The sequence below is a fragment of the Ranitomeya variabilis genome, chromosome 1 (assembly GCF_051348905.1).
Source record: "Ranitomeya variabilis isolate aRanVar5 chromosome 1, aRanVar5.hap1, whole genome shotgun sequence".
NCBI classification, from domain to species: domain Eukaryota; kingdom Metazoa; phylum Chordata; class Amphibia; order Anura; family Dendrobatidae; genus Ranitomeya; species Ranitomeya variabilis.
Window position 1 is genome coordinate 55,169,373 of NC_135232.1, and position 144,179 is coordinate 55,313,551.

Here is a 144,179-nt window from a genome sequence, read left to right on the forward strand (position 1 = left end):
CTGGGGCGCTCCACTCCCCCCGGTTAAATCCAGTACTCCCGGACTGGGAAAGAAGAACAATAATACATGTTAGCAAAAGACATGCAAATTTTTGAAATGCAATAAACAAGTAAATTTAACAGGGCTTCCCTTTATGGGAGGTGAGGACACTTGAACGTTACAAATGGAAACATATTTACATTTTTACTCAAAGTTATAAATAACACTTATGACTAACTCGACTATAAATAACCATCATTACCCAGCCGGGTATTCTATCTACTAAGTGCAAATTTTGAACAATAATTTAACTTTTCCTTTAAGGGCGTATAAGCTGAACCCACTAAAGGCTTACTATAAAACTCTAAAATATAAATTAACTTTGTCTTTATTTCTCTTTTCTAAATACAACATTTTTCTTTACTCTCTGATTTCGAACATGCAGGACCGCCTGGCTACTCGTCCAGGCCTACTGCCTCTTCTCTTCTATAAGCTCAATTTTTATTCACAGTATAAGATCAATCAACCATCTCTCTATGGTTTCCAGGAGGACTCACTAACCCCTACGCGTCCACTTCTTTTCAACTCTTACCTGTCCTCAACTTCTAGTAACATTATCGAACATTTCCTATTATTTCTCAAATAACTACACACTATTCACTACTATTCAACGTTCTTAAAGCAACATTATACTTAAGTGCAACACATGAACATTCCCTTTAAGAGGGGATCAAGTCTCTTCGAGGTAGTGCAGACTCTCTATCTGCAAGTCCGTTTAAGGCAAGAACTTCTGAGCTGTATTCAAGAACAGTCTCTTCAAAAAGTTATTTTTGTAAAACCAGTAGGGGGCACCTTTAAGAAGGTGCAACTATTTACAGCAACAGTTTGTGAATCATTCACCGTCCATGATTCGTCAGTCCTTGTAAACAATGATGAACAAAAGCAAAAACAAAAAGCAAAAACAATAGGGATCCCGGGTAAACAAAGGGATCCCTTTAAGGACTAACCCTGGTCTGGTTTTAAAGCAGCAAAACAGCAGGAAAACAAACAGTTAACTATTTACAGTTTCAGGTTTCCGAGGTTTAGTTGGACGGCTTCCAGGGCGGCACCTGGCATTTAACACTTCTTGGCCTTGGAAAAGTGAGGTCCAGGGTTACACCCAATGCTGGATAAATGCCGTTAATCCGTCTTTCATGTACGGTTAAGTCATGCGCAGCGATGGAGGTCTGCGCAGCTTGGGTATAGGCATTTGCTGCAGCAGAGGTAGCGGCTGCTGCAAGATCAGTCACTGGAACGGAGACAGCAGCTGTGGCACTAGCAGTCCCTGGAGTGGTGTCGGTCATCAGGGCAGGGTCGTCCTTCATACCTGCTTCAGATGCGGTCCCTCCGGTCCCGGTCTGCTCTGCCTCCGCTGGGGTCTGGAACGCTGGTTGCGGGGCCTTGTGCTGCGACGTTGCCATCTCTGTTTGCAGCATCTCGCTTTCCAGCAGGGCCTAGCTTTCTGGCTTCGGAGCGCTGGAACTTCTTTCCTGCTCCGGACCAGACGAGGCTGCCGACAGGCATCTGGTGAGGCTACCGATTAAGATCTTCTTCCACCCGGCCTCAGTGCTCAGCTGCGTCTGCAGGAGTTGGTTGCTGAGCTCTTCCACGCCGGCCTGCAGGAAATCAGCATCAGCGGTGGAGGCCTGGTTACGGTGCCCCTCCGGGTAGCTGGGGGAGTCCTCTTCTCCGACCCCCCGCTCCAGCTCTGGGTGGCTGGCAATGTCGTCCTCCACGTGGCTGACTTCTTCTTTGTCCTTTTCCCGCTCTCTCCTTCGTGGACGGTTCCGCTTTCGTTGTCGCCGCCCCCAATTAAGGATCAGGAGGCGGATCTCGGCTGCTGACGGGCACGTCCTCAGAGTACAGAAATATTTAGACTGGGGGGCCATTGTTCTTTGCGCTCTTCAGCTTGTTCATGCCCACAAATCCACGCCCTTCTTCTTCGCTCCGCGTTGCGCTGTAATGGCGGCGGTTTTGGCGGGCATCTTTGGCGGCAAAAGCAATACACAGTCTTTGCAATAAATCACGGTTCAAGCACAATTCAATCACAGTTCCAAGGCACACATGACCTGATTCTTCAGGCTTAAGTAGATCCTGTTCAAGACGCCAAGTTGGAGCGGCCCCCAGACGCAGGACAGCGGGGTACTCGGTACCGGGTCAATCAGTTCTGAGGATGTCACGGTGGCCTGACCCGGTCCGTGGTCCTGCTAAGGGGCGCCCAATAAAAGGTGTAGGTGGTGGTGCAGGTCGCAGTAAATAACGAGGACACAGGGTTGCAGTCTCTTTACCTCTTTACTGAAGGCTTCGGCATCCGCAATCCAGAGCACTGTTAACTGGGCTGGCTGAGACCAGCCGGTCCAAAGGCACCTCCAGAGTTCCCTTTGCAGGTGGAAATCAGTGCCTACCTACTAGCTCCTGGGTGTTGTAGTACTTCCCTGCTGAGCACCACGGGATAGTCCTCTCAACTGTCGTGTATGTTTCTGATGTTCTTTCTCTCTCCGTCCCCCAGATGATATGGATAGGACGCACCCGTATGAATGGGTAGGCCTGGAGTTATTTTATAGGGACCCTAGAGACGCCCCTCTCCCACAATTGACTCCGTTGTCTTCATTAGGTGATTTAGGTGAGGCAGTCAACCTATAATTAACTGCTCTGCCGTTGGTTTGAAGTAATGCGTGGAGCCCAATACTTCCTCAGCGTTCCGGCCACTGGCTACGCGCCTCAGTAGGACGTTGCCAATCTCGGGGCATGACTCCTACTGGATCTTTCGCCTTTGTGCTGTGATCTCGTTTCTCACTTCTCCACAATAAACCTCGCTTCTTATCCTTTCTTAAGATACCGCCGCAATGAAGTGCAGGCGCGGTTCCGTAACGATCTGTCCTTTTCTCTAGGTCTCTGTCAGGATCCCACCCCTGACAGGGACCCCCCTGAAGCTTCCCAAGCAACCTCTTCTCTCACTAGGTGTTGCCTGGGCAAAACCCAGTCAGCTTTCTTCCTAACTTCCTATCCAGCCCCCAGTTTTACCAGATTGTGAGGAGTGGCCTAATACATAGAACCCTTTGCTCCCCCTGGTGGCCAGAGTGTGAAGTGTAATGTGTGACTGTGATACCTGGTCAGGTGAACTCCTTAAGTGCCATCAGACGTACCATCACTCCCCTTAGTGGCGGAGCGTCAGTACTGCAACGACCAGGACTCTAGGGCGCTGCACATGCATGTGTTCTTTGTATACATGTATCTACGTGCATATAATGTGTAAACATTAACCTGTATATGTGGGTTCTGTTTATGCTTGTGACTGTTTGTATGTGTTGTGTATGCATGTTTCTGTATGTATGTTCTCTGTGTATGCACAACTAATCATATGCTAAGTAGTTGCAAGTCAATTTAGGTATGAGACAGACAAGATGATTTTCTATAAAATTATGGTAGTGTCACATTCAAAGCAGTAGCAGATGGAGAGATATGGAGCCTGAAAGTCAAAAGTTCAAAACATTGTTACACTTTTGCACTTCAATGTATGTGCTCTATGTATACATGTGTCTGTATGTATGCATATGTTTATGTGCTCTGTGCGTGCTATATCTATATACATATCTGTGTAACATACATTGTGTGTAAGATGCATTGTATGTATGTCACATATTGTGTCTGTACGTAGTATCAATATTTAGAAATACTGGTAGTGCAGACAACAGTTTATAGGTGTTGTGACAAGGTCACTCACTCTCTATGTGAAGGGAGATATGTGACACAAAGGTTTCTATCTTCCATGATGTGAAACCCAGATGTTTCTCTCCAGCATGTTATGTGCTGAGGGGTTCATCAGCCTATAAAAGAGTTGGGTTTTTGTGAGTAGGTGTTAGAGATGGGTGGGACATCTACTCACCATTTCTCCACTAAAGGGTGTGGTTGGGGAGTTAAATGTCCAGCTACTGTTTTTTAAATCTGTTGTGTGTTTGAGGACAGGGAAGTCTCCAGATGGTAGCTCCAGGGCTGTGCTATATGCTATCTTTTGTTTTTGCCGTTATGCCTGAAAGGCCACTTTTTTTTTTGTTAAATTCTGCCATGATTTATGCTGTGCTTAATAAACCAGCAGGCGATTGACCCAAGAAGTCTTCCTGTGTCTACGTCTGAAAGCAGCTGAGTGAGTCAACCTACCATAGTTGGTGGAAAATCCAAGCAGCGTTCCAGGAACACATGTAGCTGCTACAGAGAACGTTATATGTCCTAGGTAAAAGCCGCCATCCAGCAGGAGACATTCGTCAGCATGGAGGATGAAAAGGACAAAATCAAACACCTCGTACAGGCGTAGTAATAACAGCAGGAGACAAACAAGCTACTCCTACAGCAGCAGAAGCAGTGGAAGCAGATGCAGCTTCTGTTGAGCACCATCTAGAGTAGGTTGCCTGCCCCATCCCCAAGTCCAGCTCATGATTACCACTTCGATTCTGGATGCTCTGCGAAAAGCAGGGTTTACCGTAAATCTGAAAAAAATGTGCCATAAGGAAGGAAGAGGCCAAATACTTAAGCTATATCATCAGGAAAGGTGAAATTAAGCCACAGATGTATAAGGTCGAGGCAATTCCGAAGTGGCCAGAACCGTTTTCAAAGATGCAGGTGAGAGCGTTTCTTGGAATTGTGGGATATTATTGGTGGTTTATCCCAAGTTTTGCCATAACTGCACCATTATTGATGGATCTCCTTAAAGGCAACATGTCGATGATGGTAAAATGGATTGCTGAGACAGAGATGGCATTCCAGGAGCTGAAGCGGGCTCTGTTTAAACATCCAATTCTGGTTGCACTGGACTTCAGCAAAGAATTGTGGTCAGACGGATGCTTTAGAGGTTGGTTGCTGTCTCAAGAAAGAAACGGGGAAGAATATCCCATCCTGTATCTGAGCCACAAGCTCTCTTTCTGCATGAAAAACTATGCTATTGTCAATAGAGTGTTTAGCCATAAAAAGGGCCCTGGATATGCTGAAGTATTACCTACTAGGCCAGAGGTATAAACCAGTGTCAGACGATGCCCCTTCGAGACAGTTAAGGGAAAAGAAGGGTAATAATGCCCAGGTGACTAGTTGTTCTTAGGCCTCCAAGACTCCAGTTTTGCACAGACCCATGAAGCTACATGGTTATGCAGATGCTCTCTCCCGAAATCAATGTTTAACCCCTTCCTGACCTATGACACAGCGTATGCGTCATGAAAGTCGGTGCCAATCTGACCTGTGACGCATATGCTGTGTCACAGAATGATCGCGCACCTGCAGGTCGGGTGAAAGGGTTAACTGAAATTTCACCCAGCCTGCAGGAACAGGAGGAGCTGTACTTGAGCCCGGGAGGGGTGGCTTTGAACCCCCCCCCCCCCGTGGCTACAATCGCTCTGATTGGCTGTTGAAAGTGACTGTTTCACTTTCAATCAGAGCAATCATAATATTTCACCAATGAAACTTTCTGAAATATTACAATCCAGCCATGACCGATGCTGCCATTTCATCGGCCATGGTTGGAGACCGTGATCTGCCCCGCCACAGACTGACGGCAGCGATCTGCCACTGCCATCCATCTTTCCTTCCCTCCGTCCTGTCCTCCGCTGCCCTCCGTCCTCCCCACCGCTCCCCCGTGGTCCGATCTCACCCCCCCGTACCTCCCGAGTCCCGATGTCCCTCCGGTGTCCATCCGTCTTCCTCCATGGGCGCCGCCATTTTCCAAAATGGCGGGCACATGCGCAGTGCCCGCAGAATCTGCCGGCCGGCAGATGCATTCATTCATTCCAGGTACAGTACAGACCAAAACTTTGGACACAACTTCTCATTTAAAGATTTTTCTGTATTTTCATGACTATGAAAATTGCACATTCACACTGAAGGCATGCCAAGAGCGTGCAAAGCAATTGCAGCGCCCCAGAGTCCTGGTCGTTGCAGTACTGATGCTCCGCCGCTAAGGGGGGCTATGGTACGTCTGATGGCACTGAAGGAGTTCACCTGACCAGATATCACAGACACCAATACACTTCACAGTCTGGCCTCCAGGGGGAGCTAAGGGCACTATGTATTAGGCCACTCCTCACAATCTGGTAAAACTGCGGGTTAGGTAGGAAGTTAGTTAGGAGCTGACTCGGTTGGAACCAGGCAACATCCTGTGGCAGAGGGTGTTGCAGGGGAAGATTCAGGGGGGTCCCTGTCAGGGGTGGGATCCTGACAGAGGCCTAGCGAACAGAAAGAACGTTACGGGACCGCGCCTGCACTTCGTTGCGGCGGTACCCCAAGAAAGGACAAGAAGCGAGGTTTATTGTGCTGAGTGAGAAACGAGATCAACGCAACAAGGAGAAACACCAGTAGGAGTCGTGCTGTAAGTCGAGGTAACATCCTACTGAGGCGCGCAGCCAGTGGCCGGAACGCTGAGGAAGTATAGAGCTCCAGGCCTTACTTCAAACCTACGGCAGGACAGTCAGTTATAGGCGGGCTGTCTCACTCAAATCACCTAAGAAGACATAGGGGGCAACATTTGGAGAGGGGCGACTCTAGGGTCCCGGAAGACCTCCGAGCCTACCCATCATACGGGTGCGTCCTAGCCATATCATCTGGGGGACGAAGCAGAACATCATAATCGAGTTGTGAGGGAGCTTCAGAAACAGACACAACAGTTGTGGGGACTATCCCGTAAGCACAGCAGGGAAGACCACAACACACAAGCGCTAGAAGGAAGGCACAGATTTCCACCTGCAAAGGGAACCCTGGAGGTGCCATCGGACCGGCCGGACTTGCGCAGCCTGGTTAATCATATTCCGGACTGAGGATCCTGAAGCCTTCAGTAAAGAGGTAAAGAGACTGCAACCGGGTGTCCTCATTATTTACTGCGACCTGCACCGCACCACCACAACATCATCACCATCAACACCTTCCATTGGACGCCCCTCAGCAGGGTCATGGACCGGGTCTAGCCACCGTGACAACCCCAGAACAGAGACTCAGAGGCCCAGTACCGGGTACCCCTCGGCCCTGCGGCAGTGGGGGCGCTCCAATTTGGCGTCACAAACAGGATCTACTTAAGCCTGAAGAAACAGGTCATGTGTGCCTTGGAACTGTGATTTATTGTGTTTGGACTGTGACTAATTGCAAAGACTGTGCATTGCCACTTGCCGCCAAAAACCGCCGCCATTACAGCGCTGAGGAGAGCGCAGGAGAAGAAGAGGGGCGTGGAGTAGGCGTGGACCAGCTGAAGAGCGTGAAAGACAATGGCCGCCCAGTCTAAACATTTTTGCATCCTGAGGACGTGCCCGTCAGCATGGGAGATCTGCCTCCTGATCCTCTATGGCGGGCGGAGACCGAAGAAACGAAACTATGACTCAGATGAGGTGGGACTAGAGACCAGAGAAGGCCTGCAGAAAAGGATGGCCCCGCATCGATCCCCATCACCGGAGGATTATTCCGATATGCCCCCGCTGGAGGATTTGGACCCGTGGGAGCTGTCGATGGGGCATCCTTTGCCTGCGCGGTCCCCAGCCCGTGTGCCTCCCCCAGGAGAGTGGAGTGGCGCCAGAGGAGTTACCCCAAGTAGGGTTACTGAGTGCCGCGACCCCCAGGGAGGCCGCCCCACCTCTGCACCAGACCCGGCCGCCGCTGCGACCACTGGTGCCCCAGCATTCCTGCCGCCTGGTCCCAAAGTACCGGGGGGGCCAGACCTGGGGCCCTTCCCTTGGGGAGAATACAGGAACCACCTGGTTGCGGAGTTCCAGTGGGAAGTGGAGCGGGAGGCACGTGGTGAGCTGCTGGAGGGCTCCCTGCCGAAATGGGGCGTCTTAATCGTCTACCAGCCCCAGGAAAGGAAGGGCTTTGTTCAGGAGATTGGAACAGCCCTGAGAGTCCGCATCACCCGGGACGAAGTGGAGCCCTGCCTGTGTGGAGACGGCGCCAAGTCCCTCCTGAAGCCGGGGGATGTGGTGACGTATCGCCGGTGTCTAAAGGGGAGCAGCTGGTGGGCCCGGGATATGCAGCGCTGTACGGCCGTTCTAGCGGTATCCCAAACCGAGGGGGAGGAGCTTGCCGCTGAAGCCACTGCTGCAGCCTCTGCCGCCACCAGCATCATCCATCGACCCACGCAGACACTCATCGCAGCGCACGACCTGGTCGTGCAGAAGGCCCAAACCTATGGGGTACACCTGACATCGGGAGTAGACTTGGAGTCCGGCCTGCTTGGGCCGCAGAGGGCCACCTGCCAGGTAAAGCCTCGGTGGGGGCAGCCAGAAACTGAGTAAGCAAGAATGCTTCATCATTTGTAAATAGTTAACTGTTTGTCTTTTTGCTGTTTTGCTGCTACAACCCGTATGGGGTTAGTCGGTGAGTCCTCCTAGGAGCCATACAGAGATGGCTCAGTGATCTTGAACTGAGAGAAAGTTGATAAGTTCTATACTGTGTATAGTAGCAGAAAGGCAGTAGGCCTGGGCGGAAAGGGGCGGTCCTGCAACAGAATGAGAGGCAGTAGGCCTGGGGCAGATAGACAGGCGGTCGTGCAGATGTAAAGGTGGAAAATGAAGAAAAGTTGATTAGCCTTATAGTGTTTTATAAGAAGGTCTTCAGTGGATTCAGTGTGTACGTCCTTAAAGGCAACGTTAAATTATTGTTCAAAAATTTGCACTTAGTAGAATACCCGGTTGGGTAAGAAAAAGTTATTTATAGTATGTTATTTAAAGTATTTAACCATGTTTGTAACGTTCAAGTGTCCTCACCTCCCATAAAGGGAAGCTCTGTTAAAAATTTACTTATTGTTATTGCATTTCAAAATTGTATGTCTTTTTGCTGACCATGTATTGTTGTTTTCTTCCCAGTCCAGGAGTACAGGATTTAACCGGGGGGGGGAGTGCAGTGCCCCAGAGTCCTGGTCATTGCAGTACTGATGCTCCGCCGCTAAGGGGGGCTATGGTACGTCTGATGGCACTGAAGGAGTTCACCTGACCAGGTATCACAGACACCAATACACTTCAAAGTCTGGCCTCCAGGGGGAGCTAAGGGCACTATGTATTAGGCCACTCCTCACAATCTGGTAAAACTGGGGGTTAGGTAGGGAGTTAGTTAGGAGCTGACTGGGTTGGAACCAGGCAACATCCTGTGGCAGAGGGTGTTGCAGGGGAAGATTCAGGGGGGTCCCTGTCAGGGGTGGGATCCTGACAGAGGCCTAGCGAACAGAAAGAACGTTACGGGACCGCGCCTGCACTTCATTGCGGCGGTACCCCAAGAAAGGACAAGAAGTGAGGTTTATTGTGCTGAGTGAGAAACGAGATCAACGCAACAAGGAGAAACACCAGTAGGAGTCGTGCTGTAAGTCGAGGCAACATCCTACTGAGGCGCGCAGCCGGTGTCCGGAACGCCGAGGAAGTATAGAGCTCCAGGCCTTACTTCAAACCTACGGCAGGACAGTCAGTTATAGGCGGGCTGTCTCACTCAAATCACCTAAGAAGACATAGGGGCAACATTTGGAGAGGGGCGACTCTAGGGTCCCGGAAGACCTCCGAGCCTACCCATCATACGGGTGCGTCCTAGCCATATCATCTGGGGGACGAAGCAGAACATCATAATCGAGTTGTGAGGGAACTTCAGAAACAGACACAACAGTTGTGGGGACTATCCTGTAAGCACAGCAGGGAAGACCACAACACACAAGCGCTAGAAGGTAGGCACAGATGTCCACCTGCAAAGGGAACCCTGGAGGTGCCATCGGACCGGCCGGACTTGCGCAGCCCAGTTAACCATATTCCGGACTGAGGATCCTGAAGCCTACAGTAAAGAGGTAAAGAGACTGCAACCGGGTGTCCTTGTTATTTACTGCGACCTGCACCGCACCACCACAACATCATCACCATCCACACCTTCCATTGGACGCCTCTCAGCAGGGTCACGGACCGGGTCTAGCCACCGTGACAACCCCAGAACAGAGACTCAGAGGGCCGGTACCAGGTACCCCTCAGCCCTGCGGCAGTGGGGGCGTTCCCCAGTCATCAAAGCAAAAGGTGGCTACTTTGAAAAATATCTATATCTATATATCTATATATATAATTGTCTAAGGGTTTTTCTGTCTGTCCTGGAAATCCCGCGTCTCTGATTGGTCGAGGCCGCCTGGGCCTCGACCAATCAGCGACGGGCACAGTATCGACGTAGATGTCATAATGGTTGCCATGGCGACGATGATGTCATAAAGGTTGCCTCGACCAATCAGCGACGGGCACAGTCTGCCGCGAATTCTGGAATCATCATTGTCCATATACTATGGGGACATGCATATTCTAGAATACCCGATGCGTTAGAATCGGGCCACAATCTAGTAAGACATAATTTCAGTTTTTTCACACTTTTTTGTTAAGTATATAATTCCACATGTGTTAATTCATAGTTTTGATGTCTTCAGTGTGAATGTACAATTTTCATAGTCATGAAAATACAGAAAAATCTTTAAATGAGAAGGTGTGTCCAAACTTTTGGTCTGTACTGCAAATTTTGATCACTGTGATATAACCTATCACAGTGATCAAAATAAAACAAATAGTAAATAACTCCCCCCTTTATCACCTCCATAGGTAGGGAAAATAATGAAATAAAGAAAATATATTTATTTTAATTTTTCCACTAGGGTTAGGGTTAGAATTAGGGCTAGGGTTAGGGTTGGAATTAGGGTTAGAATTAGGGTTAGGGTTAGAATTAGGGTTATGGTTGGAATTAGGGTTAGAATTAGGGTTGGGGTTAGAATTAGGGCTAGGGTTGGAAATAGGGTTAGGGTTAGAATTAGGCTATGTGCGCATGGTGCGGATTTGGCTGCGGATCCGCAGCGGATTGGTCGCTGTGGATTTGTAGCAGTTTTCCATCACATTTACATTACCATGTAAACCTATGGAAAACCAAATCCGCTGTGCCCATGGTGCGGAAAATACCGCGTGGAAACGCTGGGTTGTATTTTCCGCAGCATTTCAATTCTTTGTGTGGATTCCGCAGCGTTTTACACCTGTTCCTCAATAGGAATCCTGTTGTGAATTTGGATTCTGGGCTCCCCCGGTGGCCGCTTGTGGAATTGGACTTGTCATCCTCTTTCCTGTTTCACCTGATTCCATCAGTAGTGGGTGTCGCTATTTAAGCTCATTTCTCTGGTGGTTTCTTGCCGGTCAACAATGTTATCTGATGCCTCTCAGTGCTTGTTCCTGCTTCTAGACAACTACTGATAAGTTGGACTTTTGTCCATGTTTTGTTTTGCCTATTTGTTCCAGTTCGCAGCTGAAGTTTTGTTACTGTGTCTGGAAAGCTCTCGTCGATCAGGGATTGCTACTCTGGCGTTATGAGTTAATGCCAGAGTTTAAGGTAATCTCTGGATGGTGTTTTGTTAGTATTTTTCTGCTGACCATGAAAGTATACTATCTGTCTTCTGCTATCTAGTAAGCGGACCTCAAATTTGCTAAGACTATTTTCCTGCTGCGTTTGTTGTTTCATCTGAACTCACCGTCATTATATGTGGGGGGCTACTGTCTTCTTTGGAATATTTCTCTAGAGGTGAGCCAGGTCTTATATTTCCCTCTGCTAGCTATTTAGGTCTTAGGCCAGAGCTGGGCATCTAGCTATAAATAGGAAATGCTACCTGGCTATTTCTAGTTGCGCGGCAGGCTTAGTTCATGGTCAGTATAGTTCCATCTTCCGAGAGCTTGTCCCTCTATAGGCTTGCTATGATCTCTGCCTGCAGAGATCATGACAGTTTGACCGGCCTACTAAAGTGTTAAAGACCCAGGTTGAGAAAGGAGAGTTATAAGAAGTCTGCTGGAATTTTTTTTTTTTTTTTTTTTTTCCTCCAGTCTGCCTTGCTGCAGTCTTTTTTCTCTCTCTCCTCCTAATCTCTGTATGCTCTGTGTGCACCTGACAATAATGGATCTCCAGAGTGTAACTGCGGGTTTGAATAATCTCATCACGAAAGTACAAAATTTACAAGATTTTGTAGTACATGCTCCGGTATCTGAGCCGAGAATTCCTTTGCCGGAGTTCTTCACAGGGAATAGAGCTAGCTTCCAGAATTTCCGAAATAATTGTAAGCTTTATTTGTCCCTGAAGTCTCGTTCAGCTGGAGACCCTGCTCAGCAGGTTAGGATTGTGATTTCCTTGCTCAGGGGTGACCCTCAAGATTGGGCCTTCTCATTGCCAGCAGGGGATCCTGCGTTACGCGATGTGGATGCGTTTTTTCTGGCCTTGGGCTTGCTTTATGAGGAACCTCATTTGGAACTTCAGGCAGAAAAAACTTTGATGGCACTATCTCAGGGGCAAGACGAAGCTGAAGTTTTCTGCCAAAAATTCCGTAAATGGTCTGTGCTTACTCAGTGGAATGAGTGCGCCTTGGCGGCAACTTTCAGAGAAGGTCTCTCTGATGCCGTTAAGGATGTTATGGTGGGGTTCCCTTTGCCTGCAGGTCTGAATGAGTCCATGACAATGGCTATTCAGATTGATAGGCGTCTGCGGGAGCGCAAACCGATGCACCATCTGGCGGTGTCTATGGAAAAGACGCCAGAAAGTATGCAGTGTGATAGAATTCTGTCCAGGAGTGAGCGACAGAATTTTAGACGGAAGAATGGATTGTGTTTCTATTGTGGGGATTCTACTCATGTTGTATCGGCATGCTCTAGGCGTACAAAGAAGCTTGATAAGTCTGTTTCCATTGGCACCATTCAGTCTAAGTTTATTTTGTCTGTAACCCTGATTTGCTCTTTGTCATCCATTGCTACGGACGCCTATGTTGACTCTGGCGCCGCTCTGAGTCTTATGGATTGGTCCTTTGCCAATCGTTGTGGTTTTGATTTAGAGCCTTTGGAGACTCTTATTCCTCTGAAGGGGATTGACTCCACCCCATTGGCTAATAATAAACCACAATACTGGACACAAGTAACCATGCGTATCAATCCGGATCACCAGGAGATTATTCGTTTCCTGGTGCTGTATAATTTACATGACGATTTGGTACTGGGATTGCCATGGTTGCAGTCTCACAACCCAGTCTTGGACTGGAGAGCTATGTCTGTGTTGAGCTGGGGATGTAAGGGTATTCATGGGGACGTACCTTTGGTTTCTATTTCGTCGTCCATTCCCTCTGAAGTCCCTGAGTTCCTCTCTGATTATCAAGACGTCTTTGACGAACCCAAGCTTGGGTCGTTACCTCCGCACCGTGAGTGCGATTGTGCCATAGATTTGATACCGGGTTGTAAATATCCAAAGGGTCGTTTGTTTAATTTGTCTGTGCCGGAACATGCTGCTATGCGGGAATATATAAAGGAGTCTTTGGAAAAGGGACATATTCGTCCATCTTCTTCTCCCTTGGGAGCTGGGTTTTTCTTTGTCTCAAAAAAAGACGGCTCTTTGAGACCATGTATTGATTATCGGCTTCTGAATAAGATCACTGTTAAGTATCAATACCCATTGCCATTGCTTACTGATTTGTTTGCTCGTATAGAGGGTGCTAAGTGGTTCTCTAAAATTGATCTTCGTGGGGCGTATAATTTGGTGCGGATCAGGCAGGGGGATGAGTGGAAGACCGCATTTAATACGCCCGAGGGCCACTTTGAGTATTTGGTCATGCCTTTTGGTCTTTCTAATGCCCCTTCAGTTTTCCAGTCTTTTATGCATGATATTTTCCGCGATTTTCTGGATAAATTTATGATAATATATCTGGATGATATTCTGATTTTTTCTGATGACTGGGACTCTCATGTCCAGCAGGTCAGGAGAGTTTTTCAGGTTCTGCGGTCTAATTCTTTATGTGTGAAGGGGTCTAAGTGCGTTTTTGGGGTCCAGAAAATTTCCTTTTTGGGGTATATTTTTTCTCCCTCTTCCATTGAGATGGATCCCGTCAAGGTGCAAGCTATTTGTGACTGGACTCAGCCCTCCTCTCTTAAGGGTCTTCAGAGATTTTTGGGCTTTGCCAACTTTTACCGCCGATTTATTGCTGGTTTTTCGGATGTCGTTAAACCACTGACTGATTTGACCAGACAAGGCGCTGATGTTGCTAATTGGTCCCCTCATGCTGTAGAGGCCTTTCAGGAGCTTAAGCGCCGTTTTGCCTCTGCCCCTGTGTTGCGTCAGCCTGATGTGAATCTGCCTTTTCAGGTTGAGGTTGACGCTTCGGAGATCGGAGCTGGGGCAGTGTTGTCGCAGAAAGGTTCCGACTGCTCCGTCATTAGGCCTTGTGCCTTCTTTTCTCGCAAATTTTCGCCCGCAGAGCGGAATTATGATGTTGGGAATCGGGAGCTTTTGGCCATGAAGTGGGCGTTTGAGGAGTGGCGCCATTGGCTCGAGGGGGCTAGGCATCAGGTGGTGGTATTGACTGACCACAAAAATTTGATTTATCTTGAGACTGCCAGACGCCTGAATCCTAGACAGGCGCGCTGGTCTTTATTTTTTTCTCGCTTTAATTTTGTGGTGTCATACCTACCGGGTTCTAAGAATGTTAAGGCAGATGCCCTTTCTAGGAGTTTTGACCCGGACTCTCCTGGTAATTCTGAACCCACAGGTATCCTTAGGGAGGGAGTAATTTTGTCGGCCGTTTCTCCTGATCTGCGGCGGTCCTTGCAAGAGTTTCAGGCGGATAGACCGGATCGTTGTCCGCCTGATAGACTGTTTGTTCCGGATGATTGGACCAGCAGAGTCATCTCTGAGGTACATTCTTCTGCATTGGCAGGTCATCCCGGAATTTTTGGTACCAGGGATTTGGTGGCAAGATCCTTCTGGTGGCCTTCTCTGTCACGAGATGTGCGAGTCTTTGTGCAGTCATGTGACGTTTGTGCTCGGGCCAAGTCTTGTAGTTCTCGGGCTAGCGGACTGCTGTTGCCCTTGCCTATTCCTAAGAGGCCTTGGACACACATCTCGATGGATTTTATTTCAGATCTGCCTGTTTCCCAGAAGATGTCTGTCATCTGGGTGGTCTGTGACCGTTTCTCTAAAATGGTCCATTTGGTTCCTCTGCCCAAGTTGCCTTCTTCTTCTGAGTTGGTTCCTCTGTTTTTTCAGAATGTTGTCCGATTGCACGGTATTCCTGAGAATATTGTTTCTGACAGAGGTACCCAATTTGTGTCTAGATTTTGGCGGGCATTCTGTGCTAGGATGGGCATAGATTTGTCTTTTTCATCTGCTTTTCACCCTCAGACTAATGGCCAGACCGAGCGGACTAATCAGACCCTTGAGACATATCTGAGGTGTTTTGTCTCTGCTGACCAGGATGATTGGGTTGCTTTTTTGCCATTGGCAGAGTTCGCCCTCAATAATCGGGCCAGTTCTTCCACCTTGGTGTCCCCGTTTTTCTGTAATTCGGGGTTTCACCCTCGATTTTCCTCCGGTCAGGTGGAATCCTCGGATTGTCCTGGAGTGGATGCGGTGGTGGAGAGATTGCATCACATCTGGGGGCAGGTTATGGACAATTTGAAGTTGTCACAGGAGAAGACTCAGCGTTTTGCCAACCGTCATCGTCGTGTTGGTTCTCGGCTTTGTGTTGGAGATTTAGTGTGGTTGTCTTCTCGTTTTGTCCCTATGAGGGTCTCTTCTCCTAAGTTTAAACCTCGGTTCATCGGCCCTTATAGAATATTGGAGATTCTTAATCCTGTTTCTTTCCGTTTGGACCTCCCTGCGTCCTTTTCCATTCATAACGTTTTTCATCGGTCGTTATTGCGCAGGTATGAGGTACCTGTTGTACCTTCTCTTGAGCCTCCTGCTCCGGTGTTGGTTGAGGGTGAGTTGGAGTACGTTGTGGAGAAAATTTTGGACTCTCGTGTTTCCAGACGGAAACTCCAGTATCTGGGCAACTGGAAGGGTTACGGCCAGGAGGATAATTCTTGGGTCAATGCATCTGATGTTCATGCTTCTGATCTTGTTCGTGCCTTCCATAGGGCTCATCCTGGTCGCCCTGGTGGATCTGGTGAGGGTTCGGTGCCCCCTCCTTGAGGGGGGGGTACTGTTGTGAATTTGGATTCTGGGCTCCCCCGGTGGCCGCTTGTGGAATTGGACTTGTCATCCTCTTTCCTGTTTCACCTGATTCCATCAGTAGTGGGTGTCGCTATTTAAGCTCATTTCTCTGGTGGTTTCTTGCCGGTCAACAATGTTATCTGATGCCTCTCAGTGCTTGTTCCTGCTTCTAGACAACTACTGATAAGTTGGACTTTTGTCCATGTTTTGTTTTGCCTATTTGTTCCAGTTCGCAGCTGAAGTTTTGTTACTGTGTCTGGAAAGCTCTCGTCGATCAGGGATTGCTACTCTGGCGTTATGAGTTAATGCCAGAGTTTAAGGTAATCTCTGGATGGTGTTTTGTTAGTATTTTTCTGCTGACCATGAAAGTATACTATCTGTCTTCTGCTATCTAGTAAGCGGACCTCAAATTTGCTAAGACTATTTTCCTGCTGCGTTTGTTGTTTCATCTGAACTCACCGTCATTATATGTGGGGGGCTACTGTCTTCTTTGGAATATTTCTCTAGAGGTGAGCCAGGTCTTATATTTCCCTCTGCTAGCTATTTAGGTCTTAGGCCAGAGCTGGGCATCTAGCTATAAATAGGAAATGCTACCTGGCTATTTCTAGTTGCGCGGCAGGCTTAGTTCATGGTCAGTATAGTTCCATCTTCCGAGAGCTTGTCCCTCTATAGGCTTGCTATGATCTCTGCCTGCAGAGATCATGACAGAATCCACAGGTGAAATCCGCACAAAAAACACTGGAAATCTGCAGTAAATTTTTAAATAATGGTGAGGAAAAATCCGCACAAGAATCCGCAACATGGGCACATAGCCTTAGGGTTAGGGTTAGAATTAGGGTTGGGGTTGGAATTAGGGTTAGGGTTGGAATTCGGGTTAAGGGTGTGTTCGGTTAGGCTTGTGGTTAGGGTTATGGTTAGGGCTGGGATTAGGTTTAGGGGTGTGTTAGGGTTGGGGTTGTGGTTAGGGTTGGGATTAGGGTTAGGGGTGTGGTGGGGTTAGTGTTGTGATTAGGGTTATGGTTAGAGCTGGGATTAGGGTAAGGGGTGTGTTGGAGTTAGTGTTGGAGTTAGAATTGAGGGATTTCCACTGTTTAGGCACATCAGAGGGTCTCCAAATGTGACATGGCGCCACCATTGATTCCAGCCAATCTTGCATTCAAAAAGTCAAATGGTGCTCCCTCCCTCCCAAATGGTGCTCCCTCCCTTCACGGCTCTGCGTTATAAACTTCTGTGAAGCACTTGTGGGTTCAAAATGCTCAACACACATCTAGATAAGTTCTTTGGGGGGTCGAGTTTCCAAAATGGTGTCAATTGTGTGGGGGTTTCTACTGTTTAGGCACATCAGGGGCTCTGCAAACGTAACATGATGCCCGCAGACCATTCCATCAAAGTCTGCACTCCAAAACATCACTACTTCCCTTCCAAGCCCTGACGTGTGCCCAAACAGCGGTTCCCCCCCCCCCCCACATATGGGGTATCAGCATACTCAGGACAAACTGGACAACAACTTTTGGGGTCCAATTTCTCCTGTTAGCCTTGTGAAAATAAAAAATTGCGGGCTAAAAAATAATTTTTGAGGAAAGAAAAATGATTTTTTATTTTCACGGCTCTGCGTTATAAACTTCTGTGAAGCACTTGGGGGTTCCATGTTGCTTCTGCTGCTGTGAAGCACCTGAAGGGTTAATAAACTTCTTGAATGTGGTTTTGAGCACCTTGAGGGGTGCAGTTTTAAGAATGGTGTCATTTTTGGGTATTTCCAGCCATATAGACCCCTCAAACTGACTTCAAATTTAAGGTGGTCCCTATAAAAATGGTTTTGTAAATTTTTTGAAAAAATGAGAAATCGCTGGTCAAATTTTAACCCTTATAACTTCCTAGCAAAAAAAATGTTTGTTTCCAAAATTGTGCTGATGTAAAGTAGACATGTGCAAAATGTTATTTATTAATAGTGTTGAGCATTCCGATACCGCAAGTATCGGAATTCCGATACCGAGATCCGATACTTACCGCATATCGGATACCGGAATCGGAAGTTCCCAGAATTCAAACAGCACGAATTCAACCAATGAGGAATGATTACAAGTGTGGGCACATCCTGTTCAGCATGGTGGGCATGTAACTACTGGCATAGCTGTGATTGGCTGCTGAAATGATGTCATGATGCACTATAAAAAATGCTGCCGCCATTTCTGGCTCACTCTGCTGTGAATTCAGTTAGGCATAGGACGCTGTGTTCTGACTGAGGGCCAGTTGAGATAGCGATTTGCTTCTTTGTGCTTTTCCCAGGCTAATTTAGCAACCGCTGTGTGTTCACCTTGCTTTTGCCTTGCAGCGCTGTTTTCACAGCGATCTGCAAGGTCTCTGTGTGTGTGTGTGTGTGTGTGTGTGAGTGCCACCCACTCTCTAGTCTGTGTGCAGCCATAGCCGGTTGTATTCAGCTCAGGGTGGTTCACTGTCTCATACTGTTCTATTCATTCCATTGTCCTTTCTTGCAAATAGTGCAGCCCGCTGCACATTTTTTCAAATACTTCCTATTAGTGGCTTTCCACCCATATCCAGCTAAATTGTGGAAAAACACTACATAGGATAACGTAGAGGAGGTTTTTTGGGCCTTGCAGCCCCGTATACGGCTGTCTGCACGGTCTCTGTGTGAGTGCAGCTCGCCCTGTAGTCTGTGTGCAGCCACAGCCAGTTGTATCCAGCTCAGGGTGCGTCACTGCCTCATACCGTAAAATACATTGTCCTTTTTTGCAAATAGTGCAGCTCGCTGCACATTATCACAAATACTTCCTATTAGTGGATTTCCACCCGTATCCAGCTAAATTGTGGAAAAACACTACATAGGATAATGTAGAGGAGGTTTTTTGGGCCTTCCAGCACCGTTTACGGCTGTCTGCACGGTCTCCGTGTGAGTGCAGCTCGCCCTGTAGTCTGTGTGCAGCCACAGCCGGTTGTATCCAGCTCAGGGTGCGTCACTGCCTCATACCGTAAAATACATTGTCCTTTTTTGCAAATAGTGCAGCCCGCTGCACATTTTTTCAAATAATTCCTAGTAGTGGCTTTCCACCTGTATCTAGCTAAATTGTGGAAAAACACTACATAGGATAACGTAGAGGAGGTTTTTTGGGCCTTGCAGCGCCATTTACGGCTGTCTGCACGGTCTCCGTGTGAGTGCAGCTCGCCCTGTAGTCTGTGTGCAGCCACAGCCGGTTGTATCCAGCTCAGGGTGCGTCACTGCCTCATACCGTAAAATACATTGTCCTTTTTTGCAAATAGTGCAGCCCGCTGCACATTTTTTCAAATAATTCCTATTAGTGGCTTTCCACCCGTATCCAGCTAAATTGTGGAAAAACACTACATAGGATAACGTAGAGGAGGTTTTTTGGGCCTTGCAGCACCGTTTACGGCTGTCTGCACGGTCTCCGTGTGAGTGCAGCTCGCCCTGTAGTCTGTGTGCAGCCACAGCCGGTTGTATCCAGCTCAGGGTGCGTCACTGCCTCATACCGTAAAATACATTGTCCTTTTTTGCAAATAGTGCAGCCCGCTGCACATTTTTTCAAATAATTTCTATTAGTGGCTTTCCACCCGTATCCAGCTAAATTGTGGAAAAACACTACATAGGATAACGTAGAGGAGGTTTTTTGGGCCTTGCAGCGCCGTTTACGGCTGTCTGAACGGTCTCCGTGTGAGTGCAGCTCGCCCTGTAGTCAGTTCAGCCCCCAAAAAATAAATAAATAATAAAGTTCACCAAACACACCACTTTACAGTTGTGTAGGCCACATTAGGTCATATTAAAGTCTAGTCCACACTTTAGAAAATTAGTGTTTCTTATACCTGTTAGGAGCTGTTCAGGAATAAGCACACTAAGCCGTTAGTACTTTTCTGCTTATCTTTATCAGTCAGCCAAGATGAAGAAGGCAGGGAGTAAGATACGTGGGCGTGGGCGCAGAGCAGGGAGAGGACGTGGGGATTCTGTGCCTGCTGCAGGCACCGGTGACTCATCATCACCCAGTTTCAGCAGGAAACAGTCCTTCATGCGCAGCTTTGTCGGAGAGCGCAGTACACCGCTCCTGCGTGAAGACCAAATTGAAGCCGTTGTCAGATGGATGGCAGCTAACGCATCGACTTCAATTAGTGCCACATCCTCTCAGGCACAGAGCACTGGAGAGCACCCATCTGTCTCTTCACCACCTGCCAAATTGCCCAGGCAGTCAGAGAGCCCAGGACATGAGCCGTATCTACTTCTGTTCTCTGAATCTCTTGGCTTGGAAACAGGGGGCCAGCCAAGCAGCATTGGAGAAATGGAAGAAGAGGCAGTGTGCAGTGATGCCCAACAGCTTTTTCTCTCTGAGTCTGAAGAGGTGGGTGGGCCAGTTCCTCCGGTCACCACACCGCAGTACGCATCCACTGATGACACTCAGGTGCCACTCACTTTCTGGTGCGTGCTGTGCTGCTGAGACTACACAGGAGGAGCAGTTGGTGGCAGAGGGTAGTGTAGATGATGAGGTCCTTGACCCATCGTGGCATGAGGGACAGGAAGGTGGTGGGAGCAGCTCTGAGGAAGAGATTCCCCGAACGGGCCAAAGAGGGAGAGGGAGGGGCAAGACTGCGGAGCCTGTAGCCTCCTGTCATGATCTCAATGGCAAGAGAACATAGCATAAGCATATATAGGAACTAGCTCTTGGAAGATGGGAACTGAGCTGACCATGAACTAAACCTAACGCACAACTAGCAGTGGCCGGGTAGCATGCCTACGTTGATTCTAGATGCCCAGCCCAGCCGGAGGACTAAATAAAGCTAGCAGAGGAAAATATTAGTCCTAGCTCACCTCTAGAGAAATACCCCGAAAGGAGACAGAGGCCCCCCACATGTATTGGCGGTGAGTTGAGATGAAATAACAAACGTAGTATGAAAATAGGTTTAGCAAATTTGAGGTCCACTTACTACATAGCAGAAGACAGAAAGGACACTTTCATGGTCAGCTGAAAACCCTATCAAAAACACCATCCAGAAATTACTTTAAAACTCTGGCATTAACTCATAACACCAGAGTGGCAATTCCCGTTCACAAGAGCTTTCCAGACACAGTAACGAAACTACAGCTGTGAACTGGAACAAAATGCAAAAACAAACATGGACAAGAGTCCAACTTATCTAGTAGTTGTCTAGGAGCAGGAACAAGCACAGAGAGGCTTCTGATAACATTGTTGACCGGCAAGCAACTAACAGAGCAGCAAGGTTATATAGCGACTCCCACATCTTGATGGGAACAGGTGAACAGAGAAGATGAAGACACCAGTTCAATTCCACCAGTAGCCACCGGGGGAGCCCAGAATCCAAATTCACAACAGTACCCCCCCCTCAAGGAGGGGGCACCGAACCCTCACCAGAACCACCAGGGCGATCAGGATGGGCCCTATGAAAGGCACGAACCAGATCGGAGGCATGAACATCAGATGCATTCACCCAAGAATTATCCTCCTGGCCGTATCCCTTCCACTTGACCAGATACTGGAGTCTCCGTCTGGAAACACGAGAGTCCAAGATTTTCTCCACAACGTACTCCAACTCACCCTCAACCAACACCGGAGCAGGAGGCTCAACGGAAGGCACAACCGGTACCTCATACCTGCGCAATAATGACCGATGAAAAACGTTATGAATAGAAAAGGATGCAGGGAGGTCCAAACGGAAGGAAACAGGGTTAAGAATCTCCAATATCTTATACGGGCCGATAAACCGAGGCTTAAACTTAGGAGAAGAGACCCTCATAGGGACAAAACGAGAAGACAACCACACCAAATCCCCAACAGAAAGCCGAGGACCAACACGACGGTGGCGGTTGGCAAAAAGCTGAGTCTTCTCCTGGGACAACCTCAAATTGTCCACCACCTGCCCCCAGATCTGATGCAATCTCTCCACCACAGCATCCACTCCAGGACAATCCGAAGATTCCACCTGACCAGAGGAAAATCGAGGATGAAACCCCGAATTACAGAAAAACGGGGACACCAAAGTGGCAGAGCTGGCCCGATTATTGAGAGCGAACTCCGCCAATGGCAAAAAAGCAACCCAATCATCCTGGTCAGCAGACACAAAACACCTCAGATATGTCTCCAGGGTCTGATTAATCCGCTCGGTCTGGCCATTCGTCTGAGGATGGAAAGCGGACGAAAAAGACAAATCTATGCCCATCCTAGCACAGAATGCCCGCCAAAATCTAGACACGAATTGGGTCCCTCTGTCAGAAACGATATTCTCAGGAATACCATGCAAACGAACAACATTTTGAAAAAACAGAGGAACCAACTCGGAAGAAGAAGGCAACTTGGGCAGAGGAACCAAATGGACCATCTTAGAAAAACGGTCACACACCACCCAGATGACAGACATCTTCTGAGAAACAGGCAGATCTGAAATAAAATCCATCAAGATGTGCGTCCAAGGCCTCTTAGGAATAGGCAAGGGCAACAACAATCCACTAGCCCGAGAACAACAAGGCTTGGCCCGAGCACAAACGTCACAAGACTGCACAAAGCCTCGCACATCTCGTGACAGGGAAGGCCACCAGAAGGACCTTGCCACCAAATCCCTGGTACCAAAAATGCCAGGATGACCTGCCAACGCAGAAGAATGAACCTCAGAGATGACTCTATTGGTCCAATCATCAGGAACAAACAGTTTATCAGGTGGGCAACGATCAGGTCTCTCCGCCTGAAACTCCTGCAAGGCCCGCCGCAGGTCTGGAGAAACGGCTGACAATACCACTCCATCCTTAAGGATACCTGTGGGCTCAGAGTTACCAGGCGAGTCAGGCTCAAAACTCCTAGAAAGGGCATCCGCCTTAACATTCTTAGAACCCGGTAGGTATGACACCACAAAATTAAACCGAGAGAAAAATAATGACCAGCGCGCCTGTCTAGGATTCAGGCGCCTGGCGGTCTCAAGATAAATCAAATTTTTGTGGTCAGTCAATACCACCACCTGATGTCTGGCCCCCTCAAGCCAATGGCGCCACTCCTCAAAAGCCCACTTCATGGCCAAAAGCTCCCGATTCCCAACATCATAATTCCGCTCAGCGGGCGAAAATTTACGGGAAAAGAAGGCACAAGGCCTCATCACGGAGCAGTCAGAACTTTTCTGCGACAACACTGCCCCAGCTCCGATCTCAGAAGCGTCGACCTCAACCTGAAAAGGTAGAGCAACATCAGGCTGACGCAACACAGGGGCAGAGGAAAAACGGCGCTTAAGCTCCCGAAAGGCCTCCACAGCATCAGGGGACCAATCAGCAACATCAGCACCCTTCTTAGTCAAATCGGTCAATGGCTTAGCAATATCCGAAAAACCAGCAATAAATCGACGATAAAAGTTAGCAAAGCCCAAAAATTTCTGAAGACTCTTAAGAGAAGAGGGCTGCGTCCAATCACAAATAGCTTGAACCTTGACAGGATCCATTTCAATGGAAGAGGGGGAAAAAATATATCCCAAAAAGGAAATCCTCTGTACCCCAAAAACACACTTCGAACCCTTCACACACAAAGAATTAGACCGCAAAACCTGAAAAACCCTCCTGACTTGCTGGACATGAGAGTCCCAGTCATCCGAAAAAATCAGAATATCATCCAGATACACAATCATAAATTTATCCAAATAATCGCGAAAAATATCATGCATAAAGGACTGGAAAACTGACGGAGCATTAGAAAGACCAAAAGGCATCACTAAATACTCAAAGTGGCCCTCGGGCGTATTAAATGCGGTTTTCCACTCATCCCCCTGCCTGATTCGCACCAAATTATACGCCCCACGAAGGTCAATCTTAGAGAACCACTTGGCCCCCTTTATGCGAGCAAACAAATCAGTCAGCAACGGCAATGGGTATTGATATTTAACAGTGATTTTATTCAAAAGCCGATAATCAATACATGGTCTCAAAGAGCCGTCTTTTTTTGACACAAAGAAAAAACCGGCTCCTAAGGGAGATGACGATGGACGAATATGTCCCTTTTCCAAGGACTCCTTTATATATTCTCGCATAGCAGCATGTTCAGGCACAGACAGATTAAATAAACGACCCTTTGGGTATTTACTACCCGGGATTAAATCTATGGCACAATCGCACTCTCGGTGCGGAGGTAACGAACCAAGCTTGGATTCTTCAAAGACGTCACGATAGTCAGACAGGAACTCAGGAATTTCAGAGGGAATGGATGATGAAATGGAAACCACAGGTACATCCCCATGAGCCCCCTTACATCCCCAGCTCAACACAGACATAGCTCTCCAGTCGAGGACTGGGTTATGAGATTGCAGCCAAGGCAATCCTAGCACCAAATCATCATGTAGATTATACAGCACCAGAAAGCGAATAATCTCCTGGTGATCCGGATTAATACGCATAGTTACTTGTGTCCAGCATTGTGGTTTATTATTAGCCAATGGGGTGGAGTCAATCCCCTTCAGAGGAATAGGAGTCTCCAAAGGCTCTAAATCATACCCACAGCGTTTGGCAAAGGACCAATCCATAAGACTCAAAGCGGCGCCAGAGTCGACATAGGCGTCCGTGGTAATAGATGACAAAGAGCAAATCAGGGTCACAGATAGAATAAATTTAGACGGTAAGGTGCAAATGGAAACAGATTTACCAAGCTTTTTAGTGCGCTTAGAGCATGCTGATATAACATGAGTAGAATCACCACAATAGAAACACAACCCATTTTTCCGTCTAAAATTCTGCCGCTCGCTTCGGGACAGAATTCTATCACACTGCATACTCTCTGGCGACTTCTCAGTGGACACCGCCAGATGGTGCACTGGTTTGCGCTCCCGCAAACGCCTATCGATCTGAATAGCCATTGTCATGGACTCATTCAGACCCGTAGGCACAGGGAACCCCACCATAACATCCTTAATGGCATCAGAGAGACCCTCTCTGAAAGTCGCCGCCAGGGCGCACTCATTCCACTGAGTAAGCACAGACCATTTACGGAATCTTTGGCAGTAAATTTCCGCTTCATCTTGCCCCTGAGATAGGGACATCAAAGTTTTTTCTGCCTGAAGCTCCAAATGAGGTTCGTCATAAAGCAACCCCAAGGCCAGAAAAAACGCATCCACATTGAGCAACGCAGGATCCCCTGGTGTCAATGAAAAAGCCCAGTCTTGAGGGTCGCCCCGGAGCAAGGAAATCACAATCCTGACCTGCTGTGCAGGGTCTCCGGCAGAGCGAGATTTCAGAGACAAAAATAATTTGCAATTATTTCGAAAATTCTGAAACCCGGATCTATTCCCCGAGAAAAATTCCGGCAAAGGAATTCTCGGCTCAGATACAGGTGCATGACAAACAAAATCTTGCAAATTTTGTACCTTCGTGGCGAGATTATTCAAACCTGCAGTTACACTCTGAAGATCCATTACAAACAGGTGGACACAGAGCCATTCAAGGGTTAAGAGGAGGTAAGAAGCAGCTAGACAGCAAAACTCTGAGGGGAAAAAAAAAAAATTTCCCTTCAACACTTCTTTTTCTCCTGCTTCAGCCCAAACAATTAACACTTTGCGGGCCGGTCAAACTGTCATGATCTCAATGGCAAGAGAACATAGCATAAGCATATATAGGAACTAGCTCTTGGAAGATGGGAACTGAGCTGACCATGAACTAAACCTAACGCACAACTAGCAGTGGCCGGGTAGCATGCCTACGTTGATTCTAGATGCCCAGCCCAGCCGGAGGACTAAATAAAGCTAGCAGAGGAAAATATTAGTCCTAGCTCACCTCTAGAGAAATACCCCGAAAGGAGACAGAGGCCCCCCACATGTATTGGCGGTGAGTTGAGATGAAATAACAAACGTAGTATGAAAATAGGTTTAGCAAATTTGAGGTCCACTTACTACATAGCAGAAGACAGAAAGGACACTTTCATGGTCAGCTGAAAACCCTATCAAAAACACCATCCAGAAATTACTTTAAAACTCTGGCATTAACTCATAACACCAGAGTGGCAATTCCCGTTCACAAGAGCTTTCCAGACACAGTAACGAAACTACAGCTGTGAACTGGAACAAAATGCAAAAACAAACATGGACAAGAGTCCAACTTATCTAGTAGTTGTCTAGGAGCAGGAACAAGCACAGAGAGGCTTCTGATAACATTGTTGACCGGCAAGCAACTAACAGAGCAGCAAGGTTATATAGCGACTCCCACATCTTGATGGGAACAGGTGAACAGAGAAGATGAAGACACCAGTTCAATTCCACCAGTAGCCACCGGGGGAGCCCAGAATCCAAATTCACAACAGCCTCCACTTCGGCACCCGTTAGGAGCATGCCTCTTCCAACAGCCAAAAAGGGCACTCCCAAGACTTGCAGTGCCTGGGCCTTTTTTGACACAGTTGCAGATGACATTTGATTTGTCAAATGCAAGGTGTGTCATCAGAAAATCAAAAGAGGGAGAAATGTCAGCAGCCTCAATACCTCAAATATGTGGAAACATGTGCGGACCAGGCACGTGGCGGAGTTACAAAAACACACTGAAGAGCTAGGCCAACCAACAGCGGCAGCTACCACCTCTTCAGCTCGTGTTGCCTCTTCCTCCAGCTCACACACAGCTTGTTCGGCTTCCTCCCAGGATCGCCATGGAAGAACCTCTGGCACTGTTGTCCAGAGACCCACTGTAATTCCACCCGCAGCACCACGTTCCCAGTCATCCTCACACTCCCAGCCCAGTCTACAGCCATCGGCAGTACAGGCATGGGAGAAAAGGCGGCCATTCTGGTCAAACCACCCACGAGCACAGGCTCTGAATGCAGGTATTGCCAAACTTCTGTCACTGAAAGTCATTCAGGCTGGTGGAGACTGACAGCTTCCGTGACTTGATGGCATTGGCAGTCCCACAGTACAATGTGCCCAGCCGCTTTTATTTCAGCAGGCAAGCCGTCCCTGCCCTGCACAAGCATGTGGAGGGACACATAAAACACGCGCTACTGAACGCCGTCAGTAGCAAGGTCCACCTCACCACCGATGCGTGGACCAGTCACCATGGACAGGGGCATTACCTTTCCCTCACTGCCCATTGGGTTAATGTTGTTGAGCCGGGTACAGATCGTGCGAGTGGCACAGGACGTGTCCTGCCCACTCCAAGGATTGCAGGAATCCAGTCTGTGTGCATTGACTCCTCCTCATACACAAGTTCCTCAGAAACATCGCTGCAGGAGCCGTCACAGTCCACCTCCACATGGACCCGTGAATGTTTACCTGTTACGACCGACATGAGCACAGCCGTGGCTAGTGTTGAGCGATACCGTTCGATACTTGAAAGTATCGGTATTGGATAGTATCGGCCGATACCCGAAAAGTATCGGATATCGCCGATACTGATACCCGATACCATTACAAGTCAATAGGACACCAAGTATCGGAAGGTATCCTGATGGTTCCCAGGGTCTGAAGGACAGGAAACTCTCCTTCATGCCCTGGGATCCATATTAATGTGTAAAATAAAGAATTAAAATAAAAAATATTGATATACTCACCCGTCCGGAGGCCCCTGCACCTTACCGCTGTTAACCGGCAGCCTGCTTTGCTTAAAATGAGCGCGTTCAGCACCTTCCATGATGTCACGGCTTCTGATTGGTCGTGTGCCGCTCATGTGACCGCCACGCGACCAATCACAAGCCGCGACGTCATTCTCAGGTCCTAAATTCCTAGAATGAGGAGTTTAGGGCCTGAGAATGACGTTGCGACTTGTGATTGGTCGCGTGGCGGTCACATGAGCGGCACGCGACCAATCAGAAGCCGTGACATCATGGAAGGTGCTGAACGCGCTCATTTTAAGCAAAGCAGGCTGCCGGTTACTACCAGGGCGCGTCAGAGGGTGAGTATATCCCTATTTTTTATTTTAATTCTTTATTTTTTACATGGATATGGATCCCAGGGCCTGAAGGAGAGTTTCCTCTCCTTCAGACCCTGGGAACCATACACTGGGAACTTCCGATTCGATTCCCGATACCACAAAAGTATCGGATCTCGGTATCGGAATTCCGATACCGCAAGTATCGGCCGATACCCGATACTTGTGGTATCGGAAAGCTCAACACTAGCCGTGGCCAAACGTCAACAGGCCGTCTTGAAATTAAATTCTTTGGGGAATCGAAGCCACACAGCGCAGGAGCTCTGGAATGCCATCAAGCAGGAGAGCGATGTGTGGTTTGTGCCAGCGAATCTCCAGCCAGGCATGGTAGTGTGTGACAATGGCCGAAATCTGGTGGCAGCTCTGGGCCTCGGCAACCTCACTCACATCCCATGTCTGACACATGTGCTCAACTTGGTTGTGCAGAGTTTTTTGAGGGACTATCCAGATCTTGATGCACTGCTGCACAAGGTCCGCCTAGAGTGTGCTCACTTGCGGCGTTCCAGCACGGCAAGATCGCGCATTGCAGCTCTGCAGCGCCGATTCCGCCTTCCGGAACATCGCATCATATGTGACCTACCCACCAGGTGGAATTCCACGTTACATATGTTGGAGCGGTTGTGTGAGCAGCAGCAAGCAGTAATGGAGTACCAGCTGCATCAGGCGCAAAGAAGTCGCACTCCACGCTGTTCAGACTTCACAACCACAGAGTGGGCCACTATGAAGGACGTCTGCCAGGTTTTGCATCCCTTCGATTTTTCCACGCAGATGGCGAGTGCAGATGTTGCACTAGTCAGCATGACTGTCCCCCTTATCAGCGTGCTTCAACAAACACTGCAAGTGCTAAGGGATGATGTTGTGGAAGAGGTGGAGGATGAGGAGTCACCATTTCCATCAGCTTCTGGACAGTCAGCGCCAGGCAGGGGACACTTTGTGAGGAGGATGAGGAGGAGTTAATGGAGGAGGAAGACATCCATCCAGAGGAGGGAGTTACACAATTGTCCAGTAGTCAGTGTGTACAGCGAGGGTGGGGTGATGAAGAGCGGGCAGAGCTGTGCGGACGCGCTGGCCAAGATCCCGCCTCGCAGTGTCTTCTGATTTAATTACACTGTGGGCCTGGGATCCATGGACATATCTTCACCTCAGGCTGTCACTCATCTCCCTCTGCCTTCTTCAGACTGTGCGCCGTCAGCTGATCCCTAATAGCATGCCATTATAAGCACTGCGCATGGCCACGGATCCCAGGCCCGCAGTGGGATTACATTAGATGACACTGCGAGGCGGGATCTCGGCCAGCGCGGCCACACAGGCGCAGCCAGCCTGACACCAAATGATGTCAGAAGACGGGCAGCGCTAAATGCGCCTGGCCAAGGGATAACATAACAGTGCAGGCTCCGGGACAGAATCAAACAGCGCTGAGGAGGCGGCGCACGGCACCAAGGGGGTAGGAATGATGGCTGTGCTGCGTCCCATTACGAAGGAAAGTCCCACCCCCGGGACGGTCTCACGCTATCAGGGGACACATTTTATAAGTGTTTAGCCACCTTTTCCTTTTGCCTCCTTTGTGCTGCACAAGCTGGCTCTTTCAGCCACAAACGCCTTGGGGGTGGTTAAAGGTTCCCTTTCGACTTGCTCCAATCAGGCTTCGGCCTAAACGGTGTTCCTCTGCTCCTCCTGCTGTCCCTGGGCTCTAACACCGCTAGTTGGTGCCTGGAAGTGCTGTCCGCACAGTCAACAGTCGCTCCTCTGTTATTGGGGTTCAGTAACGTCAGCTGTTCCCCAGCTGTGTGTGCGGCAATACCTCCAATCTGCTCCTCCTGCTGTCCCTGGGCTCTAACACCGCCAGTTGGTGCCTGAAAGTGCTGTCCGCACAGTCAACAGTCGCTCCTCTGTTATTGGGGTTCAGTAACGTCAGCTGTTCCCCAGCTGTGTGTGCAGCAATACCTCCAATCTGCTCCTCCTGCTGTCCCTGGGCTCTAACACTGCCAGTTGGTGCCTGGAAGTGCTGTCCGCACAGTCAACAGTCGCTCCTCTGTTATTGGGGTTTAGTAACGTCAGCTGTTCCCCAGCTGTGTGTGCGGCAATACCTCCAATCTGCTCCTCCTGCTGTCCCTGGGCTCTAACACCGCCAGTTGGTGCCTGGAAGTGCTGTCCGCACAGTCAACAGTCGCTCCACTGTTATTGGGGTTCAGTAACGTCAGCTGTTCCCCAGCTCTGTGTGCGGCAATACCTCCAATCTGCTCCTTCTGCTGTCCCTGGGCTCTAACACCGCCAGTTGGTGCCTGGAAGTGCTGTCCGCACAGTCAACAGTCGCTCCTCTGTTATTGGGGTTCAGTAACGTCAGCTGTTCCCCAGCTGTGTGTGCGGCAATACCTCCAATCTGCTCCTCCTGCTGTCCCTGGGCTCTAACACCGCTAGTTGGTGCCTGGAAGTGTTGGATGCACAGTTAACACTTGCTGCCATGTTATTGGGGTTCAGTAACGTCAGCTGCTCCCCTGCTGTGTATCCGGCAACGTGTCATGCGACCACCACGCTGGCACACTAACAGACATTTACATGCCTCCAGTGCAGGCTCCGGCCTACACTCTGCTCCTCCTGCTGTCCCTGGGCTCCAACACTGCTGGTTGCTGCCCGGAAGTGCTGTTTGCACAGAGCCAAACACCTCGCTAATGTGTTAGTGGGGTTCAGTAACGCCTGCTGCTCCCTTGCTGTGTATCCGGAAACGTGTCATGCGACCGTCATGCTGGCACACTAATAGACATTTACATGCCTCCAGTGCAGGCTTCGGCCTACACTCTGCTCTTCCTGCTGTCCCTGGGCTCCAACACTGCTGGTTGCTGCCCGGAAGTGCTGTTTGCACAGAGTCAAACACCTCGCCAATGTGTTAGTGGGGTTCAGTAACGTCAGCTGTTCCCCAGCTGTGTGTGCGGCAATACCTCCAATCTGCTCCTCCTGCTGTCCCTGGGCTCTAACACCGCTAGTTGGTGCCTGGAAGTGTTGGATGCACAGTTAACACTTGCTGCCATGTTATTGGGGTTCAGTAACGTCAGCTGCTCCCCTGCTGTGTATCCGGCAACGTGTCATGCGACCGCCACGCTGGCACAACTGAAATTTAAGGGAACCTTCCCCCCCCAAGCGTTTGTTACTGAAAGAGCCACCTTGTGCAGCAGTAATGCTGCACAAGGAAAAGGTGCCTATTTTCTTTGTGCTCCTTGCACACGCTGAACCTAACACTTATGAAATGTGTCTCCTCACACCGTTTTAACCGTCCCGGAGGTGGGACTTTCCTTTGTAATGTGACGCAGCACAGCTGTCATTCCTACCCCCTTGGCGCCGTGCGCCGCCTCCTCAGCGTTGTTTGATTCTGTCCCGGAGCCTGCGCTGTTATGTTATCCCTTGGCCAGGCACACTTAGCGCTGCCCATCTTCTGACATCATTTGGTGTCAGGCTGGCTGCGCCTGTGCGGCCGTGCTGGCCAAGATCCCGCCTCACAGTGTCTTCTGATTTAATCAGACTGCGGGCCTGGGATTCTTGGGCATGCGCAATCAGGAAGAGGAGTGGCAAATTCCTGCGAGATCCAGGCCTAGTTCATTTTCAGAAAAGTAAGCCGGTCAACGTTATCGGAGGATAGTCGCATGCGACGGTCTGTTAGTACACCACCTGCAGCACTATAGACACGTTCCGATAATACACTAGCCGCAGGGCAAGCCAGCACCTCCAATGCATACTGGCTTAGCTCTGGCCATGTATCCAGCTTAGAGACCCAAAACTTGAAAGGGGAAGCCGTCTGGGAGTACAGTAAGAGGGAAAGACATGTAGTCTGTCACCATCTGATGGAACCGTTGCCTCCTGCTGACTGGAGCCGCCTGTGATGGTGTAGACATTTGTGGTGGGCACACAAAACTGTGCCACAGTTGGGCCATACTGGTCTTGCCTTGGGCAGAGTCACTGCTTCTGCTCCCTCTTTGTGCATAGCCTCCTCCACTGCCTGGACGCACTGAGCTGCTTTGTAAAGCACTAGCAGCACTTCTATCAGTTGGACTGGAGAAGATGATGGAATTCACCAGTGTGTCTTGGTACTCCCGCATTTTACGCTCCCGGTTCAACGGTGTTATGAGGCTTTGTACGTTGTCCCGGAAGCGATGATCGAGGAGAGTGTACACCCAATAATCAGCCATGTTGATAATGTGGGTGATGCGGCGGTCGTTTCTTAGGCACTGCAGCATGTAATCAACCATGTGATGCAGACTGCCAACTGTCCAAGAAACGCTGTCCCCTGCTTGAGGCGTGATCTCTGCCTGCTCTTCATCGCCCCACCCTCGCTGTACACGCTGACTACTGGACAATTGTGTAACTCCCTCCTCTGGATGGATGTCTTCCTCCTCCATTGACTCCTCCTCATCCTCCTTACAAAGTGCCCCCTGCCTACGCGTTTGTGAGGAACCACGTGGCGCTGACTGTCCAGAAGCTGATGGAAATGGTGACTCCTCATCCTCCACCTCTTCCACAACATCATCCCTTAGCGCTTGCAGTGTTTGTTGAAGAAGGCAGATAAGGAGGACAGTCATGCTGACTAGTGCATCATCTGCACTCGCCATCCGCGTGGAATAATCGAAGGGACGCAAAACCGGGCAGAGGTTCTTCATAGTGGCCCACTCTGTGGTTGTGAAGTCTGAACGGCGCGGAGTGTGACTTCTTTGCGCCTGATGCAGCTGGTACTCCATTACTGCTTGCTGCTGCTCACACAACCGCTCCAACATATGTAACGTGGAATTCCACCTGGTAGGTAGGTCACATATGATGCGATGTTCCGGAAGGCAGAATCGGCGCTGCAGAGCTGCAATGCGCGATCTTGCCGTGCTGGAACGCCGCAAGTGAGTACACTCTAGGCGGACCTTGTGCAGCAGTGCATCAAGATCCGGATAGTCCCTCAAAAAACTCTGCACGACCAAGTTGAGCACATGTGCCAGACATGGGATGTGAGTGAGGTTGCCGAGGCCCAGAGCTGCCACCAGATTTCGGCCATTGTCACACACTACCATGTCTGGCTGGAGATTCGCTGGCACAAACCACACATCGCTCTCCTGCTTGATGGCATTCCAGAGCTCCTGCGCTGTGTGGCTTCGATTCCCCAAAGAATTTAATTTCAAGACGGCCTGTTGACGTTTGGCCATGGCTGTGCTCATGTCGGTCGTAACAGGCAAACGTTCACGGGTCCATGTGGAGGTGGACTGTGACCGCTCCTGCAGCGATGATTCTGAGGAACTTGTGTATGAGGAGGAGTCAATGCATACAGACTGGATTCCTGCAATCCTTGGAGTGGGCAGGACACGTCCTGCGCCACTTGCACGATCTGTACCCTGCTCAACAACATTAACCCAATGGGCAGTGAGGGAAAGGTATCGCCCCTGTCCATGGTGACTGGTCCATGCATCAGTGGTGAGGTGGACCTTGCTACTGATGGCGTTCAATAGCGCGTGTTTTATGTGTCCCTCCACATGCTTGTGCAGAGCAGGGATGGCTTGCCTGCTGAAATAAAAGCGGCTGGGCACATTGTATTGTGGGACTGCCAATGGCATCAAGTCACGGAAGCTGTCAGTCTCCACCAGCCTGAATGACAGCATTTCCAGTGACAGAAGTTTGGCAATGCCTGCAGTTAGAGCCTGTGCTTGTGGGTGGTTTGCCGAGAAAGGCCGCCTTTTCTCCCATGCCTGTACTACCGATGGCTGTAGACTGGGCTGGGAGTGTGAGGATGACTGGGAACGTGGTGCTGCGGGTGGAATTACAGTGGGTCTCTGGACAACAGTGCCAGAGGTTCTTCCATTGCGATCCTGGGAGGAAGCCGAACCAGCTGTGTGTGAGCTGGAGGAAGAGGCAACACGAGCTGAAGAGGTGGTAGCTGCCGCTGTTGGTTGGCCTAGCTCTTCAGTGTGTTTTTGTAACTCCACCGCATGCCTGGTCCGCACATGTTTCCACATATTTGAGGTATTGAGGTTGCCGACATTTCTCCCTCTTTTGATTTTATGATGACACACCTTGCATTTGACAAAGCAAATGTCATCTGCAACTGTGTCAAAAAAGGACCAGGCACTGCAAGTCTTGGGAGCGCCCTTTTTGGCTTTTGGAAGAGACATGCTCCTAACGGGTGCCGAAGTGGAGGCTACAGGCTCCGCAGTCTTCCCCCTCCCTCTCCCTCTTTGGCCTGTTCGGGGAATCTCTTCCTCAGAGCTGCTCCCACAACCTTCCTGTTCTTCACGCCACGATGGGTCAAGGACCTCATTATCTACACTACCCTCTGCCACCAACTGCTCCTCCTGGGTAGTCTCAGCAGCACAGCACGCACCAGAAAGTGGCAACTGAGTGTCATCATCAGATGCGTACTGTGGTGTGGTGACCGGAGGCACTGGCCCACCCGCCTCTTCAGAGTCAGAGTGTTGTGAATTTGCTTTTTGCTCCCTCTAGTGGTTACTAGTTTTTTGACTCTGGTTTTTCTGTCATTCCTTTTATCCGCACCTGGGTCGTTAGTTAGGGGTGTTGCTATATTAGCTCCCTGGACCTTCAGTTCTATGCCTGGCAACGTAGTTATCAGAGCTAGTCTGCTGTGCTCTTGTCTACTGATCCTGGTTCCAGTTATATCAGCTAAGTCTGCCTTTTGCTTTTTGCTATTTGTTTTGGTTTTGTATTTTTGTCCAGCTTGTTCCAAATCTATATCCTGACCTTTGCTGGAAGCTCTAGGGGGCTGGTGTTCTCCCCCCGGACCGTTAGACGGTTCGGGGGTTCTTGAATTTCCAGTGTGGATTTTGATAGGGTTTTTGTTGACCATATAAGTTACCTTTCTTTATTCTGCTATCAGTAAGCGGGCCTCTCTGTGCTAAACCTGGTTCATTTCTGTGTTTGTCATTTCCTCTTACCTCACCGTCATTATTTGTGGGGGGCTTCTATCCAGCTTTGGGGTCCCCTTCTCTGGAGGCAAGAAAGGTCTTTGTTTTCCTCTACTAGGGGTAGCTAGATTCTCCGGCTGGCGCGTGTCATCTAGAATCAACGTAGGAATGATCCCCGGCTACTTCTAGTGTTGGCGTTAGGAGTAGATATATGGTCAACCCAGTTACCACTGCCCTATGAGCTGGATTTTTGTATTCTGCAGACTTCCACGTTCCTCTGAGACCCTCGCCATTGGGGTCATAACACAGAGAGACAAAGCTGTTGCGCATCACTGCACACTGCCTCTTCTTCCATTTCTCCAATGCTGCTTTGCTGGCCCCCTGTTTCCAAGCCAAGAGATTCAGAGAACAGAAGTAGAGACGGCTCCTGTTGTGAATTCCGCTCTTGGGCTCCCTCTGGTGGTTGTAAGTGGCACTTTTGTGAGTTCTGCTCTTGGGCTCCCTCCGGTGGTTTTGAGTGGAACTGCTGCTCCTTGGATTTAGCAGTCAGCAGCTGCTTCCACTGATCGTCTTTCTGGCTCGGCTATTTATCCTGGCTCTATCCTTCAGCCAGTGCCAGTTGTCAATGGTTCCTGGTTGGATTCACATCTCTCTTGGATTTCCCTGATATTCTGACCAGTTCATCAAAGATAAGTCCTTGCTTTGTTCTTTTGCAGTCCACTTTTTGTGGACTTAATCGTTCAGCACATTCTATGTTTTTTCTAGTCCAGCTTGTCAGTATGGATTTATTCAGTTAAGCTGGAAGCTCTGGGAAGCAGATTTACCCTCCACACCTTTAGTCAGGTGTGGAGATTTTTGTAAACTCTGTGGTGGATTTTTCTAGTTTTTAATACTGACCGCACAGTATTCTGTCCTGTTCTATCTATCTAGCTAGAGTGGCCTCCTTTTGCTACATCCTGGTTTCATTCTGTGTATGTCATTTTCCTCTCCACTCACAGTCAATATTTGTGGGGGGCTGTCTGTCCTTTGGGAATTTTCTCTGAGGCAAGATAGCTTTCCAGTTTCTATCTTCTATCTTTAGGGGTATTTAGTCCTCCGGCTGTGATGAGGTGTCTAGGGAGTGACAGGAACATCCCACGGCTACTTTTAGTGTTGTGTTAAGCTCAGGAACTGCGGTCAGTACAGGTACCACCTTCTCCAGAACACGTCCCATGTTGCTCATAAACCACCAGTTCATAACAGGCTCCTGTCCTGGGTTCTCTGACTGCCTGGGCAATTTGGCAGGTGGTGAAGAGACAGATGGGTGCTCTCCAGTGCTCTGTGCTTGAGAGGATGTGGCACTAATTGAAGTCGATGCGTTAGCTGCCATCCATCCGACAACGGCTTCAATTTGGTCTTCACGCAGCAGCGGTGTACGGCGCTCTCCGACAAAGCTGCGCATGAAGGACTGTTCCCTCCTGAAACTGGGTGATGATCAGTCACCGGTGCCCGCAGCAGGCACAGATTCCCCACGTCCTCTCCCTGCTCTGCGCCCATGCCCACGTGCCTTACTCCCTGCCTTCTTCATCTTGGTTGACTGATTAAGATAAGCAGAAAAGTACTAAGGGCTTAGTGTGCTTATTCCTGAACAGCTCCTAACAGGTATAAGAAACACTAATTTTCTAAAGTGTGGACTAAACTTTAATATGAGCTAACTTTAAAGTGGTGTGTTTGGTGAACTTTATTATTTATTTTTTATTTTTGGCAGAACTGACTACAGGGCGAGCTGCACTCAGACGGAGACGTGCAGACAGCCGTAAACGGCGCTGCAAGGCCCGAAAAAACTCTTCTAGGTTATCCTATGTAGTGTTTTTCCACAATTTAGCTGGATACGGGTGGAAAGCCACTAATAGGAATTATTTGAAAAAATGTGCAGCAGGCTGCAATATTTGCAAAAAAGGACAATGTATTTTACAGTATGAGGCAATGACGCACCCTGAGCTGGATACAACCGGCTGTGGCTGCACACAGACTACAGGGCGAGCTGCACTCACACAGAGACCGTGCAGACAGCCGTAAACGGCGCTGCAAGGCCCAAAAAAACTCCTTTAGGTTATCCTATGTAGTGTTTTTCCACAATTTAGCTGGATACGGGTGGAAAGCCACTAATAGGAATTATTTGAAAAAATGTGCAGCAGCCTGCACAATTTGCAAAAAAGGACAATGTATTTTACGGTATGAGGCAGTGACGCACCCTGAGCTGGATACAACCGGCTGTGGCTGCACACAGACTACAGGGCGAGCTGCACTCACACGGAGACCATGCAGACAGCCGTAAATGGCGCTGCAAGGCCCAAAAAACTCCTTTAGGTTATCCTATGTAGTGTTTTTCCACAATTTAGCTGGATACGGGTGGAAAGCCACTAATAGGAATTATTTGAAAAAATGTGCAGCAGCCTGCACAATTTGCAAAAAAGGACAATGTATTTTACGGTATGAGACAGTGACGCACCCTGAGCTGGATACAACCGGCTGTGGCTGCACACAGACTACAGGGCGAGCTGCACTCACACGGAGACCGTGCAGACAGCCGTAAATGGCGCTGCAAGGCCCAAAAAACTCCTCTAGGTTATCCTATGTAGTGTTTATCCACAATTTAGCTGGATACGGGTGGAAAGCCACTAATAGGAATTATTTGAAAAAATGTGCAGCAGCCTGCACTATTTGCAAAAAAGGACAATGTATTTTACGGTATGAGGCAGTGACGCACCCTGAGCTGGATACAACCAGCTGTGGCTGCACACAGACTACAGGGCGAGCTGCACTCACACAGAGACCGTGCAGACAGCTGTAAACGGCGCTGCAAGGCCCCAAAAAACTCCTCTACGTTATCCTATGTAGTGTTTTTCCACAATTTAGCTGGATACAGGTGGAAAGCCACTAATAGGAATTATTTGAAAAAATGTGCAGCAGGCTGCACTATTTGCAAAAAAGGACAATGGATAGAACAGGATGAGGCAGTGAACCACCCTGAGCTGAATACAACCGGCTATGGCTGCACACAGACTAGAGAGTGGGCTGCACTCACACACACACACACACACACAGAGACCTTGCAGATCGCTGTGAAAACAGCACTGCAAGGCAAAAGCAAGGTGAACACACAGCGGTTGCTAAATTAGCCTGGGAAAAGCACAATGAAGCAAATCGCTATCTCAACTGGCCCTCAGTCAGAACACAGCATCCTATGCCTAACTGAATTCACATCAGAGTGAGCCAGAAAGGGCGGCAGCGTTTTTTATAGTGCATCATGACATCATTTCAGCAGCCAATCACAGCCTTGCTAGTAGTTACATGCCCACCATGCTGAACAGGATGTGCCCACACTTGTAATCATTCCTCATTGGCTGAATTTGTGCAGTTTGAATTCTGGGAACTTCCGATTCCGGTATCCGATATGCGGTAAGTATCGGAACTCGGTATCGGAATTCCGATACCGCAAATATCGGCCGATACCCGATACTTGCGGTATCGGAATGCTCAACACTAGTGATGAGGCATTAAATAAATACAGAAAATTAAATAAATTCTGTAAAAAGCAAATCACGGCAGCAAAGATTGAGACAGAGAGACTCATTGTCAGAGAGAGTAAAAATAATCCCAAAATATTCTTTGACTATGTAAATAGTAAGAAACTAAAAAATGATAGTGTTGGCCCCCTTAAAAATAGTCTGGGTGAAATGGTGGATGAGGATGAGGAAAAAGCCAATCTGCTAAATGACTTTTCTCATCAATATTTACACAAGAAAATCCCATGGCAGACAAAATGACTGGTGATAAAAATTCCCAATTAAATGTCACCTGCTTAACCCAGCAGGAAGTACGGCGGCGTCTAAAAATCACTAGAATTGACAAATCTCCGGGCCCGGATGGGATACACCCCCGAGTACTGCAGGAATTAAGTACAGTCATTGATAGACCATTATTTTTAATCTTTAAAGACTCCATAATAACAGGGTCTGTACCACAGGACTGGCGTATAGCAAATGTGGTGCCAATATTCAAAAAGGGGACAAAAACTGAACTCGGTAATTATAGGCCAGTAAGCTTAACCTCTACTGTGGGTAAAATCCTGGAGGGCATTCTAAGGGATGCTATACTGGAGTATCTGAAGAGGAATAACCTCATGACCCAGTATCAGCACGGGTTTACTAGGGACCGCTCCTGTCAGACTAATTTGATCAGCTTCTATGAAGAGGTAAGTTCCGGACTGGACCAAGGGAACCCAGTAGATGTAGTGTATATGGACTTTTCAAAAGCTTTTGATATGGTGCCACACAAGGTTGATACATAAAATGAGAATAATGGGGATAGGGGAAAATATGTGCAAGTGGGTTAAGAGCTGGCTCAGGGATAGGAAACAAAGGGTGGTTATTAATGGAGCACACTCATACTGGGTCGCGATTAGCAGTGGGGTACCACAGGGATCATCAGTATTGGGCCCTCTTCTTTTTAACACACTTATTAATGACTTTGTAGGGGGCATGCAGAGTAGAATTTCAATATTTGCAGATGACACTAAACTCTGCAGGGTAATCAATACAGGGGAGGACAATTTTATATTACAGGATGATTTATGTAAACTAGAAGCTTGGGCTGATAAATGGCAAATGAACTTTAATGGGGATAAATGTAAGGTCATGCACTTGGGTAGAAGAAATAAGATATATAACTATGTGCTCAATAGTGAAACACTAGGAAAAACTGTCAATGAAAAAGACCTGGGTGTATGGGTGGATGACAAACTTATATTCAGTGGCCAGTGTCAGGCAGCTGCTACAAAGGCAAATAAAATAATGGGATGCATTAAAAGAGGCATAGATGCTCATGAGGAGAACATAATTTTACCTCTATACAAGTCACTAGTGCGACCACACTTAGAATACTGTGCACAGTTCTGGTCTCCGGTGTATAAGAAAGACATAGCTGAACTGGAGCGGGTGCAGAGAAGAGCAACCAAGGTTATTAGAGGACTGGGGGGTCTGCAATACCAAGATAGGTTATTACACTTGGGGCTATTTAGTTTGGAAAAATGAAGACTAAGGGGTGATCTTATGTTAATGTATAAATATATGAGGGGACAGTACAAAGACCTTTCTGATGATCTTTTTAATCATAGACCAGTGACAGGGACAAGGGGGCATCCTCTGCGTCTGGAGGAAAAAAGGTTTAAGCATAATAACAGACGCGGATTCTTTACTGTAAGAGCAGTGAGACTATGGAACTCTCTGCCGTATGATGTTGTAATGAGTGAGTCATTACTTAAATTTAAGAGGGGACTGGATGCCTTCCTGGAAAAGTATAATGTTACAGGGTATATACACTAGATTCCTTGATAGGGCGTTGATCCACTGAACTAGTCTGATTGCCATATGTGGAGTCGGGAAGGAATTTTTTTCCCCAATGTGGAGCTTACTCTTTGCCACATGGGTTTTTTTTTTTAAGTTTTCCTTCAACCTTAAAAACTATGTTACTATGTTACTTAAAAGGAAAAATAATGCAGTGAATATTTATTATGAGCTAGATATACAGTTACTACAATTGATTCTCGTTCCAAAGTGTCTCTCACAGTGGGATTAATTTTTCTAAAAGTTTTTTTTAATTCATTAATTTTACACTTTGCTAAATTCATTCTACATTTTTATGAAAAGCTATTTATGTTCACAGTGCATTAATGCATCTAACCACAAGGTGGCAACAGGGCTCCCTTTATTTTAACAGACAAAACACCAGAAATGTCAAAACTTTGTGTAACTTTGTGAGTTGCTGTTAATTTACAGACAGAGTGGGGGCTGAGGAGTTGTAAGTGCACCGTCACACCCCAATTCACATCCCGACTGAATTCAAAATCCAATATACTGCTGCTGAAGCAGCACTTTACAGTTATAAAAGGATCGATTGGTTTATAATTAAAAGGGCTAAATAGTCATGTAAATGGTTTGGAGGGGTAAGGGGTTGCTGAGAGGTTCCCTTTGATTACAAGCAAAATGTTACATAGCGCAGATCAATAAATGCCAAGCCAAATTAAGGATATCAAACGAGTTAGGGAATCCATATGTTCACCACGCCATATATGTGCTTTGCACAATTTGCTTCATCAGGCCTTAAAAATGAATATTGTAGCCTGAAAATCTTAAAATTGCTCTGTATTTTGTATGATGGCACAGACCTTGCCTGTTCTCTATGTGATGGTGCAGACATCACCTCTTCTCCGTGTGTCAGCGCAGATATTTCCTGTTCTGTGTGTGATGACACAGATGTAATGGGTTGCAGGATGCCTTTAATACGTCCTGATTGTGTATGTCTTAGGCTGTATATAATGTTATGTTCCTAATGCTGCTAAATGTACTGTTGTATATTGTTATGTAGGGAATTGCAGTACACAGTTCAGCCACTTGAGGGGGGCATGTCATAATACTATAGAGATAGGAACATCGAGTTAAGAAATAGTTAACTTAGGAGGGGCCACTGTGAGTAAGCTAGGGACATTACCTGTTTGTAGGCAGAAGGGCCTGGGAGCCCAGGCAGTTGGACGGGCTTAGAGCACTGGCACAGCACAATGACCCCGCAATGTTTAAGCTCAGAACCCAGCCATCCAGGGCCCAGTGGGTCAGAAGTACAGCCTAGCAGCAGAGATACAGCAGTGGTGGAACAGAGGCTACAGTGAAGGCCAAGACAGTTTGGGGACACAGATGGCTCTATAATGGCAGCATACTGCATGGGCTGATGCCCTCAGATCCTGTGCGAAACGAATGAGGGAACTCCTGAGCATGGTGAGTATGAACAGGGAGGACGCTGCGTTACCGCAAGAGATGGTAGGACCCGGGTACTACTGAAAGCCGTAGGAAGAAGTGCAGGGAAAAAGGAGAATGTGAACTGTGTGGAACCCTATGCTGATGTTGTATCTAATGAGGATGTGCTGCGCAAGGTAAATAGTAAAGTTATATGCTTAAAATTACAACTGGACTGTGTCTCTGTTTGTGCAACAAAGCTAGCAGGAGAACTTCGGCCACCCAGATGGGACTCTGATGGTGCAGATGGTGTAGCTGAATGCACGCTAAAAAAGGACATTGATTTCATGCGACGGGAGACCAGGGCGTGTGTAAACAGATATTCTCAGCCACAACTATAGCCCTGGCCCTCCCTCCCACTTAGCGTAGTCGGCAGGATCCCGCAGCCTTGCAATGTGGGGATGCCATGAAGAATGAAGAAGCTGATATCCTGAAAGTGACTAATGTATTGGACGTGACTGAAACTTTGGTTGTGACCAAGATGGCAGCCTTAAAGATGGCAGAGAATGGCACCAAAGAGGAGAACGACGACTGTGATCCCACCCTTCATGGGCATTCTGACCCAGATAGAGTGCAAAATTTTGGCTGGCGACATCCCCTGGTCCGCCCATGGTAGGCGCATCTAAGAAGAAGAAGGCCTCACCCATCCTTACAGGATACAGAGAAATGGGTGAAGCAGCCGGAGGCGACCCCCACCTTGGAATGGGTGGGGTCCAGAAGAAAACCTCGTGAGCAGGTGCACACGTCATCACATACCAATCTTCCAGCGATCTGGAAGAATGTGAGTCAGAGGAAGAAGTTGCCCCGGAAGAGCCTGTTTCAGAAAAAAAGATCCAACCTGGTAGGCAGAGGAGAGTCGCCAATGAATATTGGACTGACCGATTCCCGATACCTGCGGAGGAGTGGTGCCAGTGGTTGCTGGAGTCAGAGTGACATCACCTGTAACAGGAGAAGACCAGTGAACCAGAAGCAGAGACTGCCCCGGTGGAGCCCGAGCTGGAAATGGAATCTGAACCGGAGTGCGCAGCTGCTGTGGCGGAAGAATCCGATGGTGGCGGGATGGTCGTGGCTGGGATGCTGGAGCATCAGGAGCAGGATGATGGGCAGATGGTGGTGAGTGGACCACAGTCCCAAGTCTCGGAATGCCGGTCAGTGTTCAGCATAGCTCCGCCCCCCCAGCCTGTCACGTTATCACCTGGAGTTATATGTGGGCCCAGAACAGGCACAATCGGCCCCCTGTTCCCCGGTCAATGAACAACCAAGTCTTGCCCCTCTCCTGTCATTGTGGCGACAGGAGGACACGACACTTGTAGCTGCAGGGCCATCTGCTGGAGTACGGGCACAGATCCCATTGTGGAGTGGAGCAGCACGGGATACGTGCTGCTGACAAGTGGAAACCGTTTAAAAAGATATTACTCCTTTCCAAAAGTTGTGCTTGTTGCACGGGACCAATGAGAAAAATGGGACTGTTATGAGTCCCTGTGGGCAAAAGAGTCCTGGATCACCCCCAAAGTTGGGTGCAGTGTGGTCAATACGGGCCACGGATGAGCGTTATTTTTCCCCTACTGTTCTGTTTATTTCTTTCCTGATATATGGCAGAGCTATGCCCTTGGACTAGGAACAGTATGAGTGTGGCTGTAGCAACAGACTGTAGTCCAGTTACAGGCAGCGCACATGCAAAGAAAGTGCAGTGCTATGGACAGAGGAAGAGGGCAACACCCTTCTCAAGGACTGAAGACCTAAAAGACGGGTCTCATTGTCGTACATATGTTTGGGTCCCAAGGACGGATGGAACCGGGGCCTATTGTACAGCAGGTGTTACCTGGGGAACTGTGAACCAGGCACCTATTACAGTAAAAGGGACTCTTTTGCATCGAAAACATTGCCTGTTTTTAGGCAGAAGGGCCTGGGAGCCCAGACAGTCTAGCCGGGCTTAGAGACCTGGGCAGCACAGTGACCCCATCACATTTGAGCTCAGAACCCAGCCATCAAGGGCCCAGTGGGTCAGAAGTACAGCCTAGCAGCAGAGTCACAGCAGTGTAGCAGAGGCTACAGTGAAGGCCCAGACAGTACAGGGACACAGATGGCTCTATAATGTGCCAGCTAACTGCATGGGCTGATGTCCTTAGATACTGAACGAAACGGACAAGGGAAATCCTGAGCATGATAAGTCTGAACAGGGAGGAAGTTGCATTACCGCAACAGGCGTTAGGACCCGGGCACGTACTGAAGGCCGTAGTAAGAAGTGCAGGGAAAAAGGAAAATGTGAACTGTGTGAAACCCTATGCTGATCTTGTATCTAATGAGGATGTGCTGCACAAAGTAAATAGTAAAGTTCTATGTTTAAAGTTACAACTGGACTCTGTCTCCGTTTGTGCAACAATGCCAGCAGCAGAACTTCGGCTGCCCAGATGGGACTCTGATGGTACAGATGGTCTAGCTGTAGGTATGCTAAAAAGGACATGGTTTTCATGTGACGGGAGACCAGGGCATGTGTAAACAGATATTCTCAGTCATGACTATGGCCATGGCCCTCCCTCATACAGAAATGTGTGGCACTCCAGGAGTTCAGGTACCACAGTGGTATTGCCTTCCTTTTGGGGAGGGTAATGCCATGCCTGGAAATGAGGAGAATCCCTTTGGCAGGTAAGCTGTACATTCAACACATTCTGAGTCCAGGCCAGAAGGGTGAGCTCTGAACCCGGTTTTAGGGGAGCTTCCCTAGATAATATACATTCTGGTCTGGAGGAGTTAGTCTGGTGCAGACATGGAACAGTGAAGGAGCACAGGGGAACTACAGAGCTGGAAGGGAGCTGTAACTGGGCTCCTTCCAGGCAGAGGCGCAGAAACTGGGCACCGGTAGCCCGATGCCATGTGGAACTATAAGTCCCACGGTAGAACCGGAGGGCAGAAAGCTGAAAGTGACTTGCCCACACTACATCTGAGGTACAGCAACTTCCAGAGCCCGGAGTCACCATGTATAGAGACCCCAAGGGAGCGGCTCGCATTGCCTACCATGCAGGGACTGTCCCAGGACAGAGAGTAAACGAGGACCTTGTCAGGAAGCTACAGGAACGAAGGGACTAGTTACCAGCGCATAGTGGAAGGCTCCCAAACTGACCTGGCAAAGGGATTCCCACTTGTTTTCAGGCTTCCTGGACTCCTTCGACACCTGTTGCCGGTACTCTGGACTGAGGCAACAATGTACAGTCTGAGTTATGTCAACGCTGCAGTTTTTTACTTGGAACCAGAGGTGACTCCAGGTCACCAATAAGCTGCAACCTTAGAAGAAAGATAGACTTTTCAATGACTGTCCAATAATATGGAAAATCTGATGGTTCAGAACGTGTCCAGTCCCTTTTAGGCTGCATTCATTTATATCTTCAGTTTTAAAGCTGATGTCTTATACAGGTAAAGTTTTACTTTTATTCTACTTCCACATATGTAGCAAATATTTTACATGTACCTGCCTGAAATCGGCTGGGCAAGGAGTTCGGCAAGCTGGAAAGCCCCCAAGGCAAATGTTAGGATTTGTTTCAGCTTTGTGGTATTGTGCTTTGTGGTAGTGTGGTGCTACCAGCAGGTCATTTTTCCTTACTGCAGTTTTATGAAAATTAATGTTTAAAATGTATTTTGTGATCACATCGTGGATGTGTGGTTTGTTTGGCTATTTTCTTGCTGAAGGGGCAAGTTTACCTTTCAAACGGTGCATCATTTGTGTGTGTGGGTGCAGTATGAATGGAGATACAAAGGAAACCCCGAAAATGAGTGTTTTGAAATAATATTGAAGGATATGTAAAAAGGTTATGGTGTGAAACTACAAAGAATGTGCAGATCAATTTACCAACCTGGGTTCATGTTGTGGATGTCGCTGCCGCCAGGCCTCACTCTAAACTACATTGGTGTCTTTAATAAAGTTATTAATTGTTAATTAATATTGGATTATTTGTTTTTCTATGAAGTTCACAATATACCTCTGTGTTTTCTTGTGGAACTTGAAGGAGAACCATGAAGGCCTACATATGCGTTAGACCAAAGTCAGCTAAAAACATCTACAAGGCGTTTGTATCTTCTCCCCATGTTTGTGTTGATTTCCTCACACTCTCCAAAGACATACTGATAGGGAATGTAGAATAAGAGCCCCAATGGGGATAGAGATGATCATAGCTCATGACCATCCAAGAAGGGCAGGGCTTCTCTTCTCTCCAATGTCTTACTCGCTCCATAGCCGTTACCTCCTACATCTCTACTCACACATTAATAAATAATTCTCTTCTTGTGATGTGGTTTCCCAGAAAATTGAACCCACGACCTCTTACATTGCAGTCAGCAGTTAAAGCTATGAGCCACAGACTGTATGGGAGATTGTGGCATGCTTGAGCTGCACTGCAGGGAGATTTTACGGGTACATAGAGATACATCTTTATATTGCAGTGTATTTCTTTGTAGATGTGGAGAAAAGTCAGATTTATTTTGTTCCTACAAAACTACTAAAAATGATGAGAAAACAATTACAAAACTGTAATTTTCTCTTTTTTTTGTGAAATCTGGGCTGTTTAGAATTCAGACCCACAACAACCTTTATAATTTCAGGCAAAAAGTAAAGTAAAGCCACGAGCCACAGCTTCTACTGACATCACTAGAAGAATTTTCTATACTTGAAGCTCAATTGAAGAAACCAAGACTACAGGCAGAATAAACTTGTACATAGAGACACATCTGTTCATAGCAGTGTATTTCTATGTCCCAATATTCTAGAGGGAAAATAGAAGATTTTTTCTTCCTATAAAACAAAACTACTGAAAAAAGATGAAAAATAATGCCATTTTTAATTTGCTTTTCTAAAAATTAAACATCACAAATCAGCAAATAACAGACATATTTAGTGTCCCTGTAATTGTAATGACCAGTACAACACAGTGATCAAATTATTTCTCTGTTACAAAAATGGAATAAAAATGTAACACTGAGACCATGTTCACATGTAGCGTAAGTGCTGCTTTTTTCTATTGCTTTTTTCTGCATGTTTTCTGCAGATGCCCGCACCTTATGATGTAATAACAATTCTCTACGTTTTTTTGCATGATTGCTGCATTTTGTGGCATTTTTGGTGCAGATTTTAATGCTTTTTAATAGTACAGAAAAGCTTTGATTCCATGCTATCCACTTTGCTTGAATATTTTGACTGTTCACATGTTGTGTAAATGATGCGGTTTTTCTGCTGCTTTTTTTTGCGCAGAAATTCTGCTTTGCCAACTGTGCGTCTAAAGACGATGCTGAACCGTGTGGTTTTTGGTGCATGTTTTCTCTAGAAGAAATCTATGTAAAAAAAAGGTTTTCTGTATTATAAAAAAAAACACATTAAAAACGCTGCTTCACATCTCCACCAAAAACGTATCAAAAAATGGGAAAAGGCGTTAAAAATGCAATAACCAGAGAAGATTGTTATTGAGTAGTTTGGTGAGGACACAGTATTTATGCAACATGTGAACTTGGCCTTACGGATACCAAAAAAACAGATGCCATTTAGTGAAGCTACAAAATGATGAGAAAGTTTTGGCTGCTATGGTTATGCTGAGGGAACAAAAAAGAACCCATAGGCTCCAACTAGAGATGAGCATGACACTCAGATGACGTCGCTCAAGGAACACCGGAAGGTAAGAGATTCACAACCTCTCATCCAGCTGCCAGGTACCACTGATCTGGAAAGGAGTCCCGTGTATTGACCCACTCATCTATAGTCCCAAGGATACAGGTCCACAGTCTCAGATTTGGGTCCATGCCCTGCAGTCTCAGGTGTCTTCTGAATGTCCCTTTCTGCCACCACCCCTCTTGCATCTCCTCCTGCAGGGGTAGAAGGAAATGTTAAATGTTTCTGCCTCTAGGTGTTTGATTTGTTCCTCTTTCTGTTCTTCAAAAGTTGGAAGGTATGGAGATGATTATGCCTGTAGAGTGCTGTGGAAATGAATGGAGCTACATGAATGAGTAAAGTAAGTCAACACAGTGAAGAATTGGTAGAAAAAATTAACTAGATTTTTTTTTAAATGGAGCTGAATGAGGAATATCTTCATCAATAGCCTCTTAAAATCCTAACATTGTGAAAAAGGCCTAACAGGCATCTTGAATTTATTTGTGCTTCTCTAAAGACTGAGGAAGCCTTCCATGTCATAACACTCTGCGGTCCTCTACAAATTGCTGTGTAGACCTGGCATATGACCAACACTGCAAATTGCTGTATAGACCTGGCACCTGACCAAACTATGGTAAAGTAATATTTTTTGCTGCTTGTATAGTGATTAGTATAATTGTCTCTGACTGTGTGATTAGATATTTCTATGTTTCACATTTTTCCTTGTGTTGATAACTTACACATTTAAAGCATTTTTCCACTTTTAGAAAAGTGGACACCAACTGATCTGACAATAGTAGAAAACAAATAGCACTCACCCTCCATATGTCTAGCATTGGCTCACAGCCATATTTTTGCTGTCTGTGTTTTGGCTGCAGCATTCACATCCCAACTACAGTAGGCATTATTATTATTATTATTTATTTATTTATTTATATAGCACCATTAATTCAATGGTGCTGTATAAGGCATCAACCCCGCAAACAATTCCTGAGCTCAGTGGTTTGTGCTGTCGACACAAGCAGAGCCGTTGAGCTCAATGATTGGCTTCTGCGGTATTACGCACTGTAAGGAGACATAACAGGGAGATCATGTAGACCCCACCGCTGCCAACAATTTGTCACAAGAACAGTGGGGAGATCTCACAGATATCTCCTTACCGTTACTAGGTAGTCATGAACCAACTCTCCGCTGCTTCCAACACCCATTACAGGCAGTGTATTGGTACAGGAGTGCGGTTCATAGAGGAAAAGGAACGGAGCCATTAAATTTTATATATTATTTAGAAAAGTAGGCCGCGTTTAGAAAAATAAACAAAGATATTGCAAAATGGCAACAAAATAATAAAGTATGTAGAGCAACTTAAAACAAAAAGTATAAACGAAAGAAATGTACTAAAACTGTGTTATGGAATTGACGTGGATCGTAGTAGTACTCCTTTTTTAGGGACATGGTACAGAACCACAGCACACTGTCTTTCAGAACTGGCAATGATGAAAAATCAAACCTGAGATTTTACTAGATAAAAACCATGTCCACATACCTCTCTTCAGTGTGATCATATGGGGGCCGGTCATGGGATGTGGCTAGGGTCCCAAAAATGAAGAGATCTCCAACTTCCAGGATATCTTTGCCCCTGGTGCAAGGTGGGAAATATTAATTTCATGTCTTCCATTATGATTTTAGCTTTCCATAGATAGGGAACAAGGCATATATCGTCATCTATCTGTCAGCTTTGAATTTGAGACTGATGCGGCAAGCACACAGTGATGCATGTCAATGCGTTACATTCACCGCGTCATCATGACGCTGAAAATATGTCTCTCATATGTGTGATCTATATGCCGTTCATAAAAACCCCAATATTCATAACTGATGTCTCTCTCTCCTGTAGAGTGGAAGCTTTTATGATCAGCAGGGCCATCTCTCTCCACTGTAGAGTGCAAGCTCTTATGGTCAGCGGGGTCCTCTGTCTCCCCTGCAAAGTGTAAACTCTTATAGTCAGTGGGTTCCCTCTCTCTCCTGTAAAGTGTAAGCTCTTATGGTCAGCGGGGTCTTCTCTCTTCTGTAGAGTATAAGCTCTTATCGTCAGTGGGATGCTGTGTCTCTCCTATAAAGTGTAAGTGTAAGCAGGTACCGGAATGCAGGAACGAAGGGAATGCAGAGCAAGGGTTAACAATAATGCAATTTAATTATAACAATAGGGAAAACTCCTCACAGGGAGACGACAGATAATTAACAAATGAAATTGCAATATAACACAACAGTCTTGTTATTAAACTCATTGTGACTCCAATGCTCACGAGCAAGCTTCTGGTGGCAAAAGGCGGTCTCCGCTTTTACCCGTTACTCCTGTAATGTGCAAGCTCTTATGGTCAGCGGGGTCCTCTCTCTCTCCTGTAGAGTGTAAGCTCTTATGGTCAGCGGAGTCCTCTCTCTTCTGTAGAATGTAAGCTCTTATGGTCAGTGGGGTCCTGTGACTCTCCTGTAAAGTGTAAGCTCTTATGGTCAGTAGTGTCCTCTTTCACCCCTTGTAGAGTGTTGGCTCTTATGGTCAGCGGAGTCCTTGCTTTCTCGCACATATAAAGTGTAAGCTCTTATAGTCAGTAGGGTCCTCTCTTTTTCTCTCTCTCACTCTTTCTCGCTCTGTGCTGTAGAGTCTACGTTCTTATGGTCAGTGGGTTCCTCTCTCTCTCTCTCATCTCCCTTACGAGGATTTCATGGGCAATTACAAGCTTTTCAGTATAAAAATCCACAGCCAATTAGTAGCAGATGCCAAACTCCATTTTTTTCTGTGTTTGGAGGTAGCAAGCTGCATACCTACTTTTTCTGCAGCCTCCCGCTCTGCTTGTCAGGAGGAGGGTGCTTTATGTTGGAGGAGGTGAGGATCAGAGAGAACAGAGCCAAAATAAGGCCAGATGAAGGACCTATGTCAAAGCCAAAGACCTAACCGGCTATTAATTTAAAAAATCACTTAATTTTGCAGAAGAACAACTGTGTTACCTACAAAACTATGGCTGCATGGTGTTGTGGATAGGAGATAATTCAGCTGTTCTTCTGCAAAATTTAAAAAAAACATGGTTGCCCCTGTAACTTCTGGTTGATTTCTGACAACTCCATGGGCGGCAACATTGCTACTCTGCTTTAATCTTATGTTTCGGGTGAGCGGAGGTGGGGGGGACACAAAACAGAATATTTGCCCCGCATGCAGGAAATCCTAGCTAACATCTAAAAAATAAATGGTACAAATTATTATTTATATAACTAGATTTTACAGCAAATATTTATGTGTAATATATTCTAGTTTAAAATATGGAGATAATAAATGCTAATCATGTAAGTTCTTCCTCGTGCGTCGGCCGAAAAAAGTTTCAAGGTCATCACGGGACGAGGGGCATTGAGTTACACCACAAAGGTGACAGCAGAGAGGAATCTCAGAAATGTCTCACGGTTTTTATGTAAAATTGACCTTTAGAATAATTTATTTGATTTACAGATGAAATATTTATAACACTGACGATGCCTCTTCCAAATGCTCTCATGATTATACATGTGTTTTTTTTTTGCAGGGTGAGCATCCTCTGACATTCAGCCACACAGAGAAACAAATATGGTGAGTTCATTAGAGAAGGAGCTGAATGAAAATGCTGATTTCTGTGATTATTGTGTATTTCCACAAGGACAAAATATTTGTTTTGCGTCAGCTCTGGTATCTTTTCTGAAAAAAAAAACAACAACCCTACTCCACTCCTTAATGTGAATGTCTAAATCAAGTTTCTCTGTTAAATTAATTTTACTAAAATATTGATTGTGCATTTTCCAGATTCCCACTTGCCATTAGTACTAAAGTTACACTTATCCTTCCTGTTCCTTTCAGCGGCTACATGGACTTCAGAAGCAATACGCAGACTTTCAACCTACTGATTTCTAGAGGAGAGGTTTCAATGATGGACAAAGGTCATTGTGAAGGGAAGAGGTAAATTGTGACGTCACCTATTGAATGGATTGGTGAATGGCGGATCCTGTGTTATCTACTGTATATAGAGGTGTTATCAGTCATTGTACAGGAGGAGGAGTTGAGCTGTGACATCACCTATTGTGAATGGTGGATCCTGTGTTATCTACTGTATATAGAGGTGTTATCAGTCATTGTACAGGAGGAGGAGGTGAGCTGTGACATCGCGTATTGTGAATGGTGGATCCTGTGTTATCTACTGTATATAGAGGTGTTATCAGTCATTGTATAGGAGGAGGAGGTGAGCTGTGACATCACCGATTGTGAATGGTGGATCCTGTGTTATCTACTGCATATAGAGGTGTTATCAGTCATTGTATAGGAGGAGGAGGTGAGCTGTAACATCATCTACTGTGAATGGTGGATCCTGTGTTATCTACTGTATATAGAGGAGTTATCAGTCATTGTACAGGAGGAGGAGGTGAGCTGTGACATCACCTACTGTGAATGGTGGATCCTGTGTTATCTACTGTATATAGAGGTGTTATCAGTCATTGTACAGGAGGAGGAGGTGAGCTGTGACATCACCGATTGTGAATGGTGGATCCTGTGTTATCTACTGTATATAGAGGAGTTATCAGTCATTGTACAGGAGGAGGTGAGCTGTAACATCACCTACTGTGAATGGTGGATCCTGTGTTATCTACTGTATATAGAGGTGTTATCAGTTATTGTACAGGAGGAGGAGGTGAGCTGTGACATCACCTATTGTGAACAGTGAGCCTGTGTTAGATACTGTATATAGAGGTGTTATCAGTCATTGTACAGGGGGAGGAGGTGAGCTTCTCCCATCCTGTGCAAAGGGGAGTAGTAGTGTACCGAAATAGACCAACCAGACTAACAAGGTAATACAAACACTGATAAAGGAAAACACCAATCATACAAATATACTCACACAAACAACAGAGGTAAACATCGGGGAGTGGAGGATTTAGTAAAACCAAAGTAGGAGGAGAGGAATTTGCACACACTCAAAACTTAGCTACAGTCTCAGATAAATCTACCAAGCACCTTCTAAAAAAACAACCACAAACCACCATCTCCTAACCATGATTATATAGGAGATGGGAGTAGCTAACAGTGAACAGCTGAGAGACTTAATGCAGGAAAGCTTCCAAGAGCTCTCAACTGAGCAGATTAACCCCTGCACTGCTAAAAGAAACCTGCACCATTTAATATGAAGGTGAAGTGCTTCTAAACAGTGCAGGAGTAGGAGAAATCAGACACTGCAGTCTTCTGGCACCTTTCTGTCGCAGCAAACCAAAGACAGTGCCCCCTTCTACGAGCAACCACTGTAACCTCAATACCAGGTTTATCAAGGTGTGCCACGTGAAAAGACCGGATCAAGCTGGCCACATGGACATGAGATGCTGGTACCCCATAGTTATCCAAAGAGTATAAATCACCCCATAGTCCTCCATATAGTATAATTAACCTAATAGTCCTACATATGGTTAAATTCACCCCAGTGTCCTCCATATAATGCACCCCATAGTCCACCATACAGTATATCGCATCCCCCTAGTCCTCTATATAGTATTTTTGACAAGTATGAGCTTTCATCAACCCCAACTACCATTACCTCGATTGAAACCGCACCAGGGCAATCGGCAAGAACTGGGCAAAGTGCCAGAATTAGCACATCTCATGTGACATGCCAATTCTCGGGTGGCTGTGGGCAGGGACTAATAACCAGTGACCTTCCCAGCCTGAAATAAAAGCCTAGAGTTGTCTGCTTTAACTCAGTTGGTTAACAAAATTAGGGGCAACCTGCATTAATTTTTTAAAATTATTTATTTATTACCAGCAGGCTATAAACACCTGCGTAAACGCGTATGAAACGCATGAGCTTTTTTTTCAAACTCTGGATTTACCACATCTAATGCAAGTATATGGGGACATTCCAAACAGAAGACTGAGCATTTCCACAAGAATCATAGTGGGCATGAGATTTCAATTAATCCCATACACTGTGATTGTACTGTACAATGCAGCATTTTGAATGCACCGAAAATATTCTGCTCCTAGAACGCTAATATTACCGATCGTTGGCACACAGCCTAAGTGGTGGAGGAGGCATTTATTTATCTTTTTAATTTTGCCTTATATACAAGTCATTATACTGGAAAGAATGTTTACTATTATTTTTTTTCTGCAAAATCCATTGTATCTTCAGATTTGTGTGTTTTATTGTCAGTCCATTAAAGTGGAGTAATACTCTGACAATATTGTTCCCATCAGCGACCTGGGAGTCATAGATGCGTCCATGTTTCTTCCACATTCTGTTCCCATTTTATATCAGCCCTATTTCTAACCCTTTCAGCCAGAGGCGTAGCTATGGTTTTAGTTCAGGGGGGCGAAGCTTCTGAGTGGGCCTCTAACCAGGTAACCTTGATAATAACTGGGTGACGTGCCCTAATAGTGGAGGAGAATCTCAGCAGATCACTGCACTGTTAGTGAAACTAGTCTCTATATCAAGACCAACATGGATATTACCGCCATATGGTCAGTGTTAGATACCAGCCCTACAGAACATATAAGAGATCACAGCACAGTCACAGATAATGGCTTACAACTGAAGTTCTCTCTGATGGAATCTTTCACTTTTCACGTCTTTTCCATCTGGCCCAGACCGACATGACAACTTCTTCCAGCTACAACTCGTCTGCAGAGCATACAACAAAGACATATTTCACTTCTCATATTCCAGCCATCACCATCTATTCCCGACTTGCACAAACTCCTCATCCTGCTGATACCCCAATACTGAGCCGCTGCTGCCGTATGTGTCCCTATTACATTGGCATCACCAAGGAGACGGACTCAGTGCTACAGGACCCTTGCAGACTCCGCCCACTCCGGACTGCCTCTGTACCTTTTCTACCCTCCATTAAAAGTGTGGTTTTGACAAAGACCAGCCTTGGTCGAAACGTTAACCGTAACTTAAAGTATCCGTCATTTTCTCTGAACACTAATAAGCATTTGGTGATGCCTGTACTAAAAATAAAAAATACAACTTTCACGTAAAAACCTGCAAGTCTTGAGTGTGCGGCTGTTTTTTCTATAGACATTGTGTCCCTATTACTGCATCCGATACCCCAATACTGAGCCGCTGCTGCCGTATGTGTCCCTATTACTGCATCCGATACCCCAATACTGAGCCGCTGCTGCCGTATGTGTCCCTATTACTGCAAGTGCTGTGTGGTTCTCTGTACCCTCTAAATTCTAAAGTAACCCTCTATAATATACACTGTATGCAGAATAATCAGGCAAGATGTATTTTAGAGGATTATTTTTATTGTTGATCAACAACTATGTTCTCAATCAACCCAAAAGACTCATAAATATCAAAGCTTAATATTTTTGGAAGTGTTTTTTTTTTTTTAATCTTAGGAGGATATCTGTTTGTGCTAGGTAACTATTACTGTGCAGAATTATTAGGCAACTTAATAAAAACCAAATATATTCCCATCTCACTTGTTTATTTTCACAAGGTAAACCAATATAACTGCACAAAATTTAGAATTAAACATTTCTGACATGCAAAAACAAAACCCCAAAAAATTAGTGACCAATATAGCCACCTTTCTTTATGATGACACTCAACAGCCTCCATCCATAGATTCTGTCAGTTGCTTAATCTGTTTACAACCAACATTGCGTGCAGCAGCCACCACAGCCTCCCAGACACGGTTCCGAGAGGTGGACTTCAGGTGGGGTTCAGATCAGGTGAACAAGGGGGCCATGTCATTATTTTTTCTTCTGTGAGACCTTTACTGGCCAGCCACGCTGTGGAGTAGTTGAAGGCATGTGATGGAGCATTGTGCTGCATGAAAATCATGTTTTTCTTGAACGACACTGGCTTCTTCCTGTACCACTGCTTGAAGACGTTGTCTTCCAGAAACTGGCAGTAGGTCTGGGAGTTGAGCTTCACTCCATCCTCAACCCGAAAAGGTCCCACAGGTTCATCTTTGATGATACCAGCCCATACCAGAACCCCACTTCCACCTTGCTGGCGTCTGAGTCAGAGTGGAGCTCTCTGCCCTTTACTGATCCAGCCTCTGGCCCATCCATCTGGCCCATCAAGAGTCAATCTCATTTCATCAGTCCATAAAACCTTTGAAAAGTCAGTCATAAGATATTTCTTGGCCCAGTCTTGACGTTTTATCTTATGTTTCTTGTTCAGAGGTGGTCGTTTTTCAGCCTTCCTTACCTTGGCCATGTCCCTGAGTATCGCACACCTTGTGCTTTTTGTTACTCCAGTAACGTTGCAGCTCTGAAATATGGCAACACTGGTGGCAAATGGCATCTTGGCAGCTTCTCGCTTGATTTTCCTCAATTCATGGGCAGTTATTTTGCGCCTTTTTTGCCCAACACGCTTCTTGCGACCCTGTTGGCTATTTGCCATGAAACACTTGATTGTTCGGTGATCACGCTTCAAAAGTTTGGCAATTTCAAGACTGCTGCATCCCTCTGCAAGACATCTCACAATTTTGGACTTTTCAGAGCCCGTCAAATCTCTCTTCTGACCCATTTTGCCAAAGGAAAGGAAGGTGCCTAATAATTAAGCACACCTTATATAGGGTTTTGATGCCATTAGACAACAGCCCTCCTCATTACAGAGATGCACATCAACTGATTTACTTAATTGGTAGTTGGCTCTCAAGCCTGAACAGCTTGGAGTAAGACAACATGTATAAAAAGTATCATGTGATCAAAATACAACTTGCCTAATAATTCTGCACACAGTGTACTAATGCCAGGTGCTAGTGCCCTAGAAAACAGTGCCCACATTTTGCCCCCCAGAAAGTAATAATGCCCTGTGTGCCCCTTTGATAGTCACAGTAACCTGAGTTCCCCTATAACAATAAGTTCCCACTTAACATTTAATATGTCCAGAGTCTCCCCCTGTACAGCTCCTCTATACACAGCATGATGCTCTCTTATACAAAGTATAATGCCCCCTCACTGTATAGTACCACCCACACATATACTGACCCTTTATCAGCCCCCAAACTGTTTGATGGATCCAACACTGTATAATGGCCCCTTCACTGTAATCTCCACTCTGCATGATGGCCCCCATAGATAACCTCCATATAGTATAATGTGCCAGATAGTCCTCAATATAATACAAGGCAGCACCCCCCTAGGCAGACCCTATAGCATAAGGCTTCACCCCCCCATAGGCAGATCCTGTATATAAGGCAGTACCCCCCATAGGCAGATCCTGTATTTAAGGCAGCACCCCCCCAAAGGCAGATCCTGTATATAAGGCTGCACCCCCATAGGCAGATTCTGTATGTAAGGCAGCACCCCCCATAGGCAGATTCTGTATATAAGGTTGCACCCCCCATAGGCAGATCCTGTATGTAAGGCAGCACACCCCCATAGGCAGATCCAGTATATAAGACTGCACCCCCATAAAAATACAAACAAACAATAAATTCTCACCTCTCTTTCTCCTTGTTCCAGCAGCGCTCCCTGCTCCCGCTCATCTCCTGACAGCGGGTGCCAGGTGGTGATGTCATTGCGTCAGACGATGTGGGGGATGATGGGAGAAGGAGCGCAGCGCTCCTTCCCTCAACACCCCGGTCAGCTGTATCGGCTAGATGCCGATAAAGCTGACCATGCGATGATGGCGGGGGGCCCACTGCTGGCACCGGGCCTCAGGGGCCTCATAGCGGCAGGGAGATTGATTCTCCCTGCCCTGCCGCAGATATTTGTAACTGTATCGGCGCACGCAGTTACAGTAGCGTAGCTCCGGTTGGGTCCCCTCAGAGCGCGGGGCCTGGGGCAATGGCCCCCTCTGCCCCCCCGGTAGCTACACTACTGCTTTCAGCAATTTATCTGCCTCCCTATCCTTCCTGTTAGGGACTTCTGAAAAAATGCTTGAATTTCCCATTGACTTCCATTATACTCGTTACTCAAGTGGAACCGGTCCGAGCGGCCGACCTGCTCGATTCAAGTACCAAGGACTAAAGCATTTTAGTGCTCGATCATCATTGGTCATGATATGAACAGATCTGCCAAAGCAAAATGTAATTCACTTTCAGTTACTTTTTTCCATAAATTCTTACCTCTATGCACAATAGCTAAGGCAAAATAATATGACTTTCAAAATGTGGGAAAAAAGAAAGAAAAAAAGGAAAAAAAAAAGAAAAAAACATCATCCTGAACACTTAAAGCCTTGTTCCGAAGTCCAAAGTAACTTCATCCTAAATCCCTATCTATTCAATGCCATAATCTAAACTATTTTCTAATATACGGTACCTACATTAAAAATTCCCTATCCTTCTCTAACTACACTGTGTAACTGCTTTTCTCTCTTTTTTCTCTACTTCCTTTTTGTTGGCGCTTTGTTTGAGAACCCCAGTGCATGCAGGTATAATCAAATAAAGCATCATCAGGGGGCAGCGACTGTCCTATTTTCTGCTTTTTTTTTTTACCTCAGATCCGGGTTCTCTCTTTTTGGTCTCCACAATTTCTGAAAGGTCTTCCATTCTTCTACACACTGTACAGCAGATATATCACTTATCATGGGACTCTAGATATTTGATACCTTCTTTATTCTATTGTTTTGTGATATATATCCATTTGCTGCGTTCAGTACGTGTATGAATTAACACTCTATATGTGACCAGATAGTTTTGCCGTTAGGCTCCTGACAGACTGGTGCCCACACCTCTGAGGAAGCCACGTTATGTGGCGATACGTGTGGGGCTTTTTCCTCCATATACCATGCTATGACTGGGTGGCGTAATATGTCAGCCAACAGGTTTTATGCAGCTTTGCTATTTTTGGATTTCTTTGATTAACACTAGCTATCCGTTTTTTACACTCTGTCTTATGCATTTACCTACTATTTGGATTTCATTATAGCTAATCCTTTCACAGATTTATTCGCCTCTGCTTATATTTATGTGGACTTATTTATGTAGTACAGGCAAGAAAAAAGAAGGCACTCACCGATCTAAAAGTTGGCAATCTTTATTCAATCTTCATATAAAAACCCGTAGAAGCGCAAGCACAGCGCAAAACAGCCGTGGTTTGCTCCTGCTCGCATGAGCTCCTTTCCTCACTCCCCCGGCCATGAAGTTTTTATATGAAGATTGAATAAAGATTGCCAACTTTTAGATCGGTGAGTGCCTTCTTTTTTCTTGCCTGTACTATTGGAATTGTCTGCTTCATTCTGAAGAGCACCCGATCTGAGCATATGTGGCTGGCAGTGTAATGACTGTTAACACCTGGCTCCAGGAGTGGAGCGGCCTTGGCTTTGTTCAGACAGTGCCGTTTTTTGTCTTTTTGGTCGATGGACTTATTTATGTGTTTTTTACTATGTTCCATGCATGCTATTCTGTATAATATCAGCTTTCCCAGTGCAGGTTGTTTCTTTACCATATATTTACTTACCCCCAGTAAAGCATGGTGGAGGATGATGGTTAGTCCCTATATGGACTTCCAGTTACATTACATATTTTTTTGGTGATCCTTACTTATTATACACACTTCTTTGTCTCTTGCGTTGTACACAAGGGGAGCATGCAATTTATATATTATATAAACAATAAGAAGCTAAGGACAGCGCCAAGACGAGAGGACAACCAGTGTCATAATCAGAAACATAGGGATCCTGTATGTGCGGTCTGTACAAGCATCGCTGCCACATGCAGGAGCTTCTCATTCTACTTTTATGTATTTCTGAATAATGTGAGGAGGAAATGGTTTATTGCAATCTTTTTTAATAAGTCACCTCTTTTAGTGAAGAGTACAGATAATTTATAGTGTGGGAGGCAAACATGTGGGAAGGAAAGAGCATTTTCTGGAAACAAGTGCATCTATTTCATAATTTGCTTCAATAAAGACTATTTTCTCTTTTGTTCTTTAAAAAAAAATGTGGTTATTAGAGTCCGGCGCAGTAAGTGGATCGCCCCCATGGGGCCGTGGGGTACTCGGTACCGGGTCCTGCGGTTCATAGGGGGATGTCACGGTGGCTGACCCAGTCCATGGCCCTGGGACATCCGTGTAAAAGGGAAAGGTCTTTAAAAGGGATAAAGTTTGTGTTCGTGACACCACCTGTGGTATTCGGTCAGGGTGACCGACGCTGCTTTAAGGGGTCCGCTGGGGTGATGTTATGGCAGCTAGATGGTATACCTTCCCACAGGTGAAGTATGTCCCCAGGGCTTCCCAGTGTGTAGATGGTGAATGGTGAGAGGCGCAGAGAAGAAAAAGTACACAAGGTTGCAGTCTCTTTACCTTTACTGAAGACTTCAGCATCCACAGTCCAGGGCACCAGATCACAGAGCAGGCAGAGTCCGGCCTGTTTGGAGGCAAGTCCAGAGTCCCCTTGTCCAGGTGGAAATCAGTAGCCTTCCCTTGCGCTGCAGTGGTGTAGTCCCTTACTGCCTATGGCTTCACATAAGGGTCTCACAGATGTGGTGTTTCTCTCTCTGTCCCCCGTAGTCGGATAGGACAATACCCATATGACTGGTGGCTTGAGGCTGTTTATTGGGACTCTAGCACGCCCCGGCCTCTGAGGGGTGCCACCGTGCCTCCTGGGTGTAGGTGCAGACAGGAAACCTGCAATTAGCTGTCCTGCCGGTCTCTGAAGTAAAGCATAAAGGTCCTTACTCCCTCGGTGTTCCAGCTACTGGGATTTTGCGCCTCAGAAGGAGGCAGCCTGTGCAGGGCTGATCCCCTTCTGCTAGCCTCTCTTTTGCTTTGCTTTCCTTGCACGCTCACTGCAATACAGTTCTGCTTTCTGAATGCCTCTTCCCAGGAGCTGCAGCACTTCAGGCAACACGGCTCCTCTACTTTCTTTCCCTCTGTCTTTTTGACAGAAACTGACCCTTTCCCTCCAGATCAGGATGTTCTTATAGGGGAGTTCACCTAAAACAGGCTTAGAGCTCCCCCTTCTGGTCTGGAGTGTGAACATGTTGCATGTTTGTGATACCTGAATGCAGATATCCTTCTTTGCCTCCAAACGTAGCATCACTCTCCTCGAGAGAAAAGCAATACCACTGCAATGACCAGGACCCTGGGGTGCCGCATAAGTACGGTATACTTCTGCTGAAACTATAAATCCTCCAATGCACCATACTAATTGCTGGATATAATGGATATAATAGGTGAAACTTTATGATAAACTTTCTTCCATTTTTTTTTACTTATGTCTTAAAGAATTTTATAGCCTTAATTAGTGTAGATCATTTGCTATGCTGTAGCTAGGGTGTATTATGAGGTTCTGCAGCAGCTGTGGTGTATTATGAGGTTGTGCAGCAGTTAAGGTGTATTATGAGGCTGTGCAGGAGCTGAGGTATATTATAAGGTTCTGCAGGAGCTGAGGTGTATTATGAGGTTGTGCAGAACCTGAAATATATTATGAGGTTCTGCAGGAGCTGAGGTGTATTATGAGGTTCTCTAGCAGCTGATGTGTATTATGAGGCCACGACGCAGCTTAGGTGTCTTTTATGATGTTCTGCTGCAGTTGAGGTGTGTATTTTGACGTTATGCCACATCTTAGGTGTCTTTTATGAGATTCTGCAGCAGTTGAGGTGCCTGTTTTGAGGTGCTGCAGCAATTGAGGTGTATATTATGAGGTTCTGCAGTAGCTGAGGTGTATTATGAGGTTCTGCAGCAACTGAGGTGTGTATTATTAGGTTCTACTGAAGATAAGGCGTTCAGCTCCCTTCCTGCACTCAATTTTACTGAATTGTAAAAGACCAGTACTTTTGATATGCAGCATTCTAATATGCTGTATACAGTGCCTTGCGGAAGTATTCGCCCCCTGGACCTTTTCAACCTTTTCCCACATATCATGCCTCAAGCACAAAGATACCAAATGTAAATTTTTGGTGAAAAATCAACAACAAGTGGGACACAATTGTGCAGTTGAACGGAATTTATTAGTTATTTTAAATTTTTGCGGAAAATGAAAAACTGAAAAGTGGGGCGTGCAATACTATTCGGCCCCTTTAAGTTAATACTTTGTTGCGCCACCTTTTGCTGCGATTACAGCTGCAAGTCGCTTGGTATATGTCTCTGTCAGTTTTGAACATTGAGAGACTGAAATTCTTGCCCATTCTTCCTTGGCAAACAGCTCGAGCTTAGTGAGGTTTGATGGAGATTGTTTGTGAACAGCAGATTTCAGCTCCTTCCACAGATTCTCGATTGGATTGAGGTCTGCACTGTGACTTGTCCATTCGAGCACCTGGATACGTTTTTTTGTGAACCATTCCATTGTAGATTTTGCTTTATGTTTGGGATCATTGTCATGTTGGAAGACAAATCTCTGTCCCAGTCTCCAACAGGTTTTCTTCAAGAATGGTCCTGTATTTGGCTCCATCCATCTTCCCATCAATTTTAACCATCTTCCCTGTCCCTGCAGAAGAAAAGCAGGCCCAAATCATGATGCTGCCACCACTAGGGTTGAGCGACTTTCATTTTTTTAAGATCGAGTAGGGTTTTGGGAAACCCGATTTTGTCCAGAGTCGAGTCGAGTGCAGTCGGCCGATTATCGCTAAAAGTCGGGGATCGACCGAAACACGAAACCCAATGCAAGTCAATGGGGAAGCATAGTCGGCAGTGAGTGGAGGCCAGGAAAACACCTACAGTGCCCATTTTAATGCCAAAAACATCCATTCTTGTTTCTGAAGCTTGCCAATCTTAATTAACTGTATAATAATAGTTGGGCATAGGGAATTGGGGGAAAGTTGTGGGGGGAGTAGGGCTGGCTCAAGTTTTTCGTGGGCCCAGGAAATGCGGACTACGTCACGGCGGTGTTGCAGGGAAAGGTAAGTATTTAAACGTTGCAAGTGCTGTGATCCTGAGCAAGCAGGGGGGGGCCCACTCGTTCGCATTGGCACTGGCACAGGGCCCCTCAAAGTACGGCGGTGTGTTTGCATGGCGGGGGCGCCTCCCACCAGCAGCGACACTTTTGCGTACTCTGAGGGGCCCTGTGCCAGTGACGTCGCCAACGAGTATGCCCCCCCACCTGATGAAGGAACCTGCACTTTCATCTGCACCTTCCTCTTTGTCCCTGTGTAAGGTGGTATAACATGCGGGAAGGGGAACCTTACTTTCAGCAGGGTCAGATTCTGGCTGTGTAGAGTACAAGGGGAATGTAGTGGTCTAGGTCAATGTACCAGCAGACTCATTTAGCAGTGGCTGGGCAATGGGCAGGATGAGGAGGAAACAGATATAGGGCCAAAGAATAAAGTAGGCTAAATGCAGTTCAAAATTGGTAACAGGACTAAACAGGCGGCATTGCTTTGTTCAGTGGAGTAGCAAACCCAAGAGCAGCAGACACTGTTTCAAGGGCCTAACCACACTAGTAGGCCAAATGCAGTTTAATATCTGATAGTATAGGGCGAAAGCCAGAATGTGGAAGCTCAGCTTTGTTCAGTTGAGGACAACACCAGGGAGGGGCAGACACCTTTAGTAGGCCGGAAAAGCCTATTGCATTTTTTAAAATGGTAATTTGGAGCAGAAGGTTGAAGCTCAGCTTTATTTAGTTGAGGACAACACCAGGCAGGGGCACACAGACAGACACCTTTAGTAGGCCGGAAAAGCCTATTGCATTTTTTAAAATGGTAATTTGGAGCAGAAGGTTGAAGCTCAGCTTTATTTAGTTGAGGGCAACACCAGGGAGGGGCAGAAGCCGTTAGTAGGCCCTAACCACCATTTTTTTTTTTAAAAACCACTTAATGAGAGCCGGAAGGTTGAAGCTCAGCTTTATTTAGTTGAGGACAACACCAGGCAGGGGCACACAGACAGACACCTTTAGTAGGCCAGAAAAGCCTATTGCATTTTTTAAAATGGTAATTTGGAGCAGAAGGTTGAAGCTCAGCTTTATTTAGTTGAGGGCAACACCAGGCAGGGGCACACAGACAGACACCTTTAGTAGGCCGGAAAAGCCTATTGCATTTTTTAAAATGGTAATTTGGAGCAGAAGGTTGAAGCTCAGCTTTATTTAGTTGAGGACAACACCAGGCAGGGGCACACAGACAGACACCTTTAGTAGGCCGGAAAAGCCTATTGCATTTTTTAAAATGGTAATTTGGAGCAGAAGGTTGAAGCTCAGCTTTATTTAGTTGAGGGCAACACCAGGCAGGGGCACACAGACAGACACCTTTAGTAGGCCGGAAAAGCCTATTGCATTTTTTAAAATGGTAATTTGGAGCAGAAGGTTGAAGCTCAGCTTTATTTAGTTGAGGACAACACCAGGCAGGGGAACACAGACAGACACCTTTAGTAGGCCGGAAAAGCCTATTGCATTTTTTAAAATGGTAATTTGGAGCAGAAGGTTGAAGCTCAGCTTTATTTAGTTGAGGACAACACCAGGCAGGGGAACACAGACAGACACCTTTAGTAGGCCGGAAAAGCCTATTGCATTTTTTAAAATGGTAATTTGGAGCAGAAGGTTGAAGCTCAGCTTTATTTAGTTGAGGACAACACCAGGCAGGGGCACACAGACAGACACCTTTAGTAGGCCGGAAAAGCCTATTGCATTTTTTAAAATGGTAATTTGGAGCAGAAGGTTGAAGCTCAGCTTTATTTAGTTGAGGACAACACCAGGCAGGGGCACACAGACAGACACCTTTAGTAGGCCGGAAAAGCCTATTGCATTTTTTAAAATGGTAATTTGGAGCAGAAGGTTGAAGCTCAGCTTTATTTAGTTGAGGGCAACACCAGGGAGGGGCAGAAGCCGTTAGTAGGCCCTAACCACCATTTTTTTTTTTAAAAACCACTTAATGAGAGCCGGAAGGTTGAAGCTCAGCTTTATTTAGTTGAGGACAACACCAGGCAGGGGCACACAGACAGACACCTTTAGTAGGCCGGAAAAGCCTATTGCATTTTTTAAAATGGTAATTTGGAGCAGAAGGTTGAAGCTCAGCTTTATTTAGTTGAGGGCAACACCAGGCAGGGGCACACAGACAGACACCTTTAGTAGGCCGGAAAAGCCTATTGCATTTTTTAAAATGGTAATTTGGAGCAGAAGGTTGAAGCTCAGCTTTATTTAGTTGAGGACAACACCAGGCAGGGGCACACAGACAGACACCTTTAGTAGGCCGGAAAAGCCTATTGCATTTTTTAAAATGGTAATTTGGAGCAGAAGGTTGAAGCTCAGCTTTATTTAGTTGAGGACAACACCAGGCAGGGGCACACAGACAGACACCTTTAGTAGGCCGGAAAAGCCTATTGCATTTTTTAAAATGGTAATTTGGAGCAGAAGGTTGAAGCTCAGCTTTATTTAGTTGAGGGCAACACCAGGCAGGGGCACACAGACAGACACCTTTAGTAGGCCGGAAAAGCCTATTGCATTTTTTAAAATGGTAATTTGGAGCAGAAGGTTGAAGCTCAGCTTTATTTAGTTGAGGACAACACCAGGCAGGGGCACACAGACAGACACCTTTAGTAGGCCGGAAAAGCCTATTGCATTTTTTAAAATGGTAATTTGGAGCAGAAGGTTGAAGCTCAGCTTTATTTAGTTGAGGGCAACACCAGGCAGGGGCACACAGACAGACACCTTTAGTAGGCCGGAAAAGCCTATTGCATTTTTTAAAATGGTAATTTGGAGCAGAAGGTTGAAGCTCAGCTTTATTTAGTTGAGGACAACACCAGGCAGGGGCACACAGACAGACACCTTTAGTAGGCCGGAAAAGCCTATTGCATTTTTTAAAATTGTAATTTGGAGCAGAAGGTTGAAGCTCAGCTTTATTTAGTTGAGGACAACACCAGGCAGGGGCACACAGACAGACACCTTTAGTAGGCCGGAAAAGCCTATTGCATTTTTTAAAATGGTAATTTGGAGCAGAAGGTTGAAGCTCAGCTTTATTTAGTTGAGGACAACACCAGGCAGGGGCACACAGACAGACACCTTTAGTAGGCCGGAAAAGCCTATTGCATTTTTTAAAATGGTAATTTGGAGCAGAAGGTTGAAGCTCAGCTTTATTTAGTTGAGGGCAACACCAGGCAGGGGCACACAGACAGACACCTTTAGTAGGCCGGAAAAGCCTATTGCATTTTTTAAAATGGTAATTTGGAGCAGAAGGTTGCAGCTCAGCTTTATTTAGTTGAGGACAACACCAGGCAGGGGAACACAGACAGACACCTTTAGTAGGCCGGAAAAGCCTATTGCATTATTTAAAAGGGTAATTTGGAGCAGAAGGTTGAAGCTCAGCTTTATTTAGTTGAGGACAACACCAGGCAGGGGAACACAGACAGACACCTTTAGTAGGCCGGAAAAGCCTATTGCATTTTTTAAAATGGTAATTTGGAGCAGAAGGTTGAAGCTCAGCTTTATTTAGTTGAGGACAACACCAGGCAGGGGCACACAGACAGACACCTTTAGTAGGCCGGAAAAGCCTATTGCATTTTTTAAAATGGTAATTTGGAGCAGAAGGTTGAAGCTCAGCTTTATTTAGTTGAGGACAACACCAGGCAGGGGCACACAGACAGACACCTTTAGTAGGCCGGAAAAGCCTATTGCATTTTTTAAAATGGTAATTTGGAGCAGAAGGTTGAAGCTCAGCTTTATTTAGTTGAGGGCAACACCAGGGAGGGGCAGAAGCCGTTAGTAGGCCCTAACCACCATTTTTTTTTTTAAAAACCACTTAATGAGAGCCGGAAGGTTGAAGCTCAGCTTTATTTAGTTGAGGGCAACACCAGGGAGGGGCAGAAGCCGTTAGTAGGCCCTAACCAAAGTTGAAGGCCAAATGCAGTTTAATTTCTGATACTATAGGCCGAAAGCCAGAAGGTGGAAGCTCCAATTTAGACAGTGGAGGACAATTTGAATTAGGGACTGCAGACAGACTTAGTAGGCTGTCCCCTGTGGACCATGCATCCACCACATTAACCCATTGCGCCGTAATGGACACGTAATCTTCCGTGGCCATGCCTACAGGTCCATGCGTCTGTTGTCAGGTGCACCTTTGTACTCACAGATTGCCAGAGTGCATGGACAATGCGGTCTTCTACATGCTGGTGGAGGGTTGGGATGGCTTTTCTCGCAAAAGAAGTGTCGACTGGTTAGCTTGTAGCGTGGTACAGCGTAGTCCATCATGGCCTTATTAATAGTAAATAAAATATATAACTAGGCTCTATGAACTTTTAAATAGGTTCCAGGGGTACACGGGCAGCATTGGTGTGGTCAGTGGAGGAGTATTGCAAGTAGGGGCTGCAGACAGGCTATCAAAGGCCTAAAATACCAAACAGTAGGCACTCATGGCAGTTTTACATCGGTTACATGGATACACAGGCAGGCACTCCAGGCAGCATTGTGGTCAGTGGAGGAGTATTGCAAGTAGGGGCCGCAGACAGGCTATCAAAGGCCTAAAATAACAAACAGTAGGCAGTCATGGCAGTTTTACATCGGTTACATGGATACACAGGCAGGCACTCCAGGCAGCATTGTGGTCAGTGGAGGAGTATTGCAAGTAGGGGCCGCAGACAGGCTATCAAAGGCCTAAAATAACAAACAGTAGGCAGTCATGGCAGTTTTACATCGGTTACATGGATACACAGGCAGGCACTCCAGGCAGCATTGTGGTCAGTGGAGGAGTATTGCAAGTAGGGGCCGCAGACAGGCTATCAAAGGCCTAAAATAACAAACAGTAGGCAGTCATGGCAGTTTTACATCGGTTACATGGATACACAGGCAGCTAGGTGGTGAGTGGAGGAGTATTTAAAGTAAGGACCGCAGACAGGCTATCAAAGGCCTAACATAACAAACAATAGGCTCATGGCAGTTTTACAGCGGTTACATGGATAGACGGGCAGGCAGCTTGGTGGTGAGTGGAGGAGTATTTAAAGTAGGGACCGCAGACAGGCTATCAAAGGCCTAACATAACAAACAATAGGCTCATGGCAGTTTTACAGCGGTTACATGGATACACGGGCAGGCAGCTTGGTGGTGAGTGGAGGAGTATTTAAAGTAGGGACCGCAGACAGGCTTCAAAGGCCTAACATAAGAAAATGGGCTGGCTGTAGGCACTTTATAATTGGTTCCAGGGGTACACGGGCAGCAGTGGTCTGGCCAGTGGAGGACTAGTGGAAGGAGGGACCGCAGACAGGCTTCAAAGGCCTAAAATAAAAAAATGGGCTGGCTGTAGGCACTTTATAATTGGTTCCAGGGGTACACGGGCAGCAGTGGTCTGGCCAGTGGAGGACTAGTGGAAGGAGGGACCGCAGACAGGCTTCAAAGGCCTAACATAAAAAAATGGGCTGGCTGTAGGCACTTTATAATTGGTTCCAGGGGTACACGGGCAGCAGTGGTCTGGCCAGTGGAGGACTAGTGGAAGGAGGGACCGCAGACAGGCTTCAAAGGCCTAACATAAAAAAATGGGCTGGCTGTAGGCACTTTATAATTGGTTCCAGGGGTACACGGGCAGCAGTGGTCTGGCCAGTGGAGGACTAGTGGAAGGAGGGACCGCAGACAGGCTTCAAAGGCCTAACATAAAAAAATGGGCTGGCTGTAGGCACTTTATAATTGGTTCCAGGGGTACACGGGCAGCAGTGGTCTGGTCAGTGGAGGACTAGTGGAAGGAGGGACCGCAGACAGGCTTCAAAGGCCTAACATAAAGAAATGGGCTGGCTGTAGGCACTTTATAATTGGTTCCAGGGGTACACGGGCAGCAGTGGTCTGGCCAGTGGAGGACTAGTGGAAGGAGGGACCGCAGACAGGCTTCAAAGGCCTAACATAAAAAAATGGGCTGGCTGTAGGCACTTTATAATTGGTTCCAGGGGTACACGGGCAGCAGTGGTCTGGCCAGTGAAGGACTAGTGGAAGGAGGGACCGCAGACAGGCTTCAAAGGCCTAACATAAAAAAATGGGCTGGCTGTAGGCACTTTATAATTGGTTCCAGGGGTACACGGGCAGCAGTGGTCTGGCCAGTGGAGGACTAGTGGAAGGAGGGACCGCAGACAGGCTTCAAAGGCCTAACATAAAAAAATGGGCTGGCTGTAGGCACTTTATAATTGGTTCCAGGGGTACACGGGCAGCAGTGGTCTGGTCAGTGGAGGACTAGTGGAAGGAGGGACCGCAGACAGGCTTCAAAGGCCTAAAATAAAAAAATGGGCTGGCTGTAGGCACTTTATAATTGGTTCCAGGGGTACACGGGCAGCAGTGGTCTGGCCAGTGGAGGACTAGTGGAAGGAGGGACCGCAGACAGGCTTCAAAGGCCTAACATAAAAAAATGGGCTGGCTGTAGGCACTTTATAATTGGTTCCAGGGGTACACGGGCAGCAGTGGTCTGGTCAGTGGAGGACTAGTGGAAGGAGGGACCGCAGACAGGCTTCAAAGGCCTAAAATAACAAACAATAGGCTCATGGCAGTTTTACAGCGGTTACATGGATACACGGGCAGCTTGGTGGTGAGTGGAGGAGTAGTGCAAGGAGTGTCTGTCCCAGTACTCCCAAAATATAAATAGATGTTAATGTCTCGCAAAACAACCAAAACAAAAAAAAAGGTGGCATACTTAGGTACAGGGGTGGGCTCATCTGCTGAGTTTCTGACATAGTAATTTGGCAGTAACTATTTAATGGTGCCAATATAGGACACAGACACAGACTACTTTAAGTTGCATCATAGATGTCTACAAATTTGTATTGTCAGTGCCAGACATTGAATGATGTCAGCGAATAGACTAAAGATTGGTGGAGCTGTGCGACATAATTTTGCACGTGGTAGAGCACATTTTGAGCTGGGGTAGGGGGGAACTCTCTTGAGGCCGGCGGGACCGCCCCAGGGCCCCTCATGTTACAACGGTGTGTCTGACGTTGGGTGCGCACCACCACCGCCAGAGACACTACATTGTACTATGAGGGACCCAGTAGCAATGCCGTCAACCAAAAGCGAGCACACCCACCTCTTCAGACAAACAGCAGTCTCACGGGTGCTTGCGCCAAGTCGCGATACCACGGCCCCGTGTGGGGAGTTTTGCCATTTAGGGAGGTGTAAACATGTCGTATGCTGTACAATCAGCTGCAGCAAATTAGACATTAGAAAAGTAATTCACAGGCAAGAGCTTTTCATAGGAAAGCTAGGTGTCGGGCGGGCAAGGTGGGGCAAAAGATTTCGAAATCCAGTTGTGGTTCATTTTAATGAATGTTAGATCGTCAACATTTTGGGTAGCCAGACGAGTCCTTTTTTCGGTTAATATTGAACCTGCAGCACTGAATACTCTTTCTGATAGGACACTTGCTGCCGGGCAAGCAAGCTCCTGCAATGCATATTCTGCCAATTCTGGCCAGGTGTCTAATTTGGAGGCCCAGTAATCAAATGGGAATGACGGTTGAGGGAGAACATCGATAAGGGATGAAAAATAGTTAGTAACCATACTGGACAAATGTTGTCTCCTGTCACTTTCAATTGATGCAGCAGTACCTGTCCTGTCTGCGGTCATAGCAAAATCACTCCACAACCTGGTCAGAAAACCCCTCTGTCCAACGCCACTTCTGATGTGTGCACCCCTAACACTCCTAGTCTGCTGCCCCCTGGAGCTCGTGTGAGAACGATCACGTGCGCTGTGTGCTGGGAATGCCTGAAGCAAACGGTCAACAAGAGTTGATTGTTTGGTTGCTAATATTAGTTCCAAGTTCTCATGTGGCATAATATTTTGCAATTTGCCTTTATAGCGTGGATCAAGGAGGCAGGCCAACCAGTAATCGTCATCGTTCATCATTTTCGTAATGCGTGTGTCCCTTTTTAGGATACGTAAGGCATAATCCGCCATGTGGGCCAAAGTTCCAGTTGTCAAATCTCCGGTTGTGATTGGTTGAGGGGCAGTTGCAGGCAAATCTACGTCACTTGTGTCCCTCAAAATACCAGAACCCGGCCGTGACACGCAACCAATTTCCTGTGCCCCCGGGAAAGGTTCGGCATTAAAAATATACTCATCCCCATCATCCTCCTCGTCCTCCACCTCCTCTTCGCCCGCTACCTCGCCCTGTACACTGCCCTGACCAGACAATGGCTGACTGTCATCAAGGCTTTCCTCTTCCTCTGGTGCAGACACCTGCTCCTTTATGTGCGTCAAACTTTGCATCAGCAGACGCATTAGGGGGATGCTCATGCTTATTACGGCGTTGTCTGCACTAACCAGCCGTGTGCATTCCTCAAAACACTGAAGGACTTGACACATGTCTTGTATCTTAGACCACTGCACACCTGACAACTCCATGTCTGCCATCCTACTGCCTGCCCGTGTATCCTCCCACAAATAAATAACAGCACGCCTCTGTTCGCACAGTCTCTGAAGCATGTGCAGTGTTGAGTTTCACCTTGTTGCAACGTCTATGATTAGGCGATGCTGGGGAAGGTTCAAAGACCGCTGATAGGTCTGCATACGGCTGGCGTGTACAGGCGAACGTCGGATATGTGAGCAAAGTGCACGCACTTTGAGGAGCAGGTCGGAGAACCCAGGATAAGTTTTCAATAAGCACTGCACCACCAGGTTTAAGGTGTGAGCCAGGCAAGGAATGTGTTTCAGTTGGGAAAGGGAGATGGCAGCCATGAAATTCCTTCCGTTATCACTCACTACCTTGCCTGCCTCAAGATCTACTGTGCCCAGCCACGACTGCGTTTCTTGTTGCAAGAACTCGGACAGAACTTCCGCGGTGTGTCTGTTGTCGCCCAAGCACTTCATAGCCAATACAGCCTGCTGACGCTTGGCAGTAGCTGGCCCATAATGGGACAACTGGTGTGCAACAGTGTCATCTGCCGATGGAGTGGTTGGCAGACTGCGTTCTGTGGAAGAGCTGTAGCTTCTGCAGGAGGACGAGGAGGAGGAGGAGGAGGGGGTGCGAATGCCTACAGCCAACTGTTTCCTAGACCGTGGGCTAGGCACAACTGTCCCTAAATTGATGTCGCCTGTGGACCCTGCATCCACCACATTCACCCAGTGTGCCGTGATGGACACATAACGTCCCTGGCCATGCCTACTGGTCCATGCATCTGTAGTCAGGTGCACCTTTGTACTCACAGATTGCCTGAGTGCATGGACGATGCGCTGTTTAACATGCTGGTGCAGGGCTGGGATGGCTTTTCTGGAAAAAAAGTGTCGACTGGGTAGCTCGTATCGTGGTTCAGCGTACTCCATCAGGGCTTTGAAAGCTTCGCTTTCAACTAACCGGTAGGGCATCATCTCTAACGAGATTAGTCTAGCTATGTGGGCGTTAAAACACTGTGTACGCGGATAAGAGGATGAGTACTTCCTTTTTCTAACCAGAGTCTCATGTAGGGTGAGCTGGACTGGAGAGCTGGAGATCGTGGAACTTTCGGGTGTGCCGGTGTACATGGCAGACTGAGAGACGGTTGGAGACGGTATTGTTTCCGCCGGTGCCCTAGATGCAATATTTCCTCCTACAAAACTGGTGATTCCCTGACCCTGACTGCTTTTGGCTGGCAAAGAAACCTGCACAGATACTGCCGGTGGTGCGGAAAATGGTGGCCTTACAGTGACGGAAGGGATGTTGCGTTGCTGACTAGCTTCATTGGCCGAGGGTGCTACAACCTTGAGGGACGTTTGGTAGTTAGTCCAGGCTTGAAAATGCATGGTGGTTAAGTGTCTATGCATGCAACTAGTATTTAGACTTTTCAGATTCTGACCTCTGCTTAAGCTAGTTGAACATTTTTGACAGATGACTTTGCGCTGATCAGTTGGATGTTGTTTAAAAAAATGCCAGACTGCACTCTTCCTAGACTCGGATCCCTTTTCAGGGATTGCAGACTGAGCTTTAACCGGATGGCAACGCTGTGCTCCAACAGGTTTTGGCTTTGACACGCGTTTTGGGCCAGATACGGGCCCGGCAGATGGAACCTGTTGCGATGTTGATGCCTGCTGCGGCCCCTCCTCCACCTCCGCTTCTGAACTACTGCCGCCTGCACCCTGTTCCCCCAATGGCTGCCAATCGGGGTCAATAACTGGGTCATCTATTACCTCCTCTTCGAGCTCGTGTGCAACTTCGTCTGTGTCACTGTGTCGGTCGGTGGTATAGCGTTCGTGGCGGGGCAACATAGTCTCATCAGGGTCTGATTGTGGATCTGTACCCTGAGAGGGCAATGTGGTGGTCTGAGTCAAAGGAGCAGCATAGTACTCTGGCTGTGGCTGTGCATCAGTGCACTCCATGTCAGAATATACTTGTAATGGGCATGGCCTGTTAAGTGTTTCACTTTGTAAGCCAGGGACGGTATGTGTAAAGAGCTCCATGGAGTAACCCGTTGTGTCGCCTGCTGCATCCTTCTCTCTTGTTGTAGTTTTTGCTGAGGAGGACAAGGAAGCGACTTGTCCCTGACCGTGAACATCCACAAGCGACGCGCTGCTTTTACATTTACCAGTTTCGGAAGAGGAGGCAAAAGAGCTAGAGGCTGAGTCTGCAATGTAAGCCAAAACTTGCTGTTGCTGCTCCGCCTTTAAAAGCGGTTTTCCTACTCCCAGAAAAGAGAGCGTTCGAGGCCTTGTGTAGCCTGACGACGAAACTGGCTCCACAGCTCCAGACTTAGGTGGAATATTTTTATCCCCACGACCACCTGATGCTCCACTACCACTACCATCATTACCAGCTGACAATGAACGCCCACGACGACCTCTTGCACCAGACTTCCTCATTGTTTTAAAATCTTAACCAAAGTAACTTTATTTGTTGCTGTCAAACAACTTACACGGTGAGCTATAACTTCAGTATGATTTCAATATCCCTTAACAGGTTGGTGAGACCACAAGGAAAATCAGGCACAATGGTACACACTCTGTTTTCTGTGGCACAAAATCACAGAGATGACACACACGCAGGACTGTCACTCAAGCACTAATGTCAATATTAATCTCCCACCTAATTTATTTATTTTTTTTTCTCAGGGAGACTTTAGAAACCAAATAATATTAAAAAAAAAAAAAAAAAAAAGGCTTTCTATGGCCCACAATTAGAGAGAGAGAGGTGGCACACCCAGGAGTCAAGACTGGCGCACAAGCTGAAAGGGCAATATTACTCTCCCACTGTTTTTTTAAGTTTTTTTTTTATTTCAGGGAGACTTTAGAAACCAAATAATATTAAAAAAAACAAAAAAAAAAAATAGCCTTTCTATGGCCCACTGAATGAGAGAGAGAGGTGGCACACCCAGGAGTCAAGACTGGCGCACAAGCTGAAAGGGCAATATTACTCTCCCACTGTTTTTTTAAGTTTTTTTTTTATTTCAGGGAGACTTTAGAAACCAAATAATATTAAAAAAAACAAAAAAAAAAAATAGCCTTTCTATGGCCCACTGAATGAGAGAGAGAGGTGGCACACCCAGGAGTCAAGACTGGCACACAAGCTGAAAGGGCAATATTACTCTCCCACGGTTTTTTTATGTTTTTTTTTTTTTTCAGGGAGACTTTAGAAACCAAATAATAAGAAAAAAAATAAATAAATAAATAGGCTTTCTATAGCCCACTGAATGAGAGATAGCACACACAGCAGTGGCACACAAGCCCTGACTGAGGCCAATATTTTTCTCCCACTGATTGATGTAGTGTTTTTGTGTTGAGGTAGATTTTAGAACACAAATCAAGGAAAAAAAAAAAAAAAATGCTTTCTATGGCCCACTGAATGAGAGAGAGGTGGCACACCCAGGAGTCAAGACTGGCACACAAGCTGAAAGGGCAATATTACTCTCCCACTGTTTTTTTATGTATTTTTTGTTTTTTAAGGGAGACTTTAGAAACCCAATAATATTTAAAAAAAAAAATAAATAGGCTTTCTATGGCCCACTGAATGAGAGGGAGAGAGGTGGCACACCCAGGAGTCAAGACTGGCACACAAGCTGAAAGGGCAATATTACTCTCCCACTGTTTTTTTATGTTTTTTTTTTTTTTTTCAGGGAGACTTTAGAAACCAAATAATAAGAAAAAAAATAAATAAATAAATAGTCTTTCTATAGCCCACTGAATGAGAGATAGCACACACAGCAGTGGCACACAAGCCCTGACTGAGGCCAATATTTTTCTCCCACTGATTGATGTAGTGTTTTTGTGTTGAGGTAGATTTTAGAACACAAATCAAGGAAAAAAAAAAAAAATGCTTTTTTATGGCCCACTGAATGAGAGAGAGGTGGCACACCCAGGAGTCAAGACTGGCACACAAGCTGAAAGGGCAATATTACTCTCCCACTGTTTTTTTATGTTTTTTTTTTTTTTTCAGGGAGACTTTAGAAACCAAATAATATTAAAAAAACCAAAAAAAAAAATAGCCTTTCTATGGCCCACTGAATGAGAGAGAGAGGTGGCACACCCAGGAGTCAAGACTGGCACACAAGCTGAAAGGGCAATATTACTCTCCCACTGTTTTTTTAGGTATTTTTTTTTTTTCAGGGAGACTTTAGAAACCAAATAATATTAAAAAAAAAATAAAAATAAATAGGCTTTCTATAGCCCACTGAATGAGAGATAGCACACACAGCAGTGGCACACAAGCCCTGACTGAGGCCAATATTTTTCTCCCACTGATTGATGTAGTGTTTTTGTGTTGAGGTAGAATTTAGAACACAAATCACGGAAAAAATAAATAGGCTTTCTATGGCCCACAATTAGAGAGAGGTGGCACACCCAGGAGTCAAGACTGGCACACAAGCTGAAAGGGCAATATTACTCTCCCACTGTTTTTTTAGGTTTTTTTTTTTTTTTCAGGGAGACTTTAGAAACCAAATAATATTAAAAAAAAAAAAATAATAAATAGGCTTTCTATAGCCCACTGAATGAGAGATAGCACACACAGCAGTGGCACACAAGCCCTGACTGAGGCCAATATTTTTCTCCCACTGATTGATGTAGTGTTTTTGTGTTGAGGTAGAATTTAGAACACAAATCACGGAAAAAATAAATAGGCTTTCTATGGCCCACTCAGTGAGAGATGGCACACACAGGGATGGCACTGTAGCAGAAATGCCAATCTTAATCTCCCACAAAAAAAACAAAAAAAAAACAGGGACTGTCCTACAATTACTATCTCCCTGCAGTAATCTAAGCCAGGTATGGCAGGCAGCAATAGGAGTGGACTGATGCACAAATTAAATAAAAAGTGTGGACAAACAAAAAAGATAGCTGTGCAGAAAGGAAGGAACAAGAGGATATGTGCTTTGAAAAAAGCAGTTGGTTTCCACAGTGGCGTACACACAGCAATACAGCTATCACGGAGCCTTCTAGGGCAGCCCAATGAGCTACAGCGCTGAGGGGAAAAAAAAAAAAAAATAGCTTCCACAGTCCCTGCACACCGAAGGTGGTGTTGGACAGTGGAAATCGCTGCAGCACAAGCGGTTTGGTGGTTAGTGGACCCTGCCTAACGCTCTCCCTGCTTCTGACGAAGCGGCAGCAACCTGTCCCTAAGCTCAGATCAGCAGCAGTAAGATGGCGGTCGGCGGGAACGCCCCTTTATAGCCCCTGTGACGCCGCAGACAGCAAGCCAATCACTGCAATGCCCTTCTCTAAGATGGTGGGGACCAGGATCTATGTCATCACGCTGCCCACACTCTGCGTTCACCTTCATTGGCTGAGAAATGGCGCTTTTCGCGTCATTGAAACGCGACTTTGGCGCGAAAGTCGCGTACCGCATGGCCGACAAGCACAGGGGTCGGATCGGGTTTCATGAGACGCCGACTTAGCCAAAAGTCGGCGACTTTTGAAAATGATCGACCCGTTTCGCTCAACCCTAGCCACCACCATGTTTGACAGTGGGGATGGTGTTTTTAGGGTGATGAGCTGTGTTGCCTTTACGCCATACATATCGTTTGGCATTGTTGCCAAAAAGTTTGATTTTGGTTTCATCTGACCACAGCACCTTCTTCCACATGTTTGGTGTGTCTCCCAGGTGGCTTGTTGCAAACTTTAAACAACAGTTTTTATGGAAATCTTTGAGAAATGGCTTTCTTCTTGCCACTCTTCCATAAAGGCCAGATTTGTGCAATGTACGACTAATTGTTGTCCTATGGACAGACTGTCCCACCTCAGCTGTAGATCTCTGCAGTTCATCCAGAGTGATCATGGGCCTCTTGGCTGCATCTCTGATCAGTCTTCTCCTTGTTTGACATGAAAGTTTGGAGAGACGACCGGCTCTTGGTAGATTTGCAGTGGTATGATACTCCTTCCAATTCAATATGATCGCTTGCACAGTGCTCCGCTCCTTGGGATGTTTAAAGTTTTGAAAATCATTTTGCATCCAAATCCAGCTTTAAACTTCTCCACAACAGTATCACAAACCTGCCTGTTGTGTTCCTTGGTCTTCATGATGCTCTCTGTGCTTCAAACAGAACCCTGAGACTACCACGGAGCAGGTGCATTGATACGGAGACTTGATTACACACAGGTGGATTATATTTATCATCATTAGGCATTTAGGACAACATCCACAATGAACTTCTGGAGTGAGTTTGCTGCACTGAAAGTAAAGGGGCCGAATAATATTGCACGCCCCACTTTTCAGTTCTTGAATTTCCACAAAAATTTAAAATAACCAATACATTTCATTCAACTTCACAATTGTGATCCACTTGTTGTTGATTCTTCACCAAAAATTTAAATTTGGTATCTTTATGTTTGAAGCATGATACGTGGGAAAGGGTTGAAAAGTTTCAGGGAGCCGAATACTTTCGCAAGGCACTGTATATTCCGCTAGTCTGGCCTGATGGAGGAGAAAAAGACCTTTTATAATACTCACCTATGAGTATGCCGGGTCCGATGGGCATTGCTGTCTTGGTCTGGTGCTTCCTCTCTTCTTGTGATGCCATCATACTTCTGTGCTTTATGTAGATGATATGTCATTCATCCTCTACTCAGTGTCTCCATGCGTCGCAGCTCTTTGGCCTTTTCAGCGCATGCGCATTGCAGTATTTTGCACTGCCCTCAAAAATGCAGAGAAGCGCGCTTGTATAAGGAGGTGGAGGAGACCCTCAGTTGCCTCCTCTCTCCCATATGCCGAGCAGGTGTGCCCCATGCGTTGCACTGACGATTTGACTCATGCTTTTATTAATGTGTCTGTATGTCTGATGTTGCACTATTGTGAGTGTGCTGTATTATACAACATGTATATAAATAATTCAGGGTTAGAACAGGTTAGCCAAAAGGGTCTGGGTTAGCAGCCTTAAAGAAGCAGCAATTTCCTGTTTCTACAGCAGAGCCAGGGCAGGCTTGCCCATGGCAGGATGAGCTCCAGGGAGGGGAGCATAACATAACCCCAGAGGGGAGGAAATGCTACCAAAGGGCTATTGGGCAGCTGGAACGGGCAATAGGACTGTTCGAGTGTCCCATAAAGGACTCTCTGCTCCTCGGAACCGGACGGGAGCTGTTGGGACAGAATATCTGGATATAGACAGTGCAGGAAGCATTATCTTCTCCATTTCATTGTTATTATTATTATTATTATTATTTATTGTTATAGCGCCATTTATTCCATGGCGCTTTACAAGTGAGGAGGGGTATACATAATAAAAACAAGTACAATAATCTTGAACAATACAAGTCATAATTGGTGTAGTAGGAGAGAGGACCCTGCCCACGAAGGCTCACAATCTACAAGTTATTAAAGTTTTGCCACTGTTGGAGCCTAAGTTTGACGTGTGGTGCATCCAGAGGATGCCGTTCCAGTATGGAGAGCAACCATGTGCCAGAAGTAACCAAAAGTGCTATAGGGCTGGGATTGGAACTGTCTTTTCAGGTTGGGGTGCTCACTGACTGTGAACTAGTGGACTCGCCCATGACTACCACCCCATGCCACCTTGTTACATTTGGCATAGTAGGCATGATTGACCCCAGCAGCCCTGCAACTGCAAGACTGAGAGAGAGAGGATTCTTGGGATTTGTGAATTGGTGGCCGCCATGAAAGAGTCAAATATGGCAGCTGTTGAGGATTTCAAGATTTCGCCAACCGCTGCCAAGAAGATGGTGGCCATTGGCTCGAAAGCTGAGGATAGTGCCGCCTTTCATGGACATGATGGAAGAGACTTGGCACCAGAAGAAAGAAGGTCACTTCCCCTTTGATTAGTGCCTGCCCAAAAAGGGTGCAGGTGAAGAAGAAGCTGCCGCCCTCTTGGCTTGATGAGAAGAAACGGGTGGAGCAGTAGAAAGTGACCTCACCCACGAATGGGTGGAACCCAGAAGGAGAGACGCCATTAACTGACACAATGCATAGATGAAGCATGTCTTTCTGCAGTGACATCAGGCGCCAGGACTGGAGGTGATCTGTAGCCCTGGAGGAGAAGGGTCTGCATTTTGAGGCATGGTGGTCAAAGGAACTTGAGGAATGGCACCCATTCTGGCGGCCCGTCAATCAGCCGGTGGAGGATGAGGAACTTGTGGGACTGGAGGTGCCCAAACTGGAACCAGAAGGAGCTCAGAAGACCCTTGAGGCTGCTCTGAGGGGGATTGTTGCAGCCGTGATCACCGACTCCATGGTCGTGCAAGAGGTATATCACCGGATGCAGCGGAAGTGAGTACAGAGATCCCGCCCAACCAACTCATCACCTCAGCCCCTGCTCCCTCGCCTCCTGTGGCCCGCCGTTTTTCCCGTCTCCAGACTCCACCGTCATCCCTGGTGTTGGCAACACCGGCATCCTTTCTGCCTGCATCCGTTCTGTCTTGCCCCAGTGGTGTGTGCATTGAGGGGACCCGGGTGCCAGCTGCTGGAGAGGCTCAGTGGTTCCGGAGTGTGATTCGAGAAAAGAAGTAGCGAGAGGGCCACATTGTCAAGGAACTCCAGAGCCCTGAATGTTGAGCTATGGCTGGATGGATGGTCCAACATCTTGACTCGGCGAGGAGCTACGGCTTTATCCAGGAGACCGGTACTGGAGATAAGGTTTATGTCAATGCCAGGTCCCTTACTTTTAATCATCCTCTGCAGTTAAAAGGCCATGTTACATTCATCAAAGAGTAAGGGCCATATGTAGTAGCAGTGAAGATGGCCTCCAGATGGGAGGAAGTAACATCACAGGAGTCTCAGTGTTATGAGTGGCCGACCGTAATAGCCGCAGTTCCTGCAGTTAGGCCAGAGAAAGCCACACATGGACAGTGTGTGGCGGCCGCAGATGAATCACCAGAGCCGGCAGCTCTGGTGGCCATGGGCCACCGCTGGAGGGGTTACGGAGAAGAAGAAATAGTGGAGACTCCTCCTCCAGAGGATCCTCGTCCCATACTTAAATTGTGGTGCAGGGTCCAGATGCGGCCAACTAAACCCATCAGCGGCCGTGCATTGAGTGAAGCGACCTTTTAAGATGTTGTGCCGGTTGCACTTCTGGGATCAGAGAGATTGTTCTGAGGGCAGTGAGCCCCTTACTGAACCAAGGACTGGGTGTCAGTGGTAGCCAATGCGGTCACAATGGATGGACCATGTTATTTTCCCCCTCCTAAGTTTAAGTTGCGCTTGTTGCACACCCCCTGCTGGATCACGGGGCTGAAACCCTATGAGGTGGTGGCTATGGTGGACCCTATGCATGGCTGTTGTAACGCCGCTGGGTTTATACCTTGTTTCTTCAGCGTTACTTTTGCATGTCTCTGCTTTAACCCTTGCTCCTCTCCCCCTAATGTGCAGGGATACTGTTGTCTGTTACCTGTATGGATGCTGCTCAGTTCCCTGCCACCGCTGCGTAGCTGTACATGTGCTGTGATGACTTTGCTCTGCTGCATGGCCACTCGCATGTGCGGTCCCTGGCTGCTGCTTGGAAGCTAGCCACGGCTTGCAAGGTCCTCTGCAGCTGGTGCATGGCTTTCCGCGTGTGTCCAGGCTAGCAGCCACTGCCAGGTGCCCTAAGCCACAGTTTCTGTGCTGTCAGTACTATAATGGTTTCTGTTTGTGCTTAGGGTGCGCGCGGCCACACCTACCCTGCTTTTATCAGGGTTTGAGTGTGCACCTGTGTTGCTTCCTCAGCCTATTGCTGAGGAGCAGCTCCTATATAAACTTCCTCTTTGCTGCTGGGCGGGGCCAGAGCATTGCATTGTGTTTCTGTGTTTTGCCTTGTGAGGTATCCAGCTCCCTTTCTGTCTGCAGTATGTTCTGGGAGATCTGATACCTGTCTCTCGCCTGTTCTGGGGTCAGAGTACCCAGATCCGCCTATCCTGGAGGCTGTATATCCAGATCTGTTTGTGTCTTGTTTACCCGCCTGTTCTGGGGGCAGAGTACCCAGATCCGCCTATCCTGGAGGCTGCATATCCAGTACCTGATCCTGTCTGAACCTGCCTGTGTTATGTTTCTGAAGTCCTATTGTGTCTGACACCCCGCACCCAGTGACTGAACTTTCCGGGCTCATCATTTAAAGATGGAGTTCGGTGTTCTTGCTGAGCTCTTACTATTCTGTGCTCAGCCTTCCATGCGGTGCTAACCCCGTCTGGCCCAGTTCCAGTCCAGCGGAGCTAGCACCATCACGCTTGAGTTCCTTCCTAGGTCTGATGCCCGGAGCCTGACGGCCATAGTTACGAACCTGATGACCTCCGCTACCTGGTCCTGTGCCATCCGTGTCCCAGCCGATGACCTGGGCTGCCATGCCAGTGTCCCAGATGTCTTTCCGGTATTCCTGATGTCCAGCCTGTGTCCGATGTCCTGATTCCTGGGCTGCCACGCCAGTGTCCCAGCCGATGACCTGGGCTGCCATGCCAGTGTCCCAGATGTCTTTCCGGTATTTCTGATGTCCTTTCGGTGTCCGATGTCCTGATTCCTGGGCTGCCACGCCAGTGTCCCAGCCGATGACCTGGGCTGCCACGCCAGTGTCCCAGATGTCTTTCCGGTATTCCCGATGTCCTTTCCTTGTCCGATGTCCTGATTCCCTGGGCTGCCACGCCAGTGTCCCAGCCGATGACCTGGGCTGCCACGCCAGTGTCCCAGATGTCCTGCCTGTGTCCCAGATGTCCTGTCTGTGTCCCAGATGTCCTGCCTGTGTCCAGATGTCCTGCCTGTGTCCAGATGTCCTGTCTGTGTCCAGATGTCCTGCCTGTGTCCTGAGGTCCACCCGGAGATGACGTCCTTCTGGGATCGGTGTCTGATGTTCTCCTGCTGAGCCTGTGCTACCCCCGAAGCCTGAGAGTGAGGCCAGCCTTGTATGCCCGTGCCAGATGACCCTGGACTGCATCAACCCGTGATGACTCCTGCCATCGTCAGACGTCCATCTAAGCCTGTGGTCCTGTTGTCCTGCCTGTGGTCCTGATGTCCAGCCTGTGGTCCTGATGTCCTGCCTGTGTTCCTGATGTCCTGCCTGTGATCCTGATGTCCTGCCTGTGATCCTGATGTCCCGCCTGTGATCCTGATGTCCTGAGGTTCACCCAGTGAAGACGTCCTTCTGGGATCGGTGTCTGATGTTCTCCTGCTGAGCCTGTGCTACGCCTGAGGCCTGAGAGAGAGGCCGTCCTAGTATGCCAGTGCCAGATGATCCTGGACTGCATCAACCCGTGATGACTCCTGCCATCGTCTGACGTCTGAGTCGTGTACCCTTCCTTGACATGTGGAATCGGGATCCTGACATCATTATGTTTTGTTATGTACTGTGCTGTCATTTAAGTAAACTTTGTTTCTTCATACCTGAAGTTGTGCGGTGTAGTCTAGTTCGGCATATCGACATCTTGTTCACATGCTCAGCTGCCACAGACCCTGCTCGCTGCCCTTTCCTAGTCTGTGTAGGTCCAGGTTACTCTATGTGGTCCAGTGGGTCCACATTGCGTTCCTTTTTGGGACGCTCGCCCATGTCGTCATGGTCTGGCGACGTGGAGGTGTCGGCTCGGCCACGTTTGCGGTCGCAGCCGCAACAGCTGTTAAAGGAACTGGACTGTTTTACCCTTGGACTCTGCCCTATTTTTAACTCTGGACTGGCCCCCTCTTAAATGGAGCCCATCATTGTTGGAGGGCCTGTGATCCATGTATCTAATAAATCTATTATATCAGCAGATTACAAGGAATTAGACCAAAAAATACAATAAAGAAAATCCCAGGCAAAATTGATTCCGAACAGGAGCATATAAACCCCTTAAACCTAAATGGATTTATAATGTATAGACTCAATAGTCCTGTTCTTAGAACAATATGATGACATAAATCATTCCTTAAATGTCCAATCTCTCCATCAATTCTATGTGGCAGTTGGTGTTTATTTCTGTTAATGTTAATGATTATCGGTTACACCCAATGAAAACCCAAAAGCCATTATCTCAGTAAAATGGAATAATTACTAAAAAAAAAACACCTGCAAAGGCTTCCTAAGCATTTAAAAAGGTCCCTTAGTCTGTTTCAGTAGGCTCCACAATCATGGGGAAGACTGCTGACTTGACAGATGTCCAGACGGCAGTCATTGACACACTCCACAAGGAGGGTAAGCCACAAAAGGTCATTGCTAAAGAACCTGGCTGTTCACAGAGTGCTGTATCCAAGCATATTAATGGAAAATTGAGTGAAAGAGAAAAGTGTGGTAGAAAAAGGTGCACAAGAAACTGGGATAACTGGAGCCTTGAAAGAATTGTTAAATAAAGGTCATTCAAAAATTTCGGGGAGATTCACAAGGAGTGGACTGCTGCTGGAGTCATTGCTTAAAGAGCCACCACACACAGACGTATCCAGGACATGCGCTACAAGTGTTGCATTTCTTGTGTCAAGCCACTCATGACCAAAAGACAATGCCAGAAGTATCTTACCTGGGCCAAGGAGAAAAAGAACTGTTGCTCAGTGGTCCAAGGTGTTGTTTTCATATGAAAGTAAATGTTGCATTTCATTTGGAAATGAAGGTCCCAGAGTCTGGAGGAAGATTTGAGAGGCACACAATCCAAGCTGCTTAAGGTCTAGTATGAAGTTTCCAGAAATCAGTGATGGTTTGGGGAGCCATGTTATCTGCTGGTGTAGGTCCACTGTTAGTGTTGAGCATTCCGATACCGCAAGTATCGGGTATCGGCCGATACTTGCGGGTATCGGAATTCCGATACCGAGATCCGATACTTTTGTGGTATCGGGTATCGGTATCGAAACAACATTAATGTGTAAAATAAAGAATTAAAATAAAAAATATTGCTATACTCACCTCTCCGACGCAGCCTGGACCTCACCGAGGGAACCGGGAGCGTTCTTTGCTTAAAATGCGCGCGTTTACTTCCTTCCGTGACGTCACGGCTTGTGATTGGTCGCGTGCCGCCCATGTGGCCGCGACGCGACCAATCACAGCAAGCCGTGACGTAATTTTCAGGTCCTGAATGCCTAATTCTAGGCATTCAGGATTTTAAAATTACGTTACGGCTTGTGATTGGTCGCGACGCGGTCACATGGGCGACGCGACCAATCACAAGCCGTGACGTCACGGGAGGCAGGAAACGCGCACATTTTAAAATTACGTCACGGCTTGTGATTGGTTGCGTGCCGCCCATGTGACCGCGACGCGACCAATCACAGCAAGCCGTGACGTAATTTCAGGTCCTGAGTGCCTAATTCTGCATTCAGGACCTGAAAATTACGTCACGGCTTGCTGTGATTGGTCGCGTCGCGGTCACATGGGCGGCACGCAACCAATCACAAGCCGTGACGTAATTTTAAAACGCGCGCGTTTCCTGCCTCCCGTGACGTCACGGCTTGTGATTGGTCCCGTCTCCCATGTGACCACGACGCGACCAATCACAATAATAATAATAATAATAATAATAATTTTATTTATATAGCGCCAACATATTCCGCAGCGCTTTACAACTTATAGAGGGGACTTATACAGACAACAGACATTACAGCATAACAGAAATCACAGTTCAAAACAGATACCAGGAGGAATGAGGGCCCTGCTGCTCGCAAGCTTACAATCTATGAGGAAAAGGGGAGACACGAGAGGTGGATGGTAACAATTGCTTTAGTTATTTGGACCAGCCATAGTGTAAGGCTCGGGTGTTCATGTAAAGCTGCATGAACCAGTTAACTGCCTAAGTATGTAACAGTACAGACACAGAGGCTATTAACTGCATAAAGTGTATGAGAACATGATGGAGGAACGTGATTATGTTGTTGTTTTTTATTAATAGGCCACACAGGGATAATTAGGTTAATGCGTTGAGGCGGTAGGCCAATCTGAACAAATGAGTTTTTAGTGCACGCTTAAAACTGTGGGGATTGGGGATTAATTGTATTAACCTAGGTAGTGCATTCCAAAGAATCGGCGCCGCACGTGTAAAGTCTTGGAGACGGGAGTGGGAGGTTCTGATTATTGAGGATGCTAACCTGAGGTCATTAGCAGAGCGGAGGGCACGGGTAGGTTGGTAGACTGAGACCAGAGAGGAGATGTAGGGTGGTGCTGAGCCATGGAGTGCTTTGTGGATGAGGGTAGTAATTTTGTACTGGATTCTGGATTGGATGGGTAGCCAGTGTAATGACTGGCACAAGGTAGAGGCATCGGTGTAACGGTTGGCGAGGAATATGATCCTGGCAGCAGCATTCAGGACAGATTGGAGCGGGGAGAGTCTGGTAAAAGGTAGGCCAATTAGTAGAGAGTTACAATAGTCCAGACGAGAATGAATAAGTGAGACAGTAAGAGTTTTTGCAGAGTCGAAAGTAAGAAAAGGGCGAATTCTGGAAATGTTTTTGAGATGCAGATAAGAAGAGCGAGCCAGTGATCGGATGTGGGGGGTGAATGAAAGCTCGGAATCAAGGATGACTCCAAGGCAGCGGGCATGTTGCTTTGGAGTAATGGTGGAACCGCACACAGAGATGGCAATGTCGGGCAAAGGTAGGTTTGTAGAGGGAGAGAACACGAGGAGTTCAGTTTTTGACAGGTTCAGTTTCAGATAGAGGGAGGACATGATGTTAGAGACAGCGGTAAGACAATCACTGGTGTTTTCTAAAAAGGTCGGCGTGATAACAGGAGAAGAGGTATATAATTGGGTGTCGTCAGCATAGAGATGGTACTGGAAACCAAATCTACTGATTGTTTGTCCAATAGGGGCAGTATACAAAGAGAAGAGGAGGGGGCCTAGGACTGATCCTTGAGGAACCCCAACAGTAAGGGGAAGGTGAGAGGAGGAGGAACCAGCAAAACAAACAGTGAAGGATCGGCCAGAGAGATAGGAGGAGAACCAAGAGAGAACGGTGTCCTTGAGGCCGATGGAGCGGAGCATAGTGAGGAGGAGCTGATGATCCACAGTGTCGAATGCTGCGGAGAGATCCAAGAGAATTAGCATGGAATAGTGACCATTAGATTTAGCTGTTAGTAGGTCATTAGAGACTTTAGTGAGGGCAGTTTCAGTAGAGTGTAAAGAGCGGAAACCAGATTGAAGAGGGTCGAGAAGAGAATTATCTGAGAGATAGCGGGTAAGACGGGAGTGGACCAGGCGTTCCAGGAGTTTAGAGATGAAGGGAAGATTAGAGACAGGTCTATAATTAGCGGCACAATTTTGATCGAGGGAGGGCTTTTTAAGTAGTGGATGTATGATGGCATGCTTAAATGAGGAGGGAAAAATACCGGAAGTGAGGGAAAGGTTGAATATTTTTGTTAGGTGAGAGGTGACAGCCGGGGAAAGGGACTGGAGGAGATGCGACGGAATGGGGTCGCTGGTGCAAGTGGTCGGGCGAGAAGATGCAAGGAGCCTGCTTACTTCTTCTTCTGTAACTGGTTCAAAGTCAGAGAGTGAACTAGATGCAGTGGGGGAGGGAGGACAGTGCTTGGTATGAAGAGATTGGGAAATGATTTCCTGTCGAATGTGGTCAATTTTTTCTTTGAAGTAATTGGCCAGATCGTCAGCGTGGAGATCTGTGGTTGGGGCCTGCTCTCTTGGGTTGAGTAGGGACCGGAAAGTGTCAAAGAGACGTTTAGGGTTATTGGACAGTGAGGTGATGAGGGTGTTGAAATAGGTTTGTTTGGAGAGGTGAAGGGCAGAGTTGTATGTTTTTAACATGAACTTATAATGGATGAAATCTTCGGGCAGATTAGATTTTCTCCACAGACGTTCGGTGCACCTGGAGCACCGCTGCAGGAAACGTGTTTGCAGCGTGTGCCACGGTTGTCGCCGTCTGTGCCGAGTTGTTCTATGTATAGGAGGTGCAGCTTCTTCCAGGGCACAAGCCGTAACGTAATTTTAAAATCCTGAATGCCTAGAATTAGGCATTTAGGACCTGAAAATTACGTCACGGCTTGCTGTGATTGGTCGTGTCGCGGCCACATAGGCGGCACGCGACCAATCACAAGCCGTGACGTCATGGAAGGCAGTAAACGCGCGCATTTTGAGCAAAGAACGCTGACGGTTCCCTCGGTGAGGTCCAGGCTGCGTCGGAGAGGTGAGTATAGCAATATTTTTTATTTTAATTCTTTATTTTACACATTAATATGGATCCCAGGGCCTGAAGGAGAGTTTCCTCTCCTTCAGACCCTGGGAACCATCAGGGATACCGTCCGATACTTGAGTCCCATTGACTTGTATTGGTATCGGGTATCGGTATCGGATTAGATCCGATACTTTGCCGGAATCGGACGATACTTTCCGATACCAATACTTTCAAGTATCGGACGGTATCGCTCAACACTATCCACTGTGTTTTATCAAGACCAAAGTAAGCGCAGCCATCTACCAGGAAATTTTAGCACTCCAGCAGAACTTGGCACCTGTCCACACTGCCAAAAGTATGAATACCTGGTTTAGAAACAACAGTATCACTGTTTTTGATTGGCCAGCAAACTCGCCTGACCTTAACCCCACAGAGAATCTATGGGGTATTGTCAAGAGGAAGATGAGAGACACCAGACCCAACAATGCAGACGAGCTGAAGGCTGCTATCAAAGCAACCTGAGCTTCCATAACACATCAGCAGTGCCACAGGCTGATCGCCTCCATGCTACACCGCATTGATGCAGTAATTGATGCAAAAGGTGCCCCAACCAAGTATTGAATGCATTTGCTAAACATACATTTCAGTAGGCCAACATTTCGGATTTTAAAATCAATTTTCAAGCTGGTGTTATAAAGTATTCTAATTTACTGAGATAATGACTTTTGGGTTTTCATTGGCTTTAAGCCACAATCATCAACATTAACAGAAATAAACACTTGAAATAGATCACTCTATTTGTATTGACACTATATAATATATGAGTTTCACTTTTTGTATTAAAGAACTGAAATAAATTAACTTTTTGATGATATTCTAATTTTGTGAGAAACACCTGTAAATGTGTTGAGTTCAGACCATTAAATGAGAGTGATCGACAATATTGAATTAGCTCAATGCTTGTTTCCTGGCCTCTTTACACCGGCTGAGAAAGAATGATGGGCACAGAATGATCACTATTGGATAAATTTGTCCCCATACAATATCATGTTATCAGTAGCTTATCTGCATCTTATAGCGGGCGATGTGCTGCCGAGAACGATGATTTTTGTTCCGGCATAAACAATCCAATTACTTGATGAATAGGCAGCATTTTGCCAGTTTAGTATAATGTGCCCCATAGTCCTCCATATAGTATAATACTTGCCCCATGGTTCTCCATATAGTACAATGCATATAGTAAAATGAAGCCCTCATAGGAGTATAATGCAGCCCACTAGGGGTATAATGCAGCTCCATAGAATGTAATGCAGCCACATAGAATATAATGCAGCATAACATTTTTATTTATGTTTTCAAACATTTGTTTCAATAAAATCATCTTTTAAGTAAAAATCTTATTAGTTCTAGCTATTGAGAAGATTAGCTGCAGCATCTTAAGATGTCCACTACACCGTGAACTGCTTACATTTGACTGCAGCTGGAGCTAATCATGGGGGTTCCGGTTGTTGGGTTTCTAGTATCTGAATTTGATGACTTATCCTAATCATGGTCCACACATCAAAATAAGTTTTGCACAGCACTGAGGAAGGCCAGGGGAATATCCGCTTTATTGTAAAAATAGTGAAATGTCAGCAGGTGGGAGAGACAATGTATAATCGGCCAGTTACAAGTTGTTCGCCCTGCCTGCTTTCATTTGACTATTTTTACAGTAAAGCGAATATTCTGTTGACCTGGTTCAATGATGTGGACAAGTTCTTGAGCTGTGGAATGTATATGTGAACCTCGCGACTGCACAATGTCAGATGATGTCAGAGGAGAGAAAGCTCTGGCATTGCCTATTTTAGAATGCTAATCCTTTGTTCTCCATGAGATAAGCCACCATCAAATTAGTCTGAAAGTTCTCACAGAGAACACAAGAGCGTTCCTACAAGCTGAGTATTCCTGGGTATGGAGGGTCAAGAGAAATAGATGTCAGTCGAGTGATTGACCTTGTCATCTTTCTAAGGACCACTATTATGTTGGGGGCTTAATTTTATACATGGAGTACTACCAAAAGGCAGAAGCTCAGCGCATGGTTGTTTTCGATGGTATCCGCAACATGACTGTGACTAGTGTTGACCAAGATTTCTCTTTCTTTTCTTAAGCATAGATCAGAAATATCTAAATAGTGGACAGCCCTTTCAACATACTTTTTTTAAACCAGAGGTGCCTACAATTACACTTGTACCTGCTCTGACTCCATAACTATGGTTGGCTTCTGTCCAGATATATATTTCCTTAAATGTGCATTGTTTTGTTTAATTATATTTCAGAAGTTCACATCCAGTTCAATCACCCATATGAAAGATACCTGTTGATATTATTCGTAAGCCCCATAATAAATCAACACGGTGAAATCCTATCTTCTCACCTCAATGGCCTATTACATTGTTATTAGCTGTTGTATAGCAATTTTTCATTCAATGTATAACAGGAAACATGTTCAATTGCTCTGAAAGGCTCGCAAGGCTGTTTATTTTATTTACTTTCCATCTTTGCCCGGATAAGTCCCTGTTGCTTAGTTTTGAAATGAATAGCCTCTGTTTACCATGACAACTTGGTTTTTGTTGCCAACATCATAAGCGCTTGCTGAAGAAGACAAATAGGATTTACGTCACGCAGCCATTTACATCCAATACTCTAGAAATATCATTCATAAAAAATATAAACAACAAGAAGGTTATCGGAGACCCAGCTGCTATGGAACATTTAGTTCTGCCAAATAGTAATAAATATTTTTGATATTGTGTTAAGAAGACAAAGCAGAGATGATTATAATTAGTATTTGAACAATTACTGCTAGTGATGTTGATACATTACTGATAAGATATAAATCATACAAAACCTGGGGGGTTACATTAGAGCTGGGATTATATTATGTGTTACCCCATATAACCCAACATCATAGCACATTGGGTTATAGGGTAGCCAACTATAGATTAGGAAGTTTTCTTCATTCTGAAGAAAGGCTATTTTGCATCTTTTCCTAAGAAGCATTGGCTCAAAGACTCACCAAAGAGATGGATACTGTTCAAGTAGAATCAGAAACGTTAGCAATGGTAACATGCAACTTGTGTCCAGCATAATTCTAATGTTCTCCCACCAATGAATGTACCATTTTGTCGGGATTGCTATGTCTTAGCATCTTAGATGAACGCAGCTTCTAGATCAGAAAGTGGTATTTATACCTTAATTTCAATCAAGGGATTGGCAGGAGCAAAGCCTGAGCCAGAACATGCCCCAGAGGCCAGTCAGAAGGTGGAAGAAAATACTTCTTCCCCCTGTTCAACAAATTGACCCAACTCCCAAATTCTGCCCATGCATCCAACATTGCCCTTGTCCATGCCAAAGGATATTCTTCCCCACAGATGCAGAGATTCCCTCAAGCACAGTCATCTTATCACTGGGCCATCTAGCGTTCCACTTTCTCTGGAAGATTTCTCTCCTTTCCCTACAAATGGGACATCCTTGGATTGGAAATATCTCGAGTTTGAATGAAAACAACAGCTAGAGCGGCTGAAGTCCATCTTGTGTAAACCAAAGACTATCAACAAGCTCTTAGCACAATCTATTCCAACCCTGCCTTGCTGCCGCAGCAAATGTTGGAAGAACATGGCTTCCCATAGGTTAACCACAAGTCATACACACCTGTCATGCTTGGCAATTCAAGGTGCTTGCCCCAGAGAAATTTACTGCATGCCTATGGGCTATGTAACATTAGGCACTGCCCTATGTTTCCATATGCTGAGAAAACAAAACAAAAATTCAGAACTGTGCAAAAAATATGGTCTATGTCACCAGTTCTTGAGAATTTTTTATTTTTATGTACATTGAGCTGAGGGCTTGATTTATTTATTTATTTTTTGTGCATGGAGAACCGTATTCTTTTGGTACCATTTGGGGTAAGTATGACATTTTGATCATTTTTTATTCAGGTTAACCAAATTGTAATGAATATAAAGATTCAAAATTCAGTTAAACAAGTGAAGATACCTTTAATATGAAAAAACAAATAATTTAATGGGTATAGATTAGTGCTAGGTGAGAAAAAAGAAAAAAAAACATATATACACAAAAAATATAATAATAATCCAATAAGGGTACATAAAAAGGGTGGAATGTGGCAAAATAGGCACTACAATATACAGTACCTGTAGGTAGTGATAGGCGAACCTGAACAGTAAAGTTCGGAGTCCGTACTGAACAGCTACTGTATGAAAATTGACCCCGAACACGGACTTCTCCTGGAAGTCTGTGTTTCTGCTGGGTTCGGCACCCTGTATATCGGGTGCCTCACATGGTGTCATCTACATGACAGCAAGAGAACACCGATGGCTCCGATCGGCGGTAAGATCAGTACCGCTGGTCACAGTGCCAGCAACTATGACTGGCTGTAAAATGCTTACCTTTGGTGACAGTCGTTGCCTGCGCTATAAATAAATAAGTTTAAAAAACAAATGACATGGGGTCTTTCTATTTTTGATAACCAGCATGGCAAAATGGAGAGCTGCGGGCTGCAACCCTCAGCTGTAAGCTTCATCATGGCTCCTTATCAAGAATATAGGGATTCCTACGCCATTTTTTAAATGATTTAAAAAATGGTGTGGAGTTCCCACCATTTTTGACAGCCAGATATTTCTCATGGTGAACTGCGGTGAACTCACTGAGCTCAGCGCTGCACCGTGAGAATAGCAGCCTTCATTTGTCTGCTTTAGCTTGGCTGGTAGTTGAAAACGGAGGGGGGTACTCCACGCCATATTTTTAGATATGATGATTGGAGGTGATTTTTTTCCCGTGGTCACAGCTGATGGCTCACACGGTTATCTAATAGCATGAGAACTGCAGCTCTCTGACCGATGGTAATGATCTTACTGCCGATCAGAGCCAGTGTTTGACGTGATGTTGTGCGGATTACAACTGGCAAGCAACGGATGTTCGAGCCCCCCATTTATCTGAACGAGGTCCGGGTTCGGGTACTGTTTTAGTACACGAACCAAATCTTTTTTTAACTGTTCAGCTGAATCTGTTGGACCCAAACATCCAGGGGTTCACCCATGACTACCTATTGGGCCTTAAATCATGAGCCCTACCTATCCACGGAAGTTGACACCTGAATAGGTAGTGCAAGTGAAGGTGCCCCGGCTCCTCCTCGTCTAGCCCTGAGAGCACCTATGATGACTAGTGTTGAGCGATACCTTCCGATATCGGAAAGTATCGGTATCGGAAAGTATCGGCCGATACCGTCAAAGTATCGGATCTAATCCGATACCGATACCCGATCCCAATGCAAGTCAATGGGACGAAAATATCGGAATTAAAATAAACCCTTTCTTTCCTTGTAGGTTCATTCTACATGAAGGAAAACAACTAAGAATAATGTAGGATGTATTGGGGGAGGTGGTGGAGACATTAAAGGCACAGAGGTTTAGCCCAATCAAATAGAATAGCAGGATTTTGTTGTGTTTTTTATGATGTTCGGCGTTAGAAAGATTTTGACTATGTTAATTTTTTTTTTTTTTGTCAGATATTGATGTTTCACTACTTCCACGCCCTTCACCTTCTTTTTTACTTCTCCCACACTTTCTTCTTCAATATCCTCATCACCAGCTTCTTTGACATCAACTTCTTCACCTTCTTCATCTTCTTCATCTTCTACCTATTATTTTTTTTGTTACATTGTTCATATTCTTTTTATTTAACTATTATCTTCTTCATATTCAACTTCTTCATCATATTCTTATTTGTGACAGGCATTCCCGTAGATGTTATCTATAAAAGTTAGAAGATTACACCTTCCCTTCTGCCTGTCACAAAACAGTTAGATTTGTCCGCGTTCAGTTTGGCCTGCAGCATCAGGCTTTATCCAGGGGCACCACAAGGAGGAACGGACTCACCCCCATACACTGCTTAGTCTTCTTCTGCTTATAATTTAGATAATATCTTTTGCTCTGATATTTAGTCTTATGCTTAATGTTCTTCTGCTCTTTGTTCTGCAGCCTCTTGTTCTTCTGCTTCTCGGTCTTCCAGGTCGTCGTCGTCTCCAGGGTCGTCGTCTCCGGGGTCGTCGTCATCGGGGTGGTCTTCAGGGTCATCGTCTCCAGGGTCATCGTCATCTCAGTGGTTGTCGTCTCTGGTGTCGTCGTCATCTTAGGGGTGGTCTTCCGGGTTATCGTCTTTAGTCTCTTGAACTTGGAAATGTAGCAGAAGGTACAAGAAGGCTGAGAAAATGCCGAGAAACAGCTGATGTAACTGGAACTCGGATGGCTACCCGAAGGTCCAAGAGCCAATGGAACTACCGAGGACCAGCTGACGTGACTGGAACCCGGTTACTAAGCAGGAGGTACCCATGCCTGAAAGCACTACCAAGGACCACCTGACGTTGGTGGAACTCGGATACCCAGAGGGAGGCACCTAAGCCAAAGGCTCTGCCCGGAACCAGCTGACGGTACTGGAACCAGGATGGGGAGCAGAAGGTACAAGAGCAAAAGACACTGCCGAGAACCAGCTGACGGAACTGGAACCCGGAAGGGTAGCCGAATGTCCAAGAGCCAATGGAACTACCGAGGACCAGCTGACATTACTGGAACCCGGTTACTAAGCAGGAGGTACCCGTGCCTGAAAGCACTACCAAGGACCGCCTGATGTTGGTGGAACTCGGATACCCAGAAGGAGGCACCTAAGCCAAAGGATGGGGACCTAATCAAGCTTGTCTTCCTAGAGCCCCAACTAGCAGTGTTGGAGCAAAGGGTCAGCAGGGGGAGCAGAGTGTAGGCCGAAGCCTGCACTGACGTCAGCTTTGGGTCTGTTGTGTCTGCGTGGCTGTTGCAGGACACGATGCCGGCTACACAGCAGGGGAACAGCTGGCGGTGCTGAACCCCACTGACACATTGGCTGGTGTTTTTCTCTGTGCAGCTAGCAGTACCGGGCGCCAACTGGCGGTGTTAGAGCCCAGGGTCAGCAGGAGGAGAGGGAGCAGAGTGTAGGCCGAAGCCTGCATTGGCGGCAGCTTTGTGTCTGCGTGGCTGTTGCAGGACATGTTGCCGGCTACACAGCAGGGGAACAGCTGGGGGTGCTGAACCCCACTGACAGAGTGGCGGGTGTTTTGCTCTGTGCAGCCAGCACTTCCGGACAGCAACTAGCGGTGTTGGAGCCCGGGCTCTGCAGGTGGAGCAGAGTGTAGGCCGAAGCCTAATTGAACCGATTTTAAAGTCAACCTTTAACCCGCCCTCAGGGGTTACAAACTACAAGAGCCACAGCTTGGGCAGCAGTAATGCTGCACAAGTCTAAGGTTGCTCTTTTAATTTTGCTCCTTGCACACGCAGAAAGAAACACGTATAACATTTAGGCCCTTAAGCAGTCAAACTGTTTTGGAGGCGTGAGTTCCCTTCGTAATGAGACGCAGCACAGCTGTCAAAAATCCCACCCTGGTGCTGGGCGCGGCCTTCTGAGCGTCGCTATTTGCTGCACAGGAGTCTGCGCTGTCGTGTTATCCCTTGGCCTTGCGCTGTTAGCGCTGCCCATCTTCTGACATCATTTAATGTCGGCCGGTGTGGTTCGCGATGATGCGATGACCATGAATCCCAGCCCCGCAGTGTCTTTACATTGTTAAAACACTGCGGGGCTGGGATTCATGGCCTGGCGCAGTACATATGTTCGCCGAGGCACTCGGGTCCTTACATCTGCTACAGACTGTGCGGCGTCAGCTGATCCCTTATCGCATGCCACGGCCATGAAGCCACACAGTCTGAAGAAGGCGGAAGGAGCTGAGTGACAGCCTGGCGAAGATATGCACTGCTCATGCCCGTCAATCACACCCTCGCAGTCAAAATAAATAAGACACCGAGGGGCGTTGTGTGGGGCAGGGCGGCCGCAGAGGCGCAGCCAGCCAAACAATGATGCCAGAAGACGGGCAGCGCTACCAAGGGGGTTGCAGCGTGTCATTACAAAGGAAAGTCACACCTCAGGGACGGTTTAATGGTCACAGAGGACACATTTTAGACGTGTTCAGTTCCACGTGTGCAAGGAGAATAAGTTTCTGAGCCACCTTGCACACATGCAGCATTACTGCTGTACAAGGTGGCGGTGAAACGTACAAACGCCTGGGGGAGAGGGGACAGGTTCCCTTCAATTTCAGTTCTTGTGTCTGCGTGGCTTTTGCAGGACACGATGCCGGCTACACAGCAGGGGAACAGCTGGCAGTGCTGAACCCCACTGACACATTGGCTGGTGTTTTTCTCTGTGCAGCTAGCAGTACCAGGCACCAACTGGTGGTGTTAGAGCCCAGGGTCAGCAGGAAGAGAGGGAGCAGAGTGTAGGCCGAAGCCTGCACTGGCGGCAGCTTTGTGTCTGCGTGGCTGTTGCAGGACACGTTGCTTGCTACACAGCAGGGGAACAGCTGGCAGTGCTGAACCCCTCTGACAGAGTGGCGGGTGTTTTGCTCTGTGCAGCCAGCACTTCCGGACAGCAACTAGCGGTGTTGGAGCCCGGGCTCTGCAGGTGGAGCAGAGTGAAGGCCGAAGCCTAATTGAACTGATTTTAAAGTTAACCTTTAACCTCCCCTCAGGGGTTACAAACTACAAGAGCCACAGCTTGGGCAGCAGTAATGCTGCACAAGTCTAAGGTTGCTCTTTTAATTTTCCTCCTTGCACACGCAGAAAGAAACACGTATAACATTTAGGCCCTTAAGCAGTCAAACTGTTTTGGAGGCGTGAGTTCCCTTCGTAATGAGACGCAGCACAGCTGTCAAAAATCCCACCTTGGTGCTGGGCGCAGCCTCCTGAGCGTCGTTATTTGCTGCACAGGAGTCTGCGCTGTCGTGTTATCCCTTGGCCTTGCGCTGTTAGCGTTGCCCATATTCTGACATCATTTAATGTCGGCCGCTGCGGTTCGCGATGATGTGATGACCATGAATCCCAGCCCCGCAGTGTCTTTACATTGTTAAAACACTGCGGGGCTGGGATTCATGGCCTGGCGCAGTACATATGTTCGCCGAGGCACTCGGGTCCTTACACCTGCTACAGACTGTGCGGCGTCAGCTGATCCCTTATCGCATGCCACGGCCATGAAGCCGCACAGTCTGAAGAAGGTCGGAAGGAGCTGAGTGACAGCCTGGCGAAGATATACACTGCTCATGCCCATCAATCACACCCTCGCAGTCAAAATAAATAAGACACCGACGGGCGTTGTGTGGGGCAGGGCGGCCGCAGAGGCGCAGCCAGCCAAACAATGATGCCAGAAGACGGGCAGCGCTACCAAGGGGGTTGCAGCGTGTCATTACAAAGGAAAGTCTCAACTCAGGGACGGTTTAATGGTCACAGAGGACACATTTTAGACGTGTTCAGTTCCACGTGTGCAAGGAGAATAAGTTTCTGAGCCACCTTGCACACATGCAGCATTACTGCTGCACAAGGTGGCGGTGAAACATACAAACGCCTGGTGGAGGGGGGACAGGTTCCCTTCAATTTCAGTTCTTGTGTCTGCGTGGCTTTTGCAGGACACGATGCCGGCTACACAGCAGGGGAACAGCTGGGGGTGCTGAACCCCACTGACACATTGGCTGGTGTTTTTCTCTGTGCAGCTAGCAGTACCGGGCACCAACTGGCAGTGTTAGAGCCCAGGGTCAGCAGGAGGAGAGGGAGCAGAGTGTAGGCCAAAGCCTGCACTGGCGGCAGCTTTGTGTCTGCGTGGCTGTTGCAGGACACGTTGCTGGCTACACAGCAGGGGAACAGCTGGCGGTGCTGAACCCCACTGACACATTGGCTGGTGTTTTTCTCTGTGCAGCTAGCACTCCCGGGCGCCAACTGGCGGTGTTAGAGCCCAGGGTCAGCAGGAGGAGCAGAGTGTAGGCCGAAGCCTGCATTGGAGCAAGTTGAACGGGAACCTTTAACCCCCCCCCCAAGGCGTTTGTAGCTGAAAGAGCCATCTTGTACAGCACTAATGCTGGAAAAGGTAAGCTTAGCTCTTTTAATTATGGTCCTTGCAAACGCTGTACTTGACACTTATGAAATGTGTTCCCATCCCACCATTAAACCGTCCGGTAGGTGGAACTTTCCTTCGTAATGTGACGCAGCACAGCCGTCATTCTTACCCCTTTGGCGCTGTGCGCCGCCTTCTCAGCGTTGTTTGAATCTGTCCTGGAGCCTGCGCTGGTATGTTAGCCCTTGGCCATGCACACATTTTGCGCTGCCCGTCTTCTGACATCATTTGGTGTCAGGCTGGCTGCGCCTGTGCGGCCGCGCTAGCCAAGATCCTGCCTCGCTGTGTCATCTAATGTAATCGCTCTGCGGACCTGTGATCCATGGGCATGAGCAGTGCATATCCTCGCCTCTCACTCCCCTCCCTACGGCTTCTTCAGACTGTGCGGCGTCACGGCCGTGGCATGCTATTAGGGATCAGCTGACGTTGCACAGTCTGAAGAAGGCGTAGGGAGATGAGTGAGAGGCGGATGTTAAGATATGCACTGCGCATGTCCATGGATCACAGGCCCGCAGTGGGATTAAATCAGAAGACATTACGAGGCGGGATCTCGTCCACCGCGCCCGCACAGGCGCAGCCAGCCTGACACCAAATAATGTCAGAAGACGGGCAGCGCTAAGTGTGCATGTCCAAGGGCTAACATAACAGCGCAGGCTCCGGGACAGATTCAAACAACGCTGAGGAGGCGGCGCACGGCGCCAAGGGGGTAAGAATGATGGCTGTGCTGCGTCACATTACGAAGGAAAGTTCCACCTACCGGACGGTTTAACGGTGGGAGGGAACACATTTCATAAGTGTTAGGTTCAGCATGTGCAAGGAGCACCAAGAAAACAGGCACTTTTTCCTTTTGCATCATTCATTACTGCTGCACAAGGTGGCTCTTTCAGTAAGAAACGCCTGGGGGGGGGACAGGTTCCCTTAAATTTAAGTTGTTGTGCCTGCGTGGCGGTCGCATGACACATTGCCGTATACACAGCAGGGGAGCAGCAGGCATTACTGAACCCCACTAACACATTGGCGAGGTGTTTGGCTCTGTGCGGACAGCACTTCCGGACAACAACTAGCGGTGTTGGAGCCCAGGGACAGCAGGAGGAGGAGGTGGAGGAGAGAGGAGGGATTGCCACACACACAGCTGGGGAACAGCTGACGTTACTGAACCCCAATAACAGAGGAGCGACTGTTGACTGTGCGGACAGCACTACCAGGCAACAACTAGCGGTGTTGGAGCCCAGGGACAGCAGGAGGAGGAGGAGGAGAGAGGAGGGATTGCCACACACACAGCTGGGGAACAGCTGACGTTACTGAACCCCAATAACAGAGGAGCGACTGTTGACTGTGCGGACAGCACTTCCAGGAAACAACTAGCGGTGTTGGAGCCCAGGGACAGCAGGAGGAGGAGGTGGAGGAGAGAGGAGGGATTGCCACACACACAGCTGGGGAACAGCTGACATTACTGAACCCCAATAACAGAGGAGCGACTGTTGACTGTGCGGACAGCACTACCAGGCAACAACTAGCGGTGTTGGAGCCCAGGGACAGCAGGAGGAGGAGGTGGAGGAGAGAGGAGGGATTGCCACACACACAGCTGGGGAACAGCTAACGTTACTGAACCCCAATAACAGAGGAGCGACTGTTGACTGTGCGGACAGCACTTCCGGACAACAACTAGCGGTGTTGGAGCCCAGGGACAGCAGGAGGAGCAGAGGAACACAGTGTAGGCCAAAGCCCGATTGGAGAAAGTCAAAAGGGAACCTTTAACCCCCCCAAAGGCGTTTGTAGCTGAAAGAGCCAGCTTGTGCAGCACAAAGGATGCAAAAGGAAAAGGTGGCTCTTTTCATTATGCTCCTTGCAAACACAGAACTAAACACATATTATAAAATGTGTCCCCTGATACCGTGAGACCGTCCCGGAGGTGGGACTTTCCTTCGTAATATGACGCAGCGCACCCGTCATTCCTACCCCCTTGGCGCCGTGCCCCGGCTCCTCAGCGTTGTTTCATTCCGTCCCGGAGCCTGCGCTGTTATGTTATCCCTTGGCCAGGCACACTTAGCGCTGCCCATCTTCTGACATCATTTGGTGTCAGACTGGCTGCACCTGTGCAGCCGCGCTGGCCGAGAGCCCGCCTCGCAGTGTCGTCTAATGTAATCCCACCACGGGCCTGGGATCCGTGGCCATGCGCAGTGCATATCCTCGCCTCTCACTCCCCTCCCTTCGGCTTCTTCAGACTGTGCGGCGTCATGGCCGTGGCATGCTATTAGGGATCAGCTGACGGAGCACAGTCTGAAGAAGGCGGAGGGAGATGAGTGAGAGGCGGAGATTCAGATATGCACTGCGCATGTCCATGGATCTCAGGCCCCCAGTGGGATTAAATCAGAAGACACTGCGAGGCGGGATCTCGGCCAGCGCGGCCGCACAGGCGCAGTCAGCCTGACACCAAATGATGTCAGAAGAGGGGCAGCGCTAAGTGTGCCTGGCCAAGGGATAACATAACAGCGCAGGCTTTCAGACAGAATCAAACAACGCTGAGGAGCAGGCGCACCGCGCCGGGGGGGTAAGAATGACGGCTATGCTGCGTCACATTACGAAGGAAAGTCCCACCTCCGGGACGGTTTAACGGTATCAGTGGACACATTTTATAAGTGTTAAGTTCTGTGTGTGCAAGGAGCTAAACAAAAATAGCTACCTTTTCCTTGTGCAGCATTACTGCGGCACAAGGTGGCTCTTTCAGTAACAAACGCCTTGGGGGGGAAAGGTTCCCTTACATTTAAGTTGTTGTGTCAGCGTGGCGGTCGCAGGACACATTGCCGGCTACACAGCTGGGGATCAGCTGACGTTACTGAAACCCAATAACACTGGGTCGTATGTTTTGACTGTGCAGACGGCACTTCTGAGCCTCAACTGGCGGTGTTGGAGCCCAGGAATTTAAGTTCAGGTGGTAGAAAGATGAACACAACAGGAGACCTGGATACTGTAGACAGTCACCTAATTATTTAATCAGGAAGAGGAGTGGCAAATTCCTGCGAGATCCAGGCCTTGTTCATTTTCAGGAAAGTAAGCCGGTCAACGTTATCGGAGGATAGTCGCATGCGACGGTCAGTTAGTACACCACCTGCAGCACTAAAGACGCGTTCCGATAATACACTAGCCGCAGGGCAAGCCAGCACCTCCAATGCATACTGGCTTAGCTCTGGCCATGTATCCAGCTTTGAGACCCAAAACTTGAAAGGGGAAGAGACGTCTGGGAGTACAGCAAGAGGGCAAGACATGTAATCTGTCACCATCTGACGGAACCGTTGCCTCCTGCTGACTGGAGCCGTCTGTGATGGTGTAGACTTTTGTGGCGGGCACACAAAACTGTGCCACAGTTGGGCCATACTGGTCTTGCCTTGGGCAGAGGCACTGCTTCTGCTCCCTCTTTGTGCAGAGCCTCCTCCACTGCCTGGACGCACTGAGCTGTTTTGTAATGCACTAGCAGCACTTCTCTCAGTTGGACTGGAGAAGATGATGGAATTCACCAGTGTGTCTTGGTACTCCCGCATTTTTCGCTCCCGGTTCAACGGTGTGATGAGGCTTTCTACGTTGTCCCGGTAGCGAGGATCGAGGAGGGTGAACTCCCAATAATCAGACATGTTGAGAATGTGGGCGATGCGGCGGTCGTTTCTCAGGCACTGCAGCATGTAATCCACCATGTGCTGCAGACTGCCAACTGGCCAAGAAACGCTGTCCCCTGCTGGAGGCGTGATCTCTGCCCGCTCGTAATCACCCCACCCTCGTTGTACACACTGAGTACTGGACAATTGTGTAACTCCCTCCTCTGGACGGATGTCTTCCTCCTCCATTGACTCCTCCTCATCCTCCTCACAAAGTGTCCCCTGCCTACGCATTTTTGAGGAACCACGTGGCGCTGACTGTCCAGAAGATGATGGAAATGGTGAATCCTCATCCTCCACCTCCTCCACAACATCATCCCTTAGCGCTTGCAGTGATTTTTCAAGCAGGCAGATAAGGGGGACAGTCATGCTGACTAGTGCATCATCTGCACTCGCCATCCGCGTGGAATAATCGAATGGACGCAAAACCTGGCAGACGTCCTTCATAGTGGCCCACTCTGTGGTTGTGAAGTCTGAACGGTGCGGAGTGCAACTTCTTTGCGCCTGATGCAGCTGGTACTCCATTACAGCTTGCTGCTGCTCACACAACCGCTCTAACATATGTAACGTGGAATTCCACCTGGTAGGTAGGTCACATATGATGCGATGTTCCGGCAGGCGGTGTCGGCGCTGCAGAGCCGCAATGCGCGATTTTGCCGTGCTGGAACGCCGCAAGTGAGCACACTCTAGGCGGACCTTGTGCAGCAGTGCATCAAGATCCGGATAGTCCCTCAAAAAACTCTGCACAACCAAATTGAGCACATGTGCCAGACATGGGATGTGAGTGAGGTTGCCGAGGCCCAGAGCTGCCACCAGATTTCGGCCATTATCACACACTACCATGCCTGGCTGTAGATTCACTGCCACAAACCACACATCGCTCTCCTGCATGATGGCATTCCAGAGCTCTTGCGCTGTGTGGCTTCGATTCCCCAAATAAATTAATTTCAAGACGGCCTGTTGACGTTTGGCCACGGCTGTGCTCATGTCGGTCATAACAGGTAAACGTTCATCACGGGTCCATGTGGAGGTGGACTGTGACGGCTCCTGCAGCAATGATTCTGAGGAACTGGTGTAAGAGGAGGAGTCAATGCGTACAGAATGGATTCCTGCAATCCTTGGAGTGGGCAGGACACGTCCTGCGCCACTCGCACAATCTGTACCCGGCTCAACAACATTAACCCAATGGGCAGTGAGGGAAAGGTATCGCCCCTGTCCATGTTGACTGGTCCACGCATCGGTGGTGAGGTGGACCTTGCTACTGACGGCGTTCAGTAGCGCGTGTTTTATGTGTCCCTCCACATGCTTGTGCAGGGCAGGGACAGCTTGCCTGCTGAAGTAAAAGCGGCTGGGCACATTGTACTGTGGGACTGCCAATGACATCAAGTCACGGAAGCTGTCAGTCTCCACCAGCCTGAATGACAGCATTTCCAGTGACAGAAGTTTGGCAATGCCTGCAGTCAGAGCCTGTGCTCGTGGGTGGTTTGACGAGAAAGGCCGCCTTTTCTCCCATGCCTGTACTACCGATGGCTGTAGACTGGGCTGGGAGTGTGAGGATGCCTGGGAATGTGGTGCTGCGGGTGGATTTAGAGTGGGTCTCTGGACAACAGGGCCAGAGGTTCTTCCACGGCGATCCTGGGAGGAAGCCGAACCAGCTGTGTGTGAGCTGGAGGAAGAGGCAACACGAGCTGAAGAGGTGGTAGCTGCCGCTGTTGGTTGGCCTAGCTCTTCAGTGTGTTTTTCTAACTCCGCCACATGCCTGGTCCGCACATGTTTCCACATGTTGGAGGTATTGAGGTTGCTGACATTTCGACCTCTTTTGACTTTGTGATGACACACCTTGCATTTGACATAGCAAATGTCATCTGCAACTGTGTCAAAAAAGGACCAGGCACTGCAAGTCTTGGGAGTGTCCTTTTTGGCTTTTGAAAGAGACATGCTCCTAACGGGTGCCAAAGTGGAGGCTGCAGGATCTGCAGTCTTCCCCCTCCCTCTCCCTCTTTGGCCCGTTCGGGGAATCTCTTCCTCAGAGCTTCTCCCACCACCTTCCTGTCCATCACGCCAAGATGGGTCAAGGACCTCATCATCTACACTACCCTCTGCCACCAACTGCTCGTCCTGGGTAGTCTCAGCAGCAGAGCACGCACCAGAAAGTGGCACCTGAGTGTCATCAGCGGATGCGTCCTGCGATGTGGTGACCGGAGGCACTGGCCCACCCGCCTCTTCAGAGGAAGAGAGAAAAAGCGGTTGGGCATCACTGCACCCTGCCTCTTCTTCCATTTCTCCAATGCTGCTTGGCTGGCCCCCTGTTTCCAAGCCAAGAGATTCAGAGAACAGAAGTAGAGACGGCTCCTGTCCTGGGCTCTCTGTCTGCCTGGGCAATTTGGCAGGTGGTGAAGAGACAGATGGCTGCTCTCCAGTGCTCTGTGTCTGAGAGGATGTGGCACTAATTGAAGTCGATGCGTTAGCTGCCATCCATCCGACAACGGCTTCAATTTGTTCTTCACGCAGCAGCGGTGTACGGCGCTCTGCGACAAAGCTGCGCATGAAGGAATGTTCCCTGGTGAAACTGGGTGCTGAGGAGTCACCGGTGCCCGCAGCAGGCACAGAATCCCCACGTCCTCTCCCTGCTCTGCGCCCACGCCCACGTGCCTTACTCCCTGCCTTCTTCATCTTGGTTGACTGATAAAGATAAGCAGAAAAGTACTAACGGGTAACGGCTTTGTGTGCTTATTCCTGAACAGCTCCTAACAGGTATAAGAAACACTAATTTTCTAAAGCGTGGACTAGACTTTAAATGAGCTAATGTGGCCTACACAAATGTAAAGTGGTGTGTTTGGTGAACTTTATTATTTATTTATTTTTGGGGGGCTGAACTGACAACAGAGAGAGCTGCAGTGACACGGAGACCGTGCAGACAGCCGTAAACGGCGCTGCAAGGCCCAAAAACCCTCCTCTACGTTATCCTATGTAGTGTTTTTCCACAAGTTAGCTGGATACGGGTGGAAAGACACTAATAGGAATTTTTTGAAAAAATGTGCAGCAGCCTGCACTACTTAAAACAAAAGGAAAATTGATTTGACGGTATGACGCAGTGAAGAACCCTGAGCTGGATACAACCAGGCTATGGCTGCTCACAGACTACAGGGCGAGCTGCAGTCACACGGAGACCATGCAGACAGCCGTAAACGGCGCTGCAAGGCCCAAAAACCCTCCTCTACGTTATCCTATGTAGTGTTTTTCCACAAGTTAGCTGGATACGGGTGGAAAGACACTAATAGGAATTTTTTGAAAAAATGTGCAGCAGCCTGCACTACTTAAAACAAAAGGAAAATTGATTTGACGGTATGTCGCAGTGAAGAACCCTGAGCTGGATACAACCAGGCTATGGCTGCTCACAGACTACAGGGTGAGCTGCAGTCACACGGAGACCGTGCAGACAGCCGTAAACGGCGCTGCAAGGCCCAAAATCCCTCCTCTACGTTATCCTATGTAGTGCTTTTCCACAAGTTAGCTGGATACGGGTGGAAAGACACTAATAGGAATTTTTTGAAAAAATGTGCAGCAGCCTGCACTACTTAAAACAAAAGAAAATTGATTTGAAGGTATGACGCAGTGAAGAACCCTGAGCTGGATACAACCCGGCTATGGCTGCTCACAGACTACAGGGCGAGCTGCAGTCACACGGAGACCATGCAGACAGCCGTAAACGGCGCTGCAAGGCCCAAAAACCCTCCTCTACGTTATCCTATGTAGTGTTTTTCCACAAGTTAGCTGGATACGGGTGGAAAGACACTAATAGGAATTTTTTGAAAAAATGTGCAGCAGCCTGTACTACTTAAAACAAAAGGAAAATTGATTTGACGGTATGACGCAGTGAAGAACCCTGAGCTGGATACAACCAGGCTATGGCTGCTCACAGACTACAGGGCGAGCTGCAGTCACACGGAGACCGTGCAGACAGCCGTAAACGGCGCTGCAAGGCCCAAAAACCCTCCTCTACGATATCCTATGTAGTGTTTTTCCACAAGTTAGCTGGATACGGGTGGAAAGACACTAATAGGAATTTTTTGAAAAAATGTGCAGCAGCCTGCACTACTTAAAACAAAAGAAAATTGATTTGAAGGTATGACGCAGTGAAGAACCCTGAGCTGTATACAACCCGGCTATGGCTGCTCACAGACTACAGGGCGAGCTGCAGTCACACGGAGACCATGCAGACAGCCGTAAACGGCGCTGCAAGGCCCAAAAACCCTCCTCTACGTTATCCTATGTAGTGTTTTTCCACAAGTTAGCTGGATACGGGTGGAAAGTCACTAATAGGAATTATTAGAAAAAATAAGCAGCAGACTACACTACTTGAAAAAAAAAAAAATAGAACAGTATGAGGAAATGAATCACCCTCCCTGAACTGAATACAACCAGCTATGGCCTATGGCTGCACACAGACTAGAGAGTGGGCTGCACTCACACACACACACACACACACAGACCTTGCAGATCCCTGTGAAAACAGCGCTGCAAGGCAAAAGCAAGGTGATTAGTAGGTGAACACAGCGGTTGCTAAATTAGCCTTGGAAAAGAACAATGAAGCAAATCGCTATCTCTAAACTGGCCCTCAGTCAGCAAACAGCGTCCTGTCACTAACTGAATTCACAGCAGAGTGAGCGCAAAATGGCGCCAGCGACTTTTAAACTGAAGCATGACATCATTTCAGCAGCCAATCACAGCCTTGCCAGTAGTTTCATGCCCTCCATGCTGAACAGGATGTGCCCACACTTGGAATCATTCTCATTGGCTGAATTCGTGCAAATTTGTGCAGTTTGAATCCTGGCAACTTCCGATTCCGGTATCCGATACGCGGCAAGTATTTCAGAATTCCGATACCGCTAAGTATCGGCCGATACCCGATACTTGCGGTATCGGAATGCTCAACACTAATGATGACCGTAGATAGGTGTTTTACTCTTAGAGCACAGATTCTACTACAAGAAACACAGCCATGATAGTTCATAAGTCACAGAAAATTAGTAGTCTCCTTATGCGGCAATAGATGCATCATATGGGTACAAATAAAAGATTTTAAATTGATAGTATCCAAATTACGTGCACCTCTATCAAAAATTAGATAAATAACCAGCCGCACAAGTATAAGAGTGTATCCCTGTAATAGTGTATCCCAATCAAAATAACTCAATGACCTGTGTGAATCGGAGTACTATACATGTGTTTAAATGCAGCCTGTTCACATGCTATGGTTTTAGACGCATATACAGAATTTGAAGGTTCCTATCTCTAAATTGAGTTGACTAACTGCATTGTAAAACAACTGGAGATACAGATGTACTTCCCTTAACAGGTGCTCATAATTGTGGTCCTGAAGCCTTTCCCCTCTAAGATGAGATTCATCAGGAGTCCAGAAAAGATGGACCATCAAATCTGCATAAGACACTTGATGCCTGTGTTTTCTATGAATGGCAAACGATAGAGGGATAGAGTGTGTATAGATTATTATTATTATTTATTTATATAACACCATTGATTCCATGGTGCTGTACACGAGAAGGGGTTACATACAAATTACAGATATCACTTACAGTAAACAAACTAACAATCACATACAGACAAATACAGAGGGGAGATGACCCTGCCCTTGCGGGCTTACATTCCATAGATGAAATTAAGCCTGAAGGTCTCCAAATGGGAACAAGATATTTCTCGTGACAGGTCTGCTTGCAATGTAATATGTCTTTGTATCTTCAATCCAGGACAGGTTTATATGCTCATAACCAAGGCAGACTCTGGAGCAGGGAATGGGACAGACGTGGTAGCACATAAAAGAAGACCTTCACTGAGTGCACCATTCCTATTCAAAGTTCAATAGGCTTGTAAACTAAATGAACAGCTTCAGATAGACATCTCCCATCCACGAATGATACTCTCTAGATGTTGCATGGGGATGTGGTAGCAATCCAACACAGCCTGTTGTTTAAATAAATCCTGATTGGCTGCTGAAATGATGTCATGATGCACTATAAAAGTCGCCGCCGCCATTTTGGGTTCACTCTGTGAATTCAGTTAGGGACAGGACGCTGTGTTCTGACTGAGGGCCAGTTTAGAGATAGCGATTTGCTTCATTGTGCTTTACCCAGGCTAATATAGCAACCGCTGTGTGAGAACCTTGTTTTTGCCTTGCAGCGCTGTTCACGGCTGTCTGCAAGGTCCGTGTGAGTGCAGCTCACTCTGTAGTCTGGTCTGCAGCCACCGCTGGTTGTAGTCAGCTCAGGGTGCGTCACTGCCTCATACCGTTCCATTGTCCTTTTTTGCAGTTAGTGCTGCCTGCTGCACATTTTTTCAAATGTATCCTATTAGTGGCTTTCCATCCGTATCCTGCTAGATTGTGGAAAAACACTATATAGGATTACATAGAGGAGCTTTTTTGCTGCTTAGGATGATGAAGAAGAAAGTGTGGGAGAAGTTAAAAAGAAGGTGAAGAGCATGGAAGTAGTGAAACATCAATATCTTACAAAAAACAAAATTAATTCCTGCTATTCCATTTGATTGGGCTAAACCTCTATGCCTTTAATGTCTCCTCCATCTCCCTCAATACATCCTACATTATTCTTAGTTGTTTTCCTTCATGTAGAATGAACCTACAAGGAAAGAAAGGGTTTATTTTAATTCCGATATTTTAGTCCCATTGACTTGCATTGGTATCGGGTATTGGTATTGGCGATATCCGATATTTTTTGAATATCGGCCGATCGAATCCGATACCGATACTTCTGGATATCGGAAGGTATCGCTCAACACTAGTTTTAACATGTGTGTGGTGTATTAATAAAAAACCTTTTTCCATATGTTGTGTATTGTTTTTGTTAATTGTAGTGGCGCCTTTTTCTATTGTCCTTAACAATCATTGACGTCATACAAAATACTACATGTGGTAGTTTTTAATGTGGGGTGTACTCATCAAATAATTTGAGTAAAACTGAAGGTATTGTATTGAAATTTTTATTATTAACCTTATTATGGGTTAAAAAAATGTTGTATGAAACTGAGTCTTGTCAAAATTTTGCAAATTCTTCCCGTATTTATTTATTTATTATGCTTTCTTATATAGCTCTATTTTATTTTGTAGCGCTTTACAGACATTATCATCACTGTCCCCAGTGGGGCTCACAATCTAAATTCCCTTTCAGTATGTCTTTGGAGTGTGGGAGGAAACGGAGAACCCGGAGGAAACCCACACAAACACGGGGAGAACATACAAACTCCTTGCAGATGTTGTCCAAGGTGGGATTTGAATCCAGGAAGCCAGCGCTGCAAAGCTGCAGTGCTAACCACTTAGCCACAACACAATGTTATCCACTGAGCCACCGTGCTGCCCTTTAGTGAGATATTGATTAAAGGAGTTGTCCAGGTGTTTAACATTAATGGCTTATCCTTAGGTATACCTCTGCACCCCAGCCGATCAGCTGTTCCCGGTGATGGTGGTGACCGAACTGCTCATTTATGGAGGTATACTGGCCACGGCTGTGTACAGCACATCTGCCCCCCCTATTCAAATCAATAGGAGATGGATGTGCGGTACACGGCCGCCGCCACTACTCTGTTAAGGGAGCTATGCAGCTCTGTAACTGAGCAGTTCTGGCCAGCACTGACATTGTGAACAGCCCAACGGTGTGAGTACCAGGTGTAACACCAGCACAATCAGACATCGATAACCTATCCTAAGGATAGGCCATTAATGTTAAAGTCTTGGACAACCCCTTCAAAATCTAACTTTTCACAGTGTCCGCTGAGCACCATATACCGGTATATACATGCATTTATTTAATCTTTTATTTATTTTTCTCTGAAACATTTCCATACTATGTATGAAGCAACTGTGAAAAGTATTCTTTATTCCTTATTCTTATGAGTAACTTAATGATCTGAAAATTATTACAATCATCAAAGATGGAGATAATTTTCTTATCTCTGCTTAATCATTAAATAAAGATCTTTGCTGAATGTATCAAATTTGTGTCTGACTTCAAGAGTCCCCGAATATTCATCAATGGGATTACTGCTGCTTCCCTTTTATGGCCTGTATCTTTATTACTTCCATATTTACTTTCTGATAAAATGCATTATAAACCTCATATAAAGGTCAAGCTTTATCGCCTCCCATTTATATTCTATGGCCAAGAAATCACTGAGGCATAATTTACCAGTTGCACAAAAAATAATTAAAATGACCATAACAAACAAAATCCTTAGAGTTTGGAATCACTTTTCGACAATTTGGTCCAATGGGATTCCAGAGAACACTATTATGGAAGGATGCAGCAGAGAAAACCGGCTTACTTATCTAAAGTCAACCTATTGCTACATAAATCTGTCACTTGTCAGGACATAAAGTTAATTTCCACAGGAAGCAAGTATTGTTATATAAGAATATTGCTTTCATCCCACACAAAAAAAAGGTCTGTGTCATCTCATCACATTAACAATAAATGTAAAAAAAAAGCGCAAAATATAAAATCATATCAAAGCAAATACTTCCATAATGTATTTTACGTAGATTTTTTGGAAAGTGACACTATGAAATAGATAAAAATAAAATTCTGTCTGACCTCAGTCTTATTTCCTCTCTTTTCTACAATCATGTGTCTGGCCGTGAGACAACTGACTACACCAGGAGTCTCCTCCCTTTGCCCAACATGCATGTGCAGCGCCCCAGAGTTCTGGTCGTTGCAGTGCTGTGGCTTCGCCGCTAAGGGGAGCCATGGTACGTTCGATGGCACCGAAGGAGTTCCTCCAATCAGGTATCACAGACACCAATATGTTTCACAGCTGGGCCTCCGGGGGGAGCTAAGGGTGCTATTCATTAGGCCACTCCCCACCATAGTGGGTAAACTGGGGGTCAGGCAGGAAGTTAGAGAGAACGCTGACGGGATTGAACGGAGCAACACCCTGTGGCAGGGGGTGTTGTGAAGGGAGAGACTGTAGGGTCTCTGCCAGAGGTGGGATCCTGGCAGAGGCTTGGCATTGAAAGAACGTAACGGGTCCGCGCAGGCTCCTGGAAGCGGCGGGACTCAAGAAAGGACTAGAAGCGAGATAGATTGTGCTGAGTGAGAAACGAGATCAAGCAGAAGGAGAATACCAGCAGGGGTTGTGCTGAAAGAGGCAGCACCCTGCTGAGGCGCAATACCGGTGGCCGGAACGCCGAGGGAGTGGATTAGAATACAGCTTCAAGCCATACTCCAAACAGCGGCAGGACAGTCGGTCTCAGGCGGGCTGTCTACCACATATCACCTATGAAGTCTTGGGGGGCAATTGCGGGAGAGGGGCGACTCTAGGGTCCCGGAAGAACTCCAGGCCTACCTGACAAACGGGTGCCATTCCAACCTGAATACAGGGAAGGGGTGGATTACAGAGGAACATCAAAACGAGTTGTGAGGGAACTTAAGAAACAGACACAACCGTTGTGGGGTTACTTTCCGTGAGCACAGCAGGGAAGGACTACAACACATAGCGCTAGAAGGAAGGCACAGATTTCCACCTGAGAGGAGAACTCTGGAGGTGCCATTGGACCGGCCGGCCTTGCGTAGCCTGGTGAACCGTGTTCCGGACTGAGGACTCAGAGATCTCCAGTAAAGAGGTAAAGAGACTGCAACCTGGTGTCCTCGTTATTTACCGCGACTTACACCCCACAACCGTACCGCTCCATCGCTACCATTACTACCACTTATTGCACCGGACGTCCCCCACTGACGGACAGGGCCACGGACCGGGTCTAGCCACCGTGACAACCCCGAGACTGAGAACTAGAGGCCCGGCTCCGGGTATCCCCTCGGCCCTGCGGCGGTGTGGGGGCGCTCCAACTTGGCGTCACGAACAGGATCTACTTAAGCCTGAAGAATCAGGTCATGTGTGCCTAGAGACTGTGATTTGTTGTGCTTGGACTGTACTTTATTGTAAGACTGTGCTGCGCCACTTGCCGCCAGAAGTTCCCGCCAAAACCGCCGCCATTACAGCGCTAAGTAGAGCGCAGGAGAAGAAGAAGGGCGTGGAAGTGGGCGTGAACAAGCTGAAGAGCGCGAAAGACAATGGCCGCCCAGTCTAAGTATTTTTGTGTCCTGAGGACGTGCCCGTCAACTGCTGAGGTCCGCCTCCTGATTCTGGCCGGAGGGTGGAGACCATGGGGACGGGGCCGCCCACGGAAGAGACCGCGGGAAGACGACGCGGAAGAGGAGAAAAAGATGGCGACGCCCGGAGCACCATGCGGAGCTGACCCGGCCCGGCCTGAGGCTGCGCAGCCTGGGGTAGCCCCAGAGGTACCAACACTGCGGGGTCTGACCCTCGCAGGGCCACAGATGGGACGACCCCCTGTGCCGATGTCCGCGGAGTGCGCGGCTGCAGCCGAGGCCCGACATTTAGCACGCCGGCTGAAAGAGGATGCCCGTGTGCTTGCTCGGATGGGTCAGCCAGCGGAGATCCGCTTGTCCCCAGTATCCCCCGCTCCGTCCCACCTGGCCGCGTCTGAAGGTACGCTACCGACTCCGGACCTGAAAATAATTCCGGACGCCGAACACTTCCGGCGTCTGATGGCCGCCTGGCGGAGCCGACCCCAGCCGGCGGAGCAGATTGATTCGATTGGCGCGCCGGAGATTCCGACCTCGCACTGGGGTGTGGTGGTGGCCTTTAATCCCCGATATGGGAGAGGAGTGATCCAAGAAATTGGAGAGCCAGTACAAGTTCGGGTAGACCGAGAAGAGGTGGAACCTTGCCGCGGGGGGTTTGATCGCGACCTGGAGCCAGGAGATGCCGTCACCTATACGAGGTGGAAGAGGGACGCCAGTGGGACGGGCTGGTTCGCTCGAGGGGTCCAGCGATGCATCGCCCTCCGGGCTGCGGCGGGGACACCAGAAGGGGATAGTCCCGGAGGAAAGGCAGCAGAACCCGGCCCCGCGGAACCGCAAGGAGCCCAGCCTCGCCGCACACCAGAGGGACGTGTGCACCTGCCGACAAGGAGGACCCCCCGGAGGGGAATCTTATCCTTACTGGGATCAGAACGGCGTCCTGGCTCACCGGGCCGATCTGTTGGTCTGGTGAGGCCAGAAAAGAGATCACCTTCCGCAGAACCTCAGTAAGACATTGCTGTCAGAAAATGTAAATAGTTGCTATTTTATTGTTTTAACTATTCCTGATTGTTTGCTGCTAAAACCCGTCCAGGGTTAATGGATCCCTTTGTTGGCCCGGGATCCCCTTTGTTTGTTTTTCTTTTTCTTGAAATTTTGCACAAGTTTAAAGAACTGCAGAAATCATGGACTGTGCATGATTCGAACTTTCTTTTGTAAATAGTTTGCACCTTCTTAAAGGTGCTCCCTACTGGTTTTAGCCAAAGACACTTTGCGAAGATATTTGCCCTATTGGTTTGAGCCAAAGACACTTTGTGAAGATACCTTTCCTACCGGTTCTAGTTAAAGACACTTTGCGAAGATACCATACCGGAACCTTTGCGTGGGCTGGTAGGCTGAGAAGACGAGCTACCTCAGAAAGACTTGGTCCCCTCTTAAAGGGGATGTGTGAAATTGAACTTGAGAAAGATACTGTTGCAGAACAGTAATGTGATAATGAAGCTTGAAAAAGAAATGTAACTGTTTTACATGCTAAGTTATATGTGTTGAATTTGTTGAAATGTGAAATCTAAATAATGTTTTGCAGAAAGAAAAGATGCAGAGAGCCCGTAGGGGTAGAGATAGAGATCTGCATAGCTGAAAGTAAGGAAGTAATGATGAAGGTGAGGATAGAAGGTCAACCCTGCGTCCCCATAGAAAGTTACTTTGTTACTAAGGACAGAAGGCGAACCCGTAGGGGTTAGAGAGTGAGTCCTTAAAGGAGCCGAGTAGAGCGGGCTCAGAGTTCTTTAAACGAAAGGAATGTTATGTCTATACTATGTATAGTAGTGAAAGGCAGTAGGCCCTGGCTGAACGGGGCGGTCCTGTAAAAGAAAGGAGAGGCAGTAGGTCTGGTGCCATAGGGACAGGCGGTCCTGCAGGTTCAAAGTAGGAGAATGTGAAGTTACCTTACCCTGTAATGTGATTATAGGAAGGCCTTTGGTAAACTAAGAGTGTATGTTTCTTAAAGGCAATGTTAATTTATTGTTCCAGAATTTGCACTAAGTAGAATACCCGGTTGGGTAACAGGAGTTATGCATAGCCTGTAATTTATAATGTTGACCATGTTTGTAACGTTAAAAGTGTCCTCACCTCCCATAAAGGGAAGCTTGTTCAAGTATACTTATCGTTTTGCACTCAACAAAATTGTATGTCTTTTTGCTAATCTGTATTGTTGTTTTTCTTCCCAGTCCCGGAGTACTGTGTTTAACCAGGGGGGAGTGCAGCGCCCCAGAGTTCTGGTCGTTGCAGTGCTGTGGCTTCGCCGCTAAGGGGAGCCATGGTACGTTCGATGGCACCGAAGGAGTTCCTCCAATCAGGTATCACAGACACCAATATGTTTCACAGCTGGGCCTCCGGGGGGAGCTAAGGGTGCTATTCATTAGGCCACTCCCCACCATAGTGGGTAAACTGGGGGTCAGGCAGGAAGTTAGAGAGAACGCTGACGGGATTGAACGGAGCAACACCCTGTGGCAGGGGGTGTTGTGAAGGGAGAGACTGTAGGGTCTCTGCCAGGGGTGGGATCCTGGCAGAGGCTTGGCATTGAAAGAACGTAACGGGTCCGCGCAGGCTCCTGGAAGCGGCGGGACTCAAGAAAGGACTAGAAGCGAGATAGATTGTGCTGAGTGAGAAACGAGATCAAGCAGAAGGAGAATACCAGCAGGGGTTGTGCTGAAAGAGGCAGCACCCTGCTGAGGCGCAATACCGGTGGCCGGAACGCCGAGGGAGTGGATTAGAATACAGCTTCAAGCCATACTCCAAACAGCGGCAGGACAGTCGGTCTCAGGCGGGCTGTCTACCACATATCACCTATGAAGTCTTGGGGGGCAATTGCGGGAGAGGGGCGGCTCTAGGGTCCCGGAAGAACTCCAGGCCTACCTGACAAACGGGTGCCATTCCAACCTGAATACAGGGAAGGGGTGGATTACAGAGGAACATCAAAACGAGTTGTGAGGGAACTTAAGAAACAGACACAACCGTTGTGGGGTTACTTTCCGTGAGCACAGCAGGGAAGGACTACAACACATAGCGCTAGAAGGAAGGCACAGATTTCCACCTGAGAGGAGAACTCTGGAGGTGCCATTGGACCGGCCGGCCTTGCGTAGCCTGGTGAACCGTGTTCCGGACTGAGGACTCAGAGATCTCCAGTAAAGAGGTAAAGAGACTGCAACCTGGTGTCCTCGTTATTTACCGCGACTTACACCCCACAACCGTACCGCTCCATCGCTACCATTACTACCACTTATTGCACCGGACGTCCCCCACTGACGGACAGGGCCACGGACCGGGTCTAGCCACCGTGACAACACCGAGACTGAGAACTAGAGGCCCGGCTCCGGGTATCCCCTCGGCCCTGCGGCGGTGTGGGGGCGCTCCAACTATATTGGAGTAAGTCTTTTAAAAGGGAACAAGTCACCTCCAAAATCGAGGGTGAGCTAAGCCCACCAGCATCAGGGGCTTATCTACAGCATTCTGGAATGCTGTAGTTAAGCCCCCGAAGTATCCTAAAAGATAAGAAAAAGAGGTTAGATTATACTCACCTATGGTCGGTCCCGGTCCCGGTCCGGTCCGATGGGCATCGCGGTCCGGTCCGGCGCCTCCCATCTTCATCAGATGACATCCTCATCTGGTATTCACGCCGCGGCTGTGACGCAATAGTACTTTGTCTGCACTGTTGAGGGCAGAGCAAAGTACTGCAGTGCGCAGGTGCCGGGCCTCTCTGACCTTTCCCGGAGCCGCAGCATGAAGACCAGAAGAGGACGTCATCTTATGAAGATGGGAGGCCCCGGACCGGACCGCGACGCCCACCGGATCGGACCGCCCGCCCAGGTGAGTATAATCTAACCTCTTTTTCTCATTTTTTAGGATACATCGGGGGCTTATCTACAGCATTACAGAATGCTGTAGATAAGCAACTGATGCTGGTGGGCTTAGCTCACCCTCGATTTTGGGGGTGACAGGTTCCCTTTAAGAATTACCTTTAAGAATTACCATTCAAATATGAAACAAATTATTAGGAAATGATTATGATTTCTGGATGATTTTTACAATTAGGTTTATTTTAGGGCTTAGTGTGGTAGTGCCACCACCAGAAGAAAAAGGTATTATGTAAAATACTCTAAGACAGGAAGTGGGACAGTATGGGTTATCTTCACATCGAACACATGAGGGATAAGGTTGTTTATTATTTTTCTTCTTTTACAGGGGACATGGTCATCAGTGGATTAGGCCTAAAGGTGAGTATATTGGTTATTTATTATTGTTTTTTCCAAGGGACATGGGCATCTGTGGATTAGACGTAAGGTGAGTATAACTGTGCCTTTTTATTTCAAATAAAGGAGCCTGTGTCATTATTTCAATTAAGATTTTATTCTGGTTGTGTCTTTTTACAATCTAACTATGGGGTTAGAAATAGGGATGTCTTATAGACACCTCTCCATTACCAGCCTGTGGGCCTGATGTCAGCAGCCATAAAACAGCTGATATCAACCTCTCAAATATTACTCCACTTGCCTCTGCACAAGGGAATAGGCCATCTGATACATGCTCCTTTTCTCGGGCAGCTACAAGCTGCTATTTTTAGGTTGGGGGGGCCAATATCCATGGCCCCTTACCAGTCTATACTTACCAGAATACCAGCCCCCATCTGTGTGCTTTAGCTTGGCTGGTTGTCAAATATGGGGGGAACCCACGCCGCTTTTTAAAAACTATTTAAATAATTTAAAAAATGACGTGGTACCCCTATATTCTTGATAACCAACCATGATAAAGCTGACAGCGGGGGTTGCATCCCACAGATATCAGTTTTGTCTCCACTGGTTATCAAAAATAAAAGAGACCACATGTAATTTTATTTTTAATTCATTTATTTACAGTGCCCAGCGTCGGCTAAATACCCCAATCAGTGGTGCCTGCTCTCGCTGTTATAAGCGACAGCCGGCATAGACTGATGGCAGTTGTACTCTGTCATCAGCCTATGCCAGTGAACAGAGGTAACCTTTTTACTGCCGGTCACAGCTGCTTGCGCACATTGTCTTCTAGCAGCTCTTTGACCAGCACCAACGATCTTACCACCAATCAGAGCTGCGTTTGACATGCTGTCATGACAGAGTGACAAAAAACAAATGTTCAGGACCCCCATTCATCTGATTGGGGTTTGGGTTTGGGTACAGGTATCATTCTCTCTCCCGAACCAAACTTTTTTTAGATGTTCATCCAATTCTGCTGCACCCAAGCATCCACAGGTTTGTCCATTACTACCCATTAGATGTAAACAGAGAGGTGATCAGTACTCCATTCACATTGGGCACTTTGAGACCCCATTCTTAGAATTGTGTGGGGGATTAGTGGTAATATCTTGAATGACCAGACATTTCTCTCTCATCCAGTTGATCCTGTATCTTGGTGATAAATGTATTTCGTGGGAAAAAAATCCCTTTAATGTCTTCTTTGGCGAACCGAGTATCAGTGATCCATTTTATTATGCCTTAAAGAAGCACTCCCCCATCAAACTTTTTATCCTCTTAATATATTGCAGTCAACATATTATATAGCACTGTGTACTTTCAATGGCACAGTTTGCTTTTCTACCCAGTTAATTATTCTCTTTTCTCTGCTCTATGTAGAAATAGAACTCTATTTTCTCTTCATGAGTCATTCCCCTCTTCAGCTCCTGACCCAGCTGCTCCACTCCACCCCATGGACTTTTGCAGTGACTCATGAGTCATACAGGGAAAAAATACTTCCTGTTTCTACATAGAGCTTAGAAAGAGTCAGCTCATAGGTTTTTAATCACATGATGTCAAAGAGCTAATGGAAAAGATTTAGCTGGGTAGAAAGACAAAATGAGCAATTGTAAGTACATAGTGCTATATAATATGATTGCAATATATTAAGAGGAAACCAATTTTGATAGAGTAGTGCTTCTGTAAGGAACCCATGGGTATAAATTACAGTCATTATTATTTGAATGGGTGTTCCAGTGTGCCTTGCACATGTCATTGATGGAAATTAAAAAAATTATGTGTATACATCAAGCCTGAAATTTAATTTATGGTATATACTTCACTGTATTTGCAGTGTGTTCTCATTGTGTCACAAACCATAAAACTTAAATTTTTCAATTGTGAAGTATTAAAGTTAGTAAAAACAAGAACTTTTGCTAAAGGAAAATTCAGTCTATATTGAATCATACATTAAATTTAGAGTGTTCTGATTTTTTTTTTCTATTTGCTTGGGGTTACTTCAGCAAAATAGCAGTCACGTGCCTCCAACAAAACCTACTTGTCCAATCCTCAATTCTGTTCAGCCACTGTCTTATTGTAACATCAAAAACCTACTCAGCACCAGAAGCCCTGGTGGAGAATCAAAATACTCAAGAAGAAAGTTGCACCCAACAAAAGAGGCCGGACAGAGCGGAGTACTAGACAGTGGGTTGCAGTGGTTTTGGGACAGTGGAGTGAGGAGGTGAGTAGATCTCAATTTGTTCTACCTGCTGAAATCCATCTTGGCAAAGATAAGGTGGTCATTTCTGCTTTTCTGGACAGTGGGATGGGGTTTAATTTGATCAACCCTAAGTTCGTCCAGGCCCTTGACCTCAAACCACGAGCATTATCTAAATCAATAGGTATAATCACTTTTGACTGTACCCTTAAGCCAGGGGTATTTTATGCAGGTCGTTCGCATGTTGCATCTACAAGTAGGAGCCATGCACTCTGAATTTACAGACTGTTATGTGCTAGAGAGCTTGCCCTCTCTTGTGGTTCTCAGATTACCTTGGCATACACTACACAGCCCTGTGGTAGACTTGCAGACTCGAGAGTTGGTTAAATGGAGCTAGTATTGTCAAGAACATTGCTTGGGCACCTGGCTAGCCAGGGTGGCTACCCAATGTCTGACTGAATACCTATCTGATTTTCAGAACAGGGATGTCAGGAACTCCGTCCACATATTCTTTATGAGGCAGGGGCAGGCTATGAGGAACTATGTTGCTGAAAGCCTGGCAGAGGTTCATATCAGACCTTCTTCATCTCCCGTTGCTGCGGGGTTTTTCTTTGTAAAAAAAAAGACGGGGTTTATGCTTTTGCCTTGACTTTTGCAAATTTAATAGGATCACAATCCAGAATGCATAAAATCTCACTCTCATCCTGGACCTGGACCTCTTTAATTATTATTATTATTATTATTATTATTATTATTATTATTATTTATATAGCACCATTAATTCCATGGTGCTGTACATGAGAAGGGGTTACATCAAAATACAAATATCACTCTACAGGATTACATTCTACAGGATTATGGGGAAGGAGACAGTAGGTCGAGGGTTGCAGTAGCTCTGAAGGTGTTGAGGTGGCCGTGTGGTCATTACAGGCTGTAAACTTGGTTTTTGGGTTTTCAGGTTTCTTTTGAAGGATCCAAATGTGGTGGATAACCGGATGTGTTGGGGCACATTAATCATATCGTAGCAGCCAAAAGGTTTTCTTAGCTAATAATAATTTTATTTCTATAGCGCCAACATATTCCGCATCACTTTACATTAGACCTCAGGAGGGCTTATAATTTCATTCTCATCAAGAAAGTGGATGAGTGGAATACAGCCTTTAATACCCCTGAGGGACACTGTGAGAACCTCATGATGCCATTTGGGTTGACTAATGCGCCTTTCATCTTTCACTCTTTTGTTAATGACATTTTTAGTCACCTCGCAGATACGTTTGTTGTAATTTACCTTGATGACATTTTGATTTATTTACCTCACATCATTTATTTGAGTCACATCAGGTATTTGTCAGGCAGGTCCTTCGGATATTCAGAGACAATAAATTATTTTTTCAAACCAGAAAAATGCATGTTCTCGGTTCAGAAGATCTATTCTCTAGGTTGTTTTTTTATTGTGCATTGGTTTTCGCATGGATCAGGTGAAAATCCAGGTGGTACTGTATTGGGATCGTCCTGAGGACTTACAAGCCTTACAAAGGTGTTTGGGTTTCGCCAACTATTACCGAAAGTTCATTAAAGGTTTTTCGGTGGTCTCCAAACCTTTGACGGTTATGACCAGGAAGTGGACAGACTTTTCCAATTGCTTCAATCTGGCCTGGGAGGCTTTTGATACCTTAAAAAGATATTTTGAGTCTGCACGAATCTTTATACAGCCTGACGTCACTCAGCTATTTTTTGTAGAAGTTGATGCAACTGAAGTGGGGGATCTGTTGTCAGAGGGTGTATCTCCTAGTAAATGGCATCCGTGTGCATATTTTTCTAAGAAACTATCAGTGCTGAGAAAAACTATGACATTAGTAACAGAAAACTCTTGGCAATATAGTGGGCATTTGAAGATTGACATTATTTTCTGGAAGAAGCAGTACATCCGGTGATGGTAATCACTGATCATAAAAATCTTTTATATTTAGAATCTGCTAAGCGTCTGAAGTCTAGACAGACAAGGTGGTCTTTATTTTTTTGTCAGATTCAACTATTTTGTGATGTATAGGCTGGGGGATAAGAATATTAAGGTGTATACCATATTCTGTTGCTTGTACCAATACTACAGAAAGGGGTAGGTATTGCTGCCTTAAGTCCTGACCATGAAAAAGAGGTTGTAGAGGCTCAGGGGTACACCCCGGCTGCCTATCCTTTAGGTAAACTATTCATACCCGTGAATCTACGTCTTAAAGTTAAAAGTGGATATCATGATACCTTCTTAGCAGGACACCCTGGAAGTAAAACCACCACAGATCTCCTTACCTGGAGTTTTTGATGGTCTGGGGTCCATTAAGATCTTGAAGAGTATGAAGGTGCCTGCAGTGTGTGCACATTCTAAGACCCCTCATTCTCATCCAGGGCCGGACTGGGACTAAAATTCAGCCCTGGCATTTGAAGTTACACAGGCCCACTTGACACATTGTGACTGTATAATATTTTTGTACACTTGTAGGCAGGGCCAGTTTTAGGCAAAGTGGGGCCCTAGGCAAAGTTTAAAATGGGGCCCCAAATGCTAACATATTGCACATCACACAAAAGCATTTCGGTAGTATGTACATGCACTGAGTCCACCAAAAGAAAAGAATCACATCCGCACTGCTGCTCTTAATGAATCCAGGGTATTAGATTTTTACCGCTGTAACATCTACAGGCTGTGCTGGCTTTGCGTCTCCTCCACTCGTTTGCTTGATGGGGGTGCCGCATCCAGAACAACAGTTCAGAGTCCAAATGAAAAAAATGCAAAGAAAAGGAGCGCACTTACCCCAGTGGAGTTCAACATCACTTTATTTGGACATACTTAAAAAACGGAGGCAGGGAGGGATGATGTCAGATGCGGACAACGGCCGTTTCGTGCTCTACGGCACTTCAACGCTCCTGAAGAAGTCTCGACGAAACGTGCGTTGGGGCGGCAGGGACCAGCTAGCCACGTACACCTAGGTTTTTCTGTAAGTACATCATGCCTGTATTTATTCTTATATTCTAAGTTCTATGGTCTTATTTGGCCTCTTATGCACCTTGCACCTTACCCACCTTTATGGGGTTAGTGAAGCGCTAATTTTCTAGCAGTTGCATAGACTTCATGTCTAGCCTGCTCTTATGCACTTCACATGGCATTGATTTGATACTTATATGCATGATATTTCCAGTTTTCTGGTGTGCTGGGCTTGCTGTGTCCCATTCATTGGTTTCCTGTGGTTCTCCTTTTAATTATCTCTGTCATTGTTTGTTTATTTTCTTCAATAAAATCTTTCTGGATTATACTCATTTGTGGTTCTTTAGACCTATTTAGTGTTCACAGCCCCCTCATAGAGTATGATGCAATAACCTCTCAAAGAATATAAATATAATACAGCCCCCCATAGAATATAATATAGGAATAGAATACAGCCCACCTCCCCACAGAATATAATGCTCTATAGTCCTCATTCTGCACTGTGTGCAGAATTATTAGGCAAGTTGTATTTTAGAGGATTATTTTTATTATAGATCAACAACTATGTCCTCAATCAACCCAAAAGACTCATAAATAGTGTTGAGCATTCCGATACCGCAAGTATCGGGTATCGGCCGATACTTGCGGTATCGGAATTCCGATACCGAGATCCGATACTTTTGTGGTATCGGGAATCGGTATCAAATCCATATTACTGTGTAAAATAAAGAATTAAAATAAAAAATATTGATATACTCACCTCTCCGGAGGCCCCTGGACATCACCGCTGGTAACCGGCAGCCTTCTGTGCATAAAATGAGCGCGTTTAGGGCCTTCCACTCATGTGACCGCCACGCGACCAATCACAAGCCGTGACGTCATTCTCAGGTCCTAAGTTCCTAGAATGAGGAGTTTAGGGCCTGAGAATGACGTCACGGCTTGTGATTGGTCGCGTGGTGGTCACATGAGCGGCACGCGACCAATCAGAAGCTGTGACGTCATGGAAGGCCTCCGGAGAGGTGAGTATATCAATATTTTTTATTTTAATTCTTTATTTTACACAGTAATATGGATCCCAGGGCCTGAAGGAGAGTTTCCTCTCCTTCAGACCCTGGGAACCATCAGGATACCTTCCGATACTTGGTGTCCCATTGACTTGTATTGGTATCGGGTATCAGTATCGGCGATATCCGATACTTTTCGGGTATCGGTCGATACTATCCGATACCGATACTTTCAAGTATCGGACGGTATCGCTCAACACTACTCATAAATATCAAAGCTTAATATTTTTGGAAGTTGGAGTGGGGTTTTTTAGATTTGGCTATCTTAGGAGGATATCTGTTTGTGCAGGTAACTATTACTGTGCAGAATTATTAGGCAACTTAACAAAAACCAAATATATTCCCATCTCACTTGTTTATTTTCACACGGTAAACCAACATAACTACACAAAAATTAGAAATAAACATTTCTGACATGCAAAAACAAAACCCCCCAAAATTAGTGACCAATATAGCCACCTTTCTTTATGATGACACTCAACAGCCTTCCATCCATAGATTCTGTCAGTTGCTTGATCTGTTTACGATCAACATTGCATGCAGCAGCCACCACAGCCTCCCAGACACTGTTCCGAGAGGTGGACAGTTTTCCCTCCCTGTAGACCTCAAATTTTATGAGGGACCACAGGTTCTCTATGTGGTTCAGATCAGGTGACCAAGGGGGCATGTCATTATTTTTTCTTCTTTGAGACCTTTACTGGCCAGGCACACTGTGGAGTAGTTGGAGGCATGTGATGGAGCATTGTCCTGCATGAAAATCATGTTTTTCTTGAACGATACCGACTTCTTCCTGTACCTCTGCTTAAAGAAGTTGTCTTCCATAAACTGGCAGTAGGTCTGGGAGTTGAGCTTCACTCCATCCTCAACCCAAAAAGGTCCCACAAGTTCATCTTTGATGATACCAGCCCATACCAGTACCCCACCTCCACCTTGCTGGCGTCTGAGTCGGAGTGGAGCTCTCTGCCCTTTACTGATCCAGCCTCTGGCCCATCCATCTGACCCATCAAGAGTCACTCTCATTTCATCAGTCCATAAAACCTTTGAAAAGTGTGTCTTAAGATATTTCTTGGCCAAGTCTTGACATTTTATCTTATGTTTCTTGTTCAAAGGTGGTCGTTTTTCAGCCTTCCTTACCTTGGCCATGTCCCTGAGTATCGCACACATTGTGCTTTTTGTTACTCCAGTAACATTGCAGCTCTAAAATATGGCAAAACTGGTGGCAAATGGCATCTTGGCAACTTCATGCTTGATTTTCCTCAATTCTTGGACATTTATTTTGTGCATTTTTTGGCCAACACGCTTCTTGCGACCCTGTTGACTATTTGATTACTCGGTGATCACACTTCAAAAGCTTGGCAATTTCAAGACTGCTGCATCCCCCTGCAAGACATCTCACAATTTTGGACTTTTCAGAGCCGGTCAAATCTCTCTTCTGACCCATTTTGCCCAAGGAAAGGAAGTTGCCTAATAATTATGCACACCTTATATAGGGTTTTGATGTCATTAGACAACACCCATCCTCATTACAGAGATGCACATCACCTGATTTACTTAATTAGTAGTTGGCTCTCAAGCCTGAATTTCTTGGAGTAGGACAACATGTATAAAAAGTATTATGTGATCAAAATACATCTTGCCTAATAATTCTGCACACAGCGTAGTCCTGTCTTCTGACTTCGACACAGTTACTGCCTCCTACTACAGATCCTCTCTTCCCTTGGCATCAAAGACCTTGCCTTATCCTGGATCTCCTCATATCTTTGCAACTGCACATTTAGCATCTACCACTCCTACACTACCTCCTAATCCCAGCGTCTCTCTGTTGGAGTCCTTCAAGGCTCTGTCCTAAGACCTCTACTCTTTTCCATCTGCACTCTAGGCCTAGAATAACTCATAAATTCCCATGGCTTTCAATACCACCTATATGCTGATGACACTCAGATCATACCTTTCTGGTAGAGACGTCATCTCTCTGCTCTCGAGAATCCCAGAGTATGTATCAGACATACCCTTGTTTTTCTCTTTTTGTTTCCTCAAGCTCAATGTGGACAAATCTGAAATCATTATCTTTCCTCCATCACATGTATCTTCCATACCTGATTTATCGATCACAATAAATTTCAATACCACCTATATGCTGATGACACTCAGATCATACCTTTCTGGTAGAGACTAGTGTTGAGCGATACCGTCCGATACTTGAAAGTATCGGTATCGGAAAGTATCGGCCGATACCGGCAAAGTATCGGATCTAATCCGATACCGATACCCGATACCAATACAAGTCAATGGGACTCAAGTATCGGACGGTATCCCTGATGGTTCCCAGGGTCTGAAGGAGAGGAAACTCTCCTTCAGGCCCTGGGATCCATATTAATGTGTAAAAGAAAGAATTAAAATAAAAAATATTGCTTTACTCACCTCTCCGACGCAGCCTGGACCTCACCGAGGGAACCGGCAGCGTTCTTTGCTTAAAATGCGCGCGTTTACTTCCTTCCGTGATGTCACGGCTTGTGATTGGTCACGTGCCGCCCATGTGGCCGCGACGCGACCAATCACAGCAAGCCGTGACGTAATTTTCAGGTCCTCAATGCCTAATTCTAGGCATTCAGGATTTTAAAATTACGTTCCGGCTTGTGATTGGTCGCGTCGCGGTCACATGGGCGACGCGACCAATCACAAGCCGTGACGTCACGGGAGGCAGGAAACGCGTGCATTTTAAAATTACGTCACAGCTTGTGATTGGTTGCGTTCCGCCCATGTGACCACGACGCGACCAATCACAGCAAGCCATGACATAATTTTCAGGTCCTGAATGCAGAATTAGGCATTCAAGACCTGAAATTACGTCACGGCTTGCTGTGATTGGTCGCGTCGCGGTCACATGGGCGGCACGCGACCAATCACAAGCCGTGACATCACGGAATGAAGTAAACGCGCGCATTTTAAGCAAAGAACGCTGCCGGTTCCCTCGGTGAGGTCCAGGCTGCGTCGGAGAGGTGAGTATAGCAATATTTTTTATTTTAATTCTTTCTTTTACACATTAATGTTGTTTCGATACTGATACCCGATACCACAAAAGTATCGGATCTCGGTATCGGAATTCCGATACCCGCAAGTATCGTCCGATACCCGATACTTGCGGTATCGGAATGCTCAACACTAGTAGAGACGTCATCTCTCAGCTCTCGAGAATCCCAGACTATGTATCAGACATACCCTTGTTTTTCTCTTTGTGTTTCCTCAAGCTCAATGTGGACAAATCTGAAATCATTATCTTTCCTCCATCACATGTATCTTCCATACCTGATTTATCGATCACAATAAATGACATCACAATTCCCCTTGTAATGGAAATCTGCTACTTCAGAGTAACCCTTTCCTCTGCCCTGTCCTTCAAACCGCTCATCCAAGATGTCTCCAAATCCTGTCAACTCCAACTCAAAAATATTTCCAGAATCAGTCCTTTCCTAAACCCTCAATCTACTAAAATGGTTGTGCATCCCCTCATCAACTAGTTAATCTCCCTCCTCGCTACTTCTCCACTTTGGAAATCTCTTCATTGGCTGCCCCAGCATATCCAGATCAAAGTACTAACCCTGACCTACAAAGCCATCCATAACATATCTCCTCTGTATATTTTTGAACTATGCTCCCGATATCTTGCCTCACATAATCTCCGGCCCTCCCAAGACCTCCTTCTCTCCTCCACACTTATTCGTTCCTCACCCAGTTGCATCCAATAGTTCTCCCGAATATCCCCCAACCTCTGGACTTTCATGCCCCAACACGTCCGATTATCCACCCCATTCAGATCCTTCAGACAAAACCTGAAAATCCACCGCTTTAAAAAAACTTACAGCCTGCAAAGACCCCACTGTCACACACTTTCAGATCTACTGCAACCCCAAAACCCACTGTCCCCTTCCCCATTATCGTGTAGAATGTAAGGTTGCAAGAGCAGCGTCCTTTTCCCACTGTACCAGCCTATCATTGTTTATTATCAACTAGTCTGATTCTTGCATCTTTCAGATAACATCTTTCAAAGTGCAACTTTTTAGGTACAATATTTTGAATTAGACTTGAATTCTATGTTGCATTTGGCCATTCATGGCCATCATTACCGCTGTGTTGTCATCATCATCACCATCACCATCTGTGTCATCTGGCCGAGTTGCTTCCTTTTCCCACAGATCAGACTTTCACCTACCAAGGAAACCTTCAAAAGTAACCTGAAGACCCACCTCTTCCAGAAAGCATACAACCTGCAGTGATCCTCAGTCTACTGAACTGCTGCATGACCAGTTCTATCCTCTCCTAGTGTATCCTCACCCACACCCTATAGACTGTGAGCCCTCGTGGGCAGGGTCCTCTCTCCTTTTGTACTTGTATGTGCCTTGTATTGCTCATGTTTATTGTGCTTGTCTTTGTATGCCCCTTTCACATGTAAAGCTCCATGGAATAAATGGCGCTATCAAAATGAATAATATTAATAATAACAACTGATTGTGCTGATGGGAAAATCTTTGATAATTCAACACAATCTCTTTTTTTGTCTTCAGTATATCTTCACAATGTCTATCAGCTTGCATTTGTTCGTCTCCCAAAAAATACATTTGTAAAAACTTTGGATCTTCATTTGCCACAGGAAGTATTGAACTGAATTTGTGATATATGTGGCCCTGGACTTTAAAAGTTGGCATAAATCTTACTTCCTGGAGTACAGCTGTCGTACCAAAGGATGTCATCTGGAAAGATGAATTGAATCTCCTAATATTTTGCATAAAATGCTTGGACTTGGGAGTTGTTCCTGACATGTATGAAAGAAGTGGTTCAAGAGGTAGAGCTAAAGGTGGCAAACGGACTTTGCCATTTGAGCAGCACATACCAGGCGATTCAAAGTTAAACTTCTTTGCTTGACAATGTTTGCATATTATGTCCATTTTGCCAATGGATGATGGGACCTATAGTCTTGAATTGAGTTGTAGTGAAATGCTTCCAAACTCAAGTCAGCCTGCCTACATCTTTGCACACGTTGCATATGTCATATGCAGTCATTTTCACAACGTTCATCCTTTTGTTCAGATGTTTCCATATTCCTTGCTTCAGCCTGCCTTATACAATTCTTGTGAAGACAACATTCTCGTTGCTCTGAAGTCACAGCTGCCTTACATTTAGCCTGTCTCATCCGTTTCTTTTGAAGCTGTGAGTCACATTGTTCACTTGTCTCAGCTCTTTGACACAATTTTGCTTTCTTAGGATGAACTTGCCCAATAGATGGTCATTTTTTGGGCGGCATTTTAAAAAACAGTCCTTAGTTTTATGACCCATTTAGTATTCACCTAACACTGATAAGAGATGTAATAGGATGAATAGTAAATACAGAGCAGCCTTCACACAGTATTACTATGACCTGAAGGAGCTCACATCTCAGTAGTGAAAACCGCCTCACAGGCGGACTTGTCTAGTTACCCATAGCAACCAATCAGAGCTCAGCTTTCACTTTACTTCAGCAGCTTCAGTGATGAAAGCTCCATGTATAGTAAGCAATAATAACAATCTTACTATGAGGCATTTTTCACCTGACCAAAATTGCTGCTCACTAATGTTCTTTGTGTGCGTTGGGTGCATCCATCTGAGTGTGTTTGCATGCGTGTGTGTGTGTGGTGTGCATGTGGTATTTATGGGGTGGTGTTGTGGTATTTGTGGGGTGGTGGTTGTGTTGTGTGTGTAGAGTGGTCTGGTGTTTGTGTGTTGTGTTGTAGCATTTGTGTGGTGGTGTGCTTGTGGTTTGGTGTATGTGTGCTGTCTGTGTGATGTTTGTATGGTGTTTGTGAATTGTTTGTGTGTTGTATGTGGTGGTACGGCTCGTTTAGCAGCGACTCTTTGGCGCCATCGCTATAATCCGTCCCTGTCAGTCACAACTGTAATTTTCCCCTCAGCTCAGCACTTTTACTTTCACCTTCACATTTCTCCATTATATGTATAGGGCCTAACTTCGGGGGCCCCAATCTCATGACGGGGGGACGCTAGCGATATTTAACATGTGCAGTATTCTGCTACTGTGGGTGGAGAGGGGGCTTGCCAAATTTCACCCAAATCGGGCGAGAACTGTGGATTTGTATAGAGCGGGCTTCTACAGATTTCAATTTCCCCATTATATGTATAGGGCCTAAATTCGGGGGCCCCAATCTAATGACGGGGGGATGGTAGCAAGCTGTAAGGTGCACAGTAATCTGCTCCTGTGGGTGGAGAGGGGGTGTGCCAAATTTCACCCAAATCGGGCAAGTACTGTGGATTTATATAGAATGGGCTACTACAGATTTTGAGCTTTATATATATAGATATTAATCAGATCTCACTAACTCACTCCTCCCCCTCTCTGACCATAACCTACTGACATTCTCTTCCCTCTCCTCTGATACGATCAGAGAAAGCTGTCGCCCACAGTGCCCAATGCCCCTCTTAGCTGCTCAACCCTGTTCCTCCAAAACCAGCTTCTCCACCATGACAGAAGATCAGCTCTCCACCCTCCTGTCAAGATCACACCTCACCACATGCACGCTTGACCCACTCCCATCCCACCTCATCCCTAACCTTGCCACGGACTTCATCCCAACCCTAACACACCTCTTCAACCTCTCACTCACAACAGGTGTCTTCCCCTCATCCTTCAAGCATGCCAAGATCACATTCATCCTCAAAAAGCCCTCCCTCGACCCATCCTCTGTGTCTAGCTATCGCCCGATATCTCTTCTCCCTTATGCCTCAAAACTACTGGAACAACATGTCCATCTTGAACTGTCCTCCCACCTCTTCTCCTGCTCCCTCTTTGACCGGTTCTAAACTGGATTCTGACGCCATCACTTAACTGAAACTATACTAATTGAAAAAAGAAAAAGCCAGGACGGCTGTTATGGTTCTCAATGGCAAGAGAACATAGCCCAGCAAACATAAGAACTAGCTCTTGGAAGGATGGAAACTAAACTGACCATGAACTAAACCTGCCGCACAACTAACAGTAGCCGGGTAGCGTAGCCTGCGTTTTATCCCTAGACGCCCAGCGCCGGCCGGAGGACTAACTAATCCTGGCAGAGGAAAATATAGTCCTGGCTCACCTCTAGAGAAATTTCCCCGAAAGGCAGACAGAGGCCCCCACAAATATTGGCGGAGATTTAGATGAAATAACAAACGTAGTATGAAAATAGGTTTAGCAAAATTGAGGTCCGCTTACTAGATAGCAGGAAGACAGAAAGGGCACTTTCATGGTCAGCTGAAAACCCTATCAAAATACCATCCTGAAATTACTTTAAGACTCTAGTATTAACTCATAACATCAGAGTGGCAATTTCAGATCACAAGAGCTTTCCAGACACAGAAACGAAACTACAGCTGTGAACTGGAACAAAATGCAAAAACAAACAAGGACTAAGTCCAACTTAGCTGGGAGTTGTCTAGCAGCAGGAACATGCACAGAAAGGCTTCTGATTACAATGTTGACCGGCATGGAAGTGACAGAGGAGCAAGGCTAAATAGCGACTCCCACATCCTGATGGAAACAGGTGAACAGAGAGGATGATGCACACCAGTTCAATTCCACCAGTGGCCACCGGGGGAGCCCAAAATCCAATTTCACAACAGTACCCCCCCCTCAAGGAGGGGGCACCGAACCCTCACCAGAACCACCAGGGCGATCAGGATGAGCCCTATGAAAGGCACGGACCAAATCGGAGGCATGAACATCAGAGGCAGTCACCCAAGAATTATCCTCCTGACCGTATCCCTTCCACTTGACCAGATACTGGAGTTTCCGTCTGGAAACACGGGAGTCCAAGATTTTTTCCACAACGTACTCCAACTCGCCCTCAACCAACACCGGAGCAGGAGGCTCAACGGAAGGCACAACCGGTACCTCATACCTGCGCAATAATGACCGATGAAAAACATTATGAATAGAAAAAGATGCAGGGAGGTCCAAACGGAAGGACACAGGGTTAAGAATCTCCAATATCTTGTACGGGCCGATGAACCGAGGCTTAAACTTGGGAGAAGAAACCCTCATAGGGACAAAACGAGAAGACAACCACACCAAGTCCCCAACACAAAGCCGAGGACCAACCCGACGCCGGCGGTTGGCAAAAAGCTGAGTCTTCTCCTGGGACAACTTCAAATTGTCCACCACCTGCCCCCAAATCTGATGCAACCTCTCCACCACAGCATCCACTCCAGGACAATCCGAAGATTCCACCTGACCAGAAGAAAATCGAGGATGAAACCCCGAATTACAGAAAAAGGGAGGCACCAAGGTGGCAGAGCTGGACCGATTATTGAGGGCAAACTCCGCTAAAGGCAAAAAAGCAACCCAATCATCCTGATCTGCAGACACAAAACACCTCAAATATGTCTCCAAGGTCTGATTCGTCCGCTCGGTCTGGCCATTAGTCTGAGGATGGAAAGCAGACGAGAAAGACAAATCTATGCCCATCCTAGCACAGAATGCTCGCCAAAATCTAGACATGAATTGGGTACCTCTGTCAGAAACGATATTCTCCGGAATACCATGCAAACGGACCACATTTTGAAAAAACAGAGGAACCAACTCGGAAGAAGAAGGCAACTTAGGCAGGGGAACCAAATGGACCATCTTAGAGAAACGATCACACACCACCCAGATGACAGACATCTTCTGAGAAACAGGAAGATCCGAAATAAAATCCATCGAGATGTGCGTCCAGGGCCTCTTCGGGATAGGCAAGGGCAACAACAATCCACTAGCCCGAGAACAGCAAGGCTTGGCCCGAGCACAAACGTCACAAGACTGCACGAAGCCTCGCACATCTCGAGACAGGGAAGGCCACCAGAAGGACCTTGCCACCAAATCCCTGGTACCAAAGATTCCAGGATGACCTGCCAACGCAGAAGAATGAACCTCAGAAATGACTTTACTGGTCCAATCATCAGGAACAAACAGTCTACCAGGTGGGCAACGATCAGGTCTATCCGCCTGAAACTCCTGCAAGGCCCGCCGCAGGTCTGGAGAAACGGCAGACAATATCACTCCATCCTTAAGGATACCTGTAGGTTCAGAATTACCAGGGGAGTCAGGCTCAAAACTCCTAGAAAGGGCATCCGCCTTAACATTCTTAGAACCCGGCAGGTAGGACACCACAAAATTAAACCGAGAGAAAAACAACGACCAGCGCGCCTGTCTAGGATTCAGGCGTCTGGCGGACTCAAGATAAATTAGATTTTTGTGGTCAGTCAATACCACCACCTGATGTCTAGCCCCCTCAAGCCAATGACGCCACTCCTCAAAAGCCCACTTCATGGCCAAAAGCTCCCGATTCCCAACATCATAATTCCGCTCGGCGGGCGAAAATTTATGCGAGAAAAAAGCACAAGGTCTCATCACGGAGCAATCGGAACTTCTCTGCGACAAAACCGCCCCAGCTCCGATTTCAGAAGCGTCGACCTCAACCTGAAAAGGAAGAGCAACATCAGGCTGACGCAACACAGGGGCGGAAGAAAAGCGGCGCTTAAGCTCCCGAAAGGCCTCCACAGCAGCAGGGGACCAATCAGCAACATCAGCACCCTTCTTAGTCAAATCAGTCAATGGTTTAACAACATCAGAAAAACCAGCAATAAATCGACGATAAAAGTTAGCAAAGCCCAAAAACTTCTGAAGACTCTTAAGAGAAGAGGGTTGCGTCCAATCACAAATAGCCTGAACCTTGACAGGATCCATCTCGATGGAAGAGGGGGAAAAAATATATCCCAAAAAGGAAATCTTTTGAACCCCAAAAACGCACTTAGAACCCTTCACACACAAGGAATTAGACCGCAAAACCTGAAAAACCCTCCTGACCTGCTGGACATGAGAGTCCCAGTCATCCGAAAAAATCAAAATATCATCCAGATACACAATCATAAATTTATCCAAATAATCACGGAAAATGTCATGCATAAAGGACTGAAAGACTGAAGGGGCATTTGAAAGACCAAAAGGCATCACCAAATACTCAAAGTGGCCCTCGGGCGTATTAAATGCGGTTTTCCACTCATCCCCCTGCTTAATTCGCACCAAATTATACGCCCCACGAAGATCTATCTTAGAGAACCACTTGGCCCCCTTTATGCGAGCAAACAAATCAGTCAGCAGTGGCAACGGATATTGATATTTAACCGTGATTTTATTCAAAAGCCGATAATCAATGCACGGCCTCAAAGAGCCATCTTTCTTAGCCACAAAGAAAAAAACGGCTCCTAAGGGAGATGACGAAGGACGAATATGTCCCTTTTCCAAGGACTCCTTTATATATTCTCGCATAGCAGCATGTTCAGGCACAGACAGATTAAATAAACGACCCTTAGGGTATTTACTACCCGGAATCAAATCTATGGCACAATCGCACTCCCGGTGCGGAGGTAATGAACCAAGCTTAGGTTCTTCAAAAACGTCACGATATTCAGTCAAGAATTCAGGAATCTCAGAGGGAATAGATGATGAAATGGAAACCACAGGTACGTCCCCATGCGTCCCCTTACATCCCCAGCTTAACACAGACATAGCTTTCCAGTCAAGGACTGGGTTATGAGATTGCAGCCATGGCAATCCAAGCACCAACACATCATGTAGGTTATACAGCACAAGAAAGCGAATAATCTCCTGGTGATCTGGATTAATCCGCATAGTTACTTGTGTCCAGTATTGTGGTTTATTGCTAGCCAATGGGGTGGAGTCAATCCCCTTCAGGGGTATAGGAGTTTCAAGAGGCTCCAAATCATACCCACAGCGTTTGGCAAAGGACCAATCCATAAGACTCAAAGCGGCGCCAGAGTCGACATAGGCATCCGCGGTAATAGATGATAAAGAACAAATCAGGGTCACAGATAGAATAAACTTAGACTGTAAAGTGCCAATTGAAACAGACTTATCAAGCTTCTTAGTACGCTTAGAGCATGCTGATATAACATGAGTTGAATCACCGCAATAGAAGCACAACCCATTTTTTCGTCTAAAATTCTGCCGTTCACTTCTGGACAGAATTCTATCACATTGCATATTCTCTGGCGTCTTCTCAGTAGACACCGCCAAATGGTGCACAGGTTTGCGCTCCCGCAGACGTCTATCGATCTGGATAGCCATTGTCATGGACTCATTCAGACCCGCAGGCACAGGGAACCCCACCATAACATCCTTAATGGCATCAGAGAGACCCTCTCTGAAATTCGCCGCCAGGGCGCACTCATTCCACTGAGTAAGCACAGCCCATTTACGGAATTTCTGGCAGTATATTTCAGCTTCGTCTTGCCCCTGAGATAGGGACATCAAGGCCTTTTCCGCCTGAAGTTCTAACTGAGGTTCCTCATAAAGCAACCCCAAGGCCAGAAAAAACGCATCCACATTGAGCAACGCAGGATCCCCTGGAGCCAATGCAAAAGCCCAATCCTGAGGGTCGCCCCGGAGCAAAGAAATCACAATCCTGACCTGCTGAGCAGGATCTCCAGCAGAGCGAGATTTCAGGGACAAAAACAACTTGCAATTATTTTTGAAATTTTGAAAGCAAGATCTATTCCCCGAGAAAAATTCAGGCAAAGGAATTCTAGGTTCAGATATAGGAACATGAACAACAAAATCTTGTAAGTTTTGAACTTTCGTGGTGAGATTATTCAAACCTGCAGCTAAACTCTGAATATCCATTTTAAACAGGTGAACACAGAGCCATTCCAGGATTAGAAGGAGAGAGAGAGAGAAAGGCTGCAATATAGGCAGACTTGCAAGAGATTCAATTACAAACACACTCAGAACTGAGAAAAAAAAAAAAAAAAAATCTTCAGCAGACTTCTCTTTTCTCTCCTTTCTCTGTCAATTAATTTAACCCTTTTAGGCCGGTCAAACTGTTATGGTTCTCAATGGCAAGAGAACATAGCCCAGCAAACATAAGAACTAGCTCTTGGAAGGATGGAAACTAAACTGACCATGAACTAAACCTGCCGCACAACTAACAGTAGCCGGGTAGCGTAGCCTGCGTTTTATCCCTAGACGCCCAGCGCCGGCCGGAGGACTAACTAATCCTGGCAGAGGAAAATATAGTCCTGGCTCACCTCTAGAGAAATTTCCCCGAAAGGCAGACAGAGGCCCCCACAAATATTGGCGGAGATTTAGATGAAATAACAAACGTAGTATGAAAATAGGTTTAGCAAAATTGAGGTCCGCTTACTAGATAGCAGGAAGACAGAAAGGGCACTTTCATGGTCAGTTGAAAACCCTATCAAAATACCATCCTGAAATTACTTTAAGACTCTAGTATTAACTCATAACATCAGAGTGGCAATTTCAGATCACAAGAGCTTTCCAGACACAGAAACGAAACTACAGCTGTGAACTGGAACAAAATGCAAAAACAAACAAGGACTAAGTCCAACTTAGCTGGGAGTTGTCTAGCAGCAGGAACATGCACAGAAAGGCTTCTGATTACAATGTTGACCGGCATGGAAGTGACAGAGGAGCAAGGCTAAATAGCGACTCCCACATCCTGATGGAAACAGGTGAACAGAGAGGATGATGCACACCAGTTCAATTCCACCAGTGGCCACCGGGGGAGCCCAAAATCCAATTTCACAACAGACGGCACTGTCCGGTAACTCGACAAGTTCTTTTGAGATCACAATCAGGATGTCATGTAAATAACGCTTATAAGGCAGCCACTGAATCTCATCACTGGTGCTCTTCTGAAAAAACATCCATGTTTTAAATCCATATGCAAGAAAAAGAAAAGAAGGCACTCACCGATCTCATGTGTAACCACTTTATTCCATCTTCAAAACATTATTAATGGCCGGGGGAGTAGGAATACATGTGAGCAGGGGAGGACGATGGCCGTTTTGCGCTGTGCTTGCGCTTCTACTGGTCAGTATGTGTGAGGGCAAAATGACGGAAGTTATATGCCGGCCATAGCACACTCCCCCCGACATAACCCCTCCCACCTACCATGAAATACACCACAATTAAAAATACACAGATTAAAAACATTACATCTCTTCCACAATATTCAGAAAGCGAAAATTGATAGCTGTTCACCATTGTTCACGCTCCTGCCACCTCTACACACAGACCTACGACCATGCAATAATTTTACTATATATACGAATCCGAAAAAATATATATTACAAAAACACTGACATGTCTATCCTGTCATTGAAGCCCAACGGCCCCATTTTGCTCGTGCGCATAATCCATCTTGCTTCACATCTCAGAAGCAAGTTTCCCAGATTTCCTCCTTGCACAGGTAAATTAACCTTCTCAATCCCAGCAAATGTGAGTACTCCCGGATTCCCATCATGTTTCCCCGTGACATGGGAGATCAGACGTGGGACACCTTTTCCCCACAGAATAGACTTACAGTGTTCCCGAAAACGGATTTACATAGGACATATTGTTTTCCCTATATAGAAACTATACTAACTAAAGTCACCAGTGACCTACTAACTGCCAAGAGCAAGCAACACTACTCTGTTCTCCTTCTCCTGGACCTGTCTTCTGCCTTTGACACTGTGGACCACTCCCTTCTGCTACAGATCCTCACATCTCTTGGCATCGCAGACTTGGCCCTATCCTAGATCTCATCTTATCTAACAGACTGAACATTCAGTGTCTCCCTCTCCCACACCACCTCCTCACTTCACCCCTTGTCTGTCGGTGTTCCTCAAGGCTCTGTTCTAGGACCCCTACTCTTCTCCATCTAAACCTTCAGCCTGGGACAGCTCATAGAATTCCACGGTTTGCAGTATCATCTCTATGCCGATGACACGCAGATCTACCTATACGGAACTGACCTCAGCTCCTTACTCACCAAAATCCCACACTGTCTGTCTGCTATCTCAGCCTTTTCTGCTCGCTTTCCAAAACTGAACATGGACAAAACAGAATTCATCATCTTTCCCCCATATCACTCTACCCTCCACCAGACCTATCCATCAATGTCAATGGCTGCTCACTTTCCCTAGTCCTGCATGCTTGGTGCCTCAGGGTGATCCTTGACTCTGCCCTCTCTTTCATGCCACATATCCAAGCCCTTGCCTCCTCCTGCCATCTCAAACTCAAAAATATTTCCCAGATCCCCGCATTCCTTGACCAGAAAACCACAAAAACACTAGTGCACATCCTTATCATCTCCCGCCTTGACTACTGCAACCTCCTACTCTCTGGCCTCCCCTCTAACACTCTGGCACCTCTCAAATCCATCCTACACTCTGCTCCCTGACTAATCTATCTGCTCCCCGCTATTCCCCAGCCTCTCCCCTATGCCAAGCCCTTCACTGGATTCATATCGTTCAGAGACTCCAATTCAAAACCCTTTCTATGACATACAAAGCCATCCACAACCTGTCTCCTCCATACATCTGTGACATGGTCTCCCGGTACTTTCCTACATGCAACCTTCGATCCTCTCAAGATCTGCTTCTCTACTCCCCTCTCATCTCTTCTTCCCACAACCACATCTAAGACTTCTCCCGTGCTTCCCCGATACTCTGGAACTCTCTAACACAACACATCAAACTCTCGCCTACCATGGAAACCTTCAAATAGAACCTGAAGACTCACCTCTTCCGACAAGCCTACAGCCTGCAGTGATCCTCAACCTACTGAACCACCACACAACCAGCTCTACCCTCTCCTAGTGTATCCTCACTCATCCCCTGCAGACTGTGAGCCCTCGTGGGTTGGGTCCTCCCTCTTTCTGTACCTGTTAATGCCTTGTTTTTTGCTCATGTTTAATGTATTTGTCTATATTTGCCCCCTTTTCACATGTAAAGCGCCATGGAATAAATGGCGCTATAAAAAATGTATAATAATAATATAGATTATATCTGTATTTTGTATGTAACCCCATTTCATGTACAGCACCATAGATTCAATGGTGCTATATAAATAAGTAATAATAATAATATCTGCAATGGAGTGATGCAGGGGAAAATGGAAAAGAGAGGTAGGAATGGGGAGCTGAAGAATTTTTAAGAAGTGTTTGACTTAACTTTTTGAGCTAGCGACAGGTCTTCTTTAAGGAGGTTTTACAGAGAACCTGCAAACAGAAGAAGAGGAACTGCAGGATGATGTAAAATGTTACTTTCAACTGATAAGTTTTATTACAAAGCTTCATATACGTCTGAGGGTGAATTTCCCACTGTATGATACTGCATGAAGCCATCAGGGCAACATACATAACAATTTGGTATTACACCACAGTCTCTACAAAGGTATACCTTTCAATGCAATGCATGTTGTATAACAGTGTAATCATTCATTAGGGGACCAAAAAGCAAGTAGTATATAAAAGCTTTTAACTTTTTGTCAGTGAAATAAAATCAGACATAAGAAACAAAAATAATGGTGCAGTTGTGGAGTGTGTCATTAATCTCATCATCCAGCTTGTGATAATAATAATCCACTTGGATAATTATCTGAATTAAAGGGTTTGCTCTCTCACGGAAATTTTAGTTTATAGAGTGCTTGACATTCATGTATTTTATCAGCAGTTGAGAGTGTGTTTTGCCCTGGAGGACCCGCACATCCAAGTATCACACAGATGGGTTATTAATTGCAAAGAGAAAAATGTAATGCTGCAATGACTCCTCTGGTGGTGCTGAAGAGAGGTTGAACACACAATTACTGATCAAAGCTGATCACTAGAGGTTTCAGCAGTGAAACCTTTTATTTATCTAATCATTAGGATACTATGGTCTAAGGCAGGGACGGACTGGCCATCGGGCAGTTCTGGCAAATGCCAGAAGGGCCGGTGCCAGTAGTGGGCCGCTGCACGCCGACTCACCCCCCCACCAGCACCGCCGCTGCATTCAGCTATACCGGCGTCTCGCCGGTACAGTTGAATGCAATGATGCAGGAGAGAGCGTCTGCTGTCGCTCCCTCTCCCATCATTCCCCACTCTGCCTCTGACACTGTGGGTGCGTGCGCACTCACTGTTTCCCAGGCAGTGCAGTGGCAGCCGCCGAGACAGGAGCAGGGAGCAACACGGGCACGAGGAGAGGTGAGGAGTGTGGTTTTTTTTTATACTGGACTGTGGGGCCATTTTTTGGGGGAAGGAGAGATGCAGGCTGAGCTGTATACTACTATATGGGCTGTGCTGTATACTACTGTGTGGGCTGTGCTGTATACTACTGTGTGGGCTGTGCTATATACTACTGTGTGGGCTGTGCTATATACTACTATGTTGGCTGTGTGTATACTACTATGTGGGCTGTGCTATATACTACTATGTGGGCTGTGATGTATACTACTATGTGGGCTGTGAAATATACTACTGTGTTGTCTGTGCTATATACTACTATGTGGGCTGTGCTATATACTACTATGTGGGCTGTGCTATATACTACTATGTCGGCTGTGCTATATGCTAATGTGTGGACTGTGCTGTATACTACTGTGTGGGCTGTGATGTATACTACTATGTGGGCTGTGCTATATACTACTATGTGGGCTGTGCTGTATACTACTATGTGGGCTGTGCTATATACTACTGTGTGGGCTGTGCTGTATACTACTGTGTGGGCTGTGCTGTATACTACTGTGTGGGCTGTGCTGTATACTACTGTGTGGGCTGTGCTATATGCTACTATGTGGGCTGTGCTATATACTACAGTGTGGGCTGTGCTGTATACTACTATGTGGGCTGTGCTATATACTACTGAGTGGGCTGTGCTATATACTACTACGTGGGATGTGCTGTATACTGCTACGTGGGCTGTGCTGTATACTACTGTGTGGGTTGTGCTGTATACTACTACGTGGGCTGTGTTATTTGTTATGCGGGTTGTGCTAGATGCTATGCAGGTTGTGCTATATACTATGCGGGTTGTGCTATATACTATGCGGGTTGTGCTATATACTATGGGGGCTTTGCTATATACTATGCGGGTTGTGCTATATACTATGCAGGCTTTGCTATATACTATGGGGGTATATCATATTCTATGGGAGAGGCCGTGTTATATACTATGTGGTTGTGGTATATACTATTGTTTGGGTATATTCTATTCTATGGGGGAGGCTGTGTTATATACTATGGGGGGTATATTATATTCTATGGGGGAGGCTGTGTTATACTATGGGGGCTACATTATATATTATGGGGGGGTGGGCTGTATTATATTCTATGGGGGCTGTATTAGATTTTATGAGGGATGATTGCATCATACTCTTTGATGGGGCTGCATTATATTCTGTGGGAGGTGGGCTGTATTATATTCTATTCAGGGCTACATTATATTCTATGGGGGCTGTATTATATTTATATTCTTTGAGAGGGTGATTGCATCATACTCTATGAAGGGGCTGCATTAAACTATGAGGGGGGCTGCATTATATTCTATTGGGTGGCTGCATTATACTCTGGGTTGGCTGCATTATACTCTGGGGTGGCTGCATTATATTCTGTATGGTGGTGGCTGCATTATACTATATGTGGGCTGAATTATACTGTATTGAGGACTATGGGGAATACGTTATACTATATGAAGAACTATGGGGTGCATTATACTATGGGAAGTGTATTGTATTACATGGATGACTATGTCGGTGCATTATACTATATGGAGCACTATGAGGAGTGTATTATACTATATGGAGGACAATGGTGCACATTATAATATATGGAGGACTATAGGGTGTATTTTACTAAACAAAGTAAAATGCTGCATATTCAGATTGTTTTTGCTGGAACAAAAATCATTGTTCTCAGCAGCACATCGCCGGTGTAAACTGTAGTAAACATTATTCCTCAGCTGGTGGAAAGAGGCCGGGAAACAAGTGTTGAACAACTTCAGTACTGTCGATCAAACTAATTTAGCGGCCTGAGATCAGCACTGTAAATACAACCGAAATGCTTTTGTGTGATGTGCAATTTGTTTGCATTTGGGGCCCCATTTTAAACTTTGCCTAGAGCCCCACTTTGCCTAAAACCGGCCCTGCCTACAAGTGTACAAAGATATTTTACAGTCACCATGTGACAAGTGGGCATGTGTAACTTCAAATGCCAGGCCTGAATTTTAGTCCCAGTCCGGCCCAGGTCTAAGGGTATATGCACACAGTGAATTTTTCAAGCGAATACCTTCTGAAAAAGACACCTGAAAAAGCACTTAAAAATTCTAAACTAGGATTAAGATTTGCACTGCATTGTTAAAACAACTTCACGTGCATATGTTTAGTCTTACGGCTTGCTCACACCACTGTATTTTCCATCAAACCCAATTTGACAAAATAAGGGATCACACTCAGACCAATGTTATGTCATGGGGCAGCTCACATCTACGATTTTTTTTTAAAAACTAGGACGGTAAATAGAACCTTAAAGACACCAAAGAAGATGCAAAAGAAATTGCTTTAAGGAAAACACTGCCAGCATTTTCCTGAAGAGTCTTCTGCTTCAAAAACTGAGTGGATACATCGACGTCTAAAAAAAAGCGGTGTGCGCACAAGCCCTTGACGTTTGTGCACATGTGCCCTTGAGGTTTGTGCACATGTGCCCTTGATGTTTGTGCACACATGCCTTTGAGGTTCGTGCACTCGTGCACATGTGCCCTTGAGGTTTGTGCTCACGTGCCCTTGAGGTTTGAGCACACGTGTGCATGAGATTTGTGCACATGTGCCCTTGAGGTTTGAGCACTTGAGGTTTGTGCACTCGTGTGCTTGAGGTTTGTGCACACTTGCCCCCGAGGTTTGTGCACACGTGCCCTTGAGGTTTGAGCACACATGCGCTTGAGTTTTGTGCACATGGGCCCTTGAGGTTTGTGCTCACGTGCCCTTGAGGTTTGTGCACATGTGCGCTTGAGGTTTGTGCACATGTGCCCTTGAGGTTTGTGCACACATGCCTTTGAGGTTTGTGCATATATGCGTGTGAGGTTTTTGCACATGTGCCCTTGAGGTCTGTGCTCACTTGCCCTTGAGGTCTGTGCTCACGTGCCCTTGAGGTTTGTGCACAAATGCGCTCGAGGTTTGTGTACACGTGCCCTTGAGGTCTGTGCTCACGTGCCCTTGAGGTTTGTGCACACATGACTTTGAGGTTGGTGCACACATGCGCTTGACGTTTGTGCTCACGTTCCCCTGAGGTTTGTGCACACATGCCCTTGAGGTTTGTGCACCCATGCGCTTGGGGCTTGTGCACACCTTTTTTCTTGCACCTGTAACCATCTGGAAAAGGGCTTAATAAACATTAAAAATAATAAACATTCTGTATGCACAGCAATGTCAAAGCGACTTGTTACTTTGTTCAGTCTTTTGTAACTCTTTTTAACAGGTTTAGGCTACAATGACATGAGGCAGCTGAAAGAAGTGACGTGACGGTTCTCCTGTCGGTGTTTGCTTAGAAGCCACCATTATTTTATATGTATTCTGAATAAGGAGTTACCTTAAGAGAATGGGAGAGAAAGTAGCCCTATCTAAGCATAGTAAGATTTAAACTATTATAGCCAAGATATAAATGGAAAATGTATCACCTGATAGAGTTGTACAATCTAGGGCACAAATTCATGTAACGTGTGAGAAGTGTTTCACATGGTTTCAGATGATCTGGTATGCTGCAAGAATTTCCTCCAAGAAAAGGTCCGGCAGATCGTGATCAACAGAAATAGTTCCAACATGATGGGCGCTCCCATTGATAAATGAAGAATGGATAAGTAACAATAAAAATGTTTATTAAAAATAGAAAAAACACACAAAGTGTTTCAGTCACATCCAGCATCATGATGGCTGGATTCAGCCAAAATGCATTGTGTTTTTTAATTTTTAATATTTTTTTCTACAGTTATCGTATTTTTCAGACTATAAGGCAAACTTTTTTCCCAAAATTTTTTGGGGAAAATGGGGGTTCATTTTATAGTCCGAATGTACTTACCAGGAGTGTGGCGGCAGCAGGAGTCGGGCGATTCTGCGGCTCTTGGGATGGGAAGAGGAGGTGTTTGGTGGTCTGATGCTGCAGGGTGATGATCTGACTCTCAGCCCAGGCAGGTTCAGCGGTGCTCAGTGGAGCTAAGTGGTGCAAGGGACGAACCTGCCGCACCAGCCTGAGATGGGAGTCAGATTATCACCGGACCAGCAAACACCTCCTGTGACCCCACTCCACCAGCACTGCCAATGTCCCCCCCAGATAAGCTGAATTCAGATGGTAAGACAGACCCCCATTTGATCCATTAATTTTATTCCCTATTTTCCTTGTGAAAAATTGGGGTGTGTCTTATGGTCTGGCACGTCTTATAGTCCGAAAAATAGGGTAGTTGTTCAAGTTCCATTTATCCACTGGTGCACCCATCACTTAGTAGTTTTTTACTAATATTTAAAATTTAATAACAAGATGCCTGTGGCTAAACCTGTACAAAAGGAGGACAAAAAAAGATGCTTTGGGAAAAACAGCATTGGTATTTTGCTTAAGCATCTGCTGCTTCAAAATCGGGTATCCCGGTCTCTAAGACATACTCTAAAGAAGAAAAACTCTCTATAGTTTACCTTACAATTTTATAGCTTACAGTACATGACAATTTATTAAAAGTAGTAGAAAAAAAATGAAACCATGCCCATGTCAAATATTTATTTAAATATTTATTTAAAGTGCTGCATCATGTTCAATAGCAAAGAACATCAATGTAAAATATACAAAAGCAAAAAGAATAAAAAATAATGTAATACTTGATATAACATTATTAGGAACAATAGTAGTATTAAAAGAATAATAATTGAAAATATAATTAATTGAAAATTATTATTATTACATACAGGTAACACATTTGTATTTGTTATAATTATATACATTGATTATCACAGCTTCCAACAATATATTTTATGGAATGTTCACTCAGGCGTCTATTTTTGCTGTCTCTGTTAATTATTTTCAGACCTTTTTTGGAAGGGCTTATGCAAAAAAATACAGGTTTTGGTCACATTTACAGAATAAAACAACAATGATTTTAAATACTGTACATTCAGGGTCCAGTTAAATTAAACAACTCAAGTAAATAACTGACGAGACAAGAAAAGACATGAAGAATAAATAGAATAAGTAATTATATACATATAATACTGCAAGTTCACATATTTACATTGATACTGTTTCTTTTTGCTATATATCATCCTCAGTTATTAAATTGCTTGTAAGGTTTGGATAGAGGGTAACTTGTTGATTGCTAGGAGTCCAACTGCTGCACTGTCCCGGATCCCATTCGGTGAGCTCTACAGCTTGTGGATACGCACCTCCGCTCTGATCATTGTGTGTATGGGACTGTCAAAAAAGGCTGAGAATTGTATTTTGGTCTGCAAAGCCCTATTCTCTGGCTGCACCCCCAGCAATCAATAAGTTTGTTCTTGTCCTATGAATAGAGGATAAATAACAAACGTTTTATAATTTTTTTTAAAGTTAAGCCTTTAAGACTTCTGATCTTACCTTCACAAAAACATCAGGACTGCAAATATTAATTTCTAATACGCTTATACTCTTAAAAATGGTGGGAGGTTGAACTCAAATGGTCAATCTTTTGGAACCTCCAAAATCACAATTACCCGCTTTTATAATGAAAAGTCCTTTTAAATCGATGGACACTGATGGTCATCCATGGTTAAAAACCAACACTTGAAAAAACTCCAGGTTTTTACATTTAGAGAGTAAAGGTTAATTGTACAAGGGGTTGTCTTCATTAGACAGACCATTAAGTCAGGCAATTGGGTTACTTCTGGTTCGTCCAACCATTACAGGGACTTTTTCCTTGTTCTCTCCATTGCATCTAAAGTATCTTCCTCCAGTAAAGTGCTTCCACTTCAAAAGTCTAAATTTTTTCTTTTCACACTTTGATGAACATTCTTCCAAGTCATTTGATGGGGACAGCGAGGAACTAGCTGTAGTACAGCAAAGAACATCCAAAGAAACTGACCTGGAAGGTTTCATAGGTGTTTTGGGACATGCCACACAAGTTACTTGCTTTTTGAAAGGATTTATCGTGTTTCTTGTGATTGATCTGGATAAGTTCTTCATGGACAAAAATGCCGGGGATTTTATTGGGTCAATATCAAAATAGAGGGACTCTTTTCTTCTCATATTTGGACTCTCTCCTAAAGTTAAAAATCCATATGGAGTCTTGATTTTGGAGAGGTGAGGCAAAGATAAAGCAGCTCTTGTAGATGGGTCAGAATGATCTGCAAGTTTGTCAAACTCCCCAGGTAAGTAATCGGAAGCTTTCCTGCAAAGACCCCTTCCTCTTAATAATTCAACTTTTTTGATGTTGGATTCTGAGTGACTTCTTCTTGTTCGTGGTGACAAAGATTCTGGATGATTTGTGGATTTTCTATCGATGTCTTCCGTGTGAAGAAAAATATGCTCCACATCTAAGGAAGGTATGATGAACTTTGGGATGCGGTCTGGTGTCATGACAATGTGATAAATATTTTGTTTCTTGCTGGATATCATAGTTGATGACTTCTTCATGGTGAATGTTTTCCTGGTGATCAGGGCTTCTATGGCTCCCTTCAAAGAAATCTGAGTTGTGTTGAGCAACATCGTCTGCTCGAATTCATTGAAAAGTGATGTTTGAGGGCATAAATCTTACAGAAGAAACTCATTCATGTCCTGTTTATAAAAGAGTGAAATCCAGGCTACGTCATCCGGTGGTTAGACGTCATTGGCATGGCAACCAGAGATAAGGACTCTTTTAGGCTTGCACGCAGCATCATTGCTATACAGGAGGTTTCAACACTCGTTGTTACATGGGTGCTTGTCTTGTGATCCCTCTTTAAAATATCTTCTACATCTATGAAAAGGGCAAATTAGTGACAATTGCGAGTGTTCCTAAAAACTATAGATGCACTTTACTTCTGTCATAGACTTCACAGAAGTAAGTTAGAATCCATAATTGGACATCACAGTGAAAGTCAGCAAACATGCTACGTAACCTTTCTAGAAATGGAAGGATGGATAGTTCTCAACATGCAGTTATGAAGAGAGACAGTTAATCATTTATAAGATACAAAGTGCCATATCAGAGACTGGAATTACACAGGCAATGATAACGAGGATGTAAGTGGAATGCTGATAATGAACAGAGGGGATTACGCGTTAACATGGCAGCCTTGGAAATGTCATATTACGGCAGATGGACTATACAACCTGCATTTAGATTCTGAAGATATGACTTACTCCTATGAATCCTATATGATAGTCTCTGATCACATCTGTGCTGGAGTCTCCATTGAGAAATCATCAGATTTGAAGCAGAATTACTTTTTTCTGGAAGACAGAATCTGACGGACCCTATTATCAGTTCATAGAGTTCATCCGGCAGCATTGGCAGTCATTTGATAGATCCTGCAATAATATGAATGAGCATGTTCTGCTTCTATGAATGAGT